Source organism: Mizuhopecten yessoensis, unplaced genomic scaffold, assembly GCF_002113885.1.
Source record: "Mizuhopecten yessoensis strain PY_sf001 unplaced genomic scaffold, ASM211388v2 scaffold4631, whole genome shotgun sequence".
Taxonomy (NCBI): domain Eukaryota; kingdom Metazoa; phylum Mollusca; class Bivalvia; order Pectinida; family Pectinidae; genus Mizuhopecten; species Mizuhopecten yessoensis.
In genome coordinates, this window is record NW_018405643.1 from 1,745,397 (window position 1) to 1,854,909 (window position 109,513).

Consider the following 109,513-nt stretch of genomic DNA (forward strand, 5'->3'; position numbering starts at 1 on the left):
AAGATTAATGTGAGAGGCATAACACGCCCTTTGGTAGGAACATATACATATACACTTAGATTGGTAAATGATACCTAAGACACCGTTTGGTAAGTACATATGTTAAAATCAGTGTGTGAGACATAAGACGCCCTTTGGTAGGTACATAAATCAAGATGTGTGTTTGTAAAATATGAATTCTATTTTGACACTTGTCAAATAAGTAAAACGGTCTAGTTAATATGGATGTGCTAAGATTGGTGTGTGAAACATGAAACTCCTCTTTGATAAGAAACCTATTTTATGAGTATTGATTAAGGCTACATAAAACATTGTTAGGTTTTTACATCTCTGTATAAGGTCTTTAGATAAACACAAAGCGACAGGTAGTCAGTGACACTTCATCAAGGGAATGCATGACTGCGTCGTTCTTCAGTAGACCATTGCTACGGAACCAAACGATCTGTAATAATCGACTCATAGGAGATTCCAAGATTTAATCAAACACCTTGACCGACGTATCAAAGTTGACAGCAACACTAACGTTTCTCGGAGTTTCACCGCGGGGGGATCGACTCCCACAAAACATACCTATCTTCGGTGCGTTTCAAGATAATCCAACAAGACCACTACTGTTTATATTTGTATGTATTGAATGTAACCAAGGCCATCTTGATACCTGTATGAATTTCTTTGTAAGCCGCCATGAGGTTCAATATCTTTATACATGACTATCGCATACGAAATATACCCAAGGAGATTTCCTTAATCTATGAGATAAAACTCTCCAGAGAAATGAAATGTATCTAATACCTGGTTATTAATTAATATGTTTTACCGTAACGCGATTTCATATGAATTATTCAAACGCGCAACTGATCACATCTAGGTAGTCTGGATGTTTGAAATGTAAGACTTTGGTTGATGAATGAAGCCACCAGGCATATCACGATAGACAGTTTCGGATGCACAATGTACGTGTATATCTCCTGTTGCTCATTTAAACGAGCTACGTGCATGTACAATGAACGTGATTTGTCCAGTTGAGTACGGATCGTAGAATGACTTTATATCGATGACGTCACTTATACATTGACAGCAAGCAAGATAGTGTTTAACTAAAAAAAAAGGGGGGGGGGGGGGCAATGCAAGAAAACATATCATAGGTCAAACAATAGATTAGATTTTAACAATGTCTAAAACTACATCTGTTTGATGACGCACATCTCAAGAAGAAGTGAAAGTGTGTTTACCGTACAGATCTATAGGACTCAGTGCCATGTTAAAGAATACTGCATCTTTATGCTGTTTGTGTACAAAAAGTTAGTGTATTTTCGGTAATGTCAATCGTGCTCTTAATCTTTAATTGCAATAAACAAAAACCTTTTTTTTTATATAGGGGGCCACGGTGGCTAAGTGGTTAAGGCGTCTGACATTATGCTTTCATTAGCACTGGTTCGCGGGTTCGAGACCTACATGGAGTAGTCGCCAGGTACTGGCCGTAAGTCGGTGGCTTTTCTCCGGGACCTCCGGCTTTCCTTCACCACCTAAACCTGGCACGTCCTTAAATGACCATACATGTAGCTGTTAATAGGACGTAAAACACAAACAAACAAAACCAAAATTCATATAAAAATAGGTCACTAAATGAACAAATATATCCCCAATTGTTTTTAACAATTTTGTTATGCAGAAAGTTTGACTGCATATTCTAGAAAAGCGGACATATCTAACCATGGTTTCCTGTCGACAAAAAACGAATTTACAAGTGACAAAGTATTCCAAACAAGAGCATCAACTACACTTCTGAAATGAAAATTTAATATCACGCTGTTTGCTTTTAATTTAACATCCGCACAGAACAAAACATATGTAGCCTAGAAGGATTAATTCCCTTAATATGTACGCATGTACAAATGTACACCACGTAATAGTCTAAAGGCAAACATGCTATCACACCTTCGTGCAATGTAGTTTAAACGTTTTCTACGAATATGAACAACACAACTTCCAATATTTTCAGACCAGTTTTTGATAGAAATCTGTTTTCGTAAAAAAACAGTTGAAAAGTTTATTTTTTAAGCCATTATAATCATGTTGCATGTGAACTATTAAGCTAATTTTAGTGTAGTATTAGTCATCATCAAAAGATATGACGAGAAATAATATTTGTCATTTGAACCTGACTGCTAAACGTCAAACTCCAGTGGTTAGACGTTGTACTGCGGTACACCTGAGACAAAACTGGCCACAAAATAGTATAGCGCCCTGGGAGACTGCAAAACCGACAAGAAGTAAATGACCAGTGGCTACTTTTTAATGTTAAATGACGGTCGAGACTAATTCTGATATAGGCTCCTATATCAAAGCACGGTGTGCTTTACATATACATCTGTACCGCCAAAACGGATATATGCAGAGTTGTACAGCATAAAACTGTTTTTAGAAAGAAAGCTATCGGAGTAAGTTACAGAGGATAAGACCTGGGACGATTACTCTGAAACTCAGAGGCGTATAAATATAACAAGCAAAAGATGCTTCATTAAAGAAGCGTCCAAGTAAAGGATTAGATGGCATCCAGGTAGTTCAAGACATTACATCATCCCGCAAAAACAATAATGTACAGGTGTTTTTGAAGTAAAAGAATATGTAGTACAGATTGAACACCCATCATATTCACCAGATCAAAGTCCCCGTAACTTCTTCCTGTTTCCTTTACGAAAGGAAATTCTTTTTGGCGAAACGGTTTGCCTCTAGCCGTGCTCTGGGTAGTGCACTCTTCCTATGCCTCGCCATTATACCAAGAGGGACTACCGCGCAGCGTTTAGGTCGTGAATAGCGCGATTGCGAGAGCGCGTGTCTGTTAAAGGGAGATACATCGAAGGAACATATAAAGATCCAACAATACACAACATACTTCTGATTGCTAACACTTGCGACAAAATGTATTAAATGGTCTTCGTAGGAGCCGTTCTTACCGATTACAGGATGAGAAATTATTAAAAAAGCAGAGTTTTCTGTAGTTTTCAATAAAACGGTGAGCAGAAAAAAAGAAGAAAAAAACCCCCACCTATAAATAAGTACTTAAGATCAGTTAGTGTTAGCAAAAATGTGAGGAGAAAACACTTAATTTCTCGAAATGTATGTGATGCCTTTTTTTTCAAATTCGGAAAAAAGTCCTTTTTGAACTTGAATGAAAGAACCCAAAGCGAAGCGGGTATTTTAAATAGATAATGTACTTAGCAGTATCGAAAAGATCAAAGTACGCCATTTCCTAATAAGGAATGTATCGTGGTTTACAGTATAGAGTATGTTTCCTGAAATATCAATATAACATGCAAATACAAAACCGCAAAATAACAATAAAAAATGAAAAAAAAAAAAATCTTTGTAGAAATAAATAAAGTCGACGAATGTGTAGGATTGATGTAATAACAACTGTAGTTGAAAAAAGTTATCAGACTTTGGGAAATGACGAAATGAATAAAAGTTCTGATGCCAGAAACTTGAGGAACGATAAAAGACATCGGGTCATCGAAGATGTTTATTATTTCCAACGGTATACGGTGGAGTTGCGGGTTGCTCTGCCATGATACGTTTAGAGGAACCCATACCGACCTCAGTATGTCAAGCTCTGGTTTAAAGGGTTTAAAGTGTTCAACATGATGTAAATCAACTACGACACTATAAATGTTACCAAAAGGAACAAAAGAGACGCAACAATGGAGGAAAAGGAAACGATGAAATGTGAAATGAAGATACTGACTATAGCCACTTTTTATGACGCGTAATGCACATCAGCAGTGCTATGTTTGACGTGGATGTAAACCTGCTGGTGAGACAGCGTATCGATACTATATAAGTGTCTCAATGACACAAGTTAGGAATACAAGCGTCACAATATCATAAGTTAAGAAAACAAGCGTCACAATGTCACAAGTATGGAATACAAGACTCATAATGAAAAAAAATAAGAATACAAGCATTACAATGATATAGGATAGGAAAACAAGCGTCATAATATAACAAGTTAAGAAAAAAAGCGTCACAATATCACAAGTAAAAAATACAAGCGCAACAATGACACAAATTAGGAATCGAAGCATCACAATGACAAATGTTAGGAATAAAAGCGTCACCATTACACAAGTTCAGAATACAAGCGTCACACTGACACAAATTAGGAACACAAGCGTCACAATGATACAAGTTAGGAATACAAGCGCAACGTTAACAATGACACAAGTTAGGAATACAAGCGCAACAATGACACAAGTTAGGAAAAGAAGCATCACAATGACACAAGTTAAAATACAAGCGTCACAATAACACAAGTCAGGAATACAAGCGTCACAATATCACAAGTCAGGAATACAAGCGTCACAATGACACAAGTCAGGAATACAAGCGTCACAATAACACAAGTCACGAATACAAGCGTCACAATGACACAAGTTAGGAATACAAGCGCAACAATGACACTAGCCGGAATACAAGCAACACAATAACACAAGTAAGGAATACCAGTTATGGAAAGGTCATGCCTCGAGTGTTTCAGCTACGACTATGTATCTTATTCAGACATCGTTGTTGAAAGGTAAAAACACGTAAGAAAGGTCATGATGTATAAAATGAGCAACATAGAAGCTTGTAATGTCAAATAGTGGGCATGCTTGTTTTAGAAACGACGACATCAGTTAATAACTCTTCTGTCTTTTCTTTCGTTACAACGTATGTCCAGCGTCATATCGACTTTTAGCCACAGTGTAACCAATTAGTCCTACCTTTTTTCCTGGTGTTTTTTTTAAAGAGTATTTGAAGGCGTCCTAGTTATTTATTCTAAAATAATTTTCATAGGGCATTCAGCGACGTATATATGTTGTATTTGAGTGTCGAAAAATCAAAAACAAATTGCACATAACACACATGAAATATCAAGCTTTGAATACGCATAAAAGGAAGACAAATCACGTGTGTATGCACTTGATATTAATAGCTTTGTCGTCCTTTCATTAACATCAGAAAAAGCAGTTCGTTGTTAAAAATACTAGCATTACCTTTATTAGATAGTTCGTATAAATTTAAAACAATGTATAAAACCTTTTTTATGAGGAAATTTAAAGAAGCAACATTAGCAGTAACAATGATTATAAAACAATAAAATAGATATTTTATGACGCATACTGTTTCTACTCTGTGTAATACAAAAAAAAAAAGGTTACATCATCACGTTATCAAGCAGTTAATGGCTGTGATACAAATTCGTGGTAACAAATGTCTGTTTGTATGTGAATGTTTATGTGTCTGCACCCAGCACACCCCTCGATTACCTAGCCTCAACCATCACATCAAGGTGAACCATCGCCCCAGGGGACAATACCCCTAACTAATGCAAGTACAATGTACACACAAACTATATCCATGTGTGTCACTCCAGTGTGTATTCACTACCGTGAACAAATGAAGCCATGCTATTTGTGGCGAACGGCAATTCAAACCACGAGCTTTATGCAACTTCAAGTTAATTAATTGAAAAATATTGTACAATAAGAGAAAATACACTCGACATATTGTTGAAAATATGTATGGTTTACTTAATGCTGACTAAACCACAGTGATTTTTACATGCAGCTTCACTTATCAAATCATTATGAAAGCATTGAACCTTGATTTCACATACAAATTGCCGATTTATGTCTTCGTGCTTTCTTGTACTATTTTATATTCAACATACAAAAACATTGGATGCATGACTTTAAGCTAACTATTAAAATGTGTTGGTGAGTCGGGGGAACAGAAGGTTGAAGGAGGCGGGGTCATACCGGGTCACAAACCAACCGTTGGGTAAATGCCTAGGTACTATATACAAGTTCTGAAATCTAGGTTTGATTAAGCAAAGTATATTGACGCGTGGTTGTTATAACCAGGTTGAGAGTCCCTTTGGGTCGTGTCATTATTACGGTGGAATTCTGCTGAAAGCCTATGTGAAGTTCTGTGAGGTTGGACCAGATCAATGGTAGCTTCGGTAATTTTTACTGCATCAGATATGTAATTTTTTTTTCAGAAACGGACAGACGTCGGTTCTGTAAACCCCCCTGGATGTATTGAATAACGGTCAGTTGATATTTCATAACCCAGCGAAGGGATAATTAGTGTTTCTAATCAATAATAGATACCCTACCTTCCCGAGGGATTCCGAGGTGGTAAGGACACCTTAACGTGGCTTATCAAATAACAGCTTACAACGAACTGAATTAACCAATAGTCTTATCTTTTTCTTATCGCATTGTTCTCCCCTAGTAACTATACAACTAGCGTTAGGTAACGGACAAGAATATCACATGATATTTGCGCATGCGTCCAGTTGATATGATCTGTTGTCTACCAGTGATATTCCAGCAAAGCGAATGAGAGTGGAATCGTTCGGAACATTTCCAGAAAAATTATATAGGAAACAGGTCCCAATCGTCATATTTCCGGAAAATTTTATATGCCATCCAGTTCATGCATATATTTGAAATGTCAAATGTCCCCATTAGGGCGCTTTGTCACGGACGCATTTATAATAGAGGAGGTTATGACAAGGGAGACCAACATAATGACAAATTAAAACATTGCCGTGACACATAACTAACCACATCTCTTATTTAATTATTAAAGTTTCAAACGCACTATATCTATCAATTGGGTTCACGGAACTTCTGTTACAAAATAAATCAAGTTATGTTCCATGATTTAAATAGCAAACATTGGCAGAAGGCACGGCTACTTGTTCCCGTCTTGACCCTCGTCCGGCAGATTCTATTGCCGTTTGGCGCCATCTCTCTGGCTGTGATAATGGCTAATGTACAGTAATGCTATCAGCCTGTCACTTTATTACATAGACGTGCAATGTAGTCTGTTCTCGTCGACAGTTCCCAAAGGTGACGGAAGCAAGAAGCCATGACATGACTGACATTTCAGCTCGCGAATTTGCGTGTTTTTGCCCCTTTCAGATTCGGGACAAGACGGCCGGTGTCGTCACGTTATGATCACGCCGTTAGCCACAGTGTGCAATATATCATCTTAATTAAAACTGAATAGAAAAGACATGGGCGTATATATTAATTGGGATTTATGTTATCCAATCATCTCTTGTCTAGTAACTGGGATCCTGAACTTTTCTATGAACATTTTTACCGAGAAACCTACGTTCGTGTACATTCGTTGGCAACCGATCGGGTATACAGCTTTTGAACATATATTCAGGTTACAATTACACCGGTAACCCCTAGCAAGTAGAGCTTAATGACATAAGGAATCTTGCGTATTGTGAAATATTGTTTAGGTTTTCAAGTGCAAAAAGTACATTCATCTCATGAAATGAATTATTAACTTGTGAACATAAAGTAATTAACAGTAAAGTGGGTTAGGACACTACTCGACACTTAATACAATTTGTCCGCTAACGGATGGAATGTCTTGTTCAGATGACTTGCTCTCTAGACACTTATTTCACTTCAAGGGAGATAACTAAATCACAATGATCCCAAACGTTAAATTTAATATTTATATTAACATTTCTACGGCCTGTACGATGTAACAATACTTTACATCGGTTTACAACTAGGTATTATTTCCAAACTTTTAAGTCACTCTTTTCTAAGCTTGTCACCGGACCTCTATATGTCACATCCATCTTGACAAACATGATGAGTAACTATGTAGGTTGTTCTCGTCGTCGACAGTTCCTAAAGGTGAAGTCATGTCATGGCTTCTTGCACCTGTCACCTTTAGGATGTGACATAGAGGTCCGGTGACATTTAATCCCTGACGAAGGGCTAAGCCCGAAAGCGTGGAAAAGAGTGACTTACAACTTTGTCAATATTATTGCGTTCCCTATAGGAACATACAATTATAGACAATCAGGTATTATTTCTATTAGACGATACTGCATGATTGAATACTATAATTTGTCGCTATCCTATAGAATGTTCTTTTCGCATTACATTTTTAAACTACATGTACCCTTAAGTCAGTTATTTAAAGGTATTGATATTTACCTGAAGGGCAATAAGATTGCATTACGATGCTCTTTTGAAGCAATTTTTGTTAAATAGACAAAAAGAGGTTTCTAGCAAGTCATTCGAAGAGACTTAAATCAATTTCTGTATAGAATGTCTTAAAGTACGAAAAGTCATGTCAATGAGTGGAAGGCAGGTAAATGTGGTAAATAATATATATGGTTTGGGTACATGTGTAAACGATTGATTGAGTGTCTTAGCATAGGTTCCTGTAAACAACACATTCCAGTAGGGAATCTGACAAGATGCTGTCTCGTTTATTATACCATCAGTACCTGTATCCATAAAGATATTTTAATTCGGGCAGAAAGCTATACCGGATGTGACTTCTACAGAGCATACCAACTCAAAAAATGACTATGCATCTTATTTAGACATCGTTGTTGAAAGGTAAAAACACGTAAGAAAGGTCTTGATGTATAAAATGAGCAACACCAAAGCTTGTAATGTCAAATAGTGTGCATGTTTGTTTTAGAAACGACGACAGCAGTTAATAACTCTTCTGTCTTTTTTAAAACGTATGTCCAGTGGCAAAAGAATATATTCTTACAGGTATACGATCCAATGTGTTCCACAAAATCGCTTCAGTTCGTGCAGCTTTAAATGACCTTGACATGTCTAGTGCAGTGTTATTGAATAGTTCTCAACTAACGACATACACAAATAAATTGAGTGTTTACTGCTTTTTTGTAAACTGTTTTAAGAGTATGGTATTCCCATATAATCTGTGTACATTTGCATTAATGGGGCTGCGGTGACCAAGTGGTTAAGGCCTCTGACATTCTGCTACCACTAGCCCTCCATCACTGGGTCGCGGGTTCGAGGCCTCCGTAGATCAGTCGCCAAGTACATGCCGTAGGTCGCTGATTTCCACCGGGAACACCGGCTTTCCTCCTCCTCCACCTAAACCTGGCACGTCCTTAAATGACCATAGCTGTCAATAGGACGTAACACACAAACAAACAAACAAGTGTATATTTATCTTAGATTAATTGTAGTTATAATGCAGAACTTTTTTTTTCAATCGAAATATCTATATTATTCAAACAGCCTATATTTTCATCATCTGTTAACGTTGGAAAAGACAAAAGGTTCTTGCAAATATTTTTAAATAAACACATGGAAGGATTACTGAAAAACGTCCGTATATGTAACATTACTCAAACGAAGGTAGATAGCGTTATCGAAAGAGGGAAAGTGATAATGGGCCCGAAATGTTATTTGTCAACTACAATCGAAATCTTCATTTTCTAATAATGATAAAATGTTGTCTTTAACACCATGGGTTGGATCCGTTGTAGATTTTGAGAGAAAACCTTGCCTGGTGTGTCACACTTAAAGGTCGCAGGAGAATATTGACCAGCTTTTTTTTTTATCAAAGGTCATGTGACGATCCAGAGTTGATTGGACCAATCAAGGAACTTTGTAGAACTGGTATCTCACCTAAATGTCATCAACTACAGATGGTTTTATGATACTTATAATTATCGAGCATATTTACTAACGCTGTTCTATCTTGCTACATTCAAAGTAAATGTCAAAACACTAACATTTTTTTTTTTTATTTCAGCTTCATTTTAAAAACGACTCCAATTTGTGTCAATTAAAGTGAGTGTTTAATTTATACAGTTTCCAATAATTGCAATTGTGGAAGCAGATACGTTTTTTTTGTCTCTCACAATGGGGTGTGGGGTAGAACAACTGATTCTGTCAGGAGCTACACACTATACTTTTGATGCTTCAAGCTAATTGTTATTTTCAAGTTTGCATCGAGGGGCCGAAGGTAGATAGGCTGAATCGGAGAGAGATTATTTTTTATATGACCAAAGCAAATCAAATATGATCTGTATCTTTCTGTCGCTTACGTTATTTTCGGCTGAGTTCGGTCACGTCAGGTGGTAATATTTCAATGTGATAGCACTTTTCATTTCAGTAATAATTACCATAACTTTAGTATGCATATACAATACCTACACCCATCTTTGTAGCCCAAAAACAAAAGATTCAAATATTCCTACCTCCCTACCGTGACGTAACCCATATCTAGACGACTTCGCCACTTCTCTGAACAATCAGTTGCCAACGTTTGTCTCTCCGGTTCCAGATCCAAGGGCTTGAGCCGTGGACGCTCTGTCTCTGGATTGGGAGGGAATGCATGCATAGCGCCCCTGTGACTGAGGTAGCCTTGGTTTCCGAAGCTTTTTTCGCTTTTGGTGGAACAGCCCCTGGTTCTTTCTCTCAGAGCGAACCTCCTTCGCCAGCCCCGGTCCAGGACGATGCACTCTCGTCCGGAGATCCTCCACCTTCACGCGTGGAAGCTATCTTAGGAGGCCTCGGTCAGGCAGGCTTTTCTAGGGACGTGTCAGATTGCATCATGGTAGGTCGGAGGTAGGCTCGTCCTCCTCTCTTTCTGCCTTGATTAGGGGGTTTGGGTTGGACAGGCCTAGGGTCCGGCAGTTGGCTCCCCATGGAATTTGCCACTTGTGCTCAAATCGCTGATGCGGGCACCTTATGAGCCTTTAGCGTCTGCCTCCTTGAAGTTTGTTACCTACAAGGTGTTATTCCTTATTGCCCTGGCCTCAGGTCGAAGGAGGAATGAGATTCATGCTTTGTCTTCTCACCCCTCTTGCCTCCGGTGGTCCAGGAATTACTCTGCCGCTACCCTTCTCACTGATCCTGCCTTTATGGCTAAGAATCAGGTTCCTGGCTTTTCGCCCGATCCGATTAAGATTCCGTCTTTGACTGCCTTCGTTGGGTCTGAGGAACGGGATAGGTTTCTCTGTCCCTGTCGGGCGCTTAGGTTTTACCTCGATAAAACCAGGGGGGGGCGGAGGTCCTCGATCTCGTCTGTTTTTGCCCATTAAGCAGGGTCAACAGGATATCTCTTCTCAGTCAGTGTCTAGATGGATCTGTCAGGTCATCAAGTACGGTTACGACCACTCGGATGATCAGGTTCGGGCGTTGTATAAGGTGAGGGCTCATGAGATCAGGGCCCTTGCTGCGTCATGGGCCCTCCTCAATGGGTCCCCCTTTCAGGAGGTCATGTCCGCAGCTTTCTGGCGCGGACAGACTACCTTCACGGATTTTTATCTCCGGTCCTTGGCCTCTCATTCTGATGGATTGTATTCCCTTGGACCGGTGGTGGTTGCACAGTCTGTGGCTGTTCCTCCACAGTAATTCAGTGATTTTAAATAGTATGCTATCAGGCACCACGGTGGTACACCTGCTCGTTTCACGGGGAGGTTTTCCATTTTTTAATTACTTTCGGGGCTTTATTAGGGGGGTTCCTTGAACCTTTTCCCTACCTTGAGCATGTCTCGAGTTTGTTCCATCAGCCTGGTCTGCCTGGATTCAAAGCCTCCACTACGGTAAGACGTGTTCTACTAACAGACCAATCATCTTCTATCAACAGATATATACATGTTCTACTAACAGACCAAACATCTTCTACCAACCAATATAGACATGTTCTACTAACAGACTAAACATCTTCTATCAACAGATATAGAAATGATCTATAAACAAAGCAAACATCTTCTATCAACCGATAAAGACATGCTCTAATTACAAACCAAACATCTTCTATCAACAGAAATAGACGTGTTATACTAACAGACCAAACATCTTCTATCAACAGATATCAATATGTTTTATTAACAGACTAAACATCTTCTATCAACCGAGATAGACAGGTTCTAGAAACAGATCAAACATATTCTATAAACAGATATAGACATGATCTACTTACAGACCAAACATCTTCTATCAACAGATAAAGACATGTTCTACTAACAGACCAAACATGTTCTATCAACAGATATAGACATGTTCTACAAACAGATCAAACATCTTCTATCAACAGATAAAGACATGTTCTACTAACAGACCAAACATCTTCTACCAACCAATATAGACTTGTTCTAGTAACAGAACAAACATCTTCTATTAACAGATATAGACATGATCTATAAACATAGCAAATATCTTCTAACAACCGATATAGACAGGTTCTACTAACAGACCATACATCTTCTATCAACCGATATACACATGTTCTATTAACAGACCAAACATCTTCTATAAACAGATATAGACATGATCTACTAACAACCCAAACATCTTTTATCAACAGAAATAGACGTGTTCTACTAACAGACCAAACATCTTCTATCAACAGATATAGACATGTTTTACTAACAGAACAAACATCTTCTATAAACAGAAATAAACATGTTCTACTAACATACCAAACATCTTCTATCAACAGATATAGACATGTTCTACTAACAGACCAAACATCTTCTATCAACAGATATAAACATGATCTCCTAACAGACCAAACATCTTCTATCAACAGAAATAGACGTGTTCTACTAACAGATCAAACATCTTCTATAAACAGATATAGACATGTTCTACTAACATACCAAACATCTTCTATCAACAAAAATAAACATATTCTACTAACAGACTAAACATCTTCTATCAACAGATGTAAACATGTTCTACTAACAGACCAAACATCTTCTATCAACAGATATATACATGTTCTACTAACAGACCAAACATCTTCTATCAACAGATATAGACATGATCTACAAACAGAGCACACATCTTCTATCAACCGATATAGACATGCTCTACTAACAGACCAAACAGCTTCTATCAACCGATATACACATGTTCTACTAACAAACCAAACATCTCCTATCAACAGATATAGACATGTTCTACTAACAGACCAAACATCTTCTATAAACAGATATAAACATGATCTCCTAACAGACCAAACATCTTCTATAAACAGAAATAGACGTGTTCTTCTAACAGATCAAACATCTTCTATCAACAGATATAGACAGGTTCTACTAACAGACCAAACATCTTCTATCAACAGATATAGACATGTTCTACTAACATACCAAACATCTTCTATCAACAGAAATAAACATATTCTACTAACAGACCAAACATCTTCTATCAACAGATATAGACATGTTCTACTAACATACCAAAATTCTTTTATCAACAGAAATAAACATATTCTACTAACAGACTAAACATCTTCTATCAACAGATGTAAACATGTTCTACAAACAGACCTTACATCTTCTATCAACAGATATATACATGTTCTACTAACAGACCAAACATCTTCTATCAACAGATATAGACATGTTCTACAAACAGATTAAACATATTCTATCAACAGATAAAGACATGTTCTACTAACAGACCAAAAATCTTCTACCAACCAATATAGACATGTTCTACTAACAGACCAAACATCTTCTATCAACAGATATAGAAATGATATATAAACAGAGCACACATCTTCTATCAACCGATATAGACATGCTCTACTAACAGACCAAACAGCTTCTATCAACAGAAATAGACGTGTTCTACTAACAGATCAAACATCTTCTATCAACAGATATAAACATGTTCTACTAACAACCCAAACATCTTCTATCAATAGAAATACACGTGTTCTGTTAACAGAACAAACATCTTCTATCAACAGATATAGACATGTTCTACTAACAGACCAAATATCTTCTATCAACAGATATAGACATGTTTTACTAACAGACCAAACATCTTCTATAAACAGGTATATACATGATCTACTAACAGACCAAACATCTTCTATCAAAAAAAATAGACGTGTTCTACTAACAACCCAAACATCTTCTATCAACAGATATAGACATGATCTACTAACAACCCAAACATCTTCTATTAACAGAAATAGACGTGTTCTACTAACAGAACAAACATCTTCTATCAACAGATATAGACATATTTTACTAACAGATCAAACATATTCTATCAACAGATAAAGACATGTTCTACTAACAAACCAAACATCTTCTATCAACAGATATAGACATGTTTTACTAACAGATCAAACATATTCTATCAACAGATAAAGACATGTTCTACTAACAAACCAAACATCTTCTATCAACAGATATAGACATGTTCTACTAACAGACCAAACATCTTCTATCAACAGAAATAGACGTGTTCTACTAACAGATCAAATACTTCTATCAACAGATATAGACATGTTCTAGTAACAGACCAAACATCTTCTATCAACAGATATAGACATGTTTTACTAACAGACCAAACATCTTCTATAAACAGATATAGACATGATCTACTAACAACCCAAACATCTTCTATCAACAGAAATACACGTTTTCTACTAACAGAACAAACATCTTTTATCAACAGAAATAGACGTGTTCTACTAACAGAAAAAACATCTTCTATCAACCGATATAGACATGTTCTACTAACAGACCAAACATCTTCTATCAACAGAAATAGACGTGTTCTACTAACAGAAAAAACATCTTCTACCAACCGATATAGACATGTTCTACTAACAGACGATATACACATGTTCTACTAACAAACCAAACATCTTCTATCAACATATATAGACATGTTCTACTAACAGACGATATACACATGTTCTACTAACAAACCAAACATCTCCTATCAACAGATATAGACATGTTCTACTAACAAACCAAACATCTCCTATCAACAGATATAGACATGTTCTACTAACAGACCAAACATCTTTTATAAACAGATATAAACATGATCTACTAACAACCCAAACATCTTCTATCAACAGAAATAGACGTGTTCTACTAACAGATCAAACATCTTCTATCAACAGATATAGACATGTTCTACTAACAAACCAAACATCTTCTATAAACAGATATAGACATGTTCTACTAACAAACCAAACATCTCCTATCAACAGATATAGACATGTTCTACTAACGGACCAAACATCTTTTATAAACAGATATAAACATGATCTACTAACAACCCAAACATCTTCTATCAACAGATATAGACAGGTTCTACTAACAGACCAAACATCTTCTATCAACATATATAGACATGATCTACTAACAGACCAAACATCTTCTATCAACAGAAATAAACATGTTCCCCTAACAGACCAAACATCTTCTATCAACAGAAATAAACATGTTCCCCTAACAGACCAAACATCTTCTATCAACAGATATAAACATGTTCTACTAACAGACCAAACATCTTCTATCAACAGAAATAAACATGTTCCCCTAACAGACCAAACATCTTCTATCAACATATATAGACATGATCTACTAACAGACCAAACATCTTCTATCAAAAAAAATAGACGTGTTCTACTAACAGATCAAATACTTCTATCAACAGATATAGACATGTTCTACTTACAGATCAAACATCTTCTATCAACAGATATAAACATGTTCTACTAAAAGATCAAACATCTTCTATCAACCAATATATACACATGTTCTACTAACAGACCACACATCTTCTATCAACAGATATAAACATGTTCTACTAACAGACCTTACATCTTCTATCAACAGATATATACATCTTCTACTAACAGACCACACATCTTCTATCAACAGATATAAACATGTTCTACTAGCAGATCAAACATCTTCTATCAACCAATATATACACATGTTCTACTAACAGACCACACATCTTCTATCAACAGTTATAAACATGTTCTACTAACAGACTAAACATCTTCTATCAACAGTTATTAACATGTTCTACTAACAAACCAAACATCTTCTATCAACAGTTATTAACATGTTCTACTAACAGACCAAACATCTTCTATCAACCGATATAGACATGTTCTACTAACAGACGAAATATCTTCTATCAACTGATAAAGACATGTTCTACTAACAGACCAAACATCTTCTATCAAGCGATATATACATGTTCTACTGACAGACCAAACATCTTCTATCAACAGATATAGACGTGTTCTACTAACAGACCAAACATATAAGGTATAGATATTTTCTATCAATATACCAGACACATATAACCAAGATGTTGATATTAGTTTTATTGCGATTTTATCTTCAACATAACAAGTACAGATGTTTTACTCAGATAGTAATCGACATTTAGTTAATCTAGAAGGCATTAGTGCTTTTGTAGTGAAAGCATTCTGAACGTTTTTGGAAATGCTTTTTGCCTTCCCCAACACATTTGCGTTAAAATGCATGTGGTTTAAGGATAAGCTAATACCCTAGTTACATCAACTACAGAGGTAATTTCCCTGTGTACATCGATCGGTCATGTTATATCCTTATGACAACCTTTATGTTTGTTACTTACACGGTTTTCCCGTGTACTTTTCCTCTTATTGTACTTTTTGTGTGTATTTGGTTGGAGCTCATAAAGAATTCTCTTGAATCTGAAGGATTGAGTGTGAACATTGCCTTTGGTGATAGGGTGCTTTCTCCCGAGAATACACCAGGACGTATGAGAAACTTGCGTGTCAATTCTAATGTCGTAACCGATAGACTGAAACGGACATGTAAATCCGGATCGATTAATTAATTCTGACAAAATCTCGACATTCTATAAAACATGAAACAGTACATGGAACGCCTCAATTAATCAAAGCTCTACAAAGTATACTGTACACAAATCGAGTGATGTTGTTTAAGCTTTAACGTCGAAAACTGGTTCTCATCTCTTCCTTTGCGTCACATCATTGTTGTATGTCGACTGTTCGTAGAGGCGAGGATCAGTGATGCAATTTATTGGAACGGTGACAGCATGGTGTGTTGCGCCCTGTGTTCAGTTACAAGAGATTTCTCAGTGCATGCATATCATATCATAGTATTGCACCGGCAAAGGTTTTTATCATCCATTAATTGCATACAATATAATTCATACACATATTTTTTTTTATTTCTCCCGACGCTCAGCAATCAGGGATGTCTCCTATAGACCTGTCTTACTGTAACACTTACTAGGGTTTTGGTTTTTGCTATTGTTGTAAATACTAGAACAGTTGTTAAATCAATTTTTACTATATAATTTTTCATTTCCAAATACATCATCTCATTAAATACTATATTGTAAGCAGCTAATTGGGGAACCCACGGCAGTACCGGGAATTTCCGAATTGTGAAATTTGAACCTCTACCTTTACGATCAGTGCAGATTGATATTACGATCAGACAAGTTTAATTATTGTAGATTTGTTCGTCTAGCATTTAGATAAGTGGGTTTTGTTATCAGTAAACTGTTTTTGTTGTGTCTCCAGAAGTCAAATGCGGCCAAACATGCTCGCACAAAACTGGGACATTACCACGTGTAAGCGGTGTTACGTCCAACGGGACCAGTGTAGGTAAGCACTCTGGCCTCGCACACACTACTGCATTGAACAACAGAGGAATCAGGCATTCTTGTACATTCTCATTGCGATTCTCTCACACAGGTTCTGACAGCATCGGTATCTATCAACAACCGGTTATTGGAAGTCAGTCATTTCTTTGAGCAAAGTGTCATTTACATGTTGCGTGGTGGCGAAAAAGTCAATGTAAATTCAGATCATTTCCAGCCCCCTCCATTTAAACAGGACGGTTTCCGAAATACTGTGCTTTTATGAGCCGTCTAACTTTTCAGACCACCAGGTTGTTGTACCACCTGAGAATTTCACGTAGATGATCTATCTAATGTTGATGCTCGTGAGTTCTCTAGGCTAACCGATTCCCGGGGTGTAATACAACATGTGACATATTCTGCACACACTCATGACCACACCCTAGATGTGGTCATTACAAGGGAATATAGCTCTGTCATTCATGAATNTTAATTCGCTGAATTGGATGATGTTATACCATACGAAGCATTTCATATACTAATATTTACCATATAATAACGTTTGTGCCAAGTCTGTTCACCATCGTGACTCTAACCGGAAATCAGACACTGGATTATAATACAATTTTAATTAGAATAGAGTACGGACAAGAATATCCGGAAGTTTATTTTTTATATCAGAATGTGAATCTTTACTTATTTGTTAATATATAATGTAAGACGAATACTTGATAGAATATTTTGAACAGTATGTACATTATTTAAAGGCGATTGTAGACGCTCATGTACATTGTATGTATATTTATATATATGTTTATGTCATAAAATTTTGAAATTATAATAAAAAAAAAATAATAAAAAAAAAGTCAACACGATCAGGAAAAACATTGCCGAAGTGAAGTCTTCTGCTGACAATGATATCTCTGTGATGACTTCTGACATTAAATTGATGGAGAACCATGGACAAAGCTCTCAACAACAACCCTTGACGATTTGCGCAATAACATCATGACCTCACAATTGAAGTTCTGTAAGGTAGACCAGCTTCTCACTGATCTACTAAATAAATGTCTTGAAGCTGTTCCTCCTTTTATTGCCTCAATGATGATCAATCAAAAGTTCATTTTGTTTCAAGAAGACACACATAAAAAACACATGGAGAAGCCTGGTATGGAGTTTAAGAACTACCGTCTATTATCAAATATGCCTTTGCTGTCTCAGATCTTGGAAAGATTGTTTCGTGGCGTTAAGATGTTCATCGCCATGCAAACAGTCTCAATAACAACCTGCAATCGGCCTACCGCATGGGACACTCTACTGAGACGGCCCTCCGACGTGTACAAAATAACAAAGCTGCCGCATAGGATAGTAATTGCCGAGCGGTACTTGTCGTGCTCGACCTGTAAGCTGCATTTAACGTAGTCGACTATAACATACTTTTAAAACATCTGGAGTATTCTTATGGAGTGACTAGTGATGCACTACATTCATATTTGAGTAAATGACAACAGTGTGCTGCCATAGGATCTACGCCTAACATGACAAAGTACTAGATTTCGGGGTTCCTCAAGGGTCGGTATTTGGACAACAAAAATATTTCCTGTATTCATAACTGATCTGAGAGATTTATCGTCGCCATAACGTTTGCACACAAATGTATATGGTCATCAAGCCACAGTACAGTGCAGATACTATAATAAAAAAATCTGGAAGCTTGGCTGAAAACATCTGTACCTTGATGAACGCCAACATGATAAAGCTAATATAATTAATTGTCTTTTCCCCGAAGTGTCAGCAAACAATTGCTATCCAGTTAAAGGTCAATGTCAGAACTATTGAGACTGCCCCAGATGTTAAAAACCTAGTAATCTACTTTGATAGTTCACTGAACATTGAGGAACAAATGAACGCCATTGCCTAATCCAGTGAATAACAGACACGGAACATAAGCTGTATACGGCAATTTATATCTGCAGATGCAAACATGGTGCAGTCACTTTTTTACCTCTCAGTTGGACTATGGCAATGTCCTAGTCTGTGGTAAGTTTGATATGCTAACGAGCCGTCTACAAAGGGTCCAGAACAAAGACCGTCTTATTACTCGTACTCGAAATAGAGAGCACATCACTTTAGTGCACTGGTTACTGAAATTGTACGATTAAGGTCGCAGTACAGACGTACACATGCAAGCTACTGCATGGAACAGCTCCTCGGTTTTTACAGGAGCTTGTCTACCTGTTTCAGCCTTCATGGTCAATGCGGTCGGAGATAGAATCATTGTTGTGTGACCCTCAATCCCAGACTGTGGCCTTTGGAAATCGGTGCTTTGGAAGGGTTTCGGTCACTTTGTGGAAAAGCTTACCGACTGCAACCAGAAAGTCAGAAAATCTAAATTTATGGAGGATAAAAAGACCAACCATTTAACATCTTTAATATAGGCTCTTTCGTGCAACAGTCATGTTCTCACCACTCTCTCTTTATTTATACATATTTATATGCATATGGAATTAAATGTCTTACATGTATTACATAATGTATAATGCTTATTTGTATACATTTTTGTCTACATTTTTATCTGTCACTGTAGCAATATTATTAGTCATGTGTTGTAGAGCGCCTTAAAGTACTTTATACATGTCGTATATAATTATAAGCATAACTTTGATGTTTAACAGCAGTTTTTAACTAATGTATGAAGGTCTCTTTTTCTCGCGATTAAATCATTTCAAGGTCAGTCACAAAAACGACGTATCCTCATAAGTGGATGTATTTACTATATTCATCAGCTTGCATCCAATACGTCATTTAGGTACATGCAAAACGCTGACTACATTGATGAGCGTTCTCACAGCATTGCCCAAGGCTGTATAGCATTACCATGGCTACTATAGTATTACATATGCCCAGGTATTTTGTTAAATATGTATGTGGTAATGGTACTCATTCGTTACCAAGTCTGTATCTTTTAATGACCGTCAACAAAGTCGAATCTTAGGTCAATATAAGCTATGGCGTACCTAAAGACAATATAAACAATGTCCTTTAGAATGCCAAAGCCAGCAATGTCATAATCACCAATGTGGTACCTAATGTCGAACGTAAGAATTACTTGCATACGGTAGATAAATACATGTACTTGATATAGGTACTGCAAATTCAAAGGAGAATCTGAAAATGTTCAGCTTTGTATTTGTTCGCCTGCAAAGCCGTATGAAGACAAAAATGAAACTGTAATTAAAAAGCATATCTCTGTTCCGTTATATTTGAGCTAGAGATATTACAGAGACACGCTAGTATGGATATTTTTCTGTTATCGAACAAAAATGAATTTGAATGAAATATATAAAATAAATGCATTTGTAATTTATCACAAGGTATCGGAAGATTATCTTTCAATTAATCTCCCATCAATATTCTTAAATGTGTCTCCGAGATCTCGCCATCTTTATAATGATTAGTTGTGACATGCCACCTACATATCTATCCAACGTACACAAAGGTAGGCAAGGAGCAGTCTATGTCAGAGACACCACCGCCGTGAGACTAGTGCAGGGTTAGGTAGATGAATGTCAATAACAAATCAATGGGTTGTGAGGGATGGATGGGGGATGAGGAAGAGTACGGACAAGGATAAAGGGTCTAAACATTTTGGAGTCTGTTACAAAGCAAAAGGGTAAATCATTATTGATATAACGATGAATATACTTTTGAGGTGACTTCATAGTAAGGTAGTTAATTGATAGTGTATAACTTCATGCACAGCAGCCTCTGTATGGGACAGAATAAAATAACAGATGACTCAGATTTTGCATGCCCCAACGTGTGAGCCAAAGCTCGATTCTGAAACGTTTCGTCGATTTGCGTCGTTTTGAAAATGGATGTGTAGGAATTCGAAATTAAACATATTGGAAATAGACGATGATCATTAAAATGACTATTTAGTTAACTAACGTCCCTTTGATCAGTCAGGTAAAGGAAATATATCTCTTTTAACGGAGGCATACACACTTAATGTAGAAATGATATCACATGTAAGCGATTTCAACTAGGCTTTGGAACGTTAGTTAAAACAATAAATATTTTTGCTATTTGCTTTTATATTTCTTGAAACCTGACTTAATGTTAAAAACCAACCTTGCCTTGTGAATGAGCTATCATTAATGCATCTATGTTGCTGTTCAGTGGTGTCTCACGATACTCTTTTGGGTTAAACAAACACTTTATAAACAAGTATCAATTTCCACAAATTCCAAAATGTCTCTGGAGAGGTATATAAACTATTCCCTCATTTGATAAAACCAACATGATTATACTCCTGGCGCCAGAACACATATTTCTCTCATGTCATTTGTTCAGATAAACTTATAAGTGGAAATTATCAAAAAGAAGGTTGAGTTTTACACACTCAACATTTATGTGTTACTGACATCCAATGTCAAGCCGCCATGGAGTCTCTAATATTACAAATTTACATGTATACGAATTTTCATAGATTGTTAATGCAGCAATCCTCCTACAGTACACTTATGTACAGGGATTTTCATAGATTGTTTATACAGCAAGCCTAACACATTATAAAATAGATATTTTCATAGATTACAGAAACTATCCAACATTATACATCTGTATATTTAACAGGTCGCGAACATGATAATTACAGCAAGATTCCATTACTATTACTATGACAGGTCTCCCACACTGTAAATACAGCAAAAAGTAACGAGAATCGTACACTACGAATATAACAAGTAACAGGTATTAACGCGATTAATAAGACAAGTCTCCCACGCTATCGATGTACATCTGTAGGACGTCAACAACAAATTTGACGCAGAAAGTATCTAAACACGTCTTTCACTTTATAATAAACACCCGGTCTCCCACACCAAAATAACAAAATAGCCTTCCATATTATAAATTAGGACCATATACACAGTATTCTCGGAATGTTTGAACTCAATATCTGCTGACACTCGAGGGAAATCTTCATTGAATTGAAGAAGACAGATTACAAATAAGTCAACATTGTATATATGTATATTTATTATTCATTCATATATTCTTCACGTGATACTGCATGTATTTTTTCAGTTTTAAACCAAAATTAATAATTGAAAACACCGTCAACTTTTTTTTTTATTCTTTTGAAGATTCCATGAATGGCTAAGAAATAAAGATTGAAGTCTAGCATGCAACCTCTAAATTCATCTTATACATAATCATTGTACTAGCAATGTATCAAATCGCCAGCCGACTCTTCATCGCTGGTTAAAACATTCCGCGACAACAGAGGAGGGTTTTATCTACATTTCAAAGGAAACCCGATGTGACCCCTTGTTTCCTTTATCTCCTATCTGCGATTGTGGGCTCATTGATATGAAATAATATACTACAGAAAATATCAATATGATTAACTTTATCATTGATCTGTATGATCTGTCTTTCTCAGCTACCACTCGGGGGAAATAAAAATGCATATAATTTATATGCAATAAGATATATCGTATGAGGTGTTGGAACAAGGAATACAGAAACAGATGACGACCGACAAAATTCGCCGGTGAGGTGAGGTGAGGGGGTGTAATCTACGTATCTTGTTTGGCCTTGAGAATATGGAAACATGCAATGTTGTTTTCATGCAGGGTAAATCCATCTAGAAGGATTCCATTCAGTGGATATACATACAGCAGGTAATCTTCAAAGCACTGGTGTATGTACTGAATGAGGTTATACAGGATATTCTTGTGTACAAGTTCAGCGGAACATTCCTACCTTGAGTTTGACATGTTTTAAGTAGATCTAGAGTTTAAATCGATGTTTTTGTCCGGTAGAACTTTTCAAATACATAACACATAAAACCATTCATGCGTCTTGTTTGTTTACATTTGCGGTAGAGGTTTTTTGGAAGAGCGTTGCCCGTGCACGGTCTACCGTCCAAAACTACATGGTTAGTAACCAATGAAAAGTATCGTTACATCCCAATCGTGGTATAATTTGGAACGAACTGAAAAATGTTCAAAGATTACACAGATCCTTCACATTCTATCATTACCAAATTTTGCTGTCAGAAAACTGCAGGTTAGAGAAAGCGTTGGGTTTGACAGCGAGACTGAACTCAAAGTTTAAATATAATGAAATGCATGCTTTGATGTATATATTTGGTTTAAAGTAAGTAAACTCAGTGAGTCAGGGATGTATGCACAGAATGTATTTCCTAGAGACTACCGGTGAAAAATGTAATGTGTCATAGTCAGCGTAAGTATTGCGCCCAGTAATTCCCGACATCCTCGGCTTTACTTGTGTTATGCAATGTTGGCTTGAGGTCATGTCGCGGATAAAAGTCATTAATTTTTAAAACGAATTACCATGAACAGACTTAATTAAAGAATTCTTGTTGCCTATATTTTACCATTGGCGAGTCGTGTAAACATGCACATCAAATTAACTTCCTCAGATTCTGTTATTAATTAACTGTTAAAAAAAAAAAAAAAAAAAAAATTCTACTACTTGCTTGTATTCATTTTTGATCGGGCATGGACATACTATTGTATTTAACATAAAGTTTAACAGAAGACAAAGGAAATTGTTATTTGTAAGTTGTCTTTGGCTAAGAGAGACAATCTAAACCTGCATGTTCACGTAGCTCCGGGAGAAAGATCATACGATTATTCCTATTACATAAGGCCCGCTCTCCCTGCATTGTCTGTTACTTATTAAAGCGGGATTTGATTACATGTATTTTCCTCAAGCAATGTATGTTACACATAACAAACCAGTTAACAGCAACGGGTCAAAACAATGACAAACTCAATTTAAACATTATGAAATCTTCCTGTGGATTTTAGATACCATTTCCGACATTTCTTATTCAAATTTTTACTCCTATCTGTTTAAGCCAGCAGTGAACGGAAAGACAGTGGACGGGGTAGCAGGTCGTGGTTGTCACTACCAATGTAATGCACGCATGAAGGCTCAACCTACTGAGAGTTGACATGGTAACCATGCAGACAGCGTGTAACAGAATTAAGGAACTTTCTCTCATATGTTTGTATCTGTTGTCAACCATGACGGCCATTTTGTCATAAAAATATTTTTTTATTGTTTTACATTTATTTAGACACTTTTGCTTCATGACACATGAAAAAAGTTTCAATATGTATCAGTTCTACCAGAGTATTAAACTGACTTTACAACCAACATTGTTTTATACATAATGTATAATACGCCCCTCCCAACCTCCGTGCATGGAACATGATCTAGGTCTGTGAAATGTATGTGAAATGACTTCTTTCTATGTATTCCCCAATAAGATCATGATAATCGCGACCAAAACACTAACCAATAATCTCCATCAACTTGCATCAGAATTTCCTGAGGATCTATTATGACTTGCAACTCTTGTTTCTTTTTTTCTTGGCATCAATTTGAAATTGTCACTAACAACTTTTTAAATCTAACTAACATTTGAGCAACCGAGGCCAGAATGTTATATAAAATATCATGTACAATAAGAATTGCTTTCGTAATGTTAACATCACATTTTACCAGAATCCTGAGTAATAGTTAGGAGAAGAATCCTCAGTTTTCATGTTTGTGTATTTACTTTGAACAATCACATTCTCCTGGGCCTTATGTTCCTATGATTGATAAATATACATGTTAGTTTGTACGTACATTGTATAATAGAAGGATTAAATGACATTGCTACGATGTTCATGCCGGTATAAATGCAAATCAATGACATACTTATTCCACGAAGCCCGCTATGGGGTCATGGTTGCAAAATTGACTCAGCAACCAATCCAAGGCCTTCTACATATACGATCATTGTTTCAAAGTTCATACCGGCATGAATACTAAAAAATAACGTTCAATACACTTATCTTTATTTTAACTTTTGTTTGTTATTATTGATCTGAAGTGAAATGAGCAATAGTATTTACCAGATCCATATGCAATACATCCACCACCTAATACAATAAATCGGCATTAACAGATCACGCCAACACCCAAAAACACATCGTCGATTGGGACAATGCCAACATAGTTGAAAAAGAACAACATACAAAAACGAGATCAATCAAAAAAGCAATCAAAATCAGGACACCTCAAAACATGAACAGAGACAAGGGGGGGGACACCAGCTGAGTCATCTGTATGACACGGTACTGACATAACAGAGGAGGGGGCTAGATCTACACCCTATCTGTTCCCTATCTGATGCAATGTGTATACGCTACCTATCGATAGGCGAAATGCCCCGGGTCGAGTGACATAAAAAAATATACAAATTCGTCACATCGTTGTACAGGTACAAAAAAAGACAAATCGCTCTCTCAGTCATAGTTTGACAAAGGGACAAGTCAGTATTGGACCGTTGCAACACATTTAATGCGTACATTGTTTGTGCAGAAAGTAAAACTTTGATATTGTTCGATAGTGAAGTGTCCGCGATGTCAATGCAGCGAGATTTCTGAAATAGCCTAACGTCACCAAAATATTTGCTTCTTACGGTTGTGTCGCGTTATATGAGGCAGAAGGAGAAGCTTCAAAATGACTTAGATCAAAATACATGTACGTCCGTAGTCCTATGAACACCGTTTCGTAAATTTTAATTCGTTAAAATGTTTGTACTCAATGGTTAATTGATATTAAATACACATGCATGATGATGAAAGAATATTGCCTCTCCAACCTATCCAAAATTGACAGTGCCTTGGCGATGGTATTGAGATTTTCTGTGTACGTGTCTGATAATCTATTGTAAACCACTACCCTCAGATTGACAGATCACAGTTCAGTACTTGTATCGGAGCGGATCACTAGGAATCCCCACAAGTCTTGTGACAACGTGTAGTTGCTACGCGTGTCTACATTTGAAAGGTTAATGGGAATCGTGACGGATAAGAGGCGGGCCGTGTTTGAACGTCGAAACCAACATGACTCCCAGGGGCCGGGGCCGTAAAATTGCTCTTGCAACCATTCCCAGCCCTTGGCCATACCTTCATATCCTTATTCTTACTTCGAAACAAGTAATAATAATAATAATTCGAGGTTCTAATATACCGCTTTATCACAACCTAGTTCATAGGTCGTTTCAAGCGGTTCACAAATTATCATCTGTGGTTATAGGGCCTGTGCAACCAGCCAATATCTTTCTCAACTCCCTGGGAAGCATACATCCTGTGATGCCATTTAGGCGCTCACAGCTAGCATTCAACAATTCTAGCACTCCCCAACCGCGTACTCATTTACAGCTGAATAGACTGGAACAAGAGGAGTAAAGTGTCTTGTTCAAAGATACAACAAAGTGCCGTGACATGACACGAACCCGCAACCCTTTGGTCACGAGCCTGGCGTCCTACAACTAGACTACCGTGCCTCCAAGTCTCCATTCCCGTGTAATCAATCCAATCTCATCTTATGTATAATTACAATAATTGCAATAATTACAATAAGTTTATATAAAAATACTATTTTTTTTGTGAATGACCCTAGCGACTAAACAACGACTGGTCTGAGTACATCTTGACTAAATTAGATGAACAGACCACATGGGCTTTGTGAACAATGTTTCCGGGTTCAAAGGTCAGGCCAAGGTCACTGTTGCTATATATAGAAAATCAACAACTGATTAAATTTAAACACTTAGCAACTTCATTCGTTCATGGATTTTGGTCAAACTTTATGCAAAGGTCAAGTATGAGTATACTTCGGACATTGTTGTGTTTCAGGGTTCCAAGGTCAAGGCCAAGGTCAATGTTGCTTTATATAGAAAATCATCAACTGATTCAATTCAAACACTTAGCAACTTCATCCAATATGTTATGGAGATGGTAATAACATACAGAAAAAACATGAATATTAAAGTCAACTTATCAACTTTAAGTGTAGAACCTTTTGTGTGTGCATACATGGACTTTATCCAGTGTAATAAAATGTTTGCTTAAGCTTTTGGATAGCTTTTCAGCCTTTGATATCAAAGATCATGGTCACTTACTATAAATAGAATATCAGTTTGATTGATTACACTTAGATTTTATCGAGTCCTTCCTGGAAGAAAGTGTCTGCTTGGGATAACTTTTCAGGTCCAGTGGTCAAAGGTCAATGGGTCACTATAAATAGAAAATCTGTTTAATGCACTAATGCACAAAATATCTTGATTTCTCTTGGGCTGATTACACTCTTGACTTTATAGAGTGCTTCCTCAAAGAAAGTGCCTGCTTGGGATAACTTTCCAGGCCCGGGGGTTAGGTCTCTACCACTTTTACTATATGAATAGAAAATCAGTTTATAAAATGCACTACTTATATTTTGAGTTCTGTTGGGCTGATTACAATCAAGACTTTGTCCAGTGCTTTTATAAAAAAAAACACTTGCTTTCACTAGTGTTTGCTACATGTATACCTAAGCACAAGTTCTATTAAATCTTCAATAAACATAATTATGGAGAATAGTCACGGCGGCATTTAAAATATATATATAAATCTTATTACCGGTTAGCTTATCATAATAATAATATTAATAATAATAATATACAACACTTATATAGCGCCCTATATACTTTGTAAAATTACTCTAAGGCGCTTTACATTATATGGATAATAGTAATGGTTAAAATTGTGAAAACAAACAACAAAGGCTTGCAATCACTTCCATACATTTAACAAGCAATGAGCACATAATTGAACAAATAAAAGGGTGGTATTTACATGACGTCTTTGCAAAGATTCTAAAATGCAGACGTGAAGAGGTGAGTTGTTATGTCCCGCTTGAACTTGGCCAGGGTATTTGACTTCCTTATAGCAGATGGTAAGCTATTCCACATCGTAGCCGAAACCCTCCAAAAGCATCTGTTTCCGAAGGTCACAGTACGAGATTTTGGGACACACAACAAAGATTCTGACTCCGACCGCAATGATCTTGACGGCTGATACAGGGTAACAAGCTCCTGTAGGTACTGAGGAGCTGTACCATTCAGTGCCTTGTATGTGTATACCAGAATTTTGTACTTCGACCTGTATCGTACAGGCAACCAGTGTAACAAATGATGCAGTGTTCTGGACCCTCTGCAGACGACTAGTTAGTTTGTCAGATATACCACAAATTTATATTTATAAGGACATTTATTTTCACGAAATGGCGAATGCAAAAGAGGCACACCAAAAATGAATATCTCCATCATGACAACTTAATTGGTAAAATAGCATTAGGTTATAATTGCTGTGCACAGTGACTATACTTTAAACAAAGTATACGGTATTGCTTCACCCAAGAGATACGTGTATTCTTTAATGTATACGATAATGCTATACCTTTGGTTAATGGCTATACATGTACTTTAACAGTAGTACACGGTATTGCTGTACCCGAGGTGTGTGTCTATACGCCAACGTATACCATACTGCTGTACCTTAGGTTAATGGCTATACTTTAACCGTAGTACACGGTACTGCTGTACCTGAGGGGTGTGTCTATACTTTAAGGTATACGATACTGCTATACCTTAGAGTAATGGCTATACTTTAACCGTAGAACATGGTATTGCTGTACCCGAGGGGTGTGCACTTTAACGAATATGGTTACTGCTGTATTGGATGGGTACGTCTGTACTTTCCCTTCGTTTGCGAAAATACGATGCACACATTTGTTAGTGACTTCAGATAGTTTGTCAACATTCATTATTATTTCCACCACCGTGTTGTAATGGAAAACGAGTCGGGTTACAAGATAGTAATAGCAGAATGTTTCGAATAAGTAGTGGCAAGTTTATTCGTACTCTTACATTGTATGTGAACATTGATTTTCTATACGAGAACGTGTACACTAATTACTTAGTTTTTAATTACTTCATTTCCCAGTGATGATGTTTAGCGATTATTTCGTATGTATAAGATTCGTGACGTAGAAAGTACATGCCTACTTTGTATTTACATTTTAATTGAAAAAACTCAAATTTCTTTAAACTTCATTCAAGATACATGGTGTATGGTGTATGGTGTATATTTTCACGCATACACATTACCAAAATGTCCATCTGGGATGTTGACACATGAGAACGTTATCCTTTTTACCCGTCAGCATCACCTTTTCAGTCACATCAGTTATTGTCGGGAATCGTATTATTCTGAGGAACAAAACAAAACATAACAGGCATAATCACGAGCTGTTGTCACATTTGAACACATCAAGCAGATACACCCAGCGTAAAGATCGATTGAGTAACACGTCAAAAACTTAAAACAGAACATATCCTGTTGAAGATACATCCACGTCAATTGTCAGTTTTACAAGCATGTTGGCCTACAACAAAGGAAATAAATAAATGTACGACAGTTTGTATAGCAATCTTCATTACTGACAACAGCATTGTAGCGAAGTATATAACATTGAAACAGATATCTACTGCAAAACTTTCGTTATTTAAGGATTCACTTGAATATATTTTTCATGTTATGGAGCTATAACACAAAAAAACGGATTGTACTCTCATCATAAACCCTTTTTTGTGTTATAGCTCCACAACATGAAAAATATATTCAAGTTAATCCTTTTAATTTAATCTATTATACACAATCCCTGTGGAAATCCACTTTTATTGATGGACTCTTTTTTCTCAAAAAATATTGTGCTGCTGTATCAGCCAATCAAAAGCGACGTTACAAACGGCGACGTCATTTTTTTACGTAATGGGCTGATAACATAAATATTTAAGCCAATGAAAATGCTGGTTACAAGCATGATTAAATTATTAATAGAGATTATGTATAATTCCATTGAATTTACCAGGCGCCATCTTGAAAAAAATAAAATCTTTTTAACCCTTTCACCCCTATATAACTTTAGTAAACTCTACCATGCATTGATCTGGATGAGTCCATTATGGTCCATAGTGTTGAAAAGGTTAAAATGTCAGCCAATCAACATAGCACAATTGGTTATACTTCGGAGTGAGTAGAAAGCAGTTTTAACCAGATATTGTTACATGCATGTACATTTAACCATATTAAACGCAACTGTATTGATCAATTTAAGCAAAAACTGGAGATCTGGTATAGATATCTCGTAAAAGTCTGTATGCTATAAAATTATGAGGAAGAACTTTGTTCTTTGAAAGTATCTTGACGACTTCACTTGAATGTTTTATAAATTTATAATATGCGTCCATAGATTGTCAATAGAGGCCGAGGGATGAAGGGAAATATTGATAGAAACGAACAGAATTGTGTATTTTGTAGCATGGATAAAATTTGCGATGAGTTATACTATATTTAAGTGACAGGCACTTCGTAATGAGAGATACTTAAAGTTTGAATGTTTCCTTCCGAGATGAATCGCTCAAACATAAAGACAGAAGAAATCTCTGTAAATATATTAAAATCCACACTGGATAAAGTTAAACCTTTCATATGAAAAACTGTTTAAAATCTATTTAGGATTATATTGAGTGTTCCATCTGTTGTGGACACTGTGATTTCCCAATACCACGGAGTCGGTCTTAGTTAAGGTATAATGGATCTGAATCTGAACGTGCGCCCTCTCTCGGAACCCTTCTCTATGTTGGGCCTTTCATCAGAAGGTGTCTCGGTAGTGTACCCTTTGCTGGTATGTTTCGTGATAGTAGGTTGTCTTTAGGAAGGTATTTAATGGGCGCCTCCAACAGTTAATGCACGGTCAGGAATGTTACTTAATTTTATGATTATCAATCATATTTCTGTAATAAAACGGAATTTATCCAGATGTCGAGCATCAAAGTTGTCTGTAATGTCAAGATTCAAAAGACACACAAAGACATATTGCACAAGACACGATCTCATCCTGATTGCATTAACTTGGCGTCCGTTTATTAAAATATGATACAAGATTCCTGATGTTAAAATAGAACATAGGATCCTGTCTCTAATAAACAGCTTAAAATAGAATACCGATAGACAATCGTCACATTGTGTTAGAGAGAACACGGCTGACGGCCTACGTCTGCTTCAGAACATTAAGCTGTGCTAGTCTCGGCTTACTCAGACAGGCCGAACCATTATTCTCCATTGTTCACGGTGCTTGGAATGCAATCGAGTATTATTTTACGACATAATCTGAATTGTCGTGAGCCTGTAATTTCTTGCGGACTTCACATCGAATTATACTTGAAATGCTGGGAAGAAATAAAAACAGTAATTCACTCTTCGAGCAATTAGTTCGATTTCTACTTCCTTTTTTTGTAGATTTATTAGTTTCAAATTCTCCAACCTCAGCTTACTTAATTTACTGAACTTTTGCATATATTTATTTTAAGTCAGTGCTTCAAACAGGGGTCTTGAATTGACAAAAATGATACAGAGGAAGATGGAGGTATTATTTTAAATCATAATTAAACAGATATACATGTTGTAATGCATATTAGCCCCTTTACACGCTGAAGAGCTTCAATAAAATTAAATATGAATTCTCACTATGCTAAAATGTTTATAACTTATTTGTCTAAACCCACCATATTATATTACATATACAATATTGTTGGCTATCTTTTGATACATTATTTACGTCCTTCTTGTAGTCGTGGATACACTGTTGACAATTTCTAATGGCAGCTTTTGACAAACTTCCAGAAATAAGAAAACTATTTATATTGTCATTAGGCTGGAGGCGGATGCCAATCAAAGGCTGTCTAACCAAGCTGCTTTGTTATTTACATAAGAACAATGAACAATGAAGGTCGATGTTTTTAATATGCTTTATAACTTGTTTTTTTTTTGTCTCTACCCTGGTTCTCGATATGAGGACGTGACATTACTTAGATTTGACCTATATTTACATGGCGGGTGTGGTCGATAAAGCAAAGGAAGCTTACCCTTCTGGAACACCTGGTCTTATTCTCATTATTCGTACCTTTTCAAGGGTGTTTATGTAAATGTTTCCTTTGTTTACATGATGTACATCGTGATCTCATTTTATCGATTATGAATTCATTTTTTTTTTTTTTTAATATTATGGATACTAGCTTGGTTCAGTTTGAGTTTTAAACTGAGCAAAGGCTGTCTCCAAATCTTTGAAATTGAGAAAGAGCAATGAGCATTAAATTCAAATGGGTTTGGTACAATGTATACATTCTACAATTTATTGTATGAGACATCCTCAGAGAAAAACACTATTTGATTGAAATGGTATTAGTCTGAACTGATGTCAAACAATTTGTTGTGTTCTGCTTCTTTTACCAGTTACTCCGATCATTGACATTATGTATAATACCAAAACCGTAAAATACTCCCACAAGCCAAAGGCTTTGCTCAAGACTAACAGAAACAGTGACGTGTTGCGTTTTAACGCCTTTATGAATAGTAATGCGTCCATTTACATGTACTATATTTACACGTTATTTCACTTCCAGAATAGAAAACTAATCTAACTTCATCGATGTTATAACTGTGACATTCCTTACAGGTTTGACATTTAACGTAAAGCTGGAGCTCAACAGTGTCTTTCCTTTCTATATCCGGGTCTTTCCTTTCTATGTCTGGGAACTTTATAGGGTTGAGGCGTCAACAGTATGTCAGAGTATACCTACTTGTGGACCGCCATCATCAGAACGGGAGTTCCAGGGACGCGCGCATGATTTGTTTTCGTTTTTCCTCGATCGTGTTAACTACTTGTACATATAGGTGTCTCTTAGACTGCATTTTCTACGTTTAGTTTCCAGAATACTTGTCGATTGGTATCAATGCACGTACCTTGTACATTTCCAAACATGAATTATGTGTCCTCCCACACAGACACAAATGGTTCGAATTAGACGGTGATGTTGTATTACCAAAGTCTTCTATATGTATCACACGGTGTTCCAGCATCTGTTACACTAGGCACGTATATGTCTGAACTATCTGTACTGGCGAATGATTTTCTCAGATAAATGAAATGATGTGTACACGATATATGTCTCCATTTCCATTTAAAGAATCTTCACACGTCATTGCTGACAACACGGGACTGAGACACAGGACGGAACTAGACAGCATATCACAGCTTCATTATAACAGACCGTTCTCCCGTCTCTGCCATATAACACTCTAATGTGACACTTTTCGATTCATCTCGTTAGTTTTTAAAACCTCTATCCTGTTTTTCTCTCAGTTTCATATACCCAACGGTATAAAATTACAATTAAACTGAAAAATTAACAACTGATATACATGTACATTATAACAAAACGAGAGTTGTCAGCCTCGCGCAATAGTATTTCTAGAGTTGGTCCAGACACCAAGGGGAAGGTACAGGCATGGAATCAATCTTTTAATATTGTGTTCCATTTTTGTAAACTTAAGCATACCTTAATTGTGTCAACGTTTTGAAGTTCAAGTGTTAATCAAACGGGAAATACACGTTTATTATAATATTATAAAGATTTTTCCTTTGTCCGGAGCTGGATTCATGTTTGTATTCTAAATGTTTATAAACATTACCCACCGAACGTTTACCAATCTTAACCTCTAGATGATTTGTTTTGTGCTTTAGAAATTACATCTGTAAAACGCATGTATCCATTCAAGTATTTCTGATTTGTTTTTAAATCGCACTGAAATTGACACAGTAATTTTACCATTCAACTGAAGAAATGACATCCTCGATATCCAGGGGTTACGCTCACTTTCGCTCTCTTCACCCGTGGCATATGTCATAGCAATATTGAAGGCTCGGTGTGCGCCACCTTGTTGATGAGACAAAAAGACTAGTTTGTATGATCCTTTGATATATACGTCAAAATAATCTCGCGGTCACGTAACGGTAAAATTTGACAGGCTTTGAAGTCGGGCGTCTCTCCTTTGTAATCTTCAAAGGACTTGCATCAGACTAGGGATTGGTCAGGTTGTATTTTTGCCCGAGACCAATCAAACAGCTCTCTTCGTGCCTAGTGTAGAGAGCAAAAGTGAGCGTAACCCCTGGATATCGAGGATGTAGAAATGAATGATACAAGTTACCTATATCTGCCATGAAGACGTTGGATTGTTGTAATCATGGAAATAAAAAGCCACACTTTTAAGACAAAATATGATTAAGTTCGTTTTCAAGCCGAGTGGACATCGTATGTTTTCGTGTTCAAAGGGCGATAACTCTGATTTAATTTCGAAAGTAACCAAATGGATAAGTGGTACTCATGGTGTCCGATTAAAGCATAAAAACTATATTCTTGTATTTGAGGTAATTTACACAATGATAACAAATACATACACAGACGTAAAAAAAATGTTAATGATAAAAAGTTTGACAGATTTATTAAGTTACACTTCATATATATTTTACAATAGTAATGAAACATGTGTTCTATACTAAAAGTCCTTAAACTTTGTGTGAGACTACGGAATCATATTAGATCTAAGACCATGGTGAGACGTCTTAAATGCGCGACAAGATTTTTCCAGCCAACTCATTAACTGAACTTGAATTTTTTTACAGTTAGACTGATTAACAATATTATATTTACTATTCATTTGGTGAAGAAATATAGTTTACACTATTACACAATGTAATAACTTTTTTGACTATATTTCTAATAAATGCAAGGATATCTATATTAGGAGAAGCAGTCGGCATTTTTCTCATTATATACTGTACGAAACAATAGAAGTTAATGACATGAGTTTTCTATATATCGGAAGTCAATCAACTGTTATTCCCCCTTCTGTATTTTCCGGTCGGATACAAACTCGCCGTTAGGTGTCGTGGTAGTAGGAGGAAGGAGAGCCAAATAAAGAGGCGTGTCTGCACCTAAAACATGCATAAAAGATTATTTTCCTAATTTGCATCACGTGATGCATTCTCGATATCCAAGGTTATGCTCACTTTCGCTCTCTGCACCCCTGGAATATGTCATAGCAAAGTTGAAAGTGTGCGCTACCTTGTTGATGAGACAAGAAGATTGGTTCGATCCCTAGATAAACATCAAAAGAATCTCGCTGTCAGGTACCGGTAAAACTTGACAGGCTTTAAAGTCGGGCGTCTCTCCTTTGTAATCTTCAAAGGACATGCATCAGCCTAGCGATTGGTCAGTTCTTTTTACCCGAGACCAATCAAACAGACATATTCGTGCCTTCAGTTTTGCTATGACATATTCCAGGGGTGTGAAAAGCGAAAGTGAGCGTAACCCCTGGTATCGAGGATGTCGAGGGGGCTGCGCTTTCATACTACGCTGTATAACTAAATCGCCTGTCAAATTTTCCTGTGTTCTTTTTTTCCGCGCCTTGAACATTCCTTTTTTTTTTATCGTCGTGGAAGACATCGGCAAAAATCGTTTGTTTATGTTTCGTCAAAGTTCTGCATCAATACTCCGAAAGATCCACAATTGTGTTATGTTCTTGTATTATTTTTGATGAACAATCTGTATACCTTTTGATACCTTATCTGCGGCATTGATTCCGTCATTTTTCTTCAGTGCTGTTTTGACTTTCTTTATTATCTGTCTCGCCTCTGTATTTCCTTTAAGTTGTTTTTCGTTCTAGGTCCTTGTTACATTTATAAAATGTCTTTAAAATGGCTATATATTCGTCATCTGCACCTCGTTCAAACCGTTTTGAAAGCATGTTGCTGAGAAACATCCAAGTACAGACTAGAATGACACGTTCTCCGGTTTTCTCACCCGCCATCTGCTGTCCCCATTGCGACACTTGTGATCATTACATGTACTTCATGACGTGGATTCTAAATAAAATGTGACACTAGTTTTCGGCCAAAGCACTTTCAGTGACCCCTGAACAACAACCACAGTCCGTGATAATAGAAGAACTAAGCGGTGATAGGAATGTATGTCACCATACAGAAGGCTTTAAAACTTTAAGTTTGAAAAGAAAAATGTAATACAGGATCAGTTCAAAGTAATTATGTACATGTACATAAGGTAATATTTGAATCGATAATGCATACACTAACATTTAAATGAAAACATGTTTTTTTTCATTTAAATGTTTAAAAAAACTATAACACTCTGGTTGTTTACACAGAAACGCAAGGAATGCTGATAAAAGAGCTTATAACACTTTACACAACTTGACCCTGTACGTGCGCCGGTGTAAAAGTGTCTGTCAAGCCCCTTATCTGTTTACTACCAGACTCTGCACAACAGCCGGATGTAGCTAGCCTTTCATGCATATACAGTTTGATAAATACTTGCAATTACATACGTGTTATCGATTTTCGTACTGTTCTTTTCACAACATGACACATGAGAAATAAAACGTCACTGCCGTATAGCAGATGATACTCCAGGATGAATGACTTAACTGTTCACACAACTGTTTACATTTCTGGTCACGTGTCTGACACAGGTAACGGCGGTATAGGCCTAGATGTGTTTACATGTATTAGCTGTGATGTTACATCCTGTATATATGCTCACAAACATGCACGCTCTCGAACTGTAATTCCTTGAATACGCTATGCGGGAGTGTCTGTCCTGGTCAGATATAACACACTGTCGTACACTTTATTCACTATTGACGAGGAAAGTAACAAGTTGGCAAGTAGTAATTTTTGCGACAAAAATGGCATCGCCGAAAGCAGTTGCAGTGGTAAGATAAATATTTTTGTATACAAAACAGAACCACAGGGACGTGACAATTTGTTACAGCTATATTTGGACCTAAACTAAGGTGTTCGGAGTAATTTGACATGTTTTAGGGGTTTACATCGACTTTCAGTAATAATGACACCCCAACTCGTATATATAATCATTGGGGGTGTGATTTTTACCGAAAGTCGATATTAACCCCTAAAACATGTAAAACTACTCTTAATTTTATGTCAAAATATAGCTGTAACAAATGTTCAGGTCCCTGTGAACAGAACTAATTATAAACTAAGTGTTGTAATGTATAGCTCTGTTCTCTGTATTACGTCTGGTGATGTTCATTACATCGTATACTTATCCCATATCTTATCTGACTTTAAATGTCATTCTCATTTAAAATGTTAAGCCCGCTCTTTATCTATTACTGTATCTGTTTAAACCAATCACCAATGTTTGTTTATGTAGGTGACCGGGTCTAACAAAGGAATCGGGCTACAAATAGTCAAGGGCCTATGTCAGAGATTTAATGGCGACGTCTATCTAACAGGTAAGATTATGACGTAGATATAATCAGGAGCCTGTGTCAGAGATATAGTAGAGACGTCTATCTAACAGGTAAGATTATAACGTAGATATAATCAGGAGCCTGTGTCAGAGATATAGTAGAGACGTCTATCTAACAGGTAAGATTATGACGTAGATATAGTCAGGAGCCTGTGTCAGAGATTTAATGGAGACCTCTACCTAACAGGTAAGACTATGCCGTAGATATAGTCAGGAGCCTGTGTCACAGATTTAATGGAGACGTCTATCTGACAGGTAAGATTATGATGTAGATATAGTCAGGAGCCTGTGTCAGAGATTTAATGGAGACGTCTATCTGACCGGTAAGATTATGATGTAGATATAGTCAGGAGCCTGTGTCAGAGATGTAATGGAGACGTCTATCTAACAGGTTAGATTATGACGTAGATATAGTCAGGTGCCTGTGTCAAAGATATAATGGAGACGTATATCTAACAGGTAAGATCAAAATGTTAATAAGGCAGGATCCTGTGTTAGTGATTTAAGTGGGGTAAAATTGAGGAAAATGGTGAAAATATATGATTTTTAAAGAAAATCCTAGACCTGTAACATGTACATGTAATCATCACAGGCACATATACAAATCCTACTACAGGCAAAACACCAGAGTTTGGTTTGGTTAGGTTTAGTATTGCTTCACGTCCTATCAACAGCTATGGTCATTTAAGGCCGGAAAACACCAGAGAATTCCAATGAAGTTGTTCTTACATGCAGTAACCACCCTTATTTTCGTTTAAGATATAATTTTACCGCGACGGTACCAGTGTACTATCGTTTATCAGGTATATAAATGTAGCTCATTTGGGTAGAGTAACAACGTAATGATCGGAGGTCCCGGGTTCGAATCCTGGTCTGACCTTGCTGCGTTTTTAAGTTACGAATACTGTCGTTGATTTTTTCCTCCTTTTTTTTTTTGAATGTAAATAACGCAAATTATTGTTTCTTTTTCTGAAATGATTTATCAAAGCTATAGTCTTGTTGGGGAAAAGTTTCCAATGGACATCTTAAGTGTTTGGAAGCCGTACAGGGATACATTATCAGCTCGACGCACATGCACATGTACATACCACTTGTAATTCCACCTAAAAAGAGTATTTTAAGAGAGCTGCTCTGGGCCGCTTTCGTGTATCGCGTTCCAAACGATTGGACCAGTTGTTCGTTTATGAAATAAGGTAGAACATAGTAAAATGATGCTGCTTTCAGGCATGCCTTGACAAGCCTTGCCAGGCCTGCATAAACGTTTGCAGGTCCCCCATAATTAATACCCGAAAATGTTACGTAATAAAACAGACACAAACGAATAGGCCCCTGGCCTTCCTTCATAACAGATATAGCGGTTCCCTCCCTTAGGCCTCTTGTTGCACATTTTATTTGCACTCAACAACCCGTCCGGCTCTGCTATTTTTTATAACTGTAACTATACAGTTATCTAAGACAAACTTGGACACTGTTGTCACTTATTTGGACAGCTTTCCCCAGTACAGGTGTAGCCAACGTTTCCGTAGGTATGCTTGTTCACAGGTTTTGAATAATATAATGGTTCATAACATTTAGTGACATAAATAGACCAGACACTGTTGAACAGAAAATTAGTTTGATTTATTTATAAGATTCATGTATGTACATTATGGAAGGTAATAGCGATGTCTGGGAGTCCCATCAAAGTATGTAGCGATGTAGCAAGGTACATTGTATTTTGAGGCCCATCGCATAATGAACACCGGTTCATATGCTATATACTTTTTGCTATTTTCACAACGATCTGGCTTTAAAATGTACAATATATATTACACTGTTATGCCGCCTCTCTCCTTAAAACTGTATTATTATGACTTATTTTAATGTATTTTAATGACTTCTTTGTAAAGTGTACTTCAGTTAAAGGGGAGACATACTTTAGTAATTGGAAAATAATAAATCAACGATCAGTTTATTGCTTATTGCCCATCCACAATCCTTAATGGTTAGCAAGACAACCTGTAAAAATCTGCACATGTGCACCGCCGCTGATATGTATAGTTACACTGGCAGCATAATGGTTTGACTGTGCGAGAAATTCAGGTATAACAGTGATAATTTTAAATTATAGGACATGCATTTTATCTTTCTAAAAGACATTTCCTAAAATGTCTATAATATATCTTATTATATATAAAATGTTTCCTTTTCAGCACGAAATGAGGACCTTGGTCAGGCTGCTGTCCAGAGCCTGAAGGCCGAAGGACTTAACCCCAAGTTTCACCAGCTGGACATAACTGACTCTGTCAGCATTAACAGACTCAGAGATCACCTGCAAGAACAGTATGGCGGGCTCGACGTTCTCGTCAACAACGCCGGGATTGCATTTAAGGTAAGCGTTGTATGGTTTACACTCTTAAACAACGTAACATGTACTCTTAAATTTGAAATCTGGTAGAGTAATCTTGCTTTTGGGTATTATGAAAACTTATACTTTTAGGACATTTATTTGGTACAGTCGACAAGAAATTCATTGGTCTCATCATTTACGTCATTCCAAACATCGGTCTTGTTTAAATACATGTTATTGTATTTGTTGACAGAAAAATACGGATACGTCATTCGCCGAGCAGGCTCGAAAGACATGTGGGGTGAATTTCTTCTCCCAGGTGGACGTGAGCGACGCCCTCTTCCCCCTCCTACGCCCTCACGCAAGGTATGGGTCGACGTGTGTTACGCCCTCTTCCCCATCCTACGCCCTCACGCAAGGTATGGGTCGACGTGTGTAACGCCCTCTTCCCCCTCCTAAGCCCTCACGCAAGGTATGGGTCGACGTGTGTGACGCCCTCTCCCCCTCCTAATTCCTCACGCAAGGTATGGGTCCACGCGTGTGATGCCCTTTCCCCCCTCCTACGCCCTCACGCAAGGTATGGGTCGACGTGTGTGACGCCCTCTTCCCTCTCCTACACCCTTTACGCAAGGTATGGGTCGACGTGTGTTACGCCCTCTTCTCCCTCTTACGCCCTCACGCAAGGTATGGGTCGACGTGTGTGACGCCCTTTTCCTTCTCCTACGCCCTCACGCAAGGTATGGGCCGACGTGTGTAACGCCCTCCTTCCCCTCCTACGCCATAACTCAAGGTATGGGTCGACGTATGTGACGCACTCTTCTCCCTCCTACCCATCCTACCCCCTCATGCAAGGTATGGGTCGACGTGTGTGACGCCCTCTTCTCCCTCCTACCTCTATTACGCCTTCAAGCAAGGTATGTATCGACGTGTGTGACGCCCTCTTCCCCCTCCTACGCCCTCACTCAAGGTATGTATCGACGTGTTTGACGCCCTCTCCCCCCTCCTACGCCCTCACTCAAGGTATGGGTCGACGTGTGTGACGCCCTCTTCTCCCTCCTACCTCTATTACGCCTTCAAGCAAGGTATGTATCGACGTGTGTGACGCCCTCTTCCCTCTCCTACGCCCTCACTCAAGGTATGTATCGACGTGTTTGACGCCCTCTCCCCCCTCCTACGCCCTCACTCAAGGTATGGGTCGACGTGTCCGTATCTTTTACTGCTGATTGTTAACACTGCACAATGCTGGCCCACATGGTGTACTGTAATGTCATGACGTCAATATCAGTCAAGGTGAACTTATTTAGTAGTACATTGACATAATGCCTTGTCACCTTGTTTGTAACCGGACATGTTTTCTCCCTCCCTTCACAGGTGTGTCTCCCGTTATTGCCGGGACAGATCAGCTTTTCACCCACTAGGGATGATAGCCTCGTGCCGATAAGCACGTGTTCAATTGTGACGTCATTAAATGCGTCATCGATTATTGTGACGTCATCAAAAGTTACTGACGATATTCATAATCCGCATGCATTTTACATGGCAGACTACTGTCGGTGGAGTTGTGCCTAAAATAATAGGACGGGAGAAAAATAATCATCCCTTGCCTTGAAAGTGTAACAGAGAAGTCTCCAACCATCGGGGTGATGTTTTTTGGGTGTCTAACCCTCGGCAGAACCCCGGTTAGAGATTTCCTTGTCACAGCCTCAGGGTGAACCTCTGGTTAAACAAGCAAAAAATATCACCTCTCGGTAGGGGAAGATTCTATTTATCATTTCTTCTTTGTTTACGACTTCACTGTCTCTATATCTAGTATGTTATCATTTTATAGTCTTTTTCTGTACTGCACAAACCGAAACCCCCATATCTACAGTGTAATCATGTTGTATCGTGCATCCTCTTTCTATACTTATACTCTATATGAAAATATTAAAAGTTGAATGTGCAATATTCATTCGTCTCGGTCAATATCAATCTCTCAGTTCCATATAGCCACACATTCACCGACAAAAAGGTCTAAATTGTTACATTAGGTGCTTAATAATGTGTTAATCATCAAACAACATGGTAGGTATGAAAATTGTATGGAAAAAAAAGTACGTTGCATATGACAGAGAACATATTGTGACGTCACAATTGAATTGTGAAATTAGACTGAAAAAAGAGATTCAGTATTAAAAATCACCAATTACCACGTGTTTATGATCCAACCAATAGGAATGTAGGGAAATGTTGTGTCATATATTTTTAAAATTAAATATCATTGTAAGATGTTTTCAGTTTAACGATACATTTTCTATACAATGACGATATTATTTAAATTAAAATTCAATTTTCATGATTAATGAAATATACACTTTATGTTGGTCAACACAGACTCGGGTCACTCGAACATTGTACCTGAACGTTCCTGTTAAAATGTCCAGCGTGAATGTTCAGTGGTTAATGCTCACTGATTTCGGATATCTAGTATATTTTTTTTCTCTTACTAGGGTTGTGAACATGTCCAGCATGGCTTCCCAGTGGTCAATCTCAAAATGTAGCTCGGACATACAGGCCAGGTTTACGGACGCCGCCATCACGTTACCACAACTTAAAGCCCTGGTACAAGAATTCATCGAGTAAGTGACCATACATACATGTTTACCTACTCCACATAAAACTAAACGGAAAAAAATAATTGAACAAGGCCATCATAAGATGACAATTTATTATCAATGACATCATGACACAAACAACAAAAATGATGTTTACTGTCAATTTCGTCCATCGGTGGGGATTCGACAGAATTACGCCAAATCACGGTAAAATAAAACACCAAACAATATTTAAGGGTGGCATGTAAGGGTGGGTTTTTCAATAAGGCAAATTTGATATAAATTTCTGAAAAGATGCTGCCAGAAAATGGCGCCGTTGAAAATTTTCTTCAAGATGACGAAAAAGGCCTTCAACCAATCAGATTGTAGCTTACATATTGAGCATATCAAAAGAGGCTGTTAGACAATCAAACGTTTAAAACAACAGAGAGGCACCAAGAAGGGAGAAGAGGCACAAAAGGGGCCTATTTTCGTAGCAACCTTTTACAAAACTTGTCAAAAGTCTAATTGTGGGTCTATGTGTCGCCACATAAAATAAGCTATGTATATAGCTTGCATATACTGAACATGTAATATAGAAGTTAAATAATGCATCATAGACACTAGTTAATACAGGAGCCTCGTTATTCCGTTCTGCGAAACGTGCCCCTTTGCTTTATATGCAAAAAAAGAATTTGTTGTTATACATAAGGATGGTTATTACCTTACTGTAACTTTTAGTGTGATCTAGGTTAATTTTGATTCACGTGCAATGAAGGTGTTCTTGGGTCTTAATTTTTACAAGTTTTTTTTGAGAGTAGTCTTGTTCTCACAGGTTGCGATGTTTCTTCCTCTCGGTTCTGATATCGGTCATTTTAACGGCAGAGTCTACATTTGACTCGAATGAGTCGAACAAAAATGATGACTTTTTAAAATGATGTAGTTGTTGTTTTAGTTTAGGAACGAACAATGGACTACCGAAAAAGTACTTTTTAAAAAGATATCAAAATAGTTTATTTATTTTATTTTTATTATTTTCAACGCTCTAGGTTATCAAGCCTGTTTTATATATATCAACATGTATTTATTTTATTTTATTTTCCGTTTTCGGGAAAAATATTAAGCTTGGCAGACGTTTGTAGCTGGTAAGTTGTTGTTTTATCAATCTAATTAAAATTATATCTTCACATCGCTCCCATTTTCTGATATGTCGCGTTGAAGCGCGACATATCAGAAAACGGGAGCGATGCGATGATATAATTTTAATTAGATTGTTGTTGTATACGTATTTATTGTCTTTAATAATTTTTGTTTATAATGTTTCAGTGCAGCACAAACAAACGATCACGTAAAACAGGGATGGTCTGACATGGCGTACGGCGTTTCCAAAATAGGAATGACCGTTTTAACCTTCATCCAGCACCGCGAACTTAGTCAGGACAGTCGATCAGACATTGTTATTAATAGTGTAAGTGACCATTTAGTTTGAATGATTATATAACATTTTTATGTTCTTATGTTACTTAGTAACTTACTTTGACATGGCCCAATGGACAAGTGGGGGAATGCACGGCATCCATCATGCTTAGTTGAGCTTTTCTTTAAAAGACTGCTTGTTCAGATTGGCTGATGGGTATTTTTTAAAAATAACTTTGACATTGACCTAGATAATTAATGTAGACTACATATGGACGAACGGAATTTCCTTTAGCATCCGTGCTGATATTTATACAATTCGATTATACAAACATTGCAAAAAGATAAATATGGGTGAGGTCGATTTGCATTCAAGAAAAATATGAATATTAGAAAAAAAGTGCAATACAAAGACTTACGTTCTATTTATAGTTATTACTATAAAACACATACCAAATCCGTGATATTCCTGAAACGTGACAGACTAGATAGGAACGATCGGAAGTTAACTATAGATAGGAATGATTGATCCGCGCAAATTTTCAGACGCGCCATCTTAGAAAGGCACATCTCCGTTGGAGATTTTAATGTCAGCCAATCAAAACGGTAGGATTGGTATGCTTGACCTGTAGTTGTATTTTTAAAACAAAGCCGAAAGTGGAACAGAAAAAACTACAACAAACACTCCGGTCTTTTTTCATCGTTTTTCGATTTAGTATTGTAAAAGGAAACTAGGATTTTTTCTCAATCCATTTCGGGTGTCGGGGAGTGGCCCAAAAGAAAAGGATATTTTTTTGTGATGGCTGTGATGGTCTCAAATTATAAGAAATATTTACAACTAAATTCCAGATTACATATAAAATAAAGACAAATAAGCAACACAGGGCATGTGCACTTCTAGTATAATGATGTCATGAATGAATAAAGGAAAATTTATTTTTTCAACATTTATGAGGTCATAACACCATTTGCTTTCTGGATTTATTCCATGAATCGCGTCAATAGGTCCAAGTATACAGAATGTTGATATAATGATTTAATAAAAGGTATGGTTTACATAAGACATAAGACAATCTAACCGACAATCGTGTGACCTGTTGTAGTGTTGCCCTGGATATGTCCAAACGGATCTGACGTCAAACCAGGGCCCAAAGACACCAGAGCAAGGTAATGTATATTTCCTTCTGAGTGCCTGCTTTATAACATTATTAAGTGAATTATATTTGCAAACAATGGAGACGTATCAACATGCGTAGACTTATTTCTAATTGAAAGGCGTATTGGATAACGCACTCGCCATTCATCAAGACGGCCGGGGTTCTATTCCCCGATCGGACGTGAAACGGTATAGGGTCTGCATCTGCCGACCACTTGGGTTTTCTTCGGGTTCTTTGGTTTCCTCCCATACTATGACCCCCACCTCCCACACATCCAGGTCAAGGAAAGTGATTGATACAAGTTAAACAGTTTGTTTCATAATTGTTGTAAAAAGATAAAGTTTATATATAAAGAAACCCACACATGGATTTTCGTTCATATACATGTACATGTATATATCAAACAGAACTAACAGTTGAGATATTAAAGGTTTGTCGATACACTATACCTGTCATCACGTTATGCAAATTAGGAAAATAATCTTTTATGCATGTTTTAGGTGCAGACACGCCTCTTTTTTTGGCTCTCCTTCCTCCAACCACCACGACACCTAACGGCGAGTTTGTATCCGACAGGAAAATACAGAAGTGGGGATAACCGTTGATTGACTTCCGCTATCATTGTGTCGTACTGTATTTCATGAGAAAAATGCTGACTGCTTCTCCTTATGTAGATATATTTGCATTTATTAGAAATATAGTCAAACAAGTGATTATTAGTGTAAACTATATTTCTTTATCAAATGAATATTAAATAAAATATTGTTAATCCGTCTAACTGTAAGGACTTTTTGTATAAAACACATGCTTCATATCTATTGTAAATTATGTATGAAGTTTATCTTAATACAATCAGTCGAACTTTGTATTATAAACATACCATTTACGTCTGTGTTTGTATTTGTTATCATTGTGTATATTACCTCAGCCACAAGAATAGTGTTTTTTGGTTTGTTTTTTGTTTTGGCTTAAATCAGACACCATATGCACCACTTACTATTACCAACAGGGCATTCATTAGTTCCGAAAACAACCAAAATATCCAGTTGGTTCCTGTCAAATTAGGGTTATCGCCCTTTGAACAGTGAAAGTGCGATAACCCTGATTAAAAACGAACTTAATCACACTTTGTCTTAAAAGTGTGACTTTTTATTTCCATCTTCCTACGATGTTTACAAAAATCGAGCGTTTTCATTAGTTTTGTAGAAACATTATTTTTATAACGTTTTTTCTGTAATATTTCCAGATAACAGCCACATAATGCGTAGTTTTGATAAAATATAACGTCTTCATGGCAAATTTAGGTCATTTTTATCTTCCGTTTCTTCCGTTACATGGTAAACCTACTGTCTCAACTTTAGTGAGATTAAAAAATACCCAGAAAATCATGAATGGATAAATGATACAAATCATTTAGAGGTAAAGATTGGTAAACGTTTGCTGACGAATGTTTCAAAACATTTAGCTTAGGATGCAAACATGAACCGGACGAAGAAAGACGCTTCCAAATTTCATAAGAAACGTGTATTTTCCGTTTAATTATCACTTGAACTTTAAACGTTGCCACAATTAATATATGATTAAGTTTACAAAAATGGAACACCATATTAAAAGATTGATTCCATGCCTGTACCTCCCCCTTGGTGTCTGGACCAACTCTAGAAATACTATTGCGCGAGGCTAAAAACTCTCGCCTTGTTAATGTACATGTATATCAGTTGTCAATTTTTCACTTTGATTTTAATTCTTCATCGTTAGTTATAAAAAACTGAGAGGAAATCACGATAGACATTTTTAAAACTAACGAGATGATTCGAAAAGTGTCACATTAGAGTGTTATATGGCTGAGACAGGAGAACGGTCTGTTATTACGAAGCTGTGATACACATGTATGATGTCTCGTTCTGTCCTGTATCCCAGTCCCGTGTTGTGAGCAATGACGTGTGAGGATTCTTTAAATGGAGATGGTCGTATAAATTGAAGGTGACATATACCGAACACATCGTTTCATTTATCTGAGAAAATCACTCGCCAGTACAGATAGTTCAGACGTATATGTACACTGTACCTAGTGTAACAGATGCTGGAACATCGTGTGATATATATAGAAGGCTTTGGTAATACAAAATTACCGTCTAATTCAAACCATTTGTGTCTGTGCTGGAGGAGAAATAATTCATGTTTGGAAATGTACAAGGTACGTGCATTGATACCAATCGACATGTATTCTGGAAATTAAACGTAGAAAAGGCAGTGAAAGAGACACCTATATATGTACAAGTAGTTAACACGATCGAGGAAAAACGAAAACAGTATCCTACGCGCGTCCCTGGAACTCCCGTTCTGATGATGGCGGTCCACCAGTAGGTATACTCTGACATACTGTTGACGTCCCAACCCTATAAAGTTCCCGGATATTGAAAGGAAAGACCCGGATATAGAAAGGAAAGACACTGTTGAGCTCCAGCGTCAAGCTGTATACCTTTATTTCCTTAAATGTCAAACCTGTAAGGAATGTCACAGTTATAACATCGATGAAGTTAGTTTTGTTTTCTATTCTAGAAGTGAAATAAGGTGTAAATATAGTACATGTATATGGACGCATTCCCATTCATAAAGGCGTTAAAACTGAAATCAGTTCAGACTAAAACCATTTCAACTAACGATTGTTTTACTCTTAGAATGTCTCATACAATAAATTGTGGAATGTATACATTATAACCAAACCCCTTTTTACATTTCCTTTTGAAATTCAATTTAAAGCTCATTGCTCTTTCGTTATTTCAAAGATTTGAAGACAGCCTTCTGCTCAGTCCAAAACTCAAACTGAACCAAGCTAGGATCCATAATATTAATAAACACAACGAAATACATAAGTGTCAACAAAACCATAATTAAATTCATAATCGATAAAATGAGATCACGATGTACATCATGTAAACAAAGGAAATATTTACAAAGACACCCTTGAAAAGGTACGATTGATGAGAATAAGACCAGGTGTTCCGGAAGGATAAGCTTCCTTTGCTTTATCGACCACACCCGTCATGTAAATATAGGTCAAATACAAGTAATGTCACGTCCTCATATCAAGAACCAGGGTAGTGACAACGAAAATCAAGTTAAAAAGCTTATTAAAAACATCGACCTTCATTGTTCATTGTTCTTATGCAAATAACAAAGCAGTTTGGTTAGACAGCCTTTGATTGGCATTCGCCTCAAGCCTAATGACAATATACAAAAATAGTTTTCTTATTTCTGGGAGTTTGTCAAAAACTGTCATTAGAAATTGTCATCAGTGTATCCACGCCTACAAAAAGGACGTAAATAATGTATCAAAAGATAGCCAACAATATTGAATATGTAATATAATATGGTGGGTTTAGACAAATAAGTTATAAACATTTTAGCATAGTGAGAATTTATATTTAATTTTATTGAAGCTCTTCAGCGTGTAAAGGGACTAATATGCTTTACAACATGTATATCTGTTAAATTATGATTTAAATAATACCTCCATCTTCCTCTGTATCATTTTTGTCAATTCAAGACCCCTGTTTGAAGCACTGACTTAAAATAAATATATGCAAAAGTTAATTAAATTAAGTAAGCTGAGGTTGGAGAATTTGAAACTAATAAATCTGCAAAAAAAAAAGGAAGTAGAAATCGATCTAATTCCTCGAAGAGTGAATTACTGTTTTTATTTTTTTCCCGACATTTCAAGTATAATTCGATGTGACTCCGCAAGAAATTACAGGCTCACGACAATTCAGGTTATGTCGTAAAATAATACTCGATTGCATTCTCAGCACCGTGAACAATGGAGATAATGTATCAAAAGATGTTGGAGTTTTGTATGTGTTATCTAATATGATGCTTTTAGGCAAAAAGGTGATCACTATTCTAGTATAGTGGTGAGGATCTGAAGCAGACGTAGGCCCTCAGCCGTACTATCTAACACGACGTGACGATTGTCTATCGGTATTCTATTTGAAGCTGTTTATTAGAGTCAGAATCCCATGTTCTATTTTAACATCAGGAATCTTGTATCATATTTTAACAAACAGACGCCAAGTTAATGTAAATAGGCCGAAATCGTGTCTTTTGAATCCTGACATTACAGAAAATGTTGATGCTCGACATCTGAATAAATGCCGTTTTATCACAGAAATATGATTGATAATCTCAAAATTAAATAACATACTCGACCGTGCTTTAAGAAACTCTGCTGGATTCAGAAATGGTCCCAAATGTTTGAGGCGCACTATATACCTGCTTCCTAAAGACAACTACTATCACATAACAAACCAACAAAGGGTACACAACCGAGACACCTTCTGATGGAAGGCCCAACATAGAGAAGGGTTCCGAGAGAGGTTGCACATTCAGATTCACGTTACCTGAAAAATCACAGTGTCCACAACAGCTGAAAGGCTCAATATAATCCTAAATAGATTTTAACAGCTTATCACATGGAAGAATTAACTTTATCATGGGTGCATTTAACTATTTACAGAGATTTTTTTTTTATACATTTTGCATATCTATATGTTTTAGTTATTCATCCCGGAAGGAAATATTCAAAACATTAATTTACCGTTGTTACGAAGTTCTGGTCACGAAAAATTCTGCTCACTGAAATAAAATAGAATTAATCGCCAGTTTTATCCATGCTACGAAATTCCCATTTCTGTTCGCTTCTATCAATATTTTTCCTTCTTCCCGGGGCTTCTTTATACTTTTTACTGTTTGTTTGTTTTGTACGCCCTATTAACAGCTATGGTCATTGAAGGACGTGCCAGGTTTTTGTGGTGGAGGAGAGCCGGAGTTCCCGGAGAAAAACCACCGACCTACGACCAGTACCTGGCGACTGCCCCACACAGGCCTTGAATCCGCGACCCAGTGATGGAAGGCTAGTCGTAGCAGAATGTCAGTCGCCTAAATCACATGGCCACCGCGGCCCCCATCTTCAATTGACAATATATGGACTCGTATGATAAATTTTATAAAATATTCAGGTCGTAAATATACTTTCAAAGAACATAGTTCTTCCTCATTATTCTATACCATACAGCTTTTTAAGAGACATCCATACCAGATCTCCAGTTTTTGCTTTAATTTGATCAATACAGTGCTCTTAATATACTGTTATGTACATATTGATACAGGTTGAATACTATCTTGTTGTATCCAGGTAAAGTCACGTTCACTATTAAAATATTACTGAGATTTTTAATACAATTTAACCGAGGCCAGTAGGTTATCTTAATGTTCCAAAGTATTACGAGAGAGGGCAAAACATCGGTAAAAAGAGACTGAACTACTTGCCGAAGACTTTCTTCTCACTCCGAAATATAACTACCTATTCTGATATGTTGATTGAATGGCGCATGGTATAAACATACTCGCTATTCATAACGGAAGTTTTGCAGTAAAAGATGAGTGTCTATAAGGCCCTTTTTTGGGCCGCGGTATATTCGGATTTGCACCTCCTTTTTTTGTTCAGAGATGACCTATTGTATTACATGTGCCACAACTAAGGTAAACGTTTTTACCGAAAGAGGGGTTTTGGGGTACCAAAACGGGTAGGGTAAATCACAAATGTATTTTGCTATTTTTAAAACGAGCTTAAATTCCCAAATTGAACAGGCATATTTAAAAGAATGAAAAATGATAGAAAAAAAATCGTCAATAACAGATTGTTTATATAAAACGGAAGATAAAGTCAGGGGGTTGTTTTAGGTTATATTTCAAATGAAAATATTTTGTTTTCTCAAAAATGTCCTTTCTGATGTATATTTTGGGTTGAAAGTTACAACTTTACTCATTTGAGTACACTTACATAAAAAGCATATTCACTACACACTTTCCTTTTGTTTTATACTGAGATATGGCTTCTGGACACATCTCAAACTTGGCAATTTTAAATATCTCTACATCTTAATTGAATTAAATTGTTCAGGACACTCTTTATACGCTATAAGTATAAGATATGAATAGTTAATATTGTATATTACATATATCATATATTTGCTAGGCGCATGTGGCTGAAGTGAGTTTCAGGTCCTGATTTGTTTTCTTACTTATCAAAGTGAACTTACAAATAAAACATGGCATTTACCACCACAACTACAGTAGAGATAAATTTAAGATATGAAGTTCTATTTGCTGGCAATTTTAAGTTTCCAAGCCTCAAGAAAAGTATATCTGTTTTAATCGTTATATCTAACCCATTTCATCGTTCTGTCTATTTCAAATTATAAGGGCTGATTGTACATAAACGGCATTTTGGGATAAGCATGCAACTTTGCATAGATATTACTTATATGATGATATCATACGTTTCATACTTATCCCAAAACACCTTTTTACTTAAAAAACACCTTTTCTTGTGTTTTGGACTACATGGACTAAAGTGCAACACCAAATATTTCCTTGCAATAGTCTCTCTTGGAGTTATCAATGCATGAAATCTCTGGCTGTTGGTCAGCCTAGCATGTCATACGCACCACTGACTACTTTAAACACTTTGCTGGGCCTCTTTAATCATTGTAAATATCATCGTAAAAAGCTGTATATTATAGAATAATGAGGAAGAACTATGTTCTTTGAAAGAATCTCCACGACTTGAATGTTTTATGAACTTATAATATGCGTGCATAGATTGTCAATAGAAGATTGGGGCCGCGGTTAAGGGGACTAACATTCTGCTACAACTAGCCCTGGAACCACTGGGTCGCGGATTCGTGGCCTGCGTGGGGCACTCGTTAGGTACTGGTCGTAGGTCGGTGGTTTTTCTCCGGGAACTCCGGCTTTCTTCCATCACAAAAACCTGGCACGTCCTTAAATGACCATAGCTGTGAATAGGACGTAAAACACAAACAAACAATAAAAAGTATAAAGAAGCCCCGGGAAGAAGGAAAAATATTGATAGAAGCGAACAGAAATAGGAATTTCGTAGCATGGATTAATTGGCGATGAGTTCTATTTTATTTTAGTGACCGGAGTTTTTAGTGACCAGATCTTCGTAACAACGGTAAATTAATGTTTTGAATATTTCCTTTCGGGATGAATGACTAAAACATATAGATATACAATATGTATATGAAATCTCTGTACATAGTTAAATGCACACATGAGAAAGTTAATCCTTACATGTGATAAGCTGTTAAAATCTATTTAGGATTATATTGAGCCTTCCAACTGTTGTGGACAATGTGATTTTTCAGGCAACGTGAATCTGAATCTGAATGTGCGCCCCCTCTCGGAACCTTTCTCTATGTTGAGCCTCCCATCAGAAGGTGAGTCGGTATTGTACCTTTTGTTGGTATGTTTCGTGATAGTAGTTGTCTTTAGGAAAGTATGTATAGTGCGCCTCCAACATTTGGGACCATTTCTGAATCCAGCAAAGGTTCTTAATGCATGGTCGAGTATGTTATTTAATTTTGTGATTATCAATCATATTTCTGTGATAAAACCAGTTGTCGAGCATCAAAGTTGTCTGTAATGTCAGAATTAAAAAACAACAACACAGAGACATATTGCACAACACACGATTTCGGTCTCATTGCATTAATTTGGCGACCGGTTTGTTAAAATAAGATACAAGATTCCTGATGTTAAAATAGAACATGGGATTCTGACTCTAATAAACAGCGTAAAATAGAATACCGATAGACAATCGTCACGTCGTGTTAGATAGTACGGCTGAGGGCCTACGTCTGCTTCAGAATTAAGCTATGCTCGTCTCGGCTTACTCAGACAGGCCGAACCATTATTCCTCATTGTTCACGGTACTCGGAATGCAATATTATTTTACGACATAATCTTTTTTTTTTTTTTCTTTTTTTTTCCAAACATTTTACTTCCCCAGCACATTTAGGATACTGCCGAGGTTGGGGAGCCTCGGGATCAGCATCTTCACAATCATGTGTCCTCATACAAGAGGGCTGTCATACTTTCTTTCATACTTACTAGTAATTATATTATTATTTCTTTATTTTTTTTTCACTGCCTTATTTAACATTTTTACTTACATTCAAACTTACATTCAAAGTTACCGTACACATTATCCTTACATACATATATGCATACACTCCCTTTGCCGTGCCTCCAGGTGGATTACCCTGTACTGGGCCTCACTTCCGGGACAAGTCGGCCTTGACCTTGGCTGTGTGTATTAATAGTAGCAAGATGGAAACACGCCGCGCTGTGGTAATATAAGGCAGTCCTAAACGTGCTTGTAAACCATTCGAGTATGCCTAACATGTTTGTTTTGAATTTTCTATTGTGAAAGTGTTTTTTTGGGGGGGTTGATATTGATGAAGCTGTGTTGTAAGATCAGCTTGTTTGTTTCTGTGAAGACGCGGAACTCGTTACGCTAAAACAGAAAGTAGAAATGTGGATCGCTATGATGAGTAGGTATATACTAGAAACACTCTGGCCTACAATATTTCGTTATCATTATATTAACTAGTGTATCAGATGCTAGAAGAAAAAAGGTTCAGGTCTTTTTTCTGTTGTATTGATTTCGTTTTCCATAAATAGTTTTCCAGATCTTGTTTCAATATATTTATAACATTTATTGATAAGGTTTTGCATTCACTTATGTGGTATGTTCTGTAAATGGAGTATCCTATTAGTGTATATATAATGTTGGGTGTTTCATATACAGGGACGCTGATGTTGTTTCCCATTACTATAAATTCTAACATTCTGCTTTTGTTTATTTTACATGTTGACATTGCTGAATTTATCTTTTCCCAAAACGTTTTTAAATAGGAGCATTCTACAAAGTAATGCTTATAGTCTTCACATTTCCCACAATGTTTACAATTTGGGGTGTTTGAAATTTTCCATTTTTCAAGTTGTTGCTGTGTAGGAACTATTTGATTAATAAGTTTATATTTAAATTGAACAATTCTGTTATCGTGTATTTTCTTGAATATGAATTCTGATATTTCAGACCATCTTGATTTTCTTATAGATGTATCAAATGTTTTATTCCACGCTTCATATATATAGGGTTTGATAAATTTCTGTTTTATTAATATGCCGTAGGAAGTTTTGCTGTTTAGCTGTTCTATAGAGATTGTTTTATCGGTAGTGCTGTCTAAAACTTTCAATTGTGTTTTGTAGTGTAATGTTGGGTAGGGTGTAAGTTTGAGTTTATTCATCCATTCCTTCGGTATAGCCTGTTTTAATTGGGTTAGTTCTGACATCCAGTTTCTTTTGTTTTTTAAGTTTGATAAAATCTTTATTTGAGAGATGGAACCATTCTCAAAAATATCATCAATTAGTAGTATACCTGAGTTAATCCAGTTAGTAAAAATTAGTACTTTATTTTTGATTTTGATATGTTTGTTTCCCCATATTGGTTGTTTTCTTATTTCCAGCTGATTGAGATAATTTTTCGTTTGTCCTCCACCCAGTGTAATCCAAGCTTTTATAACTTCCTGATAAAATAATGGTGTTTCTTTTATTTTTGGTAGAGATTTAATTTGGTCTAGATTCATTTTAAAAATAAGCAGGTCTTTCCCATATTTGTTTAAATAGTAGCTTGGTATGATTTTCCAGTTCGCAAGAGTGTTTTCTTTTATTAGAGTTTTGACCCACTTTATTTTTAGATTTGTAAAATATGCTTCCAAGTCTGGAAAGTTTATCCCTCCAGATATCACTTGTCCAATTAGGGTTTTTCGTTTAATTTTTTCTCTTTTCCCAGACCATAAGAAGTTGTACATAGTTTTCTCCAGTTCTATTATTACTTTTTTGGGAATTATCAAAGATTGTGCAAGGTATGTAAATTTGGGTAATATAATACTTTTAATAATTACTGTTTTACCAATAAAAGTTAGATCTCTTCTTTGCCACATATTGAGACATATTTTTGTATTTGTAATTTTTCCATCCCAGTTAAGCTTTTCACATTCATTTTTTTTATTACTGAAATATACCCCTAGTGACTTTATTGGTTCTTCTGGCCAGTTTATTCCGCCTATCTTTATTTTAGAATTTTTTAGTTTTCCAATCCAAAGACCATCAGTTTTGTTTCTATTTAATTTTAAGCCTGATACCTCCCCAAATTCTAATACTATTTGCAACGCTATTGGTATGTGGTGTGGTGAACTTATAAACAGGGTGGTGTCATCTGCTAACTGGCTTATTTTTTGTTCTTTCAAAAACCCCTTTACTTTTATCCCTCTTAAATTGTTGTTATTGCGGATATTAAGGGCTAGGATTTCAACTATGGCTACGAAAATTAAAGCCGAGGCCGGACAACCCTGCCTTATGCCTCTTTCTATTTTAAAAAATTTTGATTTCCACCCATTGTTTAACATACAACTAGAACTATTTGAATACAAAGTGTTTATCCATGAGATGAAAGAGTTATTAAATCCAAATGTTTTTAAAGTTTTAACCATAAAGTCCCACTCACATGTGTCGAAAGCTTTTTTGAAATCTAAGAAAAGGATTGCCCCCTCTATATTTAATTGGTCTGCATAATCAATGATATCTTGTGTTCGACGGATATTATAACCGATATATCTATTTGTTAAGTAACCTTGTTGATCCAAGCTAATGATGGATGGTAATACTTTTTGAAGACGTTTTGCCAATACATACGCTGCTATTTTATAATCAAAATTTAATAGTGTGATCGGTCTCCAGTTTTCTAGTAATTCTGGGTTTCCTTTTTTATATATGAGTGTTATTGCACCCTGTTGTTGTGAGGCTGATAATTTAGTTTTTGTGTAACCTGCATTTAGTGATTGTATAACTATGTCTTTAAGCTCGTTCCAGAAAGTTTTATAAAATTCTGCTGTTATACCATCTAGCCCTGGCGATTTATTTAATTTCATATTTTTTACAGCGTCTGTACATTCTTTTACTGTGAGTTGACCGTCGCATAGTTTACTTGTGTCTTTATTTATTTTATTTTCCAAAACTGTATTGCTTAAATAATCGTTTACTTTGGTGGGGTCTGGAGATTGTGTGGTGTATAGTTTTTTATAGAAATCATGCCCTGCTTTTAAAATTTCTGATTCTTTTGTTATTGTTTTACCCTCAACATTCAATTTTGTTATACTTTTTCTTATCTGTCGTTTGTTCTCTAATTGGAGAAAATATTTGGTGTTTTTTTCTCCCTTCTCTACCCAATTTTCTTTCGCTCTTATTTGGGTGCCTTTTGCTTTAAATTCGTAGATGTCTCCTACTTGTTTTTCTAGATCTATTCTTTTATTTTCCATAGCCTCATCATCAGTGTGGTTAGTCTGTTCGTTCAGTATTTTTAGCTGTCGTTCTAGTAGGTTTAATTTGTTTTTCCTTTCTAGACTTTTCTTAATGCCGAAATTAATTGATTTTTCTTTAATTGTGGATTTACATAACTCCCATCCTACTTGTATATCTAGTACCCCATTGTCTATTGCATGTCTGTATTCATTAATAACCTGTTTTATTGTTTTGATATACTCATGATCTGTTAGGTAGGAATTATTCATTTTCCAAAAGGATCTACCTCTTGTTGGTTTAGTAAGGTTTAATTTTAACGAGATAGCCATGTGATCTGTATGTTTTATAATTGCAGGTCTTATGTCGCATGTATTAACAATAGGCCTGGTATCCTCGTTAATTAACCAAAAGTCTATTCTACTTTTCTCTGACCCATTTTTTCTTTTCCATGTAAATTGTAACTTGTTTTGATTAATTTGTCTCCAAATGTCAGTTAGTTTATTTTGTTTAATGAGCTGTGTTAAGCTGTTGGTAGTTGTGTTTCGTTTATTTATATTAGTTTTTCTGTCTATTTGTTTTAAGGTGTCGTTATAGTCACCCCCTATGATGAGAGAGCCTTTTGCTTCAGATTTTATAATTTCATTGATTCTTTTAAAAAACATGTTTCTGTCTTGTGGGTAGTTTGGTGCATAAATATTTATCAGTGTGTATGTTGTTTGATCAATTTGGATGTTTATGAGTACATAACGACCATTAACATCTGTATGTGTATTTACAATGTTATAATCTAGTTTACTACTAATCAGTATTGAAGTTCCCCTACTGTTACTTGTGCCGTAACTGTCTATAGTGTCCCCTTCCCATTCAGCGTATCGAATTTTGTCTGATTTTTGTGTGAAGTGTGTTTCCTGAATGAAAGCTATGTCTACTTTTTGATTAAATAGATATGTGTATAAACGATTTCTTTTGTTCTTTTCTCCTAGTCCTTGGGTGTTAAGCGACAGAATATGGACTGTGCTTTTAGATTGGTGATTAGGGATGCATGTTGTGAGTGTGTATGATATTTAGACTATAGATATTTAGGTACAATCTTTTTTCAATTTGCTTTACATATATCGAGACATACTTAATTATGCCTTGAACATATTTGATCTTGAACAAATGGATGTAATACTGAGATAAGTTTTGAAGTTCACTTACCAACATTTTCAGGATCAAGACAGGTTGAATTACATAGCAGAATGTAAGTACAGTTGTTATTATAACTGTAAGCTTACCTATCTCTTCATGTTTGTTTACCTTGTACCATATTTTGAATGCATGTAAAACATTTTTCAGTATTATAATTTCCCATACCGAGACGTACCTACGAACATCTGTAAGATATGTGATTTTAAGTACATACATGTAATGTTGAGATTCTTTTTTTAGTATAGTTACAACTGTCTTTAAATTTAAAACTAGTACATTTAGGTAGTATAGAATTGTGGATACAAGTATGTACAAACTACATGTAGTAATAGTTTGTACTCCTTCCCATAAACATACATGTACATATCTATACACACCCATGTACATGTATATTAGCGAAGATTCAAGTTTTTGTTTCATATAAAGATTGTCCGACTCGTACCATACTTCGAGTACGACATTTATCATTAGTATCGTCATATTCAGTTTCCAAGCGTTCATTTTTGTGTAAATCGTTGTCATTCTCATTAGTCCATAAAGCGATAAACAGTTCAATATAACCAAATAACAGGTTAGACATGGTGTCGGATCAGGGTCGACCGCTGGTACCACTTGGCTTTCGCTTATTACCGGCGGTCGGTGGACCTGAGCCTGAGTTAACCTTTTTTGTTGTTGTGTTTAGCTCTTCACTTGGGGTTGGTGGGGTCCGGCCTTGTCCTGACTTTTGTCCAGGCGCTTTGTTGGGTACCGAGGACGGTGTCGCGACCTTATTGGATTTGCCCGTTACAACGCGTCTGTTTCCTGTGGACACTTTGATTTGACGACGCTCTTTATGTGCATCACTGTCAGGGATGAGCGTGTCAATATTAGTGTTTTGAGGGAGCGGGCCGTTGTCGGAGCTATGATCACTGTCGTAGTCGTCTTCACGTACGTTTTCATTTTCGTTGGTGTTTATCTCGTCACGGTTCTCGGCTTCGCTGGTAATGCCGTCAGACTGGGGTACCTCAGAGGGTGATGGGCACTCTGATTGTTTGTGTCCGGATTGGTTACACAACCGGCATTTCCAGTCATTTGGACATTGACGAAATGTGTGGCCATCTTGGAGACATTTCGAACAAGTCATGTTGTCTGAAACTACCTGTCCATAGTAGGATACCCTGGCTTTGTATCTGCCAATTTGTACAAATTTTGGGATGTGATTTGTAAGCGTGCGTGAAAGAATCAATAAAGTTCTATCACCCGTTTCACAGTTCGTGAGTTTTCCGTTAATACGGAGCTTCTCTCGGGTGATATTACCTATCGTCTCCAGACCTTTCAAAATAAAGAACCGGTCAATCTGTCCATCGTCCGCAGACAGAGGGATGTCTTTTACTCTGACCTTTGTGGTGTTTTCGTTATCAAAACGGTTTGGGTTGGTTTTAAGGACGCCCATGGTGTGCCCCCTTAGCGGGAAACCCGATGAAAGGAGTTCACATTTATCATCTAGGTTGTCAACGTAGATGCGCCATAACCCTCTAATTCTTTGCAGTCCAATGATATGGGTGGGATCTATAACTTCAGCGAGAGCAGTATACATTTCGGGATGGGTTATGAATTCAGAGGGATTCGGTCTCCGTTCCCCGAAAAAGTCACGTTCTCTAAAGAACGCTAATGGCGGTTCCGTGAATAGCTCGCTGATAGGTTCAAATCTGGCGTTATTTTCAAAGTTCGACATTTTGTACTCACAGTTTCGTATCTTAGTCCTTGATAGTTAGCACACAAAACACATTTGCTTGCAACGGTGATGAATAATTCTATGTTTCGATGTAAATCTTCAAATATTTTGAGAGCCGAGTAGAAAAAAACGCCTTGGCAGTTTCGCGCATGCTCAGTAATCTTAATTGTCGTGAGCATGTAATTTTTTGCGGACTTCACATCGAATTATACTTGAAATGATGAAATAAAAACAGTAATACGCTTTTCGAGCACTTCGTTCGATTTCTACTTTTTTGTTTGTAGATTTAATTATCTTTTTAAATGTTCAAACCTCAGCTACCTTAATTCAAATAGTTTTTGCATATACTTATTTTAAGTCAGTGCTTCAAACGGGAGTCTTGAATTGATAAAAATGATACAGAAGAAGATGGAAGTATTATTTTAATCATAACTTGACAGATATACATGTTAAAAAACAGGATTTTTTTCCCTTTACACGCTTCAATAAAACTGAAACTAAATCACCACTCTACTGAAATGTTGATAATCTTTTTGGCTAAATACATCATATTAGATTACATATACAATATTGTTGGCTATCTTGTGGGCGTGGATACACTGATGACAATTTCTAATGGCAGCTTTTGACAAACTCTTTTATTTATTATACCAAAACCGAAAAATATTCCCACAAGCCAAGGCTTTGCTCAAGACATACAGAAACAGTGACGTGTTGCGTTTTAACGCCTTTATGAATGGGAAGGCGTCCATATACATGTATTATATTTACACCTTATTTCACTTCTAGAATAGAAAACTAATCTACCTTCATCGATGTTATAACTGTGACATTCCTTACATGTTTGACATTTAAGGAAATAAAAGTATACAGCTTAAAGCTGGAGCTCAACAGTGCCCTTTCTATATCCGGGTCTTTCCTTTCTATATCCGGGAACTTTATAGGGTTGAGGCGTCAACAGTTTGTCAGAGAATACCTACTGGTGGACCGCCATCATCAGAACGGGAGTTCCAGGGACGCGCGCATGATTTGTTTTCGTTTTTCCTCGATCGTGTTAACTACTTGTACATATAGGTGTCTCTTAGACTGCCTTTTCTACGTTTAATTTCCAGAATACATGTCGATTAGTATCAATGCACGTACCTTGTACATTTACAAACATGAATTATGTGTCCTCCCACACAGACACAAATGGTTCGAATTAGACGGTAAGTGTGTATTACCAAAGCCCTCTATATATATCACACGATGTTCCAGCATCTGTTACACTAGGTACAGTGTACATATACGCCTGAACTATCTGTACTGGCGAGTGATTTTCTCAGATAAATGAAACGATGTGTTCGGTATATGTCACCTACAATTTATACGACCATTTCCATCTACAGAATCCTCACACGTTATTGCTGACAACACGGGACTGAGACACAGGGCGGAACTAGAAATATCACAGCTTCGTAATAACAGACCGTTCTCCTGTCTCAGCCATAAAACACTCTAATGGGACACTTTTCGATTCATCTCGTTAGTTTTTAAAACGTCTATCGTGTTTTTCTCTCAGTTTCATAAACCCAACGGTATAAAATTAAACTGATAAATTAGCAATTGATATACATGTACATTATAACAAAATGAGAGTTTTCAGCCTTGTGCAATACTATTTCTAGAGTTGGTCCAGACACCAAGGGAAGGTACAGGTATGGCATCAATGGTGTTCCATTTTTGTAAACTTAACCATACATAGACTGTCTCAACGTTTTGAAGTTCAAGTATTAATCATACGAAAAATACACCTTTGTTATGATATTTTGAAGCGTTTTTCTTTCGTCCGGAGCTGGAAATCATGTTTGCATCCTAGTCTAAATGTTTTGAAACATTAGTCAGCAACCGTTTACCAATCCTTACCTCTATATGATCTGTATCATGTATCCATTCATGATTTTCTGGGTATTTTTTAATCTCACTGAAGCTGAGACAGTAAGTTTACCATTCAACTGAAGAAACGTATGATACAAATGACCCATATCTGCCATGAAGACGTTATATTTTATCAAAACTACGCTATATGTGTCTGTTATCTGGAAATATTACAGAATAAAATGTTGTAAAAATTATGTTTATACAAAACTAATGAAAACGGTCGATTTTTGTAAACATCGTAGGAAAATGGAAATAAAAAGCCACACTTTTAAGACAAAATGTGATTAAGGAGGCTCCACCTTTTTGCAATTAGCCAGCAGAATTCAATGAAAGTGTCACATAATGGTTATGTCACTATGTAGGGATGATTTTATGAAAATCTCAGCATTCCGATAAACTGGGGATTTTTTGGTAAAAAATACCAAAAATTGAATTTTTGTCAAATTCAACACTTTCACATTTTTTGAGCGTGCTGTATTGTTTAAAACTATAACAACAATATAAAAATGAAAAGAAACGTTGCTAATTAACCCTACAAATATTTTATTTATCATGAAATATCAACAACATGTTACAAAAAGCGTTTTTTATTGAAATTGTATGGATAAAAGTTACTAAATACAAGCTAAAAGCAAACAGGATACATAGTTTCATTAAAAAAGAGTGAAAAATTGAACCAAATACACACAAAGTCTGTATAAATAATTTATTTTACATTTTACAATAATTTTGATCCTGGTGAGAGTTGTCTACCTTGAAAAAATATCGGAACTTTTTGCCGAGGGATAGTTTGTTTGTTTGTTTGATTTTGTTTAACGTCCTATTAACAGCTAAGGTCACTTAAGGACGGCCTCCCCTGGGTGCAAGATGCATGCGTGTAGTGTATGTGTGTGTATTTTGGGAGGCTGCGATATGTTCGTGTTCGTCTCCTTGTGATAGTGCGAAACTGATGCCGACTTTATAGTGCTACCTCACTGAAACATACTGCCGAAGACACCCAGCAGGACGCCCCACCCGGTCACATTATACTGACAACGGGCGAACCAGTCGTCCCACTCCTAATTTGCTGAGCGTTAAGTAGGAGTAGAAACTACCATTTTTAAAGACTTTGGTATGTCTCGGCCAGGGGACAGAACCCAAAACCTTCCTCACAGGGGCGAACGCTCAACAAATGGCCAAAAGTGAGGCATTGTCAAGGGAGACCGAGGGATATAATTTATACAATGACACTTGCATTTTATAGGGATCTTGATATTTTACAAACCACTAGTTATTGTTATTGCATTTGTGAACCGATTTAACTGACAGAGCGTTACTCGCTCGACAACAAAAGTCGTAACGACCAATTAGCTTGTGAACTTCTGTTAGCACGTGTCGTTGATACGTACAGGTGAGGTTGGTAAACACAAAACACCAGTATGCATACCATGCGCCTCATATACGACCTTCTTGAAGTCGTCTGATCGTATGTCAGTGTTTTCCCGTGAGTTAATTAATGTCTTTGTATCATAAGCTTTATTTCTGAAGTACGTGTGATTACACATTTCCAAGTTAAGTCTCGAAATCGGGTGTTGATATATCATTGTCACGCACGTGTACTATTGTTTACCCGGTGTTACTATAATTTACACTACGGTAATGGAATGCCCGATACGCAATAAGGAAATGACGACACGAAAATACGACAAGAAAAACATGTGTATTACGAAGGGTGGAAAGTCCTTAAGTTCGTTTTCATGCGGAGTTGATGTCGTGCGTTTCACTGTTCAAAGGGCGATAACCCTTATTTGATAATCAACTTTAACACCAAATGGATATTATGGTTGTTTTCAGAACTAATGAATGCCCTGTTGGTAATAGTAAGTGGTACATATGGTGTCTGATTTAAGCAAAAAAAACAAAACAAACTGTTTTCTTGTGGCTGAGATAATATACACAATGATAACAAATACACACACAGACGTAAATAGTATGTTTATAATAAAAAAGTTCGACTGATTGTATTAAGTTAAACTTCATATATATTTTACAATAGTTATGAAACATTTGTTCTATACTAAAAGTCATTTAACTTAATAAATGCAAGGATATTTATATTAGGAGAAGTAGTCAGCAATTTTCTCATTAAATACTGTACGTAACAATAGAAATAGTTTCCTATGTATAGCGGAAGTCAATCAACGGTTATCCCCACTTCTGTATTTTCCTGTCGGATACAAACTCGCCGTTAGGTGTCGTGGTGGTTGGAGGAAGGAGAGCCAAAAAAAGAGGCGTGTCTGCACCTAAAACATGCATAAAACATTATTTTCCTAATTTGCATAACGTGATGACAGGTATAGTGTATCGACAAACCTTTAATATCACAACTGTTAGCTCTGTTTGATATATACATGTACATGTATATGAACGAAAATCATTGTGTGGGTTTCTTTATATATAAACTTTATCTTTTTACAACAATTATGAAACAAACTTATATCAATCACTTTCTTTGACCTGGATGTGTGGGAGTTGAGAGTCATAATGTGTGAGCAAACCCGAGTACCCGTAAAAAACCCACGTGGTCGGCAAATCACCAGCGTTATCCACTGCGCCTTTCAATTAGAAATAGCTCTACGCATGTTGATACATCTCCATTGTTTGCAAACATAATTCACTTAATAATGTTATAAAACAGGCACTCAGAAGGAAATATACATTACCTTGCTCTGGTGTCTTTGGGCCCTGGTTTGACGTCATATCCGTTTGGACATATCCAGGGCAACACTACAACAAGTGATAAAATGTCTTGTAAGAGTGGTCTGTGTAAATTAGACCTTATATTAAGTTAATATCATTTTGATATCTGGAATAGCTAACCAGTCATAACATCATTATACTAGAAGCCCACATACCAAGTATTGCTCACTTTTCTTTACGTGTAAAAACATTAAGCAGAAAATCAGTTGTAACCATTTCTAATAATTTGAGACCATAACAGCCATCACAAAAAAAAAAAGTAATTCCGTTTTAGGCCACATTCCAACACCCCAAATAGGCTGAGGAAACATTCTAGTTCCCAGTATAAAACGACAGGTCGGACCTACCAATCCTACTGTTTGATTGGCTGACATTCACGAATATATGCCTTTCTAAGATGCCGTCTGGCAATTTTTGCGGAACAGGTCTTCTTACGTTCGTTCCTATCTAGTTAACTTTAGCTTTGATCCTACTAAACAATATTGACTTTTGGATCACGGAAGAAAATTTTACAAACCATTGGTTGTGTTTTGACTGTTTAAATCAGTCTTCTTTGTTTTAAACCGTGGTTGACAGGTCCGTTAATTTTAACCTCACAAAAATGACGAGTACATGGATTTTTTTAGTTGCCATGGTAATGTAAGAAACTAAGAAATTTGAAATAAAAAGCATTCAAACTTCGTTTGCCATGCTGAATTCGACGCAATCGACGCCTCATCTCCAACATGTTTCCAATGTAAACAAGAAGGAATACCGAAGCTCAAACCAAACCAACGATTACTTGGTTAAACTAACCAATCATTGATTGTTTGGTCAGGATCCTGACCAACATCATGGCCCTAGCCTTTCTTTGTATCAAATAGCGCAGTCTAGCAGAGAAAAAAGGTACTAGAACAGCTAATCAAGTCTATACGCAAAAAAACTATGAATGCGATATAATCACTGTTATTTTGACGCTTCTGCTCCCACATCGAATAACATGTAAACATCATGAGAAGCAAACATTTCAGTCACGTTTCAGGAACGGATTTGGTATGTGGTTTTTAGAACTGATTATAATTCTAACACGATTCGTTTGCAACGCGTGTATTGATTGGATACGGACCACGATAGAATCATGATCAATCGTGTTAAGCTCCTCCAATCGCACTTAAGCCACGCCCCGTTTCTAACCAAAACAATATGGCGTCAAGCTCGCCTCTTAGTGAAATCCCGCTGATAAGGATAGCCAGCAACAGAACAGAAACGACCGATGAAATGTATTTTTTGAATGAATTAAAAAGTAAAAAGTACACATTCCTTGTTCTTACCTCGATTTATTACTGAAACGTTCGTTCCATCCGTGTGAAGACATCTACTTAGATCCGAAATCAAAAGAAACAATTCACATGTGTCGTATGCATTTACACAAAACTCTTCACAAATCTATACAAATAATCACCGATTTTGTCGATAAGCACAGATTGGTATGCATACTGACATGGAAATGTAAGAACTTGGTCAATATTAATCCAAATGTGTCGTATAAACTTTGGTAACAGGACGTTTACGAACAATCCAAATAGTCCGCCTCGTCAACATACAGATCGAGCGCTCGCCAGTATGGGCGGGGCCAAATGACTGACTTTTGAAAGCTTCTTTTGCGATTGGTCAGTCCGCTACAGAATGACACGTCGCCAGTTCAGGCCACAAAGTATTTTACTACGTACTTTTGTACAAGGAAATACAATGTTTCTTAATATATTAGCGTAGTATATCTGTTGATGTGTGTTAGAATGGGGATAGTAGGTTGTTTTTTACTGGCGATTAGAACATGAAATTTGGTTTAAACTCTCGAACTATCGGTCTCGAGTTCAAACTCAAATTTCATGTTCTAATCGCCAGTATAGCCACCCAAAACAACGTACTATCCCCTTAATAGACCGTAAATACATGTATTGAACTTTTTTCTAAAATTCATATTTTCTTGAACGCAAATCGATAACTTCCATAATCGAGTTGTATAAATACCAGCACGGATGCTAAAGGAAATTCCGTTCGTCCATATGTAGTCTACATTAATTCTCTAGATCAATGTCAAAGTTGTTAAAATATCCATCATCCCATCTGAACAAGCGGTCTTTTAAAGAAAAGCTCAACTAAGCATGATGGATGCCGTACATTCCCCCACTTGTCCATTGGGTCATGTCAAAGTAAGTTACTAAGTAACATAAGAACACATACATGTTATATAATCATTCAAACCAAATGGTCACTTACACTATTAATAACAATGTCTGATCGCCTGTCCTGACTAAGTTCGCGGTGCTGGATGAAGGTTAAAACGGTCATTCCTATTTTGGAAACGCCGTACGCCATGTCAGGCCATCCCTGTTTTACATGCTCGTTTGTTTGTGCTGCACTGAAACATTATAAACAAAAATTATTAAAGACAATAAATACGTATACAACAACAACTTACCAGCTACAAACGTCTGGCAAGATAAATATTTCTCCCGAAATAGAAAAACAATTTAACATATACATGTTAATATATAAAACAGGCATGATGGTTATGCGTATAATGCACATTTTGCTGTATATAAATATCTATAACCTAGAGCGTTGAAAAAAAAAATGATATCTTTTTAAAAAGGACTTGTTGATCGCCAGTAGTCCATTATACACGTTCCTAAACTAAAACAACAACTACATCGTTTTAAAAAGTTGTGCTCGACCTATTTGAGTCAAATGTAGACTCTGGTGTTAAAATGACCGATATCAGAATAGGGAGAGAGAAACATCGCAACCTGTGAGAACAAGACTGCCCTCAAAATAAACCTTGCAAAAAAGATTCAAGAACGCATTCTTTGCTCACGAATCATAATGAACTAAAAAGCACACGAAAAGTTACAGTAAGGTGACTAATCAACAAACCGTACTGATCCGGATCGAAAACGGATAATATTATTCTTGTTTGAAGATTTCCGGACCGCGTCTTTTTGTTGATTAGTCACTCCCCGATACCAAACGGTGTCTGAGAATTCCAAGTTGTCATATAGCAGTCACTCTAGCCCCACACCAGACATCTATATGTCGAAATGTCTAAGTCTGGTGTTAGGGTCAGAGGAAACTCGGGCTAGTTTCAACGGTGCATGAAAATTGTCGTTTTCCACGAATAAATGCCACAAATCTTTGATTATGTGATAAAATGAATCTTACACTGTTTTTTTTTATTTCATATCAAAGTTATGAAATTCGTTACGCCAGAGGCTCTATCGCTAAATTGAAAAAATAACTTCAGTATATGATGTTACCTACTCGATGAATTCTTGTACCAGGGCTTTAAGTTGTGGTAACGTGATGGCGGCGTCCGTAAACCTGACCTGTATGTCCGAGTTACATTTGGAGATTGACCACTGGGAAACCGTACTGGACATGTTAACAACCCTAGTCAGAGAAAGAAACACACAAGATACACGAAATCAGTGAGCATTGACCACTGAGCATTCACGCTGAACAATTTAACAGGATTAAAGGTACAAGAAAACTGTGTTACCAAGTACAAAATTTATATTTCATTAATCATGAACATGGAATTTTATTTCTAATATCGTCAATGTATAGAAAATGTATCGTTGAATTGAAAACAGCTAGCAATGATATTATATTTGAATAATATATAAAACACCAATGTTCCTACATTCCTATTGAGTGGATCAGAATCACGTGGAAATCGGTGAGTTTTTAATACTGATTCACTTTTTTCAGTCTCATTTCACAATTCAATTGTGACGACATAATGTTCTCTGTCAAATGCAACTTACTTTCCTCTTTACAATTTTCATACCTCACATCTTGTTTGATGATTAAAATATTGTGGGTGAATGTGTGGTTATTAGCTTATGCCATACCGTGGCGTCCGTCGTCCGTCCGTCAACACATTCTTTAAACGACTTCTTCTTCTTAACCACTGATTGGAATTTGACTACATTTGACTGGAAGTATCCTTAGGTGGTGGGGATTCGAAATTGTACAAATGGTGGGGCTGAGGAGCGGGGCAAAAAGGGGGCAATTTGGCTTTATTGCTTTAAGCGACTTCTTCTTTGGAACGAGGAGATGGATATAAACCATATTTGACTGGAAGCATCCCTAGGTGGTGGGGATTCAAAATTGTACAATTGGTTGGGATGACCTCCAGGGGGCTGCGGCGTGGGGCAAAAAGGGGGCAATTTGGCTATATTGCTTTAAGCGTCTTTTTCTCTGGAACTAAGAGATGGATATCAACCATATTTGATTGGAAGCATCCCTAGGTGCTGGGGATTCAACATTGTACAAATGGTGGGGCTGACCCCCAGGGGATTGAGGGCGGGTCAAAAAGGGAGCAATTTGGCTATATTGCTATAAACGACTTCTTCTCTAGAACTATGTCATGGATATTGATCATATTTGGTCGGAAGCATTCATGGGAGGCAGGGATTCAAAATTATACAAATGGTGAACTGACCCCCTGGGCTAAGGGGTGGGTCCTAAAAACGTTTATTGCTTGAAAATGGTTTAGATCCCCACCATATAACCACATATGTAATTGCTGATTATAGAAAGAAGAAGGCACATATGCTTCCATGATGGTCTTGGGGCCTGCCCCACCCTTGGAGACTTAACCCCTGGGTCTGTCACGAAGGTCTGTAGTCATGGTGCCTGATAATGTATAAAGTCAACAAAGATACTGAGTTCATGGTACTATTTAATTACCTAAGAATAATACATACAATCAATCCCACACATACCCACTCACTCACGGTAAATACAAATATTGTTTATCAAATATGTAGAATGACAGAAGACCTAGGCAAGTTCCTTGGCACATAATGTTCATAATCATAAACTGTAGAGTTAATTCTACACAACATCTGCAATGTCCATCCACTTGGTTAGGTAAAGTTCAGTAGGTAAAAACAGCCCTGTACTATGGTACTGTTCAACCAACGAAAGTTCTCTCCACTGTACTCCCTAATATTACTGTTCAGTTCATAATGTTCATGTACCCCTAAGTGGGTTAATTTATCGTTAAATATAGTATAATTATTACAGTTTAATATATATACTCAGTATTACCTCACTGATATATATACATTGACACATATTACTTCCATAAATCAGTTTATAATAGACACCAGACTAGTATACACCAACTGTGGTACACACAATACTTCACTATGGCCACCCGTCACATCACCTCGAAAGGATTCCACCACACAACAGAATCCCACATGTGACCTTCACCTCACGGCACTAACTCTGCCGCCACATCATCATGTCACATATCTGGGCGACACTAAACTCTAGACGTCAACACTGCATGCCCATATCTCTATATAAACTGTATGGAAGACGCCAAGCCAGCCCCGCCATCACCGTCGGTCGAGTACTAGGCCACTTACAAAAAACCCTGCATCTACAGCTATAGAAAGTTTAACCCCGCTCCGGGACCAACAACTGGAGGGGTCCAGATACCCCTCCACCACCTGCAGCCTGCCTCGCCAATGTGCTGACAACACACGTGCATCCCCTCGCTTTCCGCTTTTGCACACGACACGTTTTCTCTCCTAACAAAAAAGCCCAGGGTCTGCCCCATCCTTGCAGACTAAACCCCTGGGTCATAACGTTGCTTAGAAACAGTTGAGATCCCAACCCTATAACCATATATACAATTTCTGAGTATAAAGAGAAGAGTGCACATTTGCTTCCAGGATGGCGCTAGGGTCTGGCCCCACCCTTGGAGACATAGTCCCTGGGCCATAACATTAAAACAGTTGAGATCCTCACCCCAAAACTATATATACAAATGCTGGGCAAAAAGAGACAAATGCAGTCATGATATTATAACTGATCCTGGAGTCTTGTCACAACCCTAGGGACATAGTTTCTTAGTCACAGCTTGGAAACATGATTGCTTAGATATCCAGGTGAGGAACTGAGAGAGTGACTGACCGAGACGAATGGATATTGCACATTCAATTTTTAATATTTTCATATGATGATATCATTTCTCATTTATGATGCAGCCAACTTCGAGCTACTTCACGGAAACGTTTAAGTATTAACACGTAAATCACATCCTCGATATCCAGGGTTACGCTCACTTTCGCTCTCTGCATCCCTGGAATATGTCATAGCATAGCATATTGAAGGCTCAATGTGCGCCACCTTGTTGATGAGACAAGAAGACTAGCTCTATCCTTGATATACATCAAAAGAATCATGCGGTCAGGTAACGGTAAAAATTGACAGGATTTGAAGTCGGGCGTGTCTCCTTTGTGATCTTCAAAGGACAGGTATCAGACTAACGATTGGTTTTTCACCTGAGACCAATCAAACAGCTATCTTCGTGCCTTCAATTTTGCTATGACTATTCCAGGGGTGTAGAGAGCGAAAGTGAGCGTAACCCCCTGGATATCGAGGATGGTCCACAAGGTGGTGAACACTGAGCCTTCAATTTTGCTATGACTATTCCAGGGGTGTAGAGAGCGAAAGGGAGCGTAACCCCCTGGATAGCGAGGATGGTCTACAAGGTGGGGTACACTGAGCCTTCGATTTTGCTATGACATATTCCAGGGATGCAGAGAGCGGTAAATCATGGCACAACATTGGAATTTCAAACATCACAACGGTGGCATCGAATGAATACCGTCTCTCTAGTAGCCAGCCGTGCTCGCCTTCATACGACTGTACAAGGACAGTGAAGTTGTAAAAACCCGAACAACAACTATCAACAAAGAACCATGATAGCACGATTCAATCTATGTCTACGCCCTGTTCCCAACAAGGTGGGTAGGCATTAAGTTATGTATGTTCATCTTGACTGATAGTGACATCATGACATTAAGTCCACTAAACGACAAGTTTCAAGACCCATACCTTGCGTGAGGGCGTAGGAGGGGGAAGAGGGCGTCGCACACGTCCACCTGGGAGAAGAAATTCACCCCACTTGTCATTCGAGCCTGCTCGGGGAATGGTGTATCCGTATTTTCCTGTGATCAAATAAATACAACTACATGCATTTAAACAAGAACATTATTTGGAATGACGTAATTGATAAGGCCAATGACCTTAACGGACAAAATAAATGTCCCAATAGTGTAAGTTTTCATAAAACCCAAAAGCAAGACAATTTCTACCAGATGTCAAACTTAAGAGTACATGTAACGTTGTTTAAGAGTGTAAACCATACAACGCTTACCTTAAATGCAATCCCGGCGTTGTTGACGAGAACGTCGAGCCCGCCATACTGTTCTTGCAGGTGATCTCTGAGACTGTTAATGCTGACAATGTCAGTTATGTCCAGCTGGTGAAACTTGGGGTTAAGCCCTTCGGCCTTCAGGCTATGGACAGCAGCATGACCAAGGTCCTCATTTCGTGCTGCGAAGGAAACATTTTATATCTGATCGGATACATTATATACATTTTGGGAAATGTCTTTTCAAAATATAAAAAGGATATCCTATAATTTAAAATTTTCCCTGTTATACCTGAAATACTCGTACAGTCAAACAATTATGCTGCAAGTGTATAACTATACAGATCAGCGGCTGTGCACATGTGCGGATTTTTACAGGTTGCCTTGCTAACCGTAAATGATTGTGGATGGGTAGTAAGCAATAAACTTATCATTGATTTATTATTTTCCAATTACTAAAGTATGTCTCCCCTTTAACTGAAGTACACTTTACAAAAAAGTCATCAAAATACACTTTACAATTAGTCATAACAGTGCAATATAGAGTGAGGCCTTTACATTTATATTTAAGAGCGAGGTCTTTTTGAAAATAGCATAAAGGATATAGCATATGAACCGATGCGACGGGCCTCACAATACCTTACTACAACGCTCCGTACTTTGATGGGAAACCCGGACATCGCTATTACCTTACATAATGTACATATCTTGTAATAAATTAAACAATTTACTGTTCAACAGTGTCTTGTCTATTTACATGACAACACTGACCAGTACATTATTCAAAATCTGTAAACCAAGCACACCTGCGGAACTGTTGATTACACCTGTACTGAGGAAAGCTGTCAAATTAAGTGATAACAATGTTAAAGTTTGTCTTAGATAACTTTAAAGTTACAGGTATGAAACATAGCAGAGCACTGACGAATTTTTGGAGATATGGACGGGTACTTGAGTGCAAATGCAACAAGAAGCCCAGGGGAGGGAGCCGCTATGTACATGTAGGGCGTTATCGGCCGTTTGTATCTGTTTTTGAATGTAACATTTTCGGGTATAAATTATCGGGGACCTGCAACCGTTTATGCAGGCCTTGCAATGCTTTTGTCAAGGCTCGACTGAAAGAAGCATCAGATCGAACAACTGGTCCAACCGTTTGGATCGCGATAAACGAAAGCGGCCCAGAACAGCTCTCCCACAAATACTGCGCAAACGTCTAATCCAATAGTAATCCCTGTGCGGCTGTCAAAATCTGTAGCTATAGATTCAAAACGTTTCACTTATAATTACATGACTATAGCTATTTCCGAAAAAGAAACAACCATTTGCGTCACTTCCATGCAAAAATAACGATAATAAAAAAAATAACAACAGTTTCGAAAAATGCAGCAGGGTCAGACCAGGATTCGAACCCGGGTCCTCCGATCATTATGTTGTTACTCTACCCAAATGAGCTACATTTATATACATTGTATCAGGTAAACGATAGTACACTGGTACCCTTGCGCTAAAGTTATATTTCAAACGAAAATAAGGAGTGGTTACTGCATGTTCGAACAACTTCATTGGGCCTCTGTGGTGTTTTGCCTGTAGTAGGACTGGGATATGTCCTAATGAGGATTACATGTACATGTTACAGGTCTAGGACGGTCAGTGCCATTCCGTTACACATGTCCTTGTGTATTTGTAGGCCACAGATATTATTTTTTCAAGTAGACGTCTCTACACAGGCTCCTGACTATATCTACGTCATCATCTTACCTGTTAGATAGACGTCTCCATCAAATCTCTGACACAGGCTCCTGACTATCTCTACGTCATCATCTTACCTGTTAGATAGACGTCTCCATTAAATCTTTGACACATGCTCCTGACTGTCTCTACGTCATAATCTTACCTGACAGGTAGTTGTCTCCATTAAATCACTGACACATGCTATTAGCTCTACGTAATCATCTTACCTGTCAGGTAGACGTTTGTTGCGGCACGTTTTCTCACCCAGACACGATTTCTCACCCGGTTAAGACATCGTGCTAAAAGTGTTGCGTCCGCAACACGATTTCCCACCCCTGCACGATTTACCACTCTGATGAGAAATTTGGCAAAACACATAGACACAGGTGACACGTTTTCTAACCCAGCACGATTTCTCACCCAAACTCTGAATTGGAGATGGATTTTGTCCGTGGTATCTTAAGGTCATTCCAATATGGCTGCCACACCAAACTGTATATCAAATTCAATAATGCATTCCGTAAGCATTAAACAATCTCTATCACAAAAAAATCCTCCTCCAATATTTCTCAAACAATTATGATTGAGGTACATGCAAACTAAATTTCAGAAAAAAATATTCAATAACTGATGAAAAAACTCAGTTTTTATATGTTCATTTTCCAAGCTGAATAAAAGTCACATTTCAGGAAAAAAATCCATTTTAACTTGTAAATATCATAAGGTTGGATGTCCATGGAGATGCATTTGTCGAGAAAAATGTAAGAAAATGTGTCAAATCTTCAGAATAATGGCATATGTTTCACCTGAATGAATCACAACTGAGCACATAGCGAACAAGGCTGACTGAGGTTGGAAAAAAGCATGCAAAGCAAGTGAGATTTTACCTGTACACCATTCACTACATGTTCTCACTCAGGTAATCTGGCTAGACCTGTATCAAAAGTATTGTTAGCTTGATGAATTATTGTAAAATATCCAATCAAAATACATGTCATTATTCTCGAGATTTGACACATTTTCTTACATTTTTCTCGACAAATGCATCTCCATGGATTTCCAAGACGTCATATAAATACCACCCTTTATTTATTCATTTATGTGCACATTGCGATGATGATCTGATTGCTTAATGCATAAAAGTGATTGTAAGCCTCTGTTTTTTGCTTCACAATTATAACTAATTATATATAATACTATTATTCATATGGTGTAAAGCGCTTTAGAGTAATTTTCCAAATTATATAGGGCGTTAAATATAAATGTTGTATATTATTTATTATTATTATTAGAGAACTAACATATATGCTACCACTTCTTTTGATGGCAGTACCTGTATTTATCTATTTATCTATTATTCATATACTTTTCATTCCACTAAATATCATAAACATAGAGACGTTTTTAAAAGACAACTTGCGCGAGATATACCGTACATAAAATAATATGCAAGTCATATCTAACAAAGGACACCTTTCTTTGGCCAAAGGAACAAAGGTCACGATTTTTTACACAACATGTACTTACTAAAGCAGATGTAAAATCATTGCTCTGGAAGGGTACATACATTTCCTTTTTTTATTATAAAGTATAACAATATCTACTCGTAACAGGAACCGTTACACCTTAAGGTGCCGAAGCTAACCCAGTTGTCGCAAATGATTCATCAGAAAATGATCGCAATGCCATAATGCTAGGGTTGTCCAACCGGTCTTATTTTTGTAACCGGTTACTCTTCTACAGATCGAGTAACCGGTTAATCGGTCAATTTGGTAGTCAAATATTTAACAGCAACAAATACATTATATGTTTGGAAAATGTTTTATCTAAAACGTATATTTATTAGCATGAGAGTTTAACTCGTGTATTTCAAGGTTAACACAGGAAATAGTTGCATGTAACTTCGGTAATTATATTTCATGGACAACGCATGTCGGAATGCAGTAAGACGGATTCAATTGCAGTTATCTGTACTCTAAATCATATGCGGTAATATTATTCTTTAGAACAAAATTTGCTTGACATGCTTGCTCATGCCAGGGAGCGTGTCTCTTCAGATTATCTTTACATCTGGCATGTAAAGGCACGTTATATCTCAGAAAATTTCACATCTTTGTATTATGGCTGCCTTTTAAATTCTGTTAAGATTTTTTTATTGTGTTGGCGACATCTCTTTGTCGGCATTTAAATTAGAGTGCAAATGCAATCCCTGAACATTGTATTTATTACAAAACTATCAAATTTTGGTCGCATCTATACAAGTGCAGATTGTTTGTAGGTCTAAGCCAGGGAAAAATGGGGCTCCCAAAAGGGGTAAGTACATGTAAATGTCCAACCATTCGGCTAAGGAATTTGGTAACCGGTTCGTGGTCTTTCGCCCGTTTAACAAACCCTACATAATACATCTACATGCAAATCTATAACATCGGTCAATATATAAATGTTGACCAATCAGGACCCGACCTGACACAGACATTTTTTTCCAATAAAAAAGATGTATTTTTTTTCCCATTTTCAAGAACACGATTAAAATATCAAATTAAACAACTTTTATTGTGTTCCATAAATCAGAACAAAAATTGTTACAGCCTTATATGACTCAGCAACTTAACATCGAATATCATTAGTGACTACATGTATTATATGTAACTGCAGTACACCTCTATTACTATGATACTTGTATCCCTCTGTACAACGACGCATGCCTATTAACTAAATCTGTGTATGTTACATATATTTGTATACCATTGTAAGTCAAAGGTGTTGAGATAAGATAAAACTAGAGGCCCAGAGGGCCTTATCGCTCACATGGATAATAAAGCAACCATTTGAAATTATTCGTATTACAAACAATCCCTCCAATAGTGCAGAAGAAAAGGTATTTTTAAAGATTTAAACCTCAAATTCCCCAATTGAGCCCTGCACGCTGCAACCAAAGGGACCACACCCATCATTTTAACAAAAGTAAGACCCCTTTGCCCAAGGATACCCCAGGCCAAATTCGGATAAAATCCCTCAAATGGTACATTAGAAAAGGGATTTTAAAATTTTCCTTTTGAGCCCCGCCCCTCTGACCCAAAGGGGCCACACCCACCTTTTATACAAGATCAAGTTATTTTTGCCCAAGGATTCTCCAGACCTAATAAGGATAAAAAAACTAATCCCTACCGTAGAAGCAGGGTTTTAAATGTTTTACCTCTAATTCCCCTATTGGTTCCGCCTTCTACTGCTAGGGGGTCCAAACCCACCATTTTTACAAGATTGAGTCCCCTTGGCCCAAGGATGCTTCAGACCAAATTGGGACGAAATCCTGAAATCCCTGCGGTAGAAGAAGGATTTTGAAGGATTACCTCTATTTCCCCTATGGGGCCCCACCCATCTGTTCCCAGGGGGCCACACCAAACGTTTATACACAATTGCCCTTGTCACAAGCATGCTCCAGACCAAATTGGGATGAACTCTCTTAATTCTTATGGTAGAAGAAGGATTTCAAAGGTTTTAACTCTATTTCCCCTATTTGGCCCCGCCCGTCTGCCCTAAGGGGGATCCACCGTTTATACAAATATCATTGGCGCAAGGATACTCCGGACTACCTAAGGATGAAATTCCTTTATCCCTATGGTAAAAGAGGGATTTCAAAGGTTTTGCCTCTATTGCTGCTATTGTCCCCCGTCACGCTGCCCCCAGGGAGTCCAAACCAACCATTTATCAAAATTGAGTGCCCTTGGCAAAAGGATGCTCCAGGCAAAATTAGGATTAAATCCCATAATCCCTATGGATTTGAAAGGTTTTACCTCTATTTCCACTATTGGGCCCCGCTTCTCTTTCCGTAGGGAGGACTCACCCACCGTTTTGCGTCCCCATGGCCTTTGGATGCTCCAGGCAAAACTTAGTTCAAATCTACTGGGTCGTTCAGGACAAGTAGCATTTAAAGCAAAAGTTGACGAACGGACTTACGACGGATGCTGTGGTATGGCATTAGCTCACAAGGGTCCTTCGGACAAGGTGAGCTAAAAATTGAAGTACGAACAAGTTTGAAGTTTGCGCAGTATTTTCTAAATAAACAAACCTAAATATACCATAATTACCCAAAATCAAAATCAGTGTTCGTACTCATGGCAACGGGCAATATACCTACTCCTAACACGATTTCTCAACCAGGTGAGAAATCATGCAGAGGTGAGAAATCGTGTTGCAAACTCCGCAATTTTAGAACGATGACGGGTGAGAAATCGTGCCGTAACAACGACTCAATCAAATTGCTGACACAGGCTCCTGGATGTCTCTACGTCATTATCTTACCTGTCAGGTAGACGTCTCCATTAAATCACAAACACAGGCTCCTGATTATATCTTCGTCATAATCTAACCTGTTAGATAGACGTCTCCATTATATATCTGACACAGGCTCCTGATTATATCTACGTCATAATCGTACCTGTAATGTGGCCGTATCCATTAAATCACAAACACAGGCTCCTGATTATATCTGCGTCATAATCTTACCTGTAAGATAATAAACGTCTCCATTAAATCTGTGACACAGGCTCCTGATTATATCTTCGTCATAATCTTACCTGTTAGATAGACGTCGCCCTTAAATCTCTGACACAGGCCCTTGACTATTTGTAGCCCGATTCCTTTGTTAGACCCGGTCACCTACATAAACAAACATTGATGATTGATTCAAACAGATACAGGAATAGTTACAGAGTGGGCTTTAAATTTAAAATGAGAATAACATTCAAAGTCAGATAAGATATGGAATAAGAACATATGGAATATAGAACATCACCAGACGTAATACAGAGAATAGAGGCATAAATCACAACACTTAGTTTATAATTAGTTGTGGTCACAGACACCTGAGAATTTGTTACAGCTATATTTGAACATACAATAAGGTGTTCAAAGCAGTCGTATATGCTTTAGGGGTTTATATCGAATTTCCGTAAAAAATACACCCATAATGATTATATATACGAGTTGGGGGTGTCATTTTTACCGAAAGTCGATCTTAATCCCTTAAACATGTACAATTACTATAAACACCATAGTTTAGGTACAAGTACAGCTGTAACAAATCAGGTCCCTTTGGTTCTGTTTTGTATACAAGATATAAATAAAGAATAAATACTGCTCTTACCACTGCAACTGCTTTCGGCGATGCCATTTTTGCTGAAGAAATTATTACTTGCTAACCCGTTACTTTCCTCGTTATCAGTAAAAAAGAGTGTACGACAGTATTTTATATCTGATCAGGACATACACTCCCGCATAGCGTATGTTCATGTATGATGTAACTTCACAGCTCATAAACACATATAGGCCTATACCGTAACCTGTTACAGACACGTGACCAGAAATGTAAACAAATGTGTAAACAGTTAAGTCATTCATCCAGGAGTACATGCTCTACGACAGTGACGTTAAGAACAGTAGTAAACTTTCACGAGAATCGATCACACATATATGATTGCAAGTATTTATTGGCGTTATCACACTTAATATATATTTTGAGTTCAAATACGTCTGAGGTAGATAATGCACGAAAGGCTAGCTGCATCCGGCTGTTGTATACAGAGTCCGGCGTTATACAAAAAATGTACTTTCAATAGATAAGGGGCATGGCAGTCACTATTACATCGTAATATGTATAAGCTCTTTTCTCCTATAATAACCATGTGTGCCTTATATTGTCTAGTTGTCACAAGAAAAACAAGAACACATTACTAAAGTGCAAATCGGGGGGACCACGCCGCGTACTGAGTTTATTACCTAATACATACATCATCAAAAATCACCCCACCAACAACATACAATAATTATCAGAAGTTATTTCGATAACATATAAACCTTAAATAAACAAAGGTTATGATTACTGTGTAACCTGTATTACCGCATACACATGCACTAGCCCATACCGCTTCACGGTCCACAGCTTCGCCACGTAAATAGATTCACTTGACACGATTACTTTCAGACAACCTGATACATAGACTAAATGTTCTAAAACCTCAATGTCCAGCTACGTCTATACGCTGCGAACGTAGTCACCCGAATGACCAAATACTATATCTGCACATGCATCGCGAACTCGCGTCTCAATAACCCTAACCTTTGCCTTATTCTAGATAAAACAGATATAACATGACTTCCCCGTGTCAATCTATTATCAATATGTACACCAAGCAGTTTTCCACTGCAAACTTGTTCAAGGGGTTTATTGCACATAAATAATTCTAAATTTAAACAGGTTTTTTTTTGTTTTGAGGCAATGCACATACATTTTGTTTTCTTGACATTTATCACCATTTTATTTTCAATACACCATTCACTAACATTGTCTAAATCAGATTTCAATAGACTGTTGATGTTATCTAACGACTTATCAACAGCAGATAAGGTAGAGTCGTCTGCATACATATTAGTGTCAGATACAACATGTAGGTGGTAAATAAAAATGTGCCAGTATGTGCTATGATCAAGAACATGTAGACTTACTCTAGTCAATGCATTGATCTACTCTGTTGCATTTGTAATGCATACTGGGGTTTAAGTTAACACAAGAATTATCAAACAGATTTCAAGTAGACACTCACTGTCACTACCGTTGTAAGTAGATGCCAGTCCTACATGTAGTAGTGATACGTAGACAACTACATGTATATGTCAAAATGTCTAAGTCTAGTGTTCGGGCCAGAGGAAACTCTGACTAGGCTGGTGATAGCTGGCATACAGTATGATTACGATGTTTTAATATTGCCAATGATAATATGTTTTCGTTATATCAATTACCTGTAGTATACCAATTTGTTTACATACCTCGGTTTCCAGTTTTGCTGTAACGGGGCAAAACAGAATTGTCACGTGACGAACCATGTTATCTATTCCGCAGTCTTCGAGGTAAACGAGCATGGCGATGTATACAAATTAAACAACAGCCGAGAAACACAGATATACAACAAAGTTGACAGTATGGCCGTTCAAATCTCTTTATTTTTGGTATATGTATGCATTTATAGCACTAATTTCCTGTTTCCTGGGTATGACATTTATGGCAATAGTCCCTTTATGTTGGACTGATCCTGTATTACATTTTTCTTTTCAAACTTTAAAGTTTTAAAGCCTTCTGTATGGTGACATATATTCCTATCACCACTTAGTTCTATTATGAAGCACTGTGGTCGTTGTTCAGGGGTCACCGAAAGTGCATCGGCCGAAAACTAGTGTCACATTTCAGCCAGAAATAACACCATGAAATGATGCAATAAGGGACAGCGAGTAACGGATGGGAAAACCAGAGAACGTGTCATTCTAGTCTGTAGTTGGATGTTTCCTAGCAACAGCTTTCAAAACGGTTTGAGCGAGATGTAGATGACGTATATATAGATATTTTTTAAAGAAATTGATCTGAGAGGTAATACAGCAGTATAAAACAGACCAACAACATAGTGATGACGTCACTGAAGACGTAAAGTAGCAAATTAAAAATGACAATGACATTGTCACTTCAGATTTTATTTCATTTGATATGAGAATGTATAGCTCTTTTTAGTGATCCTCCAAACCTCCTCTTGGAACGTTCCTTATAATTAGCCAGGTTCAAAAGAGGTAGGGTAGCTAGATGCATGTATCTATTTAAAGTTGGATTGACAACGGGAATAATATTACAGAGAAAAAATGTTTAAGAGACCTAAGCAATTATTGTATTACAAGAAAAAATAAGATATTTTATGCTACTTATTCAAACATTCGTTTTATACTTAATTACTTTATTATTTTAAAACTATTATGGTAACTAATCTTTCATAACATAAGTTTGTAAATAAGAAGAAACGTATACATCAAATAATACTTAGATGTATGATATGAATCTGAAACAGATCATTCTGTTATGCTGCATTCAATTTTTTTAACATTTTATTACAGAATTTCTATGAACATTGAAACAGAGCATTGTAATATATAAATGACCAGATTTTTACAACAACATCCAGATGTTGAAAGATATGTATTTAACCGTTCCAGGAACGTTTAATCTGTACTGTTTATGTCTGGAATTATAAGTAAGCGCACACATTATATTTGACAGCACACGTCATCCGATGGGACAGTCATCAAAGTGTGAGATATATTTTAGAAAAGAATGTGTCTGTTCCTTTCGTTTATGTGACGTGTGTTTAGATAAAGTGTCTGTATTTCAGATTTCGGTTTATCTAAAGAGACGTTTCTTGTTGTTTGCTCAACTGTGTTAACATATCCTTACACAACACAGCACATAAAAAATTATTTAGATCGGATCGAAATTGAACTTGTTCCATGAGAACATGAGCTGGAAGCTCTTGTTAATTAAATCTATCTGTTTTAAAGACACGCTAGTTGGACAAATATACCTGGTGGTCGGGTCGTTTATGTACGAGATGATAGAGCTGTTGCATGGGAAATGAATATGCTTACCAGCCATGCATCCTCCTCATAGGTACATGTACACACAGGAATGATGCAGCACCTGAAAATCGAATGCTACTTGAAAAACGGTATGTATTTAAATGCTTCAAACTTTTTTTTTTTGTGATCCCATACATGTGTAATATACATTTTAGGGTAATTACAATGTAAGTTGACAACCGTAGCTAATATTATCAGCATTTACGTACATGTTTATCTTTTTACCGTTCGTCCCTACACTTGGCGTCTATATATATATTCTTTCCGACATAAAATTGAATATTTAGACCGAATATGTATTTACAGCGAACTGTTTTTTTTATTTGTGTATATTTACTATTCAACTGTTCACAATCAGCATAACTCGCTTTTAGGGAAACCAAGCTCCTAGAAAACTAGATCATATCACTTGTTGCTTGTTGAACTAGAAATGATTCCTATTATTTAGAAAAATATATTGACATTTTTTTGATAATTGCTATTGTGATAATTAAATAAATAGTACTCCCTTGCTAAATGTACTTTCATTCATGTCTGTATAACAATACCGGATACTTGGTGCATTACTTGGCTGGGGAGTGACGATGGAAAGCTCACAATACTTTGACATGTATTTGGTTTTACACATTACATCTCCAGCACACACGCATGCCTACACACATAGGGATATATTAGCCAGGTGACATAGGACTAGTACTTAGCGCATGATAAGGCAGCACCTGCGAATTCCTTAAAACTGTATTGATTAATGTATATGCTAATTGTATTAATTGTATATCTATGTACTGTAAAGTGCTTTAGAGTAGCTCATGTTAGCTAGATAGGGCGCTTTATCCAATGCTGTATATCATTAATATTAAGTTTTATGTGGAAGGATTAAAAACTCAAACTACATAAGCGACAGAAAGGGTCTAGTTTTAACCCATTTTAAAATATGAAAACGTCACTGACATGCTTTCTATCTCTCTCTTACACTTTCTGATGAAATGTCAACAGAATTATCTGGTCAGAATTCCTGTTGTTTACTCGCATATTAATACAACTTAAATAAATCAGGAACATGTATCAAGTATTCGTATGATGATAAAACAAACAATTCGGTTAGCTTCTTTGCAAAATATCTTATTTCCTGTCAATAAAAATGGAAAACACAATTTCATTTCTTATTTTTGAAACAATTAAACAATAACAACACATGATTACGTATTAATATAACAGGACACAACATAAGTTTATTTAACAGAATAAATTAAAAAAAAAACAAAAAAACATAGCATATTTCAAAGCGGTAAGAAAATCCTATGAAAATGCTATCCTTCGCCGGTTTGACCGTTACGTAATCTTTGCTACTGCACATGATCAAGTCGTCAATAGAAAGTTTAACTTCATGATTCGGAAATGATACCCATCAAAAGGGGAAATGTACCAAGGTTTCAGTAAGCTACTGTTTGGACACAGAACGATTCTGAAACAGCAATTCATTTTTTCATCTGCCAGTGTGCAATATCAGTCCGACTCTATTTTCAAAGCAAAATGCAAAATAAGCACATATACGTTTGTAATTTTCGGAGGTTTAAAATTAACACCGGGCGATGACATTCACACTGTTCATTTGTTCCGTTGCTAGTCATTTTTCCTTTCCCATTTGGAAATTTTCCCATCAGAGACGTAGTTTCCCTTCGGACTAATTGTATTTGGAGGCAATATCGCAAGGTAGAGCGGAGTATCTGCCCCTGAAATACATTTAATGACACAGTTTAAAGCTATACAACAGTGCATGCATTAAGGTTGTTCTGAAAAACTAGATAAAATCCAATATTTGGATGATTTGTTTTAATAGGGTTTTACTGCAGATGTGTGATTTGCAGGAAGAGTCTCACTTAAGACACAGACTTTGACTAGGAGCATTTTCCCTTAAAGAAGATGAAGCAACAAAACTGAACTGTCCTGTGTAAGAGTTACTTCCCTTGTCAAGGCAGATAGCCACACTGGTAAAGTGGAAGAGTTGATACAGCTTTAGAAACAGTCTCTGCTTTTCGCTGTTTTCATTATTTTAAAATATATTTTGGGGTAAATTGATGTGAATAGCGGTAATGGTGTTTGTACATTTTAACGGTACCCTTTACCATCAGGGGGTAACTCTATAATAAAACACGGTTAATCAATATAATTTGATATTGTACGTAATGCTATTTTTATTAGGTGTGGAATACAAAGAGTTTGTTTATGGCTGAACAGCACAGGGTAATATAGTAGCACATCGAGAATGATTATATATGGAAATCGACGATATTCAATGGCAAGCTAAATTTGTGGACGTTCGCATTGGAGAGTGTCGTTTAGGAGTTTAAGAATTTGTTATGGCCCCTCTGTCCAAACGTCAGATTTACAGTGCCAAATACACAACACAGACGTTGAACTCACTGTTAATATACTGTACAACACAGACGTTGGACCCCCTGTTACTGATTTTGTTACTAAACAGTAGACTAACAGTGCCCAATATACAATACAGACGTTGGACCCCGTGTTACCGAATTTGTTACTAAACAGTAGACTAACAGTGCCCAATATACAATACAGACGTTGGACCCCCTGTTACCGAATTTGTTACTAAACAGTAGACTAACAGTGCCCAATATACAATACAGACGTTGGACCCCCTGTTACCGAATTTGTTACTAAACAGTAGACTAACAGTGCCCAATATACAACACAGACGTTGGACCCCCTGTTACCGATTTTGTTACTAAACAGCAGACTAACAGTGCCCAATATACAACACAGACGTTGGACCCCCTGTTACCGATTTTGTTACTAAACAGCAGACTAACAGTGCCCAATATACAACACAGACGTTGGACCCCCTGTTACCGATTTTGTTACTAAACAGCAGACTAACAGTGCCCAATATACAACACAGACGTTGGACCCCCTGTTACCGATTTTGTTACTAAACAGCAGACTAACAGTGCCCAATATACAACACAGACGTTGGACCCCCTGTTACCGATTTTGTTACTAAACAGCAGACTAACAGTGCCCAATATACAACACAGACGTTGGACCCCCTGTTACCGATTTTGTTACTAAACAGCAGACTAACAGTGCCCAATATACAACACAGACGTTGGACCCCCTGTTACCGATTTTGTTACTAAACAGCAGACTAACAGTGCTAAATATACAACACAGACGTTGGACCCCCTGTTACCGAATTTGTTACTAAACAGCAGACTAACAGTGCCCAATATACAATACAGACGTTGGACCCCCTGTTACCGAATTTGTTACTAAACAGTAGACTAACAGTGCCCAATATACAATACAGACGTTGGACCCCCTGTTACCGAATTTGTTACTAAACAGTAGACTAACAGTGCCCAATATACAATACAGACGTTGGACCCCCTGTTACCGAATTTGTTACTAAACAGTAGACTAACAGTGCCCAATATACAATACAGACGTTGGACCCCCTGTTACCGAATTTGTTACTAAACAGTAGACTAACAGTGCCCAATATACAATACAGACGTTGGACCCCCTGTTACCGAATTTGTTACTAAACAGTAGACTAACAGTGCCCAATATACAATACAGACGTTGGACCCCCTGTTACCGAATTTGTTACTAAACAGTAGACTAACAGTGCCCAATATACAATACAGACGTTGGACCCCCTGTTACCGAATTTGTTACTAAACAGTAGACTAACAGTGCCCAATATACAATACAGACGTTGGACCCCCTGTTACCGAATTTGTTACTAAACAGTAGACTAACAGTGCCCAATATACAATACAGACGTTGGACCCCCTGTTACCGAATTTGTTACTAAACAGTAGACTAACAGTGCCCAATATACAATACAGACGTTGGACCCCCTGTTACCGAATTTGTTACTAAACAGTAGACTAACAGTGCCCAATATACAATACAGACGTTGGACCCCCTGTTACCGAATTTGTTACTAAACAGTAGACTAACAGTGCCCAATATACAATACAGACGTTGGACCCCCTGTTACCGAATTTGTTACTAAACAGTAGACTAACAGTGCCCAATATACAATACAGACGTTGGACCCCCTGTTACCGAATTTGTTACTAAACAGTAGACTAACAGTGCCCAATATACAATACAGACGTTGGACCCCCTGTTACCGAATTTGTTACTAAACAGTAGACTAACAGTGCCCAATATACAATACAGACGTTGGACCCCCTGTTACCGAATTTGTTACTAAACAGTAGACTAACAGTGCCCAATATACAATACAGACGTTGGACCCCCTGTTACCGAATTTGTTACTAAACAGTAGACTAACAGTGCCCAATATACAATACAGACGTTGGACCCCCTGTTACCGAATTTGTTACTAAACAGTAGACTAACAGTGCCCAATATACAATACAGACGTTGGACCCCCTGTTACCGAATTTGTTACTAAACAGTAGACTAACAGTGCCCAATATACAATACAGACGTTGGACCCCCTGTTACCGAATTTGTTACTAAACAGTAGACTAACAGTGCCCAATATACAATACAGACGTTGGACCCCCTGTTACCGAATTTGTTACTAAACAGTAGACTAACAGTGCCCAATATACAATACAGACGTTGGACCCCCTGTTACCGAATTTGTTACTAAACAGTAGACTAACAGTGCCCAATATACAATACAGACGTTGGACCCCCTGTTACCGAATTTGTTACTAAACAGTAGACTAACAGTGCCCAATATACAATACAGACGTTGGACCCCCTGTTACCGAATTTGTTACTAAACAGTAGACTAACAGTGCCCAATATACAATACAGACGTTGGACCCCCTGTTACCGAATTTGTTACTAAACAGTAGACTAACAGTGCCCAATATACAATACAGACGTTGGACCCCCTGTTACCGAATTTGTTACTAAACAGTAGACTAACAGTGCCCAATATACAATACAGACGTTGGACCCCCTGTTACCGAATTTGTTACTAAACAGTAGACTAACAGTGCCCAATATACAATACAGACGTTGGACCCCCTGTTACCGAATTTGTTACTAAACAGTAGACTAACAGTGCCCAATATACAATACAGACGTTGGACCCCCTGTTACCGAATTTGTTACTAAACAGTAGACTAACAGTGCCCAATATACAATACAGACGTTGGACCCCCTGTTACCGAATTTGTTACTAAACAGTAGACTAACAGTGCCCAATATACAATACAGACGTTGGACCCCCTGTTACCGAATTTGTTACTAAACAGTAGACTAACAGTGCCCAATATACAATACAGACGTTGGACCCCCTGTTACCGAATTTGTTACTAAACAGTAGACTAACAGTGCCCAATATACAATACAGACGTTGGACCCCCTGTTACCGAATTTGTTACTAAACAGTAGACTAACAGTGCCCAATATACAATACAGACGTTGGACCCCCTGTTACCGAATTTGTTACTAAACAGTAGACTAACAGTGCCCAATATACAATACAGACGTTGGACCCCCTGTTACCGAATTTGTTACTAAACAGTAGACTAACAGTGCCCAATATACAATACAGACGTTGGACCCCCTGTTACCGAATTTGTTACTAAACAGTAGACTAACAGTGCCCAATATACAATACAGACGTTGGACCCCCTGTTACCGAATTTGTTACTAAACAGTAGACTAACAGTGCCCAATATACAATACAGACGTTGGACCCCCTGTTACCGAATTTGTTACTAAACAGTAGACTAACAGTGCCCAATATACAATACAGACGTTGGACCCCCTGTTACCGAATTTGTTACTAAACAGTAGACTAACAGTGCCCAATATACAATACAGACGTTGGACCCCCTGTTACCGAATTTGTTACTAAACAGTAGACTAACAGTGCCCAATATACAATACAGACGTTGGACCCCCTGTTACCGAATTTGTTACTAAACAGTAGACTAACAGTGCCCAATATACAATACAGACGTTGGACCCCCTGTTACCGAATTTGTTACTAAACAGTAGACTAACAGTGCCCAATATACAATACAGACGTTGGACCCCCTGTTACCGAATTTGTTACTAAACAGTAGACTAACAGTGCCCAATATACAATACAGACGTTGGACCCCCTGTTACCGAATTTGTTACTAAACAGTAGACTAACAGTGCCCAATATACAATACAGACGTTGGACCCCCTGTTACCGAATTTGTTACTAAACAGTAGACTAACAGTGCCCAATATACAATACAGACGTTGGACCCCCTGTTACCGAATTTGTTACTAAACAGTAGACTAACAGTGCCCAATATACAATACAGACGTTGGACCCCCTGTTACCGAATTTGTTACTAAACAGTAGACTAACAGTGCTAAATATACAACACAGACGTTGGACCCCCTGTTACCGAATTTGTTACTAAACAGTAGACTAACAGTGCTAAATATACCAAACTGTACCAAGACTAGAGAGTTCGAATCACCTTGATCGATATTCTTTGTTCCATTGTTTGATGACATGTCAGTTTTCATAGAGCCATGGCAACACTGTAACAAAAAAAAACTAATGAATATACTAATTACCACTGACTGGAGGCAAAACATTCACCCTTAAGGCCAGTTCAATACACATCACTTGTTAACTCGTGATTGTATTTATCTATCGCCTGACTCATGTTATTCTGTTTTTGACAAAGCAGTTGCTGTTTGAGACCTACTTGTATCGTTCTATCGAAGCCTGACTTTTTTCAGTCATTCAGAAGAACCTTCTAAGAAAAGGGACTTCGTTAATTAGCCCTTCGTCTCAAAATTATTTATTAATTTAAAAAAATAAGTAAAATATAAGTACAAGCATGTATTCAAATATTCTTGTTAAAGGAAAGAGGAATCATTTTCAAAATAGTAAAAGAACAAAAGACCGAAGATGTGGATTTAGATATTATACAAATTATGGATTTTGAAGAACGGACTTCTGGCATTCTATACCAATACAAGCTATTGCTTAACGCGTTGACTATGATGTCCGGCCTAGTGTCCTTGAGGAACTCATGCTGTTGGATGAGGGACATGGCGATCACTCCGATCTTTGACGTCCCGTAGGCTGTGTTGGGCCAGCCCGCTTTCTGATGAGAATCTGTCTTTGCTGCGCTGGGATGGGACGAATTTGAAATCTAATAATCAATACTTCTTAAATTAAAACATATCTAGGGTCATGAAACATCTAGACACATGTCTAAATATGGTTTTCCAAATGTTCAGAGCCAAAAATATTTGTACACTAATATAAATTCAGAAGTCTTTCACAAACATGAACTGATTACCATGATGTACTGACTGGTGAACGGAACGTCCGACAGAGATCAAGACTCTTTAGTGATTACGGAGTCGGATAAATGCATATTAACTTGCCGTTCCTTAATTTCAGTCCTTTAAAATATTCACCGTTTGTAATTACTATTTTTACGAATCTGATGAGGTGGTTTTTTCTCCGTTGTGTAATAATTAATTGATACATCTTGCATATGTGCAGTGTAAGTAAAATGTTATAAAACATGATCGGCAGGTCGCTGTATAGTAACATTGTAATTGTATTTGTTAAAATTGAGAGTGGTTGATCACCACTTTTACACATACTTACCCCACAAATTCTTGCATAAGATCTTTCAGGGCGGCCATAGACAGGTTAGGGTCAACAAATTGTTTCCTCAAATTAGCACTGCACTTTTTCAATCAATATAATGAAACGAAGCTCGAGACATTGATGACCCTGCAAGACAAAAATTCCAGGATTCAATGGATGAATTACTGAATGGAAACACTACAGTTGAATTATTAAATGATTTGTTTGTAACGAGACAGAGATCCTGAATCAAATCAACCACCAACAGGTACATGTACCTTGCGTGTGGCCGAAGTAAGGGGAATAGTGCTTCACACACGTCAAGCGTTCCTGGTTCGAACGGAGACCTCGGTTTGTTCCTCAAACGGAGCCGTAGATGTACCCTGAAATACATGTGCATGTAGTAAGAGAACTTACCATTATGGATCAAGTTTCAATTTAGAGTCTTGTTTATACAATGAACATTTGTGATAGTTTGCGAAATAATGATTTCTCATCATACCATTGAAACATTCATAAAAGGGTTGTAAAACAAAGTCGTTTGACAACAACCACTCTGTTGCAAATTACAAGATAGTATGTAAATATCTGATGTCCCTGCAATAGATATAACGCCGTATTAGACCAGCGTCAACCTTGGAACAATGTAGAACTACGCGTGGCTACTTTAAGGTGCCACTGGAATCTGGACATCGGTTCAATTGACCAGTCTTCACCGCACGCCATTTAAATCCCAACATTAGACAGGGAGCGTTGGGAAGCAAATGTAGAACTTTGGTTCATTTTATTGGCGGATTCGCTTTCAGCTTTAAATGGTAGGAAGCTGTTGCTTGTCTTGTTCAGGAGAGATAACCAATATCTACTGTGACTTATTTTCACATCGGAAATATACAATGTATGTACTTTGGACGCGAAAGCAGGACACATTCAGTTGTAGCTTGCAGACATTAGAAAGAAATCTTCAAAATTAAAATGTCCATTGTTGTGAAAAAAAACGTGCATCACATTCTAGATAACTCAGGCTTACATGTACAAATGTTATACTTGTGAACGCAAAAATATGTATGTTACAGAAAAAGAATAAAAAAACCCCCATTTCTTGTTGCTTTGGAACGTTGAGATTTTAGGAAAAATACTTTTATATGCATAAAACCTACGAAATGTATATCACTAAGCGCTGTTGATTGTTACATGTAAATGCAATCAGTATAATAATTGGTACATGTAGACCATTCTCAAACTATTCTGGCATTTTAGTATTAAGACCAAATGCATCATTAGAGTGAACGCAGTGTAGCTTTTGTAAAGTTTGCAGTGTATTGCATCTACAGTTGATGAAACCGGTTAACGATTTTAAAATTACACATACTAATTTCTGACCAGGAATATTTACGGTCATACAAGTAGTACAGGTACTTGACACAGAATCCATATACCTATAACTTATAACAGCATACAATTAAATCATATTTGTTGGTAAAATTAAAATGTATTTGGAGAGATATACATGAATAGCGTTATTCATGTGATAGACTTACATATAGAATAATTAAAATAAACAAAAATGACATAAATTAAGACAGTCAGGCTATCGAGTATGTCTACGTATCTTTTATGAAATTTAGTGGTGTCACATTTAATACCTATATACTTTTTCAGAAGGATAGTTAAATATCAATATTTTTCATAAGTGCTAAGGGTAATACTATCAGTATATTCAGCCATGCGGGTGTTTAAGTAAAACCCTACCTATATTCTAATCTGAAAGCTTGTACCTTGCAGGCTATGCCAGCGTTAACGTTGTTGACCAGTAGGTCCAGCCCTCTGCACGTGTCCTCCAGGGATGTCTTCAGTTAAGTGATGGTTTCCGGCTTTGTGATGTCCAGAACGTGAAACTTAGGGTCCAATCCCTCCATTTTAAGGTCCTCTACGGCTTTAAGCCCAACAATCTGATTAAAATCATCTGTTACATGGCTCTGCCTGTAACAGATGATTTCAATCAGATTGTAAGCCCAAGTTGTTCCTCATTTCTGGCTAAATAACCATTAGTTTAAACAGTATTTTATTCAATATATGGCAGTGAAAGGATTCGAAAACAAGTACATAAGTGCTTATATCAATTCGTCTCCTTATTAATAAATCTGGCAGTAGGACGGCACTGTTACATATATTTTGATAGTATAACAGACAAAGAGACGAAGAAGAAATCAGTGAGGGGAGGGTGGGAGGTGTGCATCAGGAAATGTAAGAAAGTGGTTACGAAGAGAATAACGAGAAGAACTGCATTACTTGGTTGATTCTGGTTGAAATGTGATTCATGAAAAGTTAACCCTAATGAGCTCTATATAAGGATGCATTAAATACAATTTTAATCTCTAAATTACATATAAATTGCCTTACGTTGATTCCAATCAAAAAGTATACTGATATCCTGTAAAATACAAGAGTGTTTTAGTCCATTAATTTCAGTATCAACAAGACTCATTAAGTCTGAATATCATATACTGACGTGTCACAAGCGTTGTCGAACAACATAGGTTTCAAAGTTAATGTACAATGTTTAAACAAACGCAATAAATAAATCTTGCACTGAAATCGTTTCGACTTACAGATAAATTGTTGGACAGGGTAAAAAAAAAGAAGTTATATTGATCTGGCATATATCAGGATTTCCGTACAGCAGCAGATTTAAAAATATTCCCAGGAGGAAGATTTCTAAAACATTGCAATCTTAATTGTTCGAAGTTAGGACAAAAGAGGAGAAAGTGTTCAGTAGTTTCAGCAGAACGGTTACAAGAACACATGGGACTTTCAATTAAGTTACGTAAAAGCAAGTGATTATTAAGGGAACTACAGTTCATCCTCAGTCGAGCATGGTGAATTTTGCCAAATAACCAATACAAGTTTCGTTGTTCGGCCGATAACTTACAATAATGAACGGTTATTTCGAAACTTAAGAAACGGAAACCTTCCCAAATAAACAGAGTTCACAACATCAAGTATTTCCTTAAACTGAATAGATCATATGATGGTTAAAGGGGTATTTGAATAAGTTAAAATTAAGCAGGCTATTCGATGTTTTCCGATTCTTGAGTATTGGGTTCAAGAGTTACAATATGCTGTAGTCAATAGGGTGTCACAGTACACGAAGAATGTACCACGATATATTGCAATACAGAGTGAATATATTGCGATACATATCCCGATATATTGTCATAGGAAAGATGTGCTCGATTTTATAATAAGGTGTTGTCATAATGTTATCAGACTTAATCATATATATATATAATATCGATCACATAAAGATTTAAGATTGTTGTCGATTACAAAATTTGAACTAAGTCCCACAACTATTAAAAACCTCTTATCTGTTAGAATTTGTAGTAACTTGTGAAGTTAAAACACCAAGCAGATATATAAAAATAAGCTTTTAAATAGATATTGCGATACAGCAATATTTCATCTCTGTATTGTGGTACGATACGATATACCTGTCCTGTTTTCCGATTTATTGTGACAGTCCTAGTAGTTAACCCACATTTTTCAATTGTTGACTCATCCTGTCGAGATATGGGAGTGAAACATTTATAAAACGACCAGTAGGATACAACTTAAATGCCACTAGATCGAGTAAAATTAGTCTATGATAATTTGAAGTAAGAACCATTTATAGAGCATATCGTTACCTTACTTTCACTTTTATTTTTTGACCAAGTGACACGTAACTCTTACATGTTAATTCCGTCTTTGCGTATAGCAGAGTTATCTTCTCTTGGGAGCAGGTATTGATTGTTACGTCATTGGTTTGTGTGAGAGAATTACGTCGTTTTCTCAAAAATTGATGACGTTACTCTCACAAACAAGTGACGTAACAATCAATACCTGATCCCAAGAGAAGATAACTCTGCAATACGCAAAGACGGAATAAGACATCACCCTTGCCCTGTTAACATAGTCCTCGGGACTAGTTCAAAGCCTACGCCTTTATTGGACCCCGACACCTTAAATATAGAACAAAAGTGCAGTTGTTTATGCGTGACACCTTGTGCACGTTCGATGCATTGTTATTTTGTACATCGTAGTTAACTAACACAGACATACAAATGTAAGGTATAAATTGCCTATAAGACAACTGAGTGACAATGAGTTTATAATCTACACACTTCAAGATAAATAATATATATATATATGCCTACACTTAGCCGGGAGACCTACATATGTACCCGCTTTTCAGTATATACATAGTTAGATATATGGGGCAAAGAAGTAATTCCAACAGTGTGGACAAGTTTAGGTTGTCAAAAGTTCTGTTTCACTGTGTCTGATAAAGGAGCGGATCGCCCCGAACTTTTGACAACCTAAACTTGTCCACACTGTTGGAATTACTTCTTTGCCCCATATACTATTTTAAGTAATTCGTATCCTACGGACATACCTCCATTAGGATCCAGTGTTATATGGGATTTTACCGTCTATATTACTACTTTGACCCATAGTTAGATATATATATATAGTAACAAGTTTAACTGCCCTGGTAGATCCATGACAGATTTATTCTATTCTTCGAAAATAAACAGACTGACAGGATACATGATAGTATCTAGTTTATTATACATTTACAATACTGATAATGAAATAAATTGCGAATCATTTAAAACAATGAAAATTCACTCATTGTGTAACCGTTTTTTAATGTAGCGACGGTCGAGTTGTCTCCCTTCCGTTACATAATATAATTTAAGGATGCGTAACCTTTAAAATCCGTTGGATTAAATATCATTTGTATTGAAAATCATCGAACTATATACGGTGTTAATATATTGTAAATAAATGATGGCCATAAATTGTTATTCTTATATTAAATTACAATATATATAATTACACTTTTACACTACCTTAGCTACATAAGATATGACTTGTTGTTATAGTAAGCAAATTGCATTGCAGTCATGGTAAACGATGTTCTGTGCATTGTGGGGATTTAAGGAAATCGGGAACTTAAGTTCAGAGCAAATAACTTTGGGTGACGTCAATAGCGTGTGCCTTGCTAAGTTTGATGTTAAATAAGTATATCATTCTCAACAGTCACCATCTAAACAGTATTTGCACTATTCCGTCTTTTCGTATTGCAGAGTTATCTGCTCTTGTGAGCAGGTAAGGATTGTTACGTCATTTGTTTGTGAGAGTAATGTCATGAAACTTTGTTAAAACGACGTAATTTTCTCACACAAACTAATGACGTACATTATGTAACAACCAATACCTGCTCACAAGCGCAGATAACTCTGCAATACGAAAAGACGGAATTTGATTACGTCTGCAAGCATCTGTTTTCATACTCAGTCATTTTCTCTTGTTTGAACTAGTTTGGAAACTAATCATTCATAAAATAAGTATGTATGTATATCAATTTGTAGGAAACGAATTCTTCGGTTATTATGCATATGTTCTATTTTTAACCTTCTATTAAAGAAACTTCATAACCCCTGTATATAAGTTTGCATACAAAAACAGGAGACTGAGTATCCTAGATTTAGTAACCAGATCATAAACATCCAGACAAGTATTTTAAAGTGCATGTGTAAAGGTTGAACACACATCCTTAAATGAACCTCAGACACAAACATTGTCTAGTTATATCATTATTTATGAATCTCGTCCTACCTCAGAGATAAATGCAACCCTATTTTCAAAATTCAAAACATTTCTGATGTGCCACCCCTCTCCAATCCTCAAAATTATATGGGTTTGCTCACTCACATTCCCTGTACCCTAAGGCCTTGGAATATGTCACGAGGAAGTTGAAGCCTTAGTATGTATCATCTTATGTGTGTTATATGATTTAATGGATATCAAAAGAATTTAATTTGGGCGTCGCTCCTCTGTACTCTTCAAAGGACAGGTATTGGCATATCGATTGGTAATTTTTTGTTGAATGAAACCAATCAGATACTGCCCGCGTGTCTTCGAATTCGCCATGACATATTCAAGAGCATCCTCGATATCCAGGGGTTACGCTCACTTTCGCTCGGTTCAGTGTGCGCCAGCTTCTTGATGAGACAAGACTAGTTCAATCCTTTGATATACATCAAAAGAATCACGCGGTCAGGTAACGGTAAACATTGACAGGCTTTGAAGTCGGGCGACTCTGCTTTGTAATCTTCAAAGGACAGGTATCAGCCTAGCGATTGGTCAGGTTTTTTTTACCCGAGATCAATCAAACAGCTATCTTCGTGCCTTCAATTTTGCTATGACATATTCCAGGGGTGTAGAGAGCGAAAGTGAGCGTAACCCTTGGATATCGAGGATGAGATTTAGAGTAGTCTCTTGTTATCGGTATAACCCATAAACATTCATCACTCATACTTACATGTATGTTGACAAAAGGAGAAAGATGATCAGCTTCTTTGCAAAATATTTTATTTGTTGTAAATAAAAATGGAAAACACAATATCTATCAAAATATACATGATGCTCATTAAGATTGTAGAATGGGACACAACACATCTTTATTTACAAAAATAAATGTATAAACTATATATTACAAATTGTAAAATGATTAGAACAACCTTTTCCGTCTTTGCGTATTGCAGAGTTATCTTCTCCTGAGAGCAGGTATTGATTGTTACGTCATTGGTTTGTGTGAGAAAATTACGTCGTTTTCTCAAAAATTGCTGATGTAACTATCACATACAAATGACGTAACAATCCATATCTGCCCTCAGGAGAAGATAAATCTGCAATACGCAAAGACGGAATAACAATGTTAGCCTTCTCCGGTTTAACTGTTGCATGTTTCTTCAAATTATTTGTTTACATTATCCAGAAGTCTGTGGAAAGTTTAATCCAATAATTAAGAGAGAAAAAAGAAACGCTTACTTAAAAGGGAAATTTGTTAACAGTTTTTAGTAGCAGCTCACTTAACCACCAACAGGGTACAATGTCAGTCCGCCTATAGTTTGAAAAAAGCAAGATAAGCAAAATTCACTGAATTCATAGTTTCATAAACTTTAAACTTAAAACAGGCGCCTGTGTTACAACTTAACTTGGTTTGCCGTTTTTGCCAATTCAATCCATCACTCGACTCTAGGTTTCCTTTTCTACAAGTTGTATTTGCAGGTAAAATAGCAAGGTGGAGTGGAGTATCTGTGATACACAAGCGAGCAGTTCGAAATAAACAGGTATGGAAACAGCATCAAGGTATTTAGTACATCGTCAGTATGACTATAGTTTGAAAACAAAATGCAAGATAAGCACAATTTACTGATTTCATAATTTCCGAAATTTAAAACTTGATAATGTTTCAACTCAACTAGGTTCGCCTTTTTGGTCCATTTAATAAATCCCTAGACTCTTCTTTGTCCTTTCTGGTGATCTTTCGTTTAGAGGCTTGTTTTTTTCCTTGCTACAAGTTGCATTTCAAGGCAACATATGATACATAAGGAGCAGTCCGACAGATACATCTTAGTCCAATTATATTTTGATTTACTGAATTCATAATTTCTTGAACTTTAAACTTAACACCAGACGATTACTTTCAAAATAAAATGCTTCGTCTGTTGATCCGTTTAATTTTTTCCTATATCCTGTCTTATTCCCAATTGTCGATCTTTCGTTCAGAGACATGATTTCCCTTCGGGCTGATTGTATCCGGCGGTAACATAGCCAGGTAGAGAGGAGTATCTGCCCCTGAAATACACGAGTGAGCAGTCAAAAAATGTACAGGTGAATTCACAACAGATATCTTAAAGACATCCGTTACATTATTGTAACATTCATCACTTTTACAAAATAATGTCTTAACATGAAATCATTGAAAATTAAAATATCTTAAATAAATGGCAATTTTAACACGAATTTTAAAGGTTTAAATAAATGCATGCACTGTAGTAATTCTAAAAAAACAAGGATAAATTTTGGTTAAAATTTTCAGGTATGGGTACCACCACACAAGTTCCATAATCGTGAAAAGGAGTTTCATCTAAGAGCTTGATTTCGACTTTGAATTAATAGTTCTCGGTAAGAGTTACTGCCCTTGTAAAGGTATAATTCGCGGATAGCAACATTGATAAGAGTAGGGTTGGCAGTGTATAGGTTCCAAGTTCGATCCCTGATTGTATGTTTTCCCTGATTTTTTCCATTACTGAGATGGTGAGAGGAGTCAAATACTCTAATTCCACAAACAATACTACTGAAAAATGTATATAACACTTATATAAATATTTCATGATAGTAAAAATATAGATGTCAGAACTTGATGGTACTCTTTATCCAAAGGGGGTAATTCTTTTATAAAACACAGGTGTGGTGTAGCAGGTAACATACTTCCTTAAACATACGCAAGTCAGTACCAGCTAATATTATACGTGAACTTATTATAAGAAGTACATGTATTGAGTGAATAGGTTCGTCGAAGGAAGTAAAGGGAAATATTGTTCAGTTAAAAGACAGATATAACATGTCATAAAGAAGCATGTTACGGATAATTACACCTGTAAATTGTCGATATTAAACGCAAACTAATTTACAAATAATAGAATGTTCGTATTTACAATTTACAAGGGGGTCGAATAGATGTTTTTTGAAATTTCCAATAAACTAAAATCGGAGCAAACAAATGGTTTTCATTGTTAATTTTTTCTAAGATTATTAATTACATGGGTTATTTATTTATAATGCAAATTGTGAAGAATGCATTTATAATGATCTACAAACAAATCAGAGAGTTTTGAGTGCCAGCTCACCGCTCTGCAGTGAGAAGTAATTTTGTAACCATTTTGATGTGTACTAATAGCATTACCCAATACACACTTCAAACGTTGGACCCTCAGTCACAAAGATCAGAGGGACCTGGGAATTTGTTACAGCTATATTTGGACCTAAACTAAGGTGTTTAGAGTAATTTTACATGTTTTCGGTAAAAACGCCACCCCTGATTCTACTTATCATCGGGGTGGCATGCTTTCCGAAAATTGATATAAACCTCCCTAACGTGTACGATTACTCTAAACACCTTAGTCTAGGTACAAAAATAGCTGTAACAAATTCTCGGGTTTCTTTGAATAAGATGAAGAGTTCTACTCACCTTGATCGATAGTCTTTGTTCCTTTGTGTGATGTCATGTCAGTATCCACATAGCCCGGACAACACTGTAACATAACGTTACCTTATAAATAAATTATACTGACCACCACTGACCCCTCAAAAAAAATATCAAAAGGAAATTAAATTAATCAATAAATCATAAAAGTACAGATAAACAGTTATTCTTGTGAAAGGAAACAATAGTCATTTTCAAATAGCAGAGAAGTGTACACAATCGTTGCATTGGTAATTCGACCACAAGGAACCAGAACACTTAACATCTCCAGCATGCACCACACAGGCATACACACATATGGAGATATGAGCCAGGTGACATAGGACTAGTAGTTACCGCCTGATAAGGCAGCTCCTGCAAATTCCTCAAAATTGTATTGATTAATGTATATGTTAATTGTATTAATTGTATATCTATGTACTGTAAAGCGCTTAAGAGTGGCTTATGTTATCTAGATAGGGCGCTATATTAAATGCTGTATATTATTAGTATTTATTATTAAGATTGAGATCAACGAATCGATGTGTTTTAACAATAATTTTTCAGAAGATGAAAAGGGACAAAAAGACACAATAAATACATCTTTATGACCGTGATGTTACTCATCTGGCTGTAGTTATAGAATAAGGGCCGACCAAAGCTTTGCATATACAATGTTTAGTGTATATATTTTACACATCACATATATATATGGCTACTAATAATACAATTATATCATACTTTATAATTACTTACCGCGTTGACCACGAGGTCCGGCCTAGTGTCCTTGAGGAGCTCGCGCTGTTGGATGAGGGACATGGTAGTCACTCCGATCTTTGACGTCCCGTAGGCTGTGTTGGGCCAGCCCGCTGTCTGGTGAGAATCTGTTTTGGTTGCGCTAGGATGGGATGAAATTAAAAATCCATTTAATCAATATATCTTTAAATCATACAGACCTGGGGCCATGAAACATCCAGACACATGACATGTCTAAATTCGATTTTCCAAATTGTATGAACCCCATAAAAATACAACATTTGTTTTACACATAAATACAATTAAATCAGATTGTTTGTTGGGTTTTTTTGTTTTTTTTACCAGGAGTAATATATATTGCCTGTCAACCGAACTTCAGACAGATGTTAAGACTCTGTAAAGATTCAGAAGTCTGCTATAGGTACAGTAAGTACTCCAGGGAATACGCTCACTTTGTATGCATCCTTCTAAATTTCTATGCACATATATCTTATCATTATTTTCTTCCTCTTACATGTATGTATTCATACATCCGATATGTAAATAGCAAACAAGGAGAGAATACCGAATCGTGAACAAAACCATCATTCGAACTCAAAATCGATAAAATTAGAGCAAAATATGACGCAGGGAAGGATATAAGTTAAAATTTTGTTTCTGTATTTATTTTCAACTTTGAGCGTGGATGGTTTGTATGTAAACCGCAAAAAAATAAATAAAAAAATATACTAAACCTAAGTATTAACAAAACTATAATTCGAACAAAAAATCGATAAAACTACGGCAAAATATTTTATACTTCGAATGTGGATGGTTTGAATACTATGTATACCGGACATGATCGGCGACACAGATAAGAGATACTTACTCCACAAACTCCTGCATAAGAACTTTCAGGGCGGCCATAGACAGGTTAGGATCAACAAATTGTTTCCTCAAATTAGCACTACACTTTTTCAATCCCATTGGTGCAACCATGCTAGAGACGTTGACAACTCTGTAAGATAAAATAAACATACGAGGTTATGTTTGGGACATGAAACATATAACAAACTCTGCTACTACAAACAGCCATAAAGCGTCTCTGCTACTACATGTACAAACAGCAATAAAGCGTCTCTGCTACTACAAACAGCCATAAAGCGTCTCTGCTACTACAAACAGTCATAAAGCGTCTCTGCTACTATAAACAGTTATAAAGCGTCTCTGCCACTACACACAGCCATAAAGCGTCTCTGCTACTACAAACAGCCAAAAAGCGTCTCTGCTACTACAAAACAGTCATTAAGCGTCTCTGCTACTACAAACAGCTATAAAGCGTCTCTGCTACTACAAAAAGCCATACAGCGTCTCTGCTACTACAAACAGCCATAACGCGTCTTTGCTACTGCAAACAGCCATAACGCGTCTTTGCTACTACCATCAGACATAAAGCGTCTCTGTTATCAGCATATATGGTCAGCTCCGTCCTGATACTCTGTTAAAGAAGGTCGCTACCTGACACACTAAATTTCTTTTAGGATGGAGAGGAATAGCTAGCTGACGTCTAATTTTCCTTTTTGGGAACTTGCATATATGTCCGTGTAATGGGGCTATGGTCATAAGTTAGTCTACTCCCTGTCACAGTGTTGAGTCTACTCCCTGTCACAGTGTTGAGTCTACTTCCTGTCACAGTGTTGAGTCTACTTCCTGTCACAGTGTTGAGTCTACTTCCTGTCACAGTGTTGAGTCTACTCCCTGTCACAGTGTTGAGTCTACTTCCTGTCCCAGTGTTGAGTCTACTTCCTGTCACAGTGTTGAGTCTACTTCCTGTCACAGTGTTGAGTCTACTTCCTGTCACAGTGTTGAGTCTACTTCCTGTCACAGTGTTGAGTCTACTTCCTGTCACAGTGTTGAGTCTACTTCCTGTCACAGTGTTGAGTCTACTTCCTGTCACAGTGTTGAGTCTACTTCCTGTCACAGTGTTGAGTCTACTTCCTGTCACAGTGTTGAGTCTACTTCCTGTCACAGTGTTGAGTCTACTTCCTGTCACAGTGTTGAGTCTACTTCCTGTCACAGTGTTGAGTCTACTTCCTGTCACAGTGTTGAGTCTACTTCCTGTCACAGTGTTGAGTCTACTTCCTGTCACAGTGTTGAGTCTACTTCCTGTCACAGTGTTGAGTCTACTTCCTGTCACAGTGTTGAGTCTACTTCCTGTCACAGTGTTGAGTCTACTTCCTGTCACAGTGTTGAGTCTACTTCCTGTCACAGTGTTGAGTCTACTTCCTGTCACAGTGTTGAGTCTACTTCCTGTCACAGTGTTGAGTCTACTTCCTGTCACAGTGTTGAGTCTACTTCCTGTCACAGTGTTGAGTCTACTTCCTGTCACAGTGTTGAGTCTACTTCCTGTCACAGTGTTGAGTCTACTTCCTGTCACAGTGTTGAGTCTACTTCCTGTCACAGTGTTGAGTCTACTTCCTGTCACAGTGTTGAGTCTACTTCCTGTCACAGTGTTGAGTCTACTTCCTGTCACAGTGTTGAGTCTACTTCCTGTCACAGTGTTGAGTCTACTTCCTGTCACAGTGTTGAGTCTACTTCCTGTCACAGTGTTGAGTCTACTTCCTGTCACAGTGTTGAGTCTACTTCCTGTCACAGTGTTGAGTCTACTTCCTGTCACAGTGTTGAGTCTACTTCCTGTCACAGTGTTGAGTCTACTTCCTGTCACAGTGTTGAGTCTACTTCCTGTCACAGTGTTGAGTCTACTTCCTGTCACAGTGTTGAGTCTACTTCCTGTCACAGTGTTGAGTCTACTTCCTGTCACAGTGTTGAGTCTACTTCCTGTCACAGTGTTGAGTCTACTTCCTGTCACAGTGTTGAGTCTACTTCCTGTCACAGTGTTGAGTCTACTTCCTGTCACAGTGTTGAGTCTACTTCCTGTCACAGTGTTGAGTCTACTTCCTGTCACAGTGTTGAGTCTACTTCCTGTCACAGTGTTGAGTCTACTTCCTGTCACAGTGTTGAGTCTACTTCCTGTCACAGTGTTGAGTCTACTTCCTGTCACAGTGTTGAGTCTACTTCCTGTCACAGTGTTGAGTCTACTTCCTGTCACAGTGTTGAGTCTACTTCCTGTCACAGTGTTGAGTCTACTTCCTGTCACAGTGTTGAGTCTACTTCCTGTCACAGTGTTGAGTCTACTTCCTGTCACAGTGTTGAGTCTACTTCCTGTCACAGTGTTGAGTCTACTTCCTGTCACAGTGTTGAGTCTACTTCCTGTCACAGTGTTGAGTCTACTTCCTGTCACAGTGTTGAGTCTACTTCCTGTCACAGTGTTGAGTCTACTTCCTGTCACAGTGTTGAGTCTACTTCCTGTCACAGTGTTGAGTCTACTTCCTGTCACAGTGTTGAGTCTACTTCCTGTCACAGTGTTGAGTCTACTTCCTGTCACAGTGTTGAGTCTACTTCCTGTCACAGTGTTGAGTCTACTTCCTGTCACAGTGTTGAGTCTACTTCCTGTCACAGTGTTGAGTCTACTTCCTGTCACAGTGTTGAGTCTACTTCCTGTCACAGTGTTGAGTCTACTTCCTGTCACAGTGTTGAGTCTACTTCCTGTCACAGTGTTGAGTCTACTTCCTGTCACAGTGTTGAGTCTACTTCCTGTCACAGTGTTGAGTCTACTTCCTGTCACAGTGTTGAGTCTACTCCCTGTCACAGTGTTGAGTCTACTCCCTGCCACAGTGTTGAGTCTACTTCCTGTCACAGTGTGGAGTCTTCTTTCTGTCACAGTGTTGAGTCAAATTCCTGTCACAGTGTGGAGTCTACGTTCTGTCACAGTGTTGAGTCTACTATTGTCACAGTGTGGAGTCTACTCCCTGCCACAGTGTTGAGTCTACTTCTTGTCACAGTGTTGAGTCTAATCCATGTCAAAGTATTGAGTCTACTCCCTGTCAGTGTTGAGTCTAATCCCTGTCACAGCGGTGAGTCTACTTCTTGTCACAGTGTGGAGTCTACTTTTGTCACAGTGTTGAGTCTACTTCCTGTCACAGTGTGGAGTATACTTTCTGTCACAGTGTGGAGTCTACTTCCTGTCACAGTGTGGAGTCTACTTTCTGTCACAGTGTTGAGATTAATAAAACACATTTTTCTCTTTTGATGAAGCTTCGATCAGTTTCTTTTCCTTATGCTAGTCATTTTATGTCTGATAATTTACAAATTGTATCACATCCAGCGTCACTAATACATATGTACCTTGCGTGTGGCCGAAGTATTGGGAATAGTGCTTCACACACGTCAAGCGTTCCTGTAAAGTTGGTTCGAACGGAGACCTCGGCCTGTTCCGCAAACGGAGCCGTAGATGCACCCTGAAATGTACGTACACTGTATATGTAGCATGATATCGTTTATACTCGACATCGCGGTCATATTAAGTTTAAATAACGAAAATATACAGCTGTCATAAAATTAGCTCACGTTTCAAGGTCGAGGAATTAAAAAAAAATACTTTAATTTTTTTTATGAAACATGTTTTATCGTCTAATATTTATCTTTCTTGTTTGCACGGATAGAATTATGCAATATATCCTAATGTAGGAAGAAACCAGAGTACCAAGGGAAAAGAACACGGGGTCGGGCAGGTGACCCAAAATCTTTTCAGGTCATATCGGGGAATCGAACCCCGGTTGTCTTCGTGCGCTTTCCACTGCGCCTTCCGGCTGTCTTGATGACAGGCGCGTGCGCTATCCGATGCAATACTACGCCACACGACTACCAAATTAATTTGAGCTTAGTTCATAAAACTTGGTATTGGAATTATTGGTGATTATTTTGTGAAGTTTTGTTTGCTCAAAACACTCACATGGAGTGAGTTTGTTAAAGAATACCTTCAATAACCATCGATCTGCTCTAAAATTCAATTTCATTTTGAAAAAAAAAATGTAAAATCTATTTCCCATTTGCAATAAAAGCGATGGAAAATGAGCTGCTTGTAACTTAAAGATGGACAATAACTATTTTTTTTAAAATCATATACATTGTTAGAGGATCTGACAGGAGTGTTTATGGAATATTGAATTTATTAAACGAGTTTATTAATTTCATATGAAGTTAACAAACGAGTTTGATAAATTCAATACTACATAAACACGAGTGTTAGATTCTATTTATTATATTATTAGAGAAATACCACTACATAATCGTCTCTACTTTATACGACGACTGACGAAAGGCCTCTACATGTATTATTTTTGGAGCTGGCTGAGCCACAACAAATAGTTCCAGTAACCTCTCCCTGGAAAACCTTTTACATTCATCAATTAATGTTTTAATAATTATCATTACAACATTGATAATGATTTTTATATTAAAACCAATTGAATAGGCCTAGCGTTTACGAAAATAGTAGGGACGTCACATATTTTGACACAACGGCACGTGCACTGTCAATGTAAAGGTCATCATACATGTAATACATATCATCGAAGTCGACACTTTTCAAATGTTTACTGGGACTGGGGGTGACTGTCACTTTCAATAATACGGGCGTATTTTTTGGGAGAGGGCCTTTGGTGAATGGGAACCTCGATGTTTCCGCCTGTCATCGAGCCAGAAAATATACCGTGGAATCTGCCATGAAACCGGAACACTGATGAAGTTGACCGGCTACATGCGGTTGCCACTGATTGTGTGTGCGAGAAGTTGAAGTAGAATTTGAACATGCTCGAATACTTTGAATCTGTGTAAAGTATTCGTGATATCTCTTTGTGTCGATTTGTGTTGATGAGAGAAAATATGTTTATGGATGAAATATTTTGAAACCCCTCTGCCGCTGTCATCAATGCAAACAATATCTGCGGTAACTAGGTTAGTCATATTGTAGTGCGTAGGAATATGATCTGATTCCCACGGTGGCAAGACTCATTTGCATGGTAATTGTACGTGCACTACGTGCATAGTATATCGTGTTTATTGAACGGCAATATTGCACGGAAATAGCCTGTATTATATAATAAATATATAAATATCGGGTGCTCTGAAAATTCGACTTGATGTTGTCCACACTTACTGAAAACATCATTTAGTACATATGTATATATATTACCCAACGTGTGATAGAGGACGGAATTTCCCAATCACGTCGCTAAACGATAACCTAAACGAGAACAGATTTGAATACACATCTATCGGCACAGCTTTTGATCGACATAAATGAGAAAAATGTACCACTAGCGATACCAGATGGTAGAGAAACATTACTTTGTAGGCCACACCAGCGTTGTTGACCAGTAAGTCCAGCCCTCCGTACTTGTCCTCCAGGAATGTTTTCAGGTCAGCGATGGTTTTCGGCTTTGTGATGTCCAGAATGTGAAACTTAGGGTGCAAGCCCTCCTTTTCCAGGTCCGCTACGGCTTTAAGACCAAGGTCTTCATTTCTAGCTGAATAAACATTGTATACAAATTATGTTCATTTGTCGTTTTGTTACAATAACGAATTGAAACTTAGCAGAAATAGAAAAGAAAACAGACGGAGATTTTTTTTTTCTAACACGACCTACATTTACATGATATACACATACAACAGATAAATTGTAATTTTTGTTTAAAATTTTAAAAACTTAAAATATCTTTCATAAATGTTAATCTGCAGTAAGACCAACCATGCAGCATATCGTTATCTATAATGATGTCAATCTGGCCGGATATTGATTCTTTCAATTGTATTTAAACATTGAAACCTTATTTATAAATTAATATGAGCCACTTTGGTAAAATGAAACAAGAGGCCCAGAGGGCCAGTATCGCTCACCTGGATATGTTTAAAGTACTTAATATGAGGTCAAGATATAGCACTCCATTGTAGGTACTGTTTGTACATTATGAAATTTCAGAAAGATCAATCCAGTATCTCTGGAGATATAGCAGGAACAAACTTCAAATGTCACAATCCAAGACGGCGGCCTGGTGGCCATCTTGTTTTAATGAATACACGCAGGCACTACTAGACAAATTTGATGGAGACAGAATTGGGATAAATCCTCCGTTTATACAAAATAGAACTTACCCTTGGCCTGAGGATGTTCCAGTCCGTATTGACATGAAATCCCTTACTCCCTATGGTAGACTGAAGCAGAATCTTAAAGGTTTTACCCCTATTTCCCCGCTCATCTGCCTCCAGGGAGGGGAGGTTACGGGGGTTACGACTGTTTCTACAAAATCGAGTGTCCTTGGTCCAAGGATGTTCCAGACCAAATTTAGTTAAAATGTTTTAAAGGAAAAGTTGACGGACGGACGGACGCTGCGCCAGGAGGTCAGCTAAAAAATCACTGAAACTTGCAACTTAAGTCTATATGAAACTTGAATCTCACCTGTTAAAAAGACATCACCCTTGAACTGTTTACAAAGTCCGCGTACTATGGCAAATCCTATGCCTTTGTTGGACCCAGACACCTTAAAAATATCAAAACGACGAAACATTGTTACCTCCCATTACTACATGTACATGTTCACGCATGTATATTGACACTTTCGTATAAGTTCGATGTATTGTGTCATTTTTTTGTAATATGTACACATACATAAAGTATATATATCACTTAGAATACAACTGAATAACAAAGAGTATACAGTCTATCCAGTTCACGTGTTAGTTGTAACACTTCCAGATGAATGGGTCTAGTCCGTGATAATCGCAATATTGGTTAGTGTCATACCCGCAGCTAGCCTCACAGTGACGAGCTTACGCTTATGGATCCAGGAGTACAGTTTATATTGGACAAGGACACGTGTATGATATCACCTATTATATATAACATTGACAATGAAATACAATGAGAATTATAAAATAACGAAGCACTTACCACAGCTACAAGGTTGTTTCCACTCATCGTGCCAGTTTTTAATGTAACGACGGCAGAGTTGTCTCCCTTGCTTTACATAATACATTTTAAGGATGCGTAATCGTTGAAAATCCGTTGGTTAAAAATATCAAACTATATACATTTAAAATATATATGGGACAAAGAAGTAATTTCAACATTTAAAATACATATATTGTAACTAAATGAAGGTAATAAAATTTATATACTTATATATATTTACAACAGACATAAGTACACTTTTACAAGACAGGCGCATAAAATAAGAAAAATATCACTGCATCTCATTAGGTGCAAAATATGTACCAACATTAAACAAATGCAGTCTACTACATAACAGTCTATACAATATCAGTCTGAGACGACAAAACACGTGTTTGTCAGAGTATACATTGCCACAGCATCCTATTTGGAAAACATGCGTAACATTTAAATAAATTTTAAGAATGGACGAGGAATGGATCTCTATTAAATACCACAGAAAGAACTATATATTACTTTGTCGACATTAGTTATAAACAAATCTTAAGAAAATAGCAATAAAAAAAATACAGTAAAATATTACATACAGTACATATATATATATTATGTTTATGTATATGGGTCAAAGAAGTAATATAGACGGTAAAATCCCATATAACACTGGATCCTAATGGAGGTATGTCCGTCGGATACGAATTACTTAAAATAGTACATGTATATGGGGCAAAGAAGTAATTCCAACAGTGTGGACAAGTTTAGGTTGTCAAATTTTCGGAGCGATCCGCTCCTTTGTCAAGACACAGTGTAACAGAACAGTTACATGTACATATGCATCATATTACATAAAGATAGAACTGATATACTACAATTGAAAATATAGCTATATGTATATATACATTGTAGGTCTTGGGGAGAAGGAATGGCTCGACGTATTTGTACAAGTGTGAACCGGACGCAGTATTTGAGAGTTTCATAGACACTTGTATAAATGAACAGGACGTGGCATAATTGAAAGATTTTGATAGACACACTATACATTGTAGGTGTTTACAGGACGTGGTATAATTAAGATAGTTTAATAGATACACTGTACGTGTATTCAGGACGTGGTATAGTTGAAAGATTTTGATAGACACACTATACACTGTAGGTGTCTACAGGACGTGGTATAATTAAGAGAGTTTAAAAGATACACCGTACACTGAACGTGTATACAGGACGTGGAAAAATTGAAAGACTTTGATAGATACACTGTACACTGTACGTGTATACAGGACGTGGTAAAATTGAAAGACTTTGATAAATATACTGTATACTGTACGTGTATACAGGACGTGATATAATCAAGAGACTGTAATAGATACACTGTACACTCTACGTGTTTACAGATCGTGGTATAATTGAGAGACTTTGAAAAATATACTGTACACTGAACGTGTATACAGGACGTGGTATAACTGAGAGGGTTTAATAAATACAATGTACACTGTACGGGGATACAGGACATGGGATAACTGAGAGGGGTTAATAAATACACTGTAAACTGCACGTGTATACAGGGCATGGCATAACTGAGAGGGGTTAATAGATACACTGTACACTGAACGTGTATACAGGACGAGGTATAACTGAGAGGGTTTAATAGATACACTGTACACTGCACGTGTGTACAGGACAAGGTATAACTGAGAGGGTTTAATAGATACACTGTACACTGTACGTGTATACAGGACATGGTATAACCGAGAGGGTTTAATAAATACACTGTACGTGTATACAGGACATGGTATAACTGAGAGGGTTTAAAAAATACACTGTACACTGCACGTGTATACAGGGCATGGTATAACTGAGAGGGTTTAATCGATACACTGTACGTGTATACAGGACATGGGATAAATGAGAGGGCTTTGGGAATACATTGTACACTGAACGTGTATACAGGACATGGTATAACTGAGAGGGTTTAATGAATGCATTGCACACTGTACGTGTATACATGACATGGTATAATTGAGAGGGTTTAATAAATACACTGTACACTGTACGTGTATACAGGACATGGTATAACTGAGAGGGTTTAATCGATACACTGTACATTGTACGTGTATACATGACATGGTATAACTGAGAGGGTTTAATCGATACACTGTACATTGTACGTGTATACATGACATGGTATAACTGAGAGGGTTTAATCGATACACTGTACATTGTACGTGTATACATGACATGGTATAACTGAGAGGGTTTAATAGATACACTGTACATTGTACGTGTATACAGGACATGGTATAACTGAGAGGGTTTAATAAATACACTGTACGTGTATACAGGACATGGTATAACTGAGAGGGGTTAATAAATACATTGTACACTGTACGTGTATACAGGACGTGGTATAACTGAGAGGGTTTAATGAATGCATTGCACACTGTACGTGTATACATGACATGGTATAATTGAGAGGGTTTAATAAATACACTGTACACTGCACGTGTATACAGGACAAAGTATAACTGAGAGGGTTTAATAGATACACTGTACATTGTACGTGTATACAGGACATGGTATAACTGAGAGGGTTTAATAGATACACTGTACATTGTACGTGTATACAGGACATGGTATAACTGAGAGGGTTTAATCGATACACTGTACGTGTATACAGGACATGGTATAACTGAGAGGGGTTAATGAATACATTGTACACTGTACGTGTATACAGGACGTGGTATAACTGAGAGGGTTTAATGAATGCATTGCACACTGTACGTGTATACATGACATGGTATAGTTGAGAGGGTTTAATAAATACACTGTACACTGCACGTGTATACAGGACAAAGTATAACTTAGAGGGTTTTACTAATACACTTTACACTGCACGTGTATACAGGACATGGTATAACTGAGAGGGTTTAATAGATACACTGTACATTGTACGTGTATACAGGACATGGTATAACTGAGAGGGTTTAATCGATACACTGTACGTGTATACAGGACATGGTATAACTTAGAGGGTTTTACTAATACACTTTACACTGCACGTGTATACAGGACATGGTATAACTGAGAGGGTTTAACTAATACACTTTACACTGCACGTGTATACAGGACATGGTATAACTGAGAGGGTTTAATGAATACATTGTACACTGTACGTGTATACAGGACATGGTATAACTGAGAGGGTTTAAT

The 109,513-nt window shown here is 37.1% G+C and overlaps 3 protein-coding genes across 4 annotated transcripts; 1 reads left to right on the forward strand and 2 right to left on the reverse strand.

The window, feature by feature from the left end:
* Positions 1 to 34,866: 34,866 nt before the first annotated feature.
* On the reverse strand, positions 34,867 to 77,861 carry LOC110449545 (carbonyl reductase [NADPH] 1-like). 2 transcript variants are annotated; one of them, XM_021496493.1, is made up of 8 exons: positions 77,721 to 77,861; positions 77,152 to 77,233; positions 70,847 to 71,025; positions 70,525 to 70,637; positions 66,925 to 67,053; positions 65,884 to 66,025; positions 63,588 to 63,651; positions 34,867 to 34,997 (listed from the first exon to the last, which is right to left on the reverse strand). In XM_021496493.1, exons 1-8 carry the CDS (start codon positions 77,745 to 77,747, stop codon positions 34,900 to 34,902), a joined length of 834 nt encoding a protein of 277 aa, XP_021352168.1. In that variant the 5' UTR covers positions 77,748 to 77,861; the 3' UTR covers positions 34,867 to 34,899. The 2 variants fall into 2 exon arrangements, with proteins under 2 accessions (XP_021352168.1, XP_021352167.1); XM_021496492.1 differs by lacking the exon at positions 34,867 to 34,997 and adding an exon at positions 62,750 to 63,167 and having other exon boundaries at positions 77,721 to 77,851.
* LOC110449544 (carbonyl reductase [NADPH] 1-like) lies at positions 36,602 to 45,721 on the forward strand. Its single transcript, XM_021496491.1, has 8 exons — positions 36,602 to 36,793; positions 37,258 to 37,339; positions 39,549 to 39,727; positions 39,939 to 40,051; positions 42,175 to 42,303; positions 43,585 to 43,726; positions 44,778 to 44,841; positions 45,332 to 45,721. The coding sequence occupies exons 1-8, from the start codon at positions 36,662 to 36,664 to the stop codon at positions 45,427 to 45,429; spliced, it is 939 nt and encodes a 312-aa protein (XP_021352166.1). The 5' UTR covers positions 36,602 to 36,661; the 3' UTR covers positions 45,430 to 45,721.
* A 17,188-nt stretch (positions 77,862 to 95,049) lies between the features above and the next one.
* Positions 95,050 to 106,413, reverse strand: LOC110449546 (carbonyl reductase [NADPH] 1-like). The gene is made up of 8 exons (XM_021496494.1): positions 106,310 to 106,413; positions 105,818 to 105,899; positions 104,710 to 104,888; positions 102,706 to 102,818; positions 99,350 to 99,478; positions 98,482 to 98,623; positions 97,732 to 97,795; positions 95,050 to 96,335 (listed from the first exon to the last, which is right to left on the reverse strand). The coding sequence occupies exons 1-8, from the start codon at positions 106,334 to 106,336 to the stop codon at positions 96,238 to 96,240; spliced, it is 834 nt and encodes a 277-aa protein (XP_021352169.1). The 5' UTR covers positions 106,337 to 106,413; the 3' UTR covers positions 95,050 to 96,237.
* Positions 106,414 to 109,513: the final 3,100 nt, after the last annotated feature.

What these genes read in the sequence shown, in the direction of transcription:
- LOC110449544 (XM_021496491.1), top strand. Translation starts at nt 36,662, where the DNA reads ATGCGGGAGTGTCTGTCCTGGTCAGATATAACACACTGTCGTACACTT. An exon ending in CGCCGAAAGCAGTTGCAGTG is followed by an intron (nt 36,794 to 37,257) that starts GTAAGATAAATA and finishes TTGTTTATGTAG; the next exon opens with GTGACCGGGTCTAACAAAGG. An exon ending in CCCAAAGACACCAGAGCAAG is followed by an intron (nt 44,842 to 45,331) that starts GTAATGTATATT and finishes TGCATGTTTTAG; the next exon opens with GTGCAGACACGCCTCTTTTT.
- LOC110449545 (XM_021496493.1), bottom strand. Translation starts at nt 77,747, where the DNA reads ATGGCATCGCCGAAAGCAGTTGCAGTG. An exon ending in CTGGTACAAGAATTCATCGA is followed by an intron (nt 66,026 to 66,924) that starts GTAGGTAACATC and finishes ATAATGTTTCAG; the next exon opens with TGCAGCACAAACAAACGAGC. An exon ending in CCCAAAGACACCAGAGCAAG is followed by an intron (nt 34,998 to 63,587) that starts GTAATGTATATT and finishes TGCATGTTTTAG; the next exon opens with GTGCAGACACGCCTCTTTAT.
- LOC110449546 (XM_021496494.1), bottom strand. Translation starts at nt 106,336, where the DNA reads ATGAGTGGAAACAACCTTGTAGCTGTG. An exon ending in ACGCTGGTGTGGCCTACAAA is followed by an intron (nt 102,819 to 104,709) that starts GTAATGTTTCTC and finishes CGTACATTTCAG; the next exon opens with GGTGCATCTACGGCTCCGTT. An exon ending in CTTATGCAGGAGTTTGTGGA is followed by an intron (nt 98,624 to 99,349) that starts GTAAGTATCTCT and finishes ATCCCATCCTAG; the next exon opens with CGCAACCAAAACAGATTCTC.